The 121,635-nt window shown below is 40.9% G+C and overlaps 1 protein-coding gene across 11 annotated transcripts; it reads left to right on the top strand.

Moving 5' to 3' along the window:
- Positions 1-630: 630 nt before the first annotated feature.
- On the top strand, positions 631-119,554 carry nrg1 (neuregulin 1). Of its 11 annotated transcripts, none has more exons than XM_079600243.1 (11): positions 710-1,262; positions 61,234-61,408; positions 61,720-61,841; positions 99,469-99,607; positions 102,172-102,230; positions 106,985-107,008; positions 110,036-110,135; positions 110,312-110,426; positions 113,360-113,487; positions 114,480-114,671; positions 117,442-119,554. In XM_079600243.1, the coding sequence occupies exons 1-11, from the start codon at positions 812-814 to the stop codon at positions 118,013-118,015; spliced, it is 2,079 nt and encodes a 692-aa protein (XP_079456369.1). In that variant the 5' UTR covers positions 710-811; the 3' UTR covers positions 118,016-119,554. The 11 variants fall into 11 exon arrangements, with proteins under 11 accessions (XP_079456370.1, XP_079456369.1, XP_079456366.1 ...); XM_079600240.1 differs by having other exon boundaries at positions 110,033-110,135; XM_079600249.1 differs by lacking the exon at positions 710-1,262 and adding an exon at positions 54,204-54,401 and having other exon boundaries at positions 110,033-110,135.
- Positions 119,555-121,635: the final 2,081 nt, after the last annotated feature.

Here is a 121,635-nt window from a genome sequence, read left to right as displayed (position 1 = left end):
AATGGGGAAAGTTGTCTCTGTCTATGTAACAGACAGTGTAAGTTTTTTAGTTCAAAATTTAATAACACAAAAGCTTGTTTTCTCTTTTACATTAAGATCAGTTTGTCCCTCAAAGCTAAAATTCAATGCCCTATTAGTTTTTTTGTTTGTTTACAAGTAAACACAGTAAAACACACTGACAACATTAAGACAAGAGTCAATATTTAATGAGGATTTATTTTTCAGAAATGTCAGATCACATTTATACAGTAGGATGTTATAGCTACATTTGATTGACATTCATTATAGTTTCTGTTTGCCAAAACGAGTTTGAGATTTTTGCTGTTTCATTCATTTTAAAAGCGGTTTCAATTTTTCTCAACAACTTTAAATAGTCTTTATTGGCCTATAGGCTGTTGTTGAGCAAAACTTAAACAGCTTTTAATAAAACTTGTAAATACACACTCATGGGTTGTTTCAACCCATGTTTGGGTCAAATATGGACAAACCCAACCATTGGTTTAGAGTGCAGATATGTTGTGGAAGAATACTTTTTGTTTAGTTTTGACAGAATATCGCAGGCCTATTTAATATAGGCTATTTTGAAATCCCTAACCACTACTTAGGCTATTAAGTCCGTTAGCCCACACTGCCACACACGACGCGACAAATCGCGCTGTCTTTCGTCGCGTCGCATGCGGTGGGGAAATCCTCACCCCGCCTCCTGTAATACGATCAGCTGAAGAGCCGACAGAACCCACGCGTCTCTTCATTCACTTCTCCTGCTCCACTTTAATCCGTCCTGTTGAACGCAAGAGACGCGCGCGCGAGGATGCGGCGGATTCCGTCAGGTCGCGGTTGTTCCGCGCTCTCCGCGCTCTGTGGAGTCGCCGTGTGTTTGTGCCTGTGGACGCGCGTGGTCCGGGGTGTGAGCGTCGCGTGCTCGCCGCCCGCGGCGTCGGTGCAGGAGCGCGTGCGCCGCTCGGGGGTCGTGTTTGAGGGCAGGCTCCAGGAGGAAGACCTGCCGGGGAACGCGTCGCGTCAGGTGCGCGTCAGGGTGCAGCAGGTGTGGCGGCTGAAGGCGGGAGGGCTCCTCAAGAACTCCGTGGTGTCGCTCATCTGGTTTGAAGGTGGCAGATGTTTCCAGCTCAACACCGGGATCCGGTACATGTTCTTCATGGAAGCCACTAATGACACGTCCGTGTTCACGCCGGTCTTCCCTCCGCTGGAGACCAAGCGCACCGTGAGGAAGGACGTGAGTCTAGTGCTCTGCCAGGAGTGCGGTAAGACCCTTATATATATATATACCTGTCAGAAGTGTGTATGCACGGGAGTTCAGTTCAGTGACACACAGCTGCAAAACTAAACTGGAACTTTCTTTGCGTTGTGTTTTGTCTCCTGACTGTTGATCTTGGTGCTGATGTGGGAAAGTAGGCTACAGTGATGCTATCAGATACACTTCATATTCGTCCAGAGAACACTATAATGCAGGTTCTGGACTGTACATTTTAAAGTCACATTATTTTGCATGATGATTTTAAATTGACTTTCTTCACATTTCCAGTGTTTTCAGAAACAGAAGTTGTCATAGTTGGTAAACTTGAAGGGAAGCTACATTTGACCCAATAGCTAAATAAAAATCAGAAATATCATGTTACTGAATGAGACATGACAGTGTTTACAGGACACAAAGAGTACTGTGGTGATGTCCATTGTAGTGCGTTTGAACTGTAATGTTCATTAACAGACTAGTTAAGCATACACCCTCTGAAGTCGCCGACTGCTGTCTGAAGGTCTTGTGTGTTTGACACAATATTGTATTCAAACCTGTTTGAGCAGCTTGACTTTGATGGATGGATGGATGCCACTGTTTTTTTTTCTCTCTCTCATTTTTTTGCACTCCAGTTCACAACATGCAGAAGAATTATTCAAAAGCTGGACTGTCAGCCTTAAATCTGTGTTTTTGGCAGGATTTCCGCAGAGATTATTACCACTAATGTCATCACCAGATTCTGATGGATTACAGACATTCCTGCTCAACCCTGTTGCCTCTGTATTAAAACTGACCCTAATGATTTGAGCGAGGAGAAGCTTTCGGCTTGGGTTCGCTTTGATTAGCTCATGTCACATCATCTGGACTTACAGAACGTGAGGTTGAAAGGTTAGATGAGGTGTAATGAACATTGAGAGGCGTCTAAAGTTAAAGATGATTCTTCTACTTCTCATTTGCCTGCTATAGTTCAGGCTTGATGATTGTCTGACATACTCATGTCTGCTAGCATGCATACCTACAGTCAGTTGATTTCGCTTGGTGGTTTCACACAAGGTCCAAGTATAGTTACATTTTAGCATATAGACAACACAAGTTGTTCTGCTTTTGTATGTTAATATTCTTTCTCTCTTTGTTATGTGCACCAACAGTCTTGAAGTTCTGGCACTACACATCACAGTGAACCAGTTTTTTGTGGTTATTAATGGTTAACCGTTATTAGACCAGCAGCATAACAGCATTTGTGATAGAAAGGAATGAATATGTATTTTGGCTTTGGGATTGAGTGCCTTTGTTTGAGTTTGGCAAGATGAAATCCTCCAGTGTTGCTTCATCGCCTGTGTGCAGTAATGCTGTAAGAAGCTTTGAGATGTTCATGAGCTCAGTGTTGCGTTGTTTTTCTCACTCATAATAAATAGTACAATAGATTCAATAAGTTGTTAGTCTTGAGTGTTCACTCCAGTTACACCAGTGCAGTGTTGCTGTGGAGTGTGTTTAACAGCCTCTGCTGCCCTCTGGGAGAAGGTCATTCACTATTGTGAGTTTATCTATCAGTCCTGGCATGACCTGAGAGATCTGTCCCTATATTATGAGAATTTGAATAGATTATGGACATCTAGACATCATAAAGATTTAGGTTTTTGAAGAAGAATGAAAAAGCATGTGTCAAATGAATGATGATTTTTTTGTTTTACTTTTTTTTGAAGTGTTCAGGATTAGATTGGGAAAATATCTCTAATATCATGATGTACAACACAGTTAGTAAAAGCAGGAAAGGTTGCAATAATAATTTTAGGGACAGGTAATTTATGTTTTGTTGAATACTTAATATTAATCGTATTTAAAGCGCTGATTTTCAACCAAAAAAAAAAAATCCAATTTCTATAATGGCAATTGAATTGATTTTAAAGGCTTCAACTCCTGAGGGAACTACAAATTCCATCCTTCTGTCAGATAATAACGTTATTCATTTTCTTTATTGAATCTTATTGATTCACAATGGCCTGCAGGAGAAGGTCTGGGTTTAGCCCAAGCAAAGTGCAGCGGATAATGAAGACGAGGGAAGAGAAGAGCGCGGGCTTCTAGCACATTATACTGCAGTTTAAAACGGGTTAATCGCTGCTGCTCTTGGATTGTTATAAATCTACGTTTTTTACTTCATTAGTCTTTTACTTAATACTTAATACTTAATAAAATCAATCACACAAATCCAAAGTTAAGACTTCAAAGAAATATTACAATGGCATATTATGTGATGCTCACAAACAATCAGGACAATTTATTTAATACACTTTTTGTTTAACTTTAATGCAATTGTAAATCGTATTGAATAACTGTGTTGTAAAAGAAACGGCAGAGGTTCATTTGCTGTGTTTTATTTGAAGGACGGCACATGAGCTGGATCTGTGGCAGATGAATATGAGAACTGAAGTTAAGTCTGGACACATATCTCAGAAGGGTTACACAGATACCCAGTCATAATCCCCTGTCCTTTCACAGATTATGCCATAATCCCATCTTTATTCTGCATTCAAATGGGCCACATTCAACACGAGCTCCTAGAACACCAAAAGTGTGACGCCCTGCAGTTGTGTTATGTTGCTTGCTATCTAGTTGCAATTGCTAGTGTACTTTATTTAGACAAATAAGTATTAGAATTACAAAATAATTATTCACGTATAGTTATGCCACATACATTTGCTTTAACAAAATTATATCGAATTAATGAATGAATGCAAATTGCATATGTAATTGCATCATCCACAACACGTGTTTTGTCTTTCTTTATTATTATTTTACTACCGAAGCAGTGTTGTAGTTTAAGGTTGTGGTGTGTTCACACTCGGCAGGTTTGGTTGGATTAAAGGGGTGGTATAATGCCCTTTTCACAAGATGTAAAATAAGTATTTGAAGTATTGAGAGTGTGTATGTGAAGTCTTAGCTCAAAATACCCCAGAGATATTTTTACATAGCATGATCAAATTGTCACTTTTTGAGGGTGAGCAAAAACACACCGTTTTGTGTCTGTCCCTTTAAATGCAAATGAGCTGCTGCTCCCGGCACAGGGGGCTGGGCTTCGATTACCTCCTCACACACACACACACATGCACTGAACATTTGAAAAACATTTAGCCTTTTATGTTCAAACCGGAGTCAGACAATGATGGAGAGACTCAAGAAGAAGTGACAACATGTAGAAGAACAGGACATTTCTGAATGGTTAGTTGATGAATTTATGTAGATTATGTGTAGTTATCTTCTAGTCATTGATTAGCATATGTTGCCCGTCACATTTCAGTAAAGGCGTCAGAACCGCGTCGCCTCGCAGCAGATCTTCAGTTGTGTGTGTGTGTAAACATAAACATTATCGAACATTTATCGGACTCTTGATATCGTTTTATCGAGAAAAAATTATATCGCAATAATTATCGCTATCGTTTTATCGCCCAGCCCTATGTGCTAGTGTCTTCCATAGAGGCTGCTTCATATGTTGTTGATGTATGTGACGTCGTGCCGTAAAGCAAGTCGTGATGCTCGCGAGATTTGGTGCGGCGCTCCTCTCAAACCTGCCAGCGGCGGCCCCCCGTTTCGTTTTCGTTTACCATCGAAATGACTTCGAAGCTATTATATTAAGGTACAAATCTTGCATAGTGTGCCTTTAATGGGGAAGTTTGGCTCAGACATTTGTTGTAACTTGTTATTTATTTGTCAAGTTGAATGGGAGTCACATGAGACGGGAAGAAGTCTGTCTTTACCGCTGGAAGTACCCCGTCATGTACTTCCCAGTCATGCTTATGAGACTGACGGATCCATCCACATTTCTAAGATTTGTGGAGCTGCTGTTCTGGCCTGTGCTGGAAAACATGTGTCATCTGTCTTGATGTTCTGCTAGTGTTTCCCCGGGACTTTACAGAACAAATCAGAAGCCTCACGAAATTGCTTTTGAAAGTTAATAAATGTCTCTTTGCACAACAACAAATGTCATTCCTCAGCTGACAAATACAGCATTGGTGGTCAGTGAGGGTCCAGAAAATATCCAGGAATTATGGACTCTTGACTTTTTACACAATGTCGTTAGTTTGACATTAACCAGTGACAAAGTCAAGGTCATTCCAGCTTTGTCACCAAGACTTAGTGAAAATGCAGATAGGTTGTCAGTTGCCCCCCTGCAAGGCGCAGAGAGATGCCATCATTTCCAGATATGTGACATTTGTGTTTTGTGCATATTTTCATACTTCTAACTCATTTCAACATACTACCATTTGGGACACACTAATTGTAACTTCGAATACCATTTAGAACAGATAGCATGTGAGTTGGGACGCAGCATCGGGCCTGTGGTGTTGAATCAGGTGTGTGTTATTAGGAAGACACAGACCTAGTCAATTGGGAGAAATTTGGTCTTGAGGAGTGACTGTGGTTTCCAATGATTGACATTCTCAATCTTTCATATATATATTCATTTTGCATATGCTTTTTATCCACTATGTCAAAGTAGTTTACATGCATGATGCTAGATGGTCGCCTCAGGCTCTTGCGCTGTGTTTCTGTTTGGCAGGGCAGTGAATCAGACACACTGGAAGTGAGTGGGGCCAATGCCTTACAAATGTGCATTAATTCATAAAGTGAATGATATGATTGCAGTGTTAGTGAAAGTATCTAAAATGGATGCTACATTGTTCTTATTAAATGACTACCTGTCTATTTTAATGCAGAAGTATGGTATGGTTGCGTATGTAGTGTGAAATTCTGGCACCCTTTTTCTCAGTTTGAGACAGTGTCTGAACATGGCCCTGAAACTGAGGTATCATCCGTTTTTGAGCTGGGCTCTTAACCCGTTCATGGAATGAAATATGAAAACAAACTAAATTAAATAAATCTATTACATATTTTATTTTGGCAATCAACCAAATATTTTTAGTGCATACTGAGTGTCAGGATCCCACAATTTACCCATTCGTGCAGCCTGATCCACTTTTAAGTCCTTAAACACTTGTTTTTTGGGGTCGACAGCTTATAAAAACGTATTTCTGGGTTTCTCAGCTTGTTTGCTGTACACGTCGTCACACAGCAGCTTTCAGGCATTTTTCTGTCTTTAGTTAGAAGCAAGAAATGACCAGGAGGAGCCTCTCGCAATGCAGAGTCAGTGGAGGCGGTTGGATAGTTTCCCCCCGGTGGGCGTGGCGTTCAGATTATGACGCGTTACGCTCTGTCTCTATGTGCCGTTGATGCATCCAGCGTGAGTGAAATGCCCATGGAGAGTTTCATAGGCTTTCTTTACTAGTCCGCCACGACTGCTCTGGCGTTTTACAAACAATATGCCTGTGGCTTTGGCACTCAGGAGTTTTTGTGAGGATATGTCAACAATAATTAAAGAACTACATTTGAGTGAGAATAAATGGCAGGTGAGATCCAGTTAGTGTGTGTTTTAGGCTGAAAATTGCAGGTTTCTTGTGTTCTTCTCCCACTGAGGTCGTCCCACACAGCTCTTGGAGAACGTAACCTAATCCCCCAGTCCTCCAGTGTCCTCTCTAATGAAATCACCAATATGTCACCTTACAGTCCCCCAAACACTCGAGATTAAGAATATGAACATGTCATGCACACATCGAGCACAGATCCTGTATGCCAGTGGTTCTCAGTTGGCTCTGGCGTCTCTGGCGTTGTTGTGATGAATGTCTGTGTTCAACAGTTGGCTGTTTTGGTGATAGATTGAGTGACATGATGTCATTCTAGAAAACCATTAACAACGCTACTCAACGTAAAAGAAAACATATAAACATGTACGATAAACTTATTTTTTGTCAACCACTAACACACAACCACCTGTCAGCACAATTACATTTCTTTAATGGTTAAGAAATTAAGATTTTATTTATTATTTATGGCGGGTTTATTACTGAGGGTTTTGTTTGGTGTTGGGACCAAAGGGAGAGGGTTCACCACCGTGACCTCCCTGAATATACATGGACCCTGTGAACCTGTGAAATACGACAGTCCTGCACACACGCTGCATGATATATACCAGTAGCAAACCAAGACGCTTAAACCATCTCACTCCCTTCCCTCGCCCGGAGAAAACTCAAACTAGCTTACGGTGTCCTTTTCTGTAATACTACAGAAGTTACCTTTGACAACTCCAGCTCTGAAACGGTAGGATGCTGCAGCCTTAGAAATGCAACAGGCAAACCGCACAGCAAAGGTGAGAGTTATCTCCAAAATAAAGCAAAATTTAATAAAATGCAAATCCACATTTTAAAAAATTGCATCATCACCACAATCAGTGAGTGAGTGCACATCAGTGAAACACCTGGCCGGGCTGCAGAACGTATGACAGACACCTCTTCCTACCACACACAACCAACTACCGTATTTTCCGGACTATATTTCACACTTTTTTTCATAGTTTGGCTGGTCCTGCGACTTATAGTCAGGTGCGACTTATATATCAAAATTAATTACTGACTGAGATGAACCAAGAGAAAACATTACCGTCTACAGCCGCGAGAGGGCGCTCTAGTTAGCGGAGTTGTTCAGAAGCGACACGAGGAAGAAGAGTTCAGTGTATCCAGTGCATAGACAGTATATAAACTGGACACAGCGACCCCATAGGTTTCCATGGAGAAAAGTGAAGTAAATGAGAAGCATCACTTCCTGATCGCCAGGCGAACTGCACAGGCTCAAACTGAGCTTGACGACGTAGATGTGACGTGAGCAACCTGTCTGACAGCTGTCAGTCTTCTAGTCGCTGTGCCGAGACAAATCTGAATCATTCCCTTCCGAATCTCGCAGAGACGGAGAGCGTGAGCATTAGCTGTCCATGAGCTAGCAGCAGGAGCAACTTTATCACTCTCTATGGGCTTCTCCCTTGACTTTATCAGACTTTATGCCTCCACGTCCCCCCGATTGCTTGCGAGCTTCTCTGCCGGTCTATACGGTAATTTCTCAGAGTCGAGTGGTTATGATGCAATCATTAGCCTATTTTTACAAAAACTGCTTCTACGGGCCATAACGTAAGATACAAGGTAATGGAGCCTTTTATACATTTTCGTGTTTCTTTAGAAATAAATAATGGACAAATGGAGTCTTTAAACGCCTCAGATGTAAAGTTATTCACTGTCAAAGTGACGCCAAAATGAATGTGAATGCTAACAGCAGGTGGGGGTCCGCTAGCCAATGGCGGCGCCCGGGAAAGCTTCAGTTTCTGGCTGATGGATTACCCCCTCGATCCAGTGTTGTGTGGAATGAACTTGCTTGGTGAACTTGCTTACCGGTAACTTGTTGGAGTCGCTGGCTAATGTTAATTTAGCCTATTCAGCCCCAGCTATATGTTCTTAATGCTGTTGTGAAGCTGAATAACTTGCCTTTCCAGATTAAATGTCTGTTCTTGGTCTTGAATTTTGTGAAATAAATGTATAAATAAATAAATAAAGTCCAGTGCGACTTATATATATATTTTTCCTCTTCATGACTCATTTTTTGACTGATGCGACTTATTCTCCGGAGCGACTTAGCGAAAATACGGTAAATGTAATGTAAGCCCACATGTCAGACAGCACTCACAGCAAAACAAATAAGCGACAGACACTTCCGCATCACAGAACACACCACCTCGAACACAAATTATTGATAATAAATCGCATCATTAGACTGGCACAGCACAGCAGCCATTAAATGTATGGAACACACTGTAATATACTTTAGTGGGAAAAATGCACTATTATACAGAAGTGCAACAAATGGTCACTGATTTGGCAAATTTGCAGATTGACCAGTGATTCTGCAAAAAGGCTGTTTTCTCAAATAAAGCTGAACATGTACAAAGCAGTGTGGGATTGCTGTGGCTGGTTTACAGCTGGACCAGCATCACTGAGCTGAAGCATTAGCCGTCTTTCCTTCAGCCCCGCACATTCCAACACAACTCAATAGGCAGGTTTATAAAGGGTTTATTTCCTCAAAAACATTTGATATATAGGCTATGTAGATTGTGAAATTCTGAATTTCTAAAATAAAATTACAACTGATGACTTTTTTATTAAAAAACAATATTTAAAAGTGTTTTTGCTGAGGGCCTGACAGTTCTCCTCTGATATTTACAGTGGGGAGAGCAAGCATTTGATACACCGCCGATATTGCAGGTTTTCCCACTTACAAAGCATGTAGAAGTCTGTAATGTTTATCATAGGTACTCTTCAACTGTGAGTGACAGAATCTAAAACAAAAATCCAGAAAATCACATTGTATGATTTTTAAATCATTAATTTGCATTTTTTTGCATGACATAAGTATTTGATACATCAGAAAAGCAGAACTTAATATTTGGTGCAGAAACCTTTGTTTGCAGTTACAGAGATCATGTTTCCTGTAGTTCTGGACCAGGTTTGCACACACTGGGATTCTGGCCCACTCCTCCATACACACCTTCTCCAGATCCTTCAGGTTTCGGGGCTGTCGCTGGGCAATACGGACTTCCAGCTCCTCCACAGATCTTCTATTGGGTTCAGGGCTGGACACTGGCTAGGCCACTCCAGGACCTCGAGATGCTTCTTACGGAGCCACTCCTCAGTTGCCCTGGCTGTGTGTTTCGGGTCGTTGTCCTGCTGGAAGACCCAGACACGACCCATCTTCAGTGCTCTTACTGAGGGAAGGAGGTTGTTGGCCAAGATCTGGCGATACACGACCCCATCCATCCTCCCCTCGATACGGTGCAGTCGTCCGGTCCCCTTTGCAGAGAAGCATCCCCAAAGAATGATGTCCACCTCCATGCTTCACGGGATGGTGTTCTTGGGGTTGTACTCATCCTTCTTCTTCCTCCAAACACGGCGAGTGGAGTTTAGACCAAAAAGCTCAATTTTTGTCTCATCAGACCACATGACCTTCTCCCATTCCTCCTCTGGATCCTCCAGATGGTCATTGGCAGACTTCAGACGGGCCTGGACATGCGCTGGCTTGAGCAGGGGGACCTTGCGTGCGCTGCAGGAGTTTAATCCATGATGGCGTAGTGTGTTACTAATGGTTTTCTTTGAGACTGTGGTCCCAGCTCTCTTCACTTCATTGACCAGGTCCTGCCGTGTAGTTCTGCGCTGATCCCGCACCTTCCTCATGATCATTGATGCCCCACGAGGGGAGATCTTGCATGCTGCCCCAGACCGAGGGAGATTGACCGTCATCTTGAACTTCTTCCCTTTTCTAATAATTGCGCCAACAGTTGTTGCCTTCTCACCAAGCTGATGCCTATTGTCCTGTAGCCCATCCCAGCCTTGTGCAGGTCTACAGTTTATCCCTGATGTCCTTACACAGCTCTCTCGTCTTGGCCATTGTGGAGAGGTTGGAGTCTGTTTGATTGAGTGTGTGGACAGGTGTCTGTTTGATTGAGTGTGTGGACAGGTGTCTGTTTGATTGAGTGTGTGGACAGGTGTCTGTTTGATTGAGTGTGTGGACAGGTGTCTGTTTGATTGAGTGTGTGGACAGGTGTCTGTTTGATTGAGTGTGTGGACAGGTGTCTGTTTGATTGAGTGTGTGGACAGGTGTCTGTTTGATTGAGTGTGTGGACAGGTGTCTGTTTGATTGAGTGTGTGGACAGGTGTCTGTTTGATTGAGTGTGTGGACAGGTGTCTTTTATACAGGTAACGAGTTCAAACAGGTGCAGTTAATACAGGTAATGAGTGGAGAACAGGAGCAGTTAATACAGGTAATGAGTGGAGAACAGGGGCAGTTAATACAGGTAATGAGTGGAGAACAGGAGCAGTTAATACAGGTAATGAGTGGAGAACAGGAGCAGTTAATACAGGTAATGAGTGGAGAACAGGGGCAGTTAATACAGGTAATGAGTGGAGAACAGGAGCAGTTAATACAGGTAATGAGTGGAGAACAGGAGCAGTTAATACAGGTAATGAGTGGAGAACAGGAGCAGTTAATACAGGTAATGAGTGGAGAACAGGGGCAGTTAATACAGGTAATGAGTGGAGAACAGGTGTAGTTAATACAGGTAATGAGTGGAGAACAGGAGCAGTTAATACAGGTAATGAGTGGAGAACAGGTGCAGTTAATACAGGTAATGAGTGGAGAACAGGTGTAGTTAATACAGGTAATTAGTGGAGAACAGGGGCAGTTAATACAGGTAATGAGTGGAGAACAGGTGCAGTTAATACAGGTAATGAGTGGAGAACAGGTGCAGTTAATACAGGTAATGAGTGGAGAACAGGAGCAGTTAATACAGGTAATGAGTGGAGAACAGGGGCAGTTAATACAGGTAATGAGTGGAGAACAGGGGCAGTTACTACAGGTAATGAGTGGAGAACAGGGGCAGTTAATACAGGTAATGAGTGGAGAACAGGTGCAGTTAATACAGGTAATGAGTGGAGAACAGGGGCAGTTAATACAGGTAATGAGTGGAGAACAGGGGCAGTTACTACAGGTAATGAGTGGAGAACAGGGGCAGTTAATACAGGTAATGAGTGGAGAACAGGTGTAGTTAATACAGGTAATGAGTGGAGAACAGGTGCAGTTAATACAGGTAATGAGTGGAGAACAGGAGCAGTTAATACAGGTAATGAGTGGAGAACAGGTGTAGTTAATACAGGTAATGAGTGGAGAACAGGGGCAGTTAATACAGGTAATGAATGGAGAACAGGGGCAGTTAATACAGGTAATGAATGGAGAACAGGGGCAGTTAATACAGGTAATGAGTGGAGAACAGGGGCAGTTAATACAGGTAATGAGTGGAGAACAGGGGCAGTTAATACAGGTAATGAGTGGAGAACAGGTGCAGTTAATACAGGTAATGAGTGGAGAACAGGAGCAGTTAATACAGGTAATGAGTGGAGAACAGGTGTAGTTAATACAGGTAATGAGTGGAGAACAGGGGCAGTTAATACAGGTAATGAGTGGAGAACAGGTGTAGTTAATACGGGTAATGAGTGGAGAACAGGGGCAGTTAATACAGGTAATGAGTGGAGAACAGGGGCAGTTACTACAGGTAATGAATGGAGAACAGGTGCAGTTAATACAGGTAATGAATGGAGAACAGGTGCAGTTAATACAGGTAATGAGTGGAGAACAGGGGCAGTTAATACAGGTAATGAGTGGAGAACAGGTGCAGTTAATACAGGTAATGAGTGGAGAACAGGGGCAGTTAATACAGGTAATGAATGGAGAACAGGTGCAGTTAATACAGGTAATGAGTGGAGAACAGGTGCAGTTAATACAGGTAATGAGTGGAGAACAGGTGCAGTTAATACAGGTAATGAGTGGAGAACAGGTGCAGTTAATACAGGTAATGAGTGGAGAACAGGAGCAGTTAATACAGGTAATGAGTGGAGAACAGGGGCAGTTAATACAGGTAATGAGTGGAGAACAGGTGCAGTTAATACAGGTAATGAGTGGAGAACAGGAGCAGTTAATACAGGTAATGAGTGGAGAACAGGGGCAGTTAATACAGGTAATGAGTGGAGAACAGGAGCAGTTAATACAGGTAATGAGTGGAGAACAGGGGCAGTTAATACAGGTAATGAGTGGAGAACAGGAGCAGTTAATACAGGTAATGAGTGGAGAACAGGTGCAGTTAATACAGGTAATGAGTGAAGAACAGGGGCAGTTAATACAGGTAATGAGTGGAGAACAGGGGCAGTTAATACAGGTAATGAGTGGAGAACAGGTGCAGTTAATACAGGTAATGAGTGGAGAACAGGGGCAGTTAATACAGGTAATGAGTGGAGAACAGGAGCAGTTAATACAGGTAATGAGTGGAGAACAGGTGCAGTTAATACAGGTAATGAGTGGAGAACAGGGGCAGTTAATACAGGTAATGAGTGGAGAACAGGGGCAGTTACTACAGGTAATGAGTGGAGAACAGGGGCAGTTAATACAGGTAATGAGTGGAGAACAGGTGCAGTTAATACAGGTAATGAGTGGAGAACAGGTGCAGTTAATACAGGTAATGAGTGGAGAACAGGTGCAGTTAATACAGGTAATGAGTGGAGAACAGGGGCAGTTAATACAGGTAATGAATGGAGAACAGGGGCAGTTAATACAGGTAATGAGTGGAGAACAGGGGCAGTTAATACAGATAATGAGTGGAGAACAGGTGTAGTTAATACAGGTAATGAGTGGAGAAAAGGGGCAGTTAATACAGGTAATGAGTGGAGAACAGGGGCAGTTAATACAGGTAATGAGTGGAGAACAGGGGCAGTTAATACAGGTAATGAGTGGAGAACAGGTGCAGTTAATACAGGTAATGAGTGGAGAACAGGTGCAGTTAATACAGGTAATGAGTGGAGAACAGGAGCAGTTAATACAGGTAATGAGTGGAGAACAGGGGCAGTTAATACAGGTAATGAGTGGAGAACAGGGGCAGTTACTACAGGTAATGAGTGGAGAACAGGGGCAGTTAATACAGGTAATGAGTGGAGAACAGGTGCAGTTAATACAGGTAATGAGTGGAGAACAGGGGCAGTTAATACAGGTAATGAGTGGAGAACAGGGGCAGTTACTACAGGTAATGAGTGGAGAACAGGGGCAGTTAATACAGGTAATGAGTGGAGAACAGGTGTAGTTAATACAGGTAATGAGTGGAGAACAGGTGCAGTTAATACAGGTAATGAGTGGAGAACAGGAGCAGTTAATACAGGTAATGAGTGGAGAACAGGTGTAGTTAATACAGGTAATGAGTGGAGAACAGGGGCATTTAATACAGGTAATGAATGGAGAACAGGGGCAGTTAATACAGGTAATGAATGGAGAACAGGGGCAGTTAATACAGGTAATGAGTGGAGAACAGGGGCAGTTAATACAGGTAATGAGTGGAGAACAGGGGCAGTTAATACAGGTAATGAGTGGAGAACAGGTGCAGTTAATACAGGTAATGAGTGGAGAACAGGAGCAGTTAATACAGGTAATGAGTGGAGAACAGGTGTAGTTAATACAGGTAATGAGTGGAGAACAGGGGCAGTTAATACAGGTAATGAGTGGAGAACAGGTGTAGTTAATACAGGTAATGAGTGGAGAACAGGGGCAGTTAATACAGGTAATGAGTGGAGAACAGGGGCAGTTACTACAGGTAATGAGTGGAGAACAGGTGCAGTTAATACAGGTAATGAATGGAGAACAGGTGCAGTTAATACAGGTAATGAGTGGAGAACAGGGGCAGTTAATACAGGTAATGAGTGGAGAACAGGTGCAGTTAATACAGGTAATGAGTGGAGAACAGGGGCAGTTAATACAGGTAATGAATGGAGAACAGGTGCAGTTAATACAGGTAATGAGTGGAGAACAGGTGCAGTTAATACAGGTAATGAGTGGAGAACAGGTGCAGTTAATACAGGTAATGAGTGGAGAACAGGTGCAGTTAATACAGGTAATGAGTGGAGAACAGGAGCAGTTAATACAGGTAATGAGTGGAGAACAGGGGCAGTTAATACAGGTAATGAGTGGAGAACAGGTGCAGTTAATACAGGTAATGAGTGGAGAACAGGAGCAGTTAATACAGGTAATGAGTGGAGAACAGGGGCAGTTAATACAGGTAATGAGTGGAGAACAGGAGCAGTTAATACAGGTAATGAGTGGAGAACAGGTGTAGTTAATACAGGTAATGAGTGGAGAACAGGGGCAGTTAATACAGGTAATGAGTGGAGAACAGGTGTAGTTAATACAGGTAATGAGTGGAGAACAGGGGCAGTTAATACAGGTAATGAGTGGAGAACAGGGGCAGTTACTACAGGTAATGAGTGGAGAACAGGTGCAGTTAATACAGGTAATGAATGGAGAACAGGTGCAGTTAATACAGGTAATGAGTGGAGAACAGGGGCAGTTAATACAGGTAATGAGTGGAGAACAGGTGCAGTTAATACAGGTAATGAGTGGAGAACAGGGGCAGTTAATACAGGTAATGAATGGAGAACAGGTGCAGTTAATACAGGTAATGAGTGGAGAACAGGTGCAGTTAATACAGGTAATGAGTGGAGAACAGGTGCAGTTAATACAGGTAATGAGTGGAGAACAGGTGCAGTTAATACAGGTAATGAGTGGAGAACAGGAGCAGTTAATACAGGTAATGAGTGGAGAACAGGGGCAGTTAATACAGGTAATGAGTGGAGAACAGGTGCAGTTAATACAGGTAATGAGTGGAGAACAGGAGCAGTTAATACAGGTAATGAGTGGAGAACAGGTGCAGTTAATACAGGTAATGAGTGGAGAACAGGAGCAGTTAATACAGGTAATGAGTGGAGAACAGGGGCAGTTAATACAGGTAATGAGTGGAGAACAGGAGCAGTTAATACAGGTAATGAGTGGAGAACAGGTGCAGTTAATACAGGTAATGAGTGAAGAACAGGGGCAGTTAATACAGGTAATGAGTGGAGAACAGGGGCAGTTAATACAGGTAATGAGTGGAGAACAGGTGCAGTTAATACAGGTAATGAGTGGAGAACAGGGGCAGTTAATACAGGTAATGAGTGGAGAACAGGAGCAGTTAATACAGGTAATGAGTGGAGAACAGGTGCAGTTAATACAGGTAATGAGTGGAGAACAGGGGCAGTTGATACAGGTAATGAGTGGAGAACAGGGGCAGTTACTACAGGTAATGAGTGGAGAACAGGAGCAGTTAATACAGGTAATGAGTGGAGAACAGGTGCAGTTAATACAGGTAATGAGTGGAGAACAGGAGCAGTTAATACAGGTAATGAGTGGAGAACAGGTGCAGTTAATACAGGTAATGAGTGGAGAACAGGGGCAGTTAATACAGGTAATGAGTGGAGAACAGGGGCAGTTAATACAGGTAATGAGTGGAGAACAGGTGCAGTTAATACAGGTAATGAGTGGAGAACAGGTGCAGTTAATACAGGTAATGAGTGGAGAACAGGAGCAGTTAATACAGGTAATGAGTGGAGAACAGGTGCAGTTAATACAGGTAATGAGTGGAGAACAGGTGCAGTTAATACAGGTAATGAGTGGAGAACAGGTGCAGTTAATACAGGTAATGAGTGGAGAACAGGGGCAGTTAATACAGGTAATGAGTGGAGAACAGGTGCAGTTAATACAGGTAATGAGTGGAGAACAGGGGCAGTTAATACAGGTAATGAGTGGAGAACAGGAGCAGTTAATACAGGTAATGAGTGGAGAACAGGTGCAGTTAATACAGGTAATGAGTGGAGAACAGGTGCAGTTAATACAGGTAATGAGTGGAGAACAGGTGCAGTTAATACAGGTAATGAGTGGAGAACAGGAGCAGTTAATACAGGTAATGAGTGGAGAACAGGAGCAGTTAATACAGGTAATGAGTGGAGAACAGGTGCAGTTAATACAGGTAATGAGTGGAGAACAGGTGCAGTTAATACAGGTAATGAGTGGAGAACAGGTGCAGTTAATACAGGTAATGAGTGGAGAACAGGAGCAGTTAATACAGGTAATGAGTGGAGAACAGGTGCAGTTAATACAGGTAATGAGTGGAGAACAGGGGCAGTTAATACAGGTAATGAGTGGAGAACAGGTGCAGTTAATACAGGTAATGAATGGAGAACAGGAGCAGTTAATACAGGTAATGAGTGGAGAACAGGTGCAGTTAATACAGGTAATGAGTGGAGAACAGGTGCAGTTAATACAGGTAATGAGTGGAGAACAGGTGCAGTTAATACAGGTAATGAGTGGAGAACAGGTGCAGTTAATACAGGTAATGAGTGGAGAACAGGTGCAGTTAATACAGGTAATGAGTGGAGAACAGGGGCAGTTAATACAGGTAATGAGTGGAGAACAGGTGCAGTTAATACAGGTAATGAGTGGAGAACAGGTGCAGTTAATACAGCTAATGAGTGGAGAACAGGAGCAGTTAATACAGGTAATGAGTGGAGAACAGGGGCAGTTAATACAGGTAATGAGTGGAGAACAGGTGCAGTTAATACAGGTAATGAGTGGAGAACAGGGGCAGTTAATACAGGTAATGAGTGGAGAACAGGTGCAGTTAATACAGGTAATGAGTGGAGAACAGGGGCAGTTAATACAGGTAATGAATGGAGAACAGGGGCAGTTAATACAGGTAATGAGTGGAGAACAGGGGCAGTTAATACAGGTAATGAGTGGAGAACAGGGGCAGTTAATACAGGTAATGAGTGGAGAACAGGAGCAGTTAATACAGGTAATGAGTGGAGAACAGGGGCAGTTAATACAGGTAATGAGTGGAGAACAGGAGCAGTTAATACAGGTAATGAGTGGAGAACAGGTGCAGTTAATACAGGTAATGAGTGGAGAACAGGTGTAGTTAATACAGGTAATGAGTGGAGAACAGGGGCAGTTAATACAGGTAATGAGTGGAGAACAGGGGCAGTTAATACAGGTAATGAGTGGAGAACAGGAGCAGTTAATACAGGTAATGAGTGGAGAACAGGTGCAGTTAATACAGGTAATGAGTGGAGAACAGGTGCAGTTAATACAGGTAATTAGTGGAGAACAGGAGCAGTTAATACAGGTAATGAGTGGAGAACAGGTGCAGTTAATACAGGTAATGAGTGGAGAACAGGGGCAGTTAATACAGGTAATGAGTGGAGAACAGGGGCAGTTAATACAGGTAATGAGTGGAGAACAGGTGCAGTTAATACAGGTAATTAGTGGAGAACAGGAGCAGTTAATACAGGTAATTAGTGGAGAACAGGAGCAGTTAATACAGGTAATGAGTGGAGAACAGGTGCAGTTAATACAGGTAATGAGTGGAGAACAGGTGCAGTTAATACAGGTAATGAGTGGAGAACAGGGGCAGTTAATACAGGTAATGAGTGGAGAACAGGGGCAGTTAATACAGGTAATGAGTGGAGAACAGGAGCAGTTAATACAGGTAATGAGTGGAGAACAGGTGCAGTTAATACAGGTAATGAGTGGAGAACAGGGGCAGTTAATACAGGTAATGAGTGGAGAACAGGGGCAGTTAATACAGGTAATGAGTGGAGAACAGGTGCAGTTAATACAGGTAATGAGTGGAGAACAGGTGCAGTTAATACAGGTAATGAGTGGAGAACAGGGGCAGTTAATACAGGTAATGAGTGGAGAACAGGGGCAGTTAATACAGGTAATGAGTGGAGAACAGGAGCAGTTAATACAGGTAATGAGTGGAGAACAGGTGCAGTTAATACAGGTAATGAGTGGAGAACAGGGGCAGTTAATACAGATAATGAGTGGAGAACAGGTGCAGTTAATACAGGTAATGAGTGGAGAACAGGGGCAGTTAATACAGATAATGAGTGGAGAACAGGGGCAGTTAATACAGGTAATGAATGGAGAACAGGGGCAGTTAATACAGGTAATGAGTGGAGAACAGGAGCAGTTAATACAGGTAATGAGTGGAGAACAGGAGCAGTTAATACAGGTAATGAGTGGAGAACAAGAAGAGCTTCTTAAAGAAAAACGAACAGGTCTGTGAGACCCGGATTCTTACTGGTTTTTTAAAATCATACAATGTGATTTTCTGGATTTTTAGATTCCGTCTCTCACAGTTTAAGTGTACCTCCGAGTCGACTCTTACTTTTGAAAGACAATAACTTTATATACGGTGCACTTTCATATTTCAAACTTTGCAGGATGTTTTTGTTCACTTAGATCTATGTTACACACTACATGAAAGGTAAATTTCAAAATTCCATAATAGGTGCCCTTTAATCTTTTTTGATCCACTTCAAATGTTGACTACTGTATATAGTGTTGTGTATATAAATGAATGACAGATATTTTGCATTTGAGTGTTACTTGGAGAATCTGTGAGCCACGAGTTTCATCCCTGATTAGAGCTGTTAGGACTTCATGCGCGACACACACACACACACACACACACACACACACACACACACACACACACACACACACACACACACACACACACACACACCTGTCCCGCTCTGGCGTGTGCCCACTAAATACCTTCCTAAACACACTTCCTCAGCTGCTGAAGACAACTGCAGATCCGCCTTCCTCTCGCTGCTCACGCTTTACAGGATCATAAGAAGTCCATTGTTGAAGCCATGTTCAAATTTCAGGGATTTATGCTCTGAAACTCCTGTCGTAAGATGCCAAGACGTCCGTCAGTTGATGTATCCCGCGCTCGTCGTGCCGGCAGTAAATTATATCCATTCTGATAGAGCTTTTGACAAAATACCTTTTTAAATAATACCCAAGGAAACCGTAGAAAGAGATTTGTCGCTTTCTTTTCTGAGATGATCAATAGAATCTGTTTTAAGCCACAATGATTTTTCAAAGGACTGGGTTTAATTCATTACCACAGCAGGGTTTATCCAGCATTGGCCCCTGGCCTCATGCGCTTGTCCAGTTTGTGCCAGCTTGAAGTGGGTAGAGTAGCCAAATACTTACACAAGTAAAATTACTCGAATGACCTTCAGCTGTTTCTGTTGTGTGAGTTAGGAGGGAATGGTTTCTGTGCATTGAAATGAGCAGTGTTATTTTAATTGAGATTATTTTAATTAGTTCAAGGATGGACACTGGTGTGCGATGAGTGTCTGCTAATGGACTGATCTGTGGGTTGTCTTCATTTTTTTCAGGTAGTTGTATTTGATGTTTTCTGAGAATGTTTTTACATGACCATTTTACACCAGCGGGACCCACAAACCCACAGGCCAACCATACTCTTTACTGTCACTGATATTTGCACTCGTATGTGAGTGTGTGTATGCAGTATCAGTCTGATGTGGTGGTTTGCCTGTGTGTGAGTCGCAGGAATCCTTCATTCAGGCATGTGTTCAGATCTGCTGGGTCCTGGGCTGTAATGGACAGTGGCAGCTGCCTCTTCATCTCCTCCACACACTAACCACCATTGTATAAGTTTGCTGTCCCCTTCCAGAGCATTCCTCCACTGTGGCCTAGACTGGCCCGACTCATTCTCAACTCTACACGCTGAAAATAATGCTTCCGAGGGAGAGATATAAAGCTTTGCAAAATACAACCGCATTTACAGAAAAGTTGAGACATTTTGTAAAATGCAATAAAATCAAGAATCTGTGATTTAAATTTTATTCACTTGAAACTTTATTTAACTGACAAAAGTACAAAGAAAAGATTTCCAATGTTTTCACTGACCAACTTTGTAAATATAAAAAAATATTGATTTTGATGGCCGCAGCACACTCCTGACAAGTTAGGACAGAGGTGGACAGTAACAAAGTACAATTACTTAAGTACACTTTTTGAGTATCTGTACTTTACTTCAGTATTATTTTTTCTGGAAACTTTTTACTTTAACTTCACTACATTTGAAAGACAAATATCAAACTTTTTACTCCACTACATTTCTGTCAAGGTCCTCGAGTAGAAAGTAGTAACATCAGGGATGATTTGGGTTGCAGGGGTTGCATTTTGTTTGTAAATGAAAGTTGGGACGGAGGCAAAATAAAAGTAAAAAGATTGTAGAATATCCAAGTTGAACTCTTTGGAAACAGTCCCCAATGATCCGGTGAACTGGTAATGGTGAGGGGATCGTGTGTGGGTGTAAAAGAGCTTCTCAGATGGGTCATGGCTCATCACTTTGTGCCAAAAATCATAAAAGAATTGTTTTCAGGGAATCCAGAGAAATGCCAGTACATGTAATGTGACCGTCCCCCGTCAGATGGCACTGCATGAGAAACCATCATGTTACTGTCACTGTTAAACGGGCTCAGGACTGGAAACCCGTTGTCACTGAACACAGTCTGCCGCTGCATCAGGGAAAGAGCTTGAATCTCTGATACACAAGGAGAACGACATACATCAGTTCAATGCAGAGATGCCACTGAGTCCTCTGGGCCCGAGCTCATCTCAGATGACCCAAACCTGGGCATGAGTCTACGTTTCAGGTTGTTTTGGGGGAAAATGGACATCAACGTCTCAGATCCAAAGATTAAAGGCACTGTCCAGACTTTCATCAGCGACTGATGTAAAAGCAAACACCGGTCATGGTGGAGATGCAAACCACAAGACATGTCAGGCCTCAATCTGCATGTGCTGCACTAAAGTGTTATCTAGACACCCTGGCCCATCATGCAGGAGAATCAGGCACCGACCGACCACGGACTGTCTTATATCAGTCGAGATGGCAGAATCCAGAATAAACCAGCATGTGGTTTATGCTGGTTAGTGCTGGTCGAGCTGGTGACCAGTATAGTCATGCAGTTCTCTAGTAAACCGGAGCTGGGGAAGCTGGTCTTGCGGGGCTGAGTGTGTGTATGCAAGCTGTGTTTGGGGGAAAGCATTGTCTTTGCTTGCATATTTCTGTTTTTAACACATTAATGATGTAAAGGAAAGATTAAACCATGATTTATTCAAATATGTAATTATAACTTTGTAGTTTCTTTAGTTCCCTCTGTTGACAGTAATGTTTCAATTATGATTATTATTGTAATGTCATCTTAAGTTTTAAACAAAGTAAAAATTCAAACGGATGAAACGTTTCAAAGGCACAAAGGATTTGTCTCCGGTTTCAAAGGATCGATGCACAAAACAGTTGTGTACAAAAGAGCTTGTGTACAGTGCGAAACAAAAACCTTTAGAGATATGAAAACAAAGAAAAATGCCAAATAACAGCATCATAAACAGTTTGTTCAATTGATGGAGCTATTCATAATGAAAGCTCAAAATTGAAAGTTGTGGTTTTTAAAGACTTTAATGGTCATTTGGAAATTCCCATGTCAAATCCAGCTGTCAGTCACTGAACCCAGAAGGTGTACATAGTAAATGCATGTCATGTCAATGCCGTCAGGAGCATAGTCAATATTAATAGCGTGCACTTTCAACAACTGATGAAAGAGAATCAAAAGACCACATGGGTCACCATCACATCCGCTTCTCATGCTGGGAACCAGTGTAATTAAAGGGAAAGGTGATGGCTGTGATGTGACCGCACTAAACAAGCCTCTTTCCCAACTTAGTTTGGAGTGTGTTGCAGCCGTGACGATCAAAATGTGATTATGTTTGCAAAATACAAATAAGTTGGTCAGTGAAATCTTTTCTTTGTACCATACAGGTTAAAGAGAATTAACAAATCACAGATTATTGATTTAATTTCATTTTACGAAATGTCCCAACTTCTCTGGAGATGGGATTGCCGTGTAGAATGAAAGGCTGGTCAGTGTTGCGGTAATGAAGCTTTTATACTGTGCTGCTCTTGTAGAGGTGTACAAGTACAAGAGGTGTGCCACTGGATTGGGTGTGTCCGATGAGGGAGTCCCAGGACGGGTTTGAGAGGAACCAGGATCTGGTGTTGTTATTATGTTGGTGCGTGTGTGTGTGTGTGTGTGTGTGTGTGTGTGTGTGTGTACAGTGACCGTCTCCAGGTGGCAGTGTTGCACAATAATGAATTGAAACAGTCTCTAGGATTGGTTCTCCCGTGGCCCATATGGCTGTGCCGATCACAGTTAGCAGGAGGGGTCGAGGTGTGCTGACATCTGCAACTATACAGCAATAGCATATTTCTCCATTGATGGACATTTTTATGTATTATGACAAAATCTAATTATTAGCAAGCAACCTATGTTGCTAATACTTCTTTATACACTGAAATATACTATAAAACATGATATCATCAGTAAGTCAGGACAACTTATGTTTTTACATTAACTCAATTTTACATCAAGCAATTTATAAAAGTTATATGAGATTCAACTTCATTTTAATATAATTAGGGCCCAAGCCTTGAAAAGGCGAAGGCCCTATTGTTTTCCATGGGATTATTATTTATTCTTCTTCTTTATTATTATTATATTACTACCTTTTGGGCACTTTTGGGGGCCTTAACGTGCTCAAAAACTCTTGAAACTTTGCACAAATGTCAGAACCCGCGGCCATTAGGGCCCGACTGAAGCTGGGACCCGGGCGTGGCAGGGGGGCTCGACAGCGCCCCCTGGAATGGGATTCAAAAACATGTCCATATCTCAAACACGCTTGCATGTAATAATATGAAACTCGGTACACGTATAGATCTCATCGGGCCGAACAACTTTCGTGCTCTAAGTTTTACGCCAGTCCAACAGGAAGTCGGTTATTATGGGCTGTATGGAAACGCATGTTCTGGCATTTGAAACACTTGTCCTAGAGAATTCATCGGATGACCACGAAACTCGGTGTGCATGAAGTCAAGACATGGAGGATGATAAATTGCGAGGGGATTTTTGATATCTCGAACGGTTTGGCCGTGGCGAGGAAACGAATTTATGGCGAATATTGGAAACAGGAAGTGTGTTATAACATCCTCATACATTAATTGATCTGGATGAAACTTCAGCAGTGTGTTCGCTGTAAGAGGCCGATCACATGGATGTGACTATTGTGAGTCAAAGTTATAGCGCCACCAACTGGCAGCAGGAAGTGTGTCACTTTCAAAATGCTTTGAATTCACCCTCTTATTTTTACCCGATTTGCTTCAAACTTCATCTGTATAATGTAAACACACGACAGATGTAGACCTGTGAAAGGATTATTGATATCTTTAATACTGTCGCCATGGCAACGCTTTAAACTTTTATATTCTTTTTGGATGCATTTGAGGCTCTTAACATGCTTCAAATTACATGAAACTCAACATGCATATCACATTTATTGTGTAATAGACATGTGCGAAGTTTCAGAAACGGGCGTGGTAAGGGGCTCAGTAGCGCCACCTTTAGTCAAAAATGGGGTATTAGTTTTATCTACAGTAACCAAACTCGGTACGTATATTCTTCTCTTCGAGCCGGACAACTTTCTAATTTACAGTCATTAGCTCCGACCAACAGGAAGTCAGATATTTTGGTTTGAATGTGATATATTGATATATTTTAGACTCCGAGTTTTTAGCGGTGGTTGATTTTATTCACACCAAACTTTTTCAACATGATGAAAGTACATTAAAGATGCTAAATTATGAACGGATATTAAATATCTCAAACGGTTTTGCTGTGGCGAGGGATTAAAGTAATGTCCAGAAAGGAAACACTAAAAGCCTCATATCTTCTAAAAATTTTATTATACATAATTTATTTCTATATAAAAGTATACAAATATCAGAACTAAACCCATTTTGTTCTTTTTTTCAATTTAAGAATTATGTATAAGTTAAAAAAACAGCCAGAATGCGCTATTTAGTAAAAAAATAAGTCATACATAGGGCAATACTGCCCTCTTGTGTTCGAAATCAGGTAGGCCCATTGTATATTGTATTTATATATAAATATATTAGTGACTGTGAGAATATTTTCCTACGGGTTAATGGATGTGTGATTAAAGCGGGGGCTTTTAAATCGCTAACTTAAAAGCCAAAGTAGTAGCCTACTGGACGTCCAGTAGGAATGAACTAAAACACATTCACTCTGTTCTGCTCATAGACTGTAAAAAAATGGTTCTGCTCGTTCCTCGCCGTGAACGCGTTATTACCCGTGTAGCCGTGAGCATTTAGTTTCATTTTAAACATAGCGCCATTTCGGGGGTGGGATTGCTTGAATTGCGTGTTCAATATTCCGTCATCATCTTTTCAGTCAGCTGTCCACCCATGATTAATGAAATTGGACTCCTTGTGCTGATCTTTGCTGCGACTCTCATTCAGCTCACGATTTATTAAGCGGACACGTTCAGGTTTTAATTGTAGGTTAGTGCCCGTTCTCTAACTGAACTAAATTATTTTAACACACACACACACACACACACACACACACACACACACACACACACACACACACACATCAAATCGACGGTGGAGCGAGATGAAATATTTAATATATCTGTATATTTGAATATCTGTATATTTTTCCCACCGGTTAACCAACGTGTGACACCAGCGAGGGCTTTTAAATCGCTAATATAAAAGTGAAAGTAAGTATGATTATGGTGGCGCTTGCAGTGCGCTCGAATGAATTCCTATGAAAGTAGAAATTAACTAAAAAACGTTCGCTCTGTTCTGCTCACTCCTCGCGTTGGACGCGCACCGTTATGAATGCCTGTGCAGCCGTGAGCTTTTTTAGTTTAATTTTAAAATTAGCGCCATTTCGGGGGCGGGTAGACTATTGCTTGAATTTATTTTACAAAAACACGTGCTATATTTCAGATCAATATATTTGTTTTCCTTAAAATTATTCTCATCTGAATTACAAATAATGTATTTCTGTATAAAATAATACTATGACTAAAAATGCATTTGATGTTTCTTTTTTAATCAATAACTTAAAAATAAACGGATTAGGCTACTGCTCTGTTTGAGGACTAGAAATTAAAACCAATGCAATATGATGAATGTCCAAAAGATGGCACCGACAGACTGTTTTAAACGAGGTTGGATAAATATTTCTTGTTTTTAAACAGTGTACGTGTGCGTGTGTGCGCGGGTGTGTGTGTGTGTGTCTGTGTGTGCGTGTGCGTGCGTGCAATCAGTCCCAGGTAAGAGGCATGAATGATGGGAATTGGACTTCTGGGAGTGAGGTTAATATTCCGGAGACGGTTCCCTCAGGTTGTGAAAAGGAGGCGGCGCGGGAGCCCCAATAGTAACCAACTGCAGAACCCCAGAACCATACGTCATAGCAGTGTGATCCCGACAGCGCCAGCCTAAAAGTCTGATGCCAGAAGTGGGCGTGGCCAGACATTGCGCTACTTCTGTGTTTCAAAGTTTAAAACAATGCTGATATATTTTTTTTGAACGATTTCATTACAAATGTTTATTTAATATATATATATATATATATATATATATATATATATATATATATATATATATATATATATATATATATATAAAATATTATAAAATATAATAACAATGTTTTGTCCTATTAACAAAAGACAGACAATGTACTATGAACAAATGTTAATAGTTTTTTAAAAGTTAAAATGATACTTTATGCATTTGGTTAGTGTCAAATGATTAACAATATAAATTGAACAAAGTTTAAAACAAACAAAATAATAAAACGAAAACAAAGCTTGAACATCTGATTTAATTGAAAAGCATTTTTTAAATAAAATGTGTTTTTTTCCTCTGAAATAGCAAAAGCATCGCACACTAGCTGTACCTGCTCTAAATAAATAATAGTCATTAAATAAAAATACAAAATCGAAATAAATAAATTATATTTTATTGTTATTTTTTTTAATTATTGTTCTGTTCTGAATATCAATACATTTAAAGGATTTGTTGTGGAATATTTTGAGTATCATAATAAAATCAGAACAATTCTCGTTTTAGTGATTATTTTTATTTTTTATTTTTTTCACTGTTCTAATCAGGTCAGGCAAGTCAAATTCTTTGTCTTGTCCCTTAAAAAAGGTAATATATATATATACCACACTTCATATGAATTTTTGGTGTTGTGTACTTACAATGGCTGCTGATTTCATGTGTCCGTTAAGTCCATGAGACTGTAGGGTGTCTAATTTTTCATTTTAGGTTTCAGAAGGGTGCTCACGCATACTTTGTGGTTGATATGTGCCCTCGATGCGCACTTTTGCAGAACCCACACTGATGCAAGCTCTAAAGCAGACTTCTTCTGGACAATCAAAGCGGAGTTACGTTATTGCCCATTGTGCACAGGAACCCTAAAGGCACCGGGGTGGCGGTTTTATATATATATATATATATATATATATATATATATATATAAATATAGCTGCAAGCAGCGATGGAGGGCCCAAGCCGGTGGCACCGCCACCCTGGTGCCTTTAGTGCAACTAAAGGCACCGGGGTGGCGGTGCCACCGGCTTGGGCCCGTAATCGCTGCTTGCAGCTATATTTATTATTATTTTACTACCTTTTGGGCACTTTTGGGGGCCTTAACGTGCTCAAAAACTCTTGAAACTTTGCACAAATGTCAGAACCTGCGGCCATCAGAGCCCGACTGAAGCTGGTACCCGGGCGTGGCAGGGGGGCTCGCCAGCGCCCCCTGGAATGGGATTCAAAAACATGTCCATATATCAAACACGCTTGCATGTAATAATATGAAACTCGGTACACATATAGATCTCATCGGGCCGAACAACTTTCGTGCTCTAAGTTTTACGCCAGTCCAACAGGAAGTCGGCTATTATGGGTTGTATGGAAACGCATGTTCTGGCATTTGAAACACTTCTCCTAGAGAATTCATCGGATGACCACGAAACTCGGTCAGCATGAAGCCAAGACATGGAGGATGCTAAATTGCGAGGGGATTTTTGATATCTCGAACGGTTTGGCCGTGGCGAGGAAACAAATTTATGGCGAATATTGGAAACAGGAAGTGTGTTATAACATCCTCATACATTAATTGATCTTGATGAAACTTCAGCAGTGTGTTTGTTGTAAGAGGCCGATCACATGGATGTGACTATTGTGAGTCAAAGTTATAGCGCCACCAACTGGCAGCAGGAAGTGTGTCACTTTCAAAATGCTTTGAAATCACCCTCTTATTTTTACCCGATTTGCTTCAAACTTCATCTATATAATGTAAACACACGGCAGATGTAGACCTGTGAAAGGATTATTGATATCTTAAATACTGTTGCCATGGCAACGCATCAAACTTTAATATTCTTTTTGGGTGCATTTGAGGCTCTTAACATGCTTCAAATTGCATGAAACTCAACATGCATATCAGATTTATTAGGTACTAGGCATGTGTGAAGTTTCAGAAACGGGCGCGGTGGAGGGGCTCAGTAGCGCCACCTTTAGTCAAAAATGGGGTATTAGTTTTACCTACAGTAACAAAAATCGGTATTTATATTTATCTCCCCGTGCCGGACAACTTTCTAATTTACAGTCATTAGCTCCGACCAACAGGAAGTCAGATATTTTGGTTTGAATGTGATTTGATGGGAATTTTGCCAGTCTCTCTCAGTGTCTGTGTGTGTGAGAGAGGAGGGGGGCTTTATTTTAACCCTTTCTCTGCTGTGTGGGACTTCTCGGGCACTTTTGGGGCCCTTAATGTGCTCGAAAACTCTTGAAACTTTGCACACAGGTCAGAACCTGCGGCCATCAGGGCCGGGCTGAAGCTGGTACCCGGGCGTGGCAGGGGAGCTCAACAGCGCCCCCTTGAACGTGGTCCGAAAAACTTGGTCCATATATCAAACACGTTTGCATGTAATAATATGAAACTCGGTACACATATAGATTTAATCGGGCCGAACAACTTTCGTGCTCTAAGTTTTACGCCAGTCCAACAGGAAGTCGGCTATTATGGGCTGTATGAAAATGCAAGCCCCTGGAATTTGATATACTCCTCCAAGAAAAATTATCCTATCGCCACCAAACTCGGTCAGCATGAAGTCAAGACATTGAGGACGCTAAATTGCGGACGGATTTTTGATATCTCGAACGGTTTGGCCGTGGCGAGGAAACGAAGTTATGGCGAGAAAAGAAAAACACAATGTGTTATAACGTCTTCATACATTTATTGATCTTGATGAAACTTCAGCAGTGTGTTTGTTGTAAGAGGGCGATCACATGGATGTGACTATTGTGAGTCAAAGTTATAGCGCCACCAACTGGCAGCAGGAAGTGTGTTACTTTCAAGATACTTTTGACTAAAGTGGGTGGGTTATTTTTACCTACAGTCACAAAACTCGGTCTGTATATTGTGCTTATCGATCCGGACAACTTTCTCATTTACAGTCATTAGCTCCGACCAACAGGAAGTCAGATATTTTGGTTTGAATGTGGTTTTGTCTCTCTCTGACAGAGTTCCCCCTGCCATTCTCTGTGTGTGTGTGTGTGTGTGTGTGGGGAGGGAGGGAGGGAGGGAGGGAGGGCACACACACAGACAGCCCCCCCCTTTTCTGTGTGTGTTTGGAGGGGAGCAGAAAGACTCACACTAGAGTGCGGATCGGGCCAAATTTTTCAGTCCGAGCCCGGCCCGCGTCCGACAGAGCAGTAACCGAACCCGACCCGAGCCCGATAGGCATAAAGATATTTATGTTCGAGCCCGACCCGAGCCCGACAGTTAAAATCCCATTTTTTTCTCATACTAATGACAATTGTACGTTTGTTTGTGTGGAAAGCCCGCTTTTATTAAGCAACTGTAGGAAGGCAATCGGAAATGTCAACAGGACAAGCGCATCAGCGCGCGGAGCAACAAGCGCTCTTAACACCTGGCGCGCGCACATTATGCACGCGTTTCGTTGTCACGGCTACATAAACAAATGTCCGCACACAGACGGATGTTATGGTAATATTTTACATGTATTTTAATCACAAAAACGAACGTTTGCATCAAGTGAAAGCATCAGGCACATCGGCTATCTACATAATAAGCTGTTTTAAATTTAAAATGTTCAATGCCTTATCGCGCTGATGTGACCGAGCCCGACCCGAACCCGAACATCATTTCTAAATATCTGTCCGAACCCGGCCCGGCCCGGCCCGTCGGGCTCGGGTCGGGTATCCATCCTCTAACTCACACTGATGCAAGCTCTAAAGCAGACTTCTTCTCGACAGTCAAAGCGGGGTTACGTTATTGCCCGTCGTGCACAGGAACCCGAAAGGCAACGGGGTGGCGGCGTTTTATATATATATATATATATATAATTAGGGCCCAAGCCTTGAAAAGGCGAAGGCCCTATTGTTTTTCTTCGGATTATTATTTATTATTCTTTATTATTATTATTTTACTACCTTTTGGGCACTTTTGAGGGCCTTAACGTGCTCAAAAACTCTTGAAACTTTGCACAAATGTCAGAACCCGCGGCCATTAGGGCCCGACTGAAGCTGGGACCCGGGCGTGGCAGGGGGGCTCGCCAGCGCCCCCTGGAATGGGATTCAAAAACATGTCCATATCTCAAACACGCTTGCATGTAATAATATGAAACTCGGTACACTTATAGATCTCATCGGGCCGAACAACTTTCGTGCTCTAAGTTTTACGCCAGTCCAACAGGAAGTCGGTTATTATGGGTTGTATGGAAACGCATGTTCTGGCATTTGAAACACTTGTCCTAGAGAATTCATCGGATGACCACGATACTCGGTGTGCATGAAGTCAAGACATGGAGGATGATAAATTGCGAGGGGATTTTTGATATCTCAAACGGTTTGGCCGTGGCGAGGAAACGAATTTATGGCGAATATTGGAAACAGGAAGTGTGTTATAACATCCTCATACATTAACTGATCTTGATGAAACTTCAGCAGTGTGTTCGCTGTAAGAGGCCGATCACATGGATGTGACTATTGTGAGTCAAAGTTATAGCGCCACCAACTGGCAGCAGGAAGTGTGTCACTTTCGAAATGCTTTGAAATCACCCTCTTATTTTTACCCGATTTGCTTCAAACTTCATCTGTATAATGTAAACACACGACAGATGTAGACCTGTGAAAGGATTATTGATATCTTTAATAATGTCGCCATGGCAACGCTTTAAACTTTTATATTCTGTTTGGATGCATTTGAGGCTCTTAACATGCTTCAAATTGCATGAAACTCAACATGCATTTGACATTTATTGTGTAATAGACATGTGCGAAGTTTCAGAAACGGGCGTGGTAAGGGGCTCAGTAGCGCCACCTTTAGTCAAAAATGGGGTATTAGTTTTACCTACAGTAACCAAACTCGGTACGTATATTCTTCTCTTCGATCCGGACAACTTTCTAATTTACAGTCATTAGCTCCGACCAACAAGAAGTCAGATATTTTGGTTTGAATGTGAGTTTTGGTATATTTTAGACTCCGAGTTTTTAGCGGTGGTTTATTTTATTCACACCAAACTTTTTCAACATGATGAAAATACATTAAAGATGCTAAATTGTGAACGGATATTAAATATCTCAAACGGTTTTGCTATGGCGAGGGATTAAAGTAATGTCCAAAAAAGGAAACACTAAAAGCCTCATATCTTCTAAAAAATTTATTATACACCATTTATTTCTATATAAAAGTATACAAATATCAGAACTAAACCCATTTTGTTCTTTTATTTCAATTTAAGAATTATGTATAAGTTAAAAAACAGCCAGAATGCACTTTTTAAGTCAAAAAATAAGTCATACATAGGGCAATACTGCCCTCTTGTGGTCAAAATCGGGTAGGCCCATTGTATATTGTATCTATATAAATAGTGACTGTTAGAATATTTTCCTACCGGTTAATCGATGTGCAATTAAAGCGGGGGCTTTTAAATCGCTAACTTAAAAGCCAAAGTAAGTAGCCTACTGGACGTCCAGTAGGAATGAACTAAAACACATTCACTCTGTTCTGCTCGTTCCTCGCCGTGAACGCGTTATTGCCCGTGCAGCCGTGAGCATTTAGTTTAATTTTAAACATAGCGCCATTTCGGGGGTGGGATTGCTTGAATTGCGTGTTCAATAGCCTATTATTCTTAATCTTTTCAGTCAGCTTTTCACCCATGATTAATGAAATTGGACTCCTTGTGCTGATGTTTGCTGCGACTCATTCAGCTCACGATTTATTAAGCGGACACGTTCAGGTTTTAATAGGCTAGTGCCCACTATATTTGAATATCTGTATATTGTAATATCTATACCTAGTCACACCCTACTCTTATTAAATGTATGCTTCATAGTTCATTTTTAATTTCTAAATTTGATCAATAAATTAAATTATTTAGAATAATAAGACACTATAGGACTGTTAGCCTACCCTGTGGCTGATCAAATTAAATATTTTACACTGAAAAATAACAATGCATTAAATAATGTTTTAAGATTGTTTTAAATATAAGTTAATTAACGATCGTTGCAAAGAATGAAAGGCTACTTTTAAACATAACACTAAACCTCCTATAGGTGTCGCCAGGCGACCGTCTTAATGAGCGAGTCATTGATTCATTCGTTCAAACGAGTCGTTCGAACGACTGAGTCATTCGTGAATGACACAGATCTTTATGGATTGATCATTGAATCTTTGAGTCAAGCGATTCTTTCAAAATGCGGAATCATTTACTAATGAAAAAACACTGAGATGCGCAATGGTTCTGCTGTGATCTTTGTTTAACTATTTTCGCTGCTGAAACAGAACAAAAACAGTCAACATTGTTGTGTGTGTGTGTGTGTGATTTTGGTTGGGTGACATTTGTAGGTTACAGTTTGACAAGAGTTTATAGTTTAACAAAAGCACAATGTTGTGTTTTATTGCGAGTGTACACAAATATAAGGAAACACTTTGCAGTTTGAATGATGTCCTGTATGAACAAAATGACAGAGTATGTTTTTATGTCTCCATTTTTCGATCGATCCTCGTACACACACACACACACACACACACACACACACACACACACACACACACACACATTGCAATCTTGACATTGCAGCCACTCACACAGACAGCCCCTCCTGTGTGTGTCTGTGTGGGGAGGGGGGCAGAAAGACTATTAAAAATAGGTATATTGTGCCATCTAGTGTTTTATACTATGTATAAATGTGTTTTTTCTTTTAAACAAGTGTTTTAAAGTACACTAATTTCAATTAATTCAATGCTGCATTTTTATGTATATTTAAACATTATCAAAGACTACTTTCTGTCAAAGTTAGGATGTTATTTTTTTAGTTTCAAAAGTTCTCTGTCTTCCTCTGTCTGTCATTCCCCTCCCCTATTCCTGTTTTTTCATTGCACGTTTTTTAATGTAAAAAAATCTTTCTGTTTTGATATATTTAAACTTTTTTAAAAAATCTGGCAAAAAATATGCCCTCGATGAGCCTTTTGCACAACCCATTTTTTTTTATTTTTTTTTTTTACTGTTCTAATCAGGTCAGGCAAGTCAAATTCTCTGTCTTGTCCCTTAAAAAATGTAATATATATATATATATTATATATACCACACTTCATATGAATTTTTGGTCTTGTTTACTTACAATGGCTGCTGATTTCATGTGTCCGTTAAGTCCATGAGACTGGGTGTCTAATTTTTCATTTTAGGTTTCAGAAGGGTGCTCACGCATACTTTGTGGTTGATATGTGCCCTCGATGCGCACTTTTGCAGAACCCACACTGATGCAAGCTCTAAAGCAGACAGTCAAAGCAGAGTTACGTTATTGCCCGTCGTGCACAGGAACCCTAAAGGCACCGGGGTGGCGGATTTTTATATATATATATATATATATATATATATATATATATATATATATATATATATATATATATAAATAAATATAGCTGCAAGCAGCGATGGAGGGCCCAAGCCGGTGGCACCGTCTTCCTGGTGCCTTTAGTGCAACTAAAGGCACCGGGGTGGCGGTGCCACCGGCTTGGGCCCGTAATCGCTGCTTGCAGCTATATTTTAAGTTGAAATTACTTGTACTGCCGATTTGATTACTCAGGCTGAAGGAAATATGAATGTGCGTCTGATCCATTCTGGGCCACAGAAGATGCAGGAGAAGAAAGTGCAATTCTCTTACTTCAGCAATAAAGAAAACTAAACACTAATGTGATGTTTTTGCTTAATGTATTGTTTAACTGGATCATCGAAGGTCAGCAGTAAAGACATTGGTTAATGAAGTGAGATTAAATAAATGTGTATTTAGCATTCTGGCAGCACTTCACAATAAGGTTACATTTGTTAACATTAGTTAATGTTTTAACTAGCATGAGCGATACATTTGTTACTATATTTGTTCATCTTTGTTAACGTTAGTTCATATAAATACGGCTGTTCATTGCTTGTTCATGTTACTTAACAGTGCATTAACTAATATTAACAAATACAACTTAATAATGTATTAATAAATGTTGCAATTAGCATTAATAAACACCGTAGAACTGCAGCTCATTAGTTCATGTTATGATTCTCTCCACATGGAGAAGAGAAGAGTCGGTCAGTACATGGGAAAGCAAAGTCACTTGCCTTACTCTGAAATAGTAACTCGGATATGTTGTTGTAAATTTAAAACTAATGCATTACTTTACTAGTTACTTGAAAAAAGTAATCTGATCATGTAACTTATTATGTACTCTCAAAACTGATCGCAACAAACACAACACATGCATAATCAATGAGCATTTATGAGCTTCTTGTTATAAGTTTATGGAGAGCTTCTGTGCCATTGTATACCTCTATAGTCCCAATATACAGGCGAAAAGTTCATTTATTTCACTAATTTAACTTAAAAGGTGAAACTAATATATTATAGACTCATTACATGCAAAGTGAGATATTTCAAGCCTTTGTTATAATTGTGATGATTATGGCTTACAGATTATGAAATTAGAATATTGTGAAAAGGTTTTCATAAGCTGTAAGCCATAATCATCAAAATTATAACAAATAAAGGCTTGAAATATCTCACTTTGCATGTAATGAGTCTATATAATATATTAGTTTCACCTTTTAAAGGAACACTCCGACTTTTTGGGACTTTAGCCTATTCAACTTATCCCCCAGAGTTAGATAAGTCCATACATACCTTTTTCATCTCCGTGCGTGCTATAAGTCTGTTTGACGCACTCACCGCTAGCCTAGCTTAGCACAAAGACTGGATGTAAATGGTTGCAGCTAGCATACTAATCCAAATAAGTGACAAAATAACGCAAAAATTTTCCTATTTACATGTTGTGATTTGTATAGTCATAGAGTGTACAAAAAAGTGCCCAAGTAGCAGTGCTTCGCCTTCAGAGAATATAGTTCCCAGTATTTATACAGTTAAAATATGTCTGTGTCTCATGTGACTTTGTTTTTTGCACACTCTGTGACTATACAAATCACAACATGTAAATAGGAAAATGTTTGCGTTATTTTGTCACTTATTTGGATTAGTATGCTAGCTGCAACCATTTACATCCAGTCTTTGTGCTAAGCTAGGCTAGCGGTGGGTGCGTCAAACAGACTTATAGCACGCACGGAGATGAAAAAGGTATGTATGGACTTATCTAACTCTGGGGGATACGGTGAATAGGCTAAAGTCCCAAAAAGTCGGAGTGTTCCTTTAAGTTGAATTACTCAAATAAATTAACTTTTGCACCATATTCTAATTTTTCGAGTTTCACCTTTATTTCTTTCAAAATATCAATTTAAGGGTTTGCTAATACGGCACTACACTTCTCCCTGAACGCTTCAGCTTCATCGACCCCTCTGCTGGGTTGTTCAGTGCTGGATGGGTTGAGCAAGCGAGCACTATCAACAGGAAATGTTGAACTTCCTCCAGCCTCTCGGCATAAACACTGACCTCACTGAAGCTCTTAGTCTTTCCATCAGAAGGTGTCTCTCGGATAACCTTCCTACGGTTATCACACGAATGATAGTGCGCACTCTCTTCAGCATGCTGGTTTTTCTATCCCAACACTTTGATGATTACGAATAAGTTGTTGCTGTTAATTTTGTAATCCTGACAGTACATCTAATGCTGGCTCAACACTTCTGAGTAGAGCTGGTTTCATTCACTGGATTATGTTGGGAAAACTACTTTTGACTGAGGCTTGCCAAGACACAAGCTACTTATAATTCTTATCATTTAAGCACTTAAATTAGTCAATATTTAGTGATTTCCACAATTGAAATTGTTTAACAGCAGATAAACAGCTAATACTTTGAGTGAGGACTCTTATGAATTGGTATGAATGCTGTCAGGTCACTCAAAGTTAATTGACTCATGTAATCTACTTCTGCATGCCACCAAATAATATGATATGATAATCAGATTGATGGCTCAATTGTAGACCTGAGAAAGACTCAAAAATACCTTGTGCACGTGCAGTGCCGTCATGCGTATGTTTACATACCCTTTTACTTCTTATGAATGTGCATATGTTTATTAACATCGCATATCTTACAAACTAGTTTATAAAAAAATCTCTTGTGACAGATATATTAGCTCTCTTTTGCAACCGGGAACAGGTTTGGATACCCCTGGGGATCAAAAGCGTGGGGATCTTTCCTAGTATCTGGGACTGTGGCTTAGGGAGTAGCGCCCCCATATGAGCCGCATGAGATGTGCCCATGGGTTTGACGCACTTTTGATTCCACCCGAGTAATCCATAGAGTCAATTAATAATAATAATCATTTGTTACATTTATATAGCGCTTTTCTCGACACTCAAAGTACATGGAAGGGGGGAATCTCCTCAACCACCACCAGTGTGCAGCTCCACCTGATGATGCGACGGCAGCCATAGTGCGCCAGAACACACACCACACACCAGCTTACTGGTGGAGAGGAGACCGTGATGAAGCCAATTAGTGTATGGGGATGATGAGGAGGCCGTGATGGACAGAGGCCAAGGGGGAAATGTGGCCAGGACACCGGGGTTACACACACAAACACACACACACACACACACACACACACACACACACACGCCAGGGTTACACCCCTACTCTTTCGAAGGACATCCTGGGATTTTTAATGACCACAGAGAGTCAGGACCTCGGTTTAACATCTCATCCGAAGGACGGCGCTCTTTGACAGTATAGTGTCCCCGTCACTACACTGGGGCGTTAGGACCCACACAGACCACAGGGTGAGCGCCCCCTGCTGGCCTCACTAACACCTCTACCAGTTGTATCCTGTGCCCCACTATTGCCCCTTTTCACACAGAGATTCCAGAAAATACACGGATAATGTGTCGTTTGATTGGTTCATTCACACTGCCAGGGATTTTCCGGAATCTGTGAGTGTGTTCACACATCCCGTAAAGATCCCGTAAAGACACGTGACGTCAGGATGTGATGACTCCTGTCAGATGTCAGTTCTGCTGATAACTCCTCTTAGTCCATACTCCCCAGTAGCGCCACTAGGTTTGCCGAGTGGCCCGTTCCTCATATGCTGTAGCATAGGTTGTAGAAAGGCCCGTGTGATGGCATGTGCGTCATCACTACGACACACACACTCCTTACGGCATTGGTCCTGGCTTTTGTTCACACAGGGCGCGTTGCGGGACTGATCCCGGCAATGTTACTAGGTCCCCATCCCGGCATTATTCCCGGCATCAATCCGGAAGGCACAGAAGGCACTCTAGCAATTTTACGGCAATTTCCCGGGATCAACGTCCTGTGTTAAAGTTTGTGCATGTTCACAGCCTAGTGAGGCAGAATGGCGTAGTGAGTATTGGTTCCCCATAGCGTCTCGTTCCCCTTCTCAGGGAACCAGGGTTACAGTCGTAACCGGAGACGTTTCTGATTCAGTAGTGTCAGTGCAGTTAAATCAGTAATATTGTTGAATATTAAGTGTGTCCCTAACTAAGCAGGCCAAAAGGTGACGGTGACAAGAACCCAAACTCCATCAGTGACAGAAATGGAGAAATGAACCGTGGGAGAAACCAGGCCAGTTCTCCTCTGGTCCAGAGCCATAGAGAGAAAGCGTTGCGACACTCTTTGATGTCGCCGCTATGGCTGTCACGTGGTTCATGTAAGTCCCAATAGTTCCAAAACATACGCTGGCTGTCATGTTCTTCTATGGGACAGACAGCAGCAATTGCATTATTGAACGGTAAATTTAAAATAAAACACACACCCAAGTACTTTTTCAGCTGTTATTGCATTTTGTTAATGTCAGTTTTGCATTTGGAGAGGCAGGGTGACAACAAAATACTGTATATTACTTAGATAAGTTTTAGGCTATATTTTTGGAGGGAAAGGCTTTAGTGTTCATGTTCGCATGGGTAGTAGCACTGGCTTTAGCGGCTCTAACTTAACTTTTCCATATCATTCATCTGATGATGGACATCTCATGATATTTTAGCACAACTTGACAATTCAAAAGAGGTCGATATTTCAGAAACTTACGTTACCTCTGGAACAACTCGACGCGCAGCATTCACCACTCAAACTCAGCCAACACGTCACATAATGAAAAGTTAGTATATCCCAAACATTAAATTAAATAAAAGTTGCTATAAAGGTGCTAGCGATTCATTACCGAACTAATTAGATGCTACCTTCACAGCTGGCGAAGTCACGTTTGATAACTTGCAAGCAGGCAATGCTAGAAAATTGGTTGAAACAACCAAGATAAAAGATAAATAATTACGCTGTGCATGTACAAATGAAGACCGGTATAAGCATCGCAAAGGGCCTCTGAAACAATATAGACAGTTGACAATTCAAAAGAGGTTGATATTTCATCAAGTTACCTCTGGAACAACTCGACGCGCTGCAATGTAAGTGAATGGGGTTCAACGTCCAAATGACAGTGTTTGGAACTAATCCGATCTTCAAATCCCGCAAGTAGGCGGTTAAAAGCGCCGCCATTTTTTACAACGGAGGTCTATGGGAGTGTCGCAACTCTTTCTCTCTATGGGTCTGCTCTGGTCTAATGAAGGACCAGTGGCCTTAAGCACGATGAACGTGCTTCTCGTATACTGTGTTTAGGTCCCAGCTGGTCCTGGCGTGGCACGTTCAGTGCTGGCCATAGGGATTTGTGCCGAGGGCTCATCTAGTCACTGAGGATCTGTCCCGAGGGCTTGTTTCGTCGAGGTGTTTGCTTGCCGTGAAGGGCTGTTGGGATTAAATATTGTTATCTGTAACTCTGCACCTCTCACATACTCTGTTCCCCAAATCATCACTCCAGTATCTCCTGCTCTATGTATTCCTTCATTTTATCAAAACTTCAAAAATTATAATCTTATATTAGCCTCCACTTGCTGTGGAAATGTTTCTGAAGTAGAGTACAATCGACTGAGTATCAAAATGATTTTTTTTCCATTCATTTTTTTATTCAAAACATTCAGTAAATTACGTTTTTCTGTAATTCCAATCTCTGATGTTGTATGCGAGCTTTTATTTCCAGTTTGCACATGCATTCAAACTGGAAAGCCATTGAATGAAGGAGTAATCCGGGTAGCACATGCTCGGATGGACCAGCGCTGTGTGTATGTGCTCGACTCAGTCTCTGGCAGCTGTGGGTGCGTCCGACTTCCCAGCCACTTCATTCCCTAAAGTCTTTGCGGTTTCTGTTGTTAACCGAGCGCTGCGCAGCTGTAAGTACACACTGCACATTATCCCTGTGGTAAATACTTCATCCATGTGCCTCAGAACAGCCCTGAAAACTAACAATTGCTGTATTTGCATCTACAGTTAATGGTTTGCTTTTTCCGAAAGAAGATTAGAAAACAAAAACAGCCGAAACGTTTACATTACTGTAAACTACTGTAGACCGGACTTGTGGATAAGACTTGTCAAGACTTGTTTTTGTTGTAGCTTGAAGCAAATAGAATATAAATAACAATATTTTAGAATTATTGTAGTATTTAGAATTTTTAATTCTTTTTAGTTTAGTTTTAGTAAGTTTAGTACTTCAGCTTAAACATGTTTATTTCGGTTAGTTACAATGCAGCTTTTGTAATTTTATTTATTTTAAAGTTTTGCATTTAATATTTATATTTTAGATTTATTTCAATTACCGAAAACTATTTTTGATTGAGTTTTAGTTAAAAATAACAACACAGCAAGTACACTCTAAAAAAATGCTGGGTTGTTTTAACCCAATTTTGGGTCAAATATGGACAAACCCAGCCGTTGGGTTACATTTTTAAAATGGATTTTTAATCCAACGTTTGGGTTTATCCATATTTGACCCAAAATTGGGTTATCATTTTTTAGAGAGTATATGGCCAAGTGTATCAATGCTGTACAGGGCCTCAACAAACTAGCTTTAGATCAGTTTGAACACTATAATATCTGTTCTGAGATCAGTTTGAACACTATAATATCTGTTCTGAGATCAGTTTAAACACTATAATATCTGTTCTGAGATCAGTTTGAACACTATAATATCTGTTCTGAGATCAGTTTGAACACTATAATATCTGTTCTGAGAGTTTGAACACTATATTATCTCTGAGATCAGTTTGAACACTATAATATCTGTTCTGAGATCAGTTTGAACACTATAATATCTGTTCTGAGATCAGTTTAAACACTATAATATCTGTTCTGAGATCAGTTTGAACACTATAATATCTGTTCTGAGATCAGTTTGAACACTACAATATCTGTTCTGAGAGTTTGAACACTATATTATCTCTGAGATCAGTTTGAACACTATAATATCTGTTCTGAGATCAGTTTGAACACTATAATATCTGTTCTGAGATCAGTTTGAACACTATAATATCTGTTCTGAGATCAGTTTGAACACTATAATATCTGTTCTGAGATCAGTTTGAACACTATAATATCTGTTCTGAGATCAGTTTGAACACTATAATATCTGTTCTGAGATCAGTTTGAACACTATAATATCTGTTCTGAGATCAGTTTGAACACTATAATATCTGTTCTGAGATCAGTTTGAACACTATAATATCTGTTCTGAGATCAGTTTGAACACTATAATATCTGTTCTGAGATCAGTTTGAACACTATAATATCTGTTCTGAGATCAGTTTGAACACTATAATATCTGTTCTGAGATCAGTTTGAACACTATAATATCTGTTCTGAGATCAGTTTGAACACTATAATATCTGTTCTGAGATCAGTTTGAACACTAATATCTGTTCTGAGATCAGTTTGAACACTATTATATCTGTTCTGAGATCAGTGCTAATGCCATCAGCTCTGTGAATCTGTTGCTCAGTGCTTCCAGCAGAGGGAACTGTCTTCTCTTACTAACACTTCTGATCTAAAGCCATACTAAGGTGAATACGATTGGGCCTCAGTCAGTCTTTATCTTGTTCATTCAGAGATGTTTGAACCTCCGAACATATCCACACAAACTTCCTCAAAGAAATATTGAGAAAGTAGTGTGTTTGCCGTTTAAAGCGTGTGTGTTATTCCCAGCACACAATAGGTGAAGTGCAGTGGAAAAGTCCTGAACGTATCTGGACTGATATCGCGGTGACGTTCGCAGCACGGGTGCGTGGAGAGAGATGTTTGTTTGACCTTCTGTCATACAGAACTATTTAAAACACATGATATTGGTGGAGATGCGAATCCTCTAATCTGCTGTGTCACCCACGTCTCCAGGCAGGACAATGGAAACACCCTTCAGTCCTATCAGGAAGAAAAATAATGAACTCATACTTTCTAATGTCTCTATAAATAGATGCCACAGGCCATAAAAACAGAAAATGCTGCTGGGTTGAGGAAGAGGAGGGCAGGATTGGTGAGGCCGGGGTCCTGGATCCCCATAGGGGTTAATAACAATGAAAAGTTCAAATTTGGGGCTTCCTTTTGTTTTATTGAATTAGAAAAAAAGTTTTTTTAAACTTCCATATCTGTTGCATTTAACCAGACACCAGACATTATTTATATTTATTTTTTTTACTAGTGTGTGCAGGACACTATAGTTCATTTATGTAAGTGAGGATTGCAAAATAAAGTAAACTGTGACACATCATACCCAATAATTCTTCATACAGCGACTACCAGTGAAATATATAAAAGTTTGGGAGCAGAAATGATTGGGACACTTTGAGCTGATCATGTTCTGCTGATCAAGTGTTTTGTCTTTAATTGCTAAAGCTCTATTTACACACACACTGAACACAATGAAGCATTGCTTGGTCACTGGTTGAGCTAAACTGGTATTATCTAATGGTGTAGTTAAATTTACCAGCTGACAGATATTTAACATAATTCATGTGTGAGACGGATGGAGGAAGTTCTTGTCATATTTTATCACTATTTTCTAAACTATAGCGAATAATCATGTGAGAAATGTTGAAGGAATCTGAATACTTTGACTGTACACACACACACAGGCATGTTTATAGGTTATGCATGCTTAGCTTCGAGGTTGGTAATCAGCACAAGTCTGTGAAATCATTTACTAATAACCAGTCTGATGATTCCTCTGCTGTTTGCATCCGCTAGTTTCAGTTTTAGCCGATGAGTGTCTGTCCGAGTGGATTTGAATGTAGGATGGTTTATATCAGGTCTTAGGTTTGTTTGGTGGTCTTTCATCTCATATTGTCATCGGGGAGGGTTGTAAGTGAGGCACTGGAGTTAATCTGAAGATTGCGGGACGTTTCCTCAGGGATGAGTGGGTTTGTTTGAAGGTCATATCCTGTTGTAAGTCACCCATCCGCCTCTTCTGTGGCTCAGTAACACACACACTGCCATCGCACGAGGAGACGGCGCAGGTGGTGGGCTTTAATCTGTTTGGCTGGCTTCTTCTGCTGTTTACGCTTGTCTACGTCAGGTTTCAAGAGGATCTGAGTGAAGAGAGAGAGATCTAGCAGGTGGTCATGTTAGGTCAGATGTGTCACTGGATTTAAATCTGGTCAATACGAGTAACATCAACACAAAACCAAAATGAGTCAAGCTTGTAAAGACCTTCCACTTTCAAAACACTGTTCATGTGTGCATTTCCATCTTGAGATCATTATCTGTTTGAATGATGTCTGTTTGTGATGTTTATGATTTACAATGAACTCATATAGGACACACAGTTGATTATAGGTAGAGGTTTGATTCATGTTTTGCAGTAAATGTCTGTAAAGTTACTGATCTTACCAGAGATGAGTGACAGGTTAGAGGAAAAGATGGACTAGTTATACAATAGTTTTGTCCAGTGTTTTAAGATCAAGAGCTACTCTGATATAAATAATGAAGTAGTGCAATAGTAATAGAAAACCACAATCACAGTCAGTTGGACTATTAACAATTATTATTATTAAATGTAATACTTGTGCAACATCTATTAATCTTAGTTCTACATTTACTAATACATTATCAAAATCATGCTAACAAAAGTAAAGCATTACTGCTCTCTGAACTAACATGAGCAAACAATTGCAATTGTATTTTCATTATAACTTTAACAAAGGTTAAGAATGCTGTACAAATATATTTCTCATAGTTCATGTGAACTAATGCAGTATTAAAAAATGAGACCGTATTGTAAAGTGTTAGCGATTTCTGCCGCTATATAAACACTTCATGCCGCTGTCAGCAACTTAACCTTTGCTCATATGAAGAGAAACAACATTAATCATAAAAGAAAAGAAGAATTGACAAATAAGCCTGACAGTTGAACAATACAGGCGTCTTGAGGACGGGTTAGGCCGCCACTGTTCGTGTGTACGGCTGTCCCAGTACAGACACACACACACTGGTGCGGACGGACCCCAGCGACAGACACTTAATACGACAATCATCTTCAGGACCTCCAACTGCTCCTTTTGACTGAATCAGACAAGACGTGAACAACTGAAATCTCTGGAAATCCGTTAACGTGGAAGAAGTAGTGAATGGCAAGAAACAGGATTGACTTGTTTTGTCTTGTGTGTATATACAGTAAACAGTCATGGCCAAAATTGTTGGCACCCCTGGTAAATATGATCAAAACTGGCTGTAAAAAATAAATCTGCATTGTTTATCCTTTTGATCTTTCATTCAAAAAATTGCCAAAATTCTAACCTTTCATTGAAGCAAGAGAATTGAAAGTGGGGCTAAATCACATTATGAAATAAATGTTTTTCTCCAAAACACTTCGGCCACAATTATTGGCACCCTTTTATTAAATACTTTTTGCAACCTCCTTTTGCCAAGATAACAGCTCTGAGTTTTCTCCTATAATGCCTGATGAGTTTGGAGAACACCTGATAAGAGATCAGAGACCATTCCTCCATACAGAATCTCTCCAGATCCTGCAGATTCCCAGATCCATGTTGGTGCTTCTTCTCTTCAGTTCAGCCCACTCATTTTCTATAGGGTTCAGGCCAGGGACTGGGATGGCCATTGCAGATCTTGGTTTTGTGCTCAGTGACCCATTTTTGTTTTGATTTTGTTTTTGGATCACTGTCCTGTTGGAAGATCCAAACATGGCCCGTTATAAGATTTCTAGCCCCGGCTGTTAGGTTTCGATTTTTTATCTGTTGGTATTTGATCCAATCCATGATGCCATGTATCTGAACAAGATGTCCAGGACCTCTGGCAGAAAATTAGGCCCACAGCATTAAAGATACAGCAGAGTATTTCATTTTACACATGGGGTACTTTTATATCCCTGTGTGCACCAAACCCATCTTAAGTGAAAGCTATTTTTTTGGTTCCTCTGTCCATAGAACGTTTGAAAAGTACCTGACACGACTGGCACTTCAAACGGGACGGGTTCTATGGTCAGATGAAACAAAAAAATAGCTTTCACTTAATATGGGTTTGGTGCACACAGGGATAAAAAAGTACCCCATGTGTAAAATGAAATACTCTGCTGTATCTTTAATGCTGTGGGCCTAATTTTCTGCCAGAGGTCCTGGACATCTTGTTCAGATACATGGCATCATGGATTGGATCAAATACCAACAGATAAAAAATCGAAACCTAACAGCCGGGGCTAGAAATCTTATAACGGGCCATGTTTGGATCTAAATGATCTCACCAGGGCTGTTGCCGCTCTCTCTTATTGCGGTCTTTGATTTTGAAATCAGCTGATCATCAATAAAATGCAGCTCATGTCATGCTTTCGGTGACGTGAACTCCATTAAATCTGCATATAGCGCCGGAATTAAAGATCGCATTAATATCCGTTTTGCGAAAACACATTTATGTGACCAGGTGTAAATTAGGCCTGTCACGATAACTACTTTTTGTTGTGCGATATATTGTCCCAGAAATAATTGCGATAAACAATATTATTGCCATTTTGAGACCATTTTATGCTACTGAATATATAATCGTAATATAACAGCATAATAGACCAACACACTTTCAAATGACAACAACCTATTCATTCTTTAGATCATGGAAATAAAGTGTCAAATGAAATATCCTAAATAAAAAAAACTTGAATAAATAGTAAATAAACATTTTCAACAAAAAAAAAAGTTCCATTTACAGATTTTTCCCAGTTTTTTTCTCTGTAAAGTAAAGCTGCACACACACTATTGCTGAAAACACAAACGCTGCTTGCAGTCAGATGGATGAAGAGCGGCACAGATCCTCAACAGGCCTGATCTCCTGATAAAACTATTAACCCCGTGACGTTTATATCTGCTCCAGAACTGTGGACTGCAGCTTTGAAATCAAGTGCATTTGGACTTGTTCTTTCAAACTGCAGTTGTCAGGAAAACACTACGGCCCAAAGACGCCTTTTTCCACCTGTCGACGACCGCTCTCTGTGTGAATAAAACCATTCGTCATGAAGGAACTGCCGAGCCACACTTCTGCCTCCGACTCGGAGAGAAGACGAGATGACAGCACGATAGGCACAATGTGGTGACATTCATTATCATGTAAACATAATGGCCGATATATTGCGTCACCAAAAATGATTGAAGGTATATTGTGCGATAAGTCGATATATTAATATCAAATATATATCAAAGCCCTGTGTTTGGTGGACTAGACTACATTTCTACTGTGAGATCACAACATATAACATAAAGGTCATCCAAAGAAGTCACAAATGACAGTGACCGATTAGCAGCCTCTTTAAAATCACTGGCAGATCCGGATATTAGACGAGCTTCATTCACACCGGGCTTTGATTTTGAACACAAGCTGGAACCAAAATCCCAGAATATTGATCCTGACATTACACATTAGACGCTTGTAACATTGCCAAGAAAGAGTGTGTGTCGTCGTCAGATATGTTCCTTTCCAGAAGCATCGCTCTTTCCTTTTCTGTTATCCTGTTGTAAACAGTCTCATAGAGCCGCTTGATCGAATCTAAAACTACGTCATGTATTAAAATACAAACTGCCCTTTACATTCCACATCACTAGATAAAAACACTGCTATAAAGTCAGAACACCTGACCCTGATCACTTCACCAGTCTGGAGTCGCACGGGTATATCTGTGGCAATAGCAACTATACACCGTATGGGTCAAAATTATACATTTTTCTTTTATGCCAAAAATCATTAGGATATTAAGATCATGTTCCATGAAGATATTTAGTAAATGTCCTACCGTAAATATATAAAACATGTATTTTTGTGAGTGAGTGCAGCACAATCGTGAACATAAATGCACAACTTTAAAGGAGATTTTCTCAATGTTTACATTTTTTTGCTCCTCAGATTCCAGATTTACAATAGTTGTGTCTCGACCAAATATTGTCCTATCCTAACAAACCACACATCAGTGGAGAGATTATTAATTCAGCTTTCATATGATGTATAAATCTCAATTAAAAAACAAATGACCCATAAGACTGGTTTTGTGCTCCAGGGTCACACTGTATATAATGAGAGACACATGTGGACATTAGGAGGATTGACCTTTGCTGACCCCTCGCTGACTCTTCTGCTGTATAGTTCTCTGGAAACTCTGTGATGACGCTCGTATTGGGACATTTTAGAGTTAAATGTATTAATGGCAACTCTCTCATAAACACTGACTGTCGTTACGCACATTTTCTTGATCCTTGAAGGTTTGCGGTGTAATGATGTTCGTCTGCCAGTAACTGATGATAGCACTGCGGTGAGACCGTCCAGAACGCGTGTGTGTGTGAGTTGCGCTCAGGTCGGGCTTTGTTGAGTGCGCTCTTCCTTCAGTTACAACTGTGTTTATGGAGCAACCCAAACAACTTCACTTTCAGAAATGCTGAAAGAAAACAGTGCATTATGAGGCGTACACACAGCGTGCCGGACATCTGGACGAGAGAGCCGTCCTCAACATCGGCCTTTTCATCTCGCTAGCCTCAGCGCATCAGGACCAGGCCTGGTGTTTTACGCTCGCTTTCACGCTAATCATAATATTTACATTGTGCTCCACAATTATAGTTTTTGTCATGTTTTTTTTGTGGTTTTGATGGCCTTTTATGGCGATGTAAAACATACACCTGCAAATTGGCTCTATTGCGTTCAACACCCACATCCACAATCCAGAAAATATTTACTTCATCAAAGGTGCTTTTCTGCGAGAAAACAAAACGCAGTGAGTGATCCGAAGGTGGTGTGCAGCACTCACAGGGCTAGATGATGATATAAGATATATAAATATCCATAAACATGGGCGTTGCAATCTCGTATTAGACCGCTGTGGATGCGTGCAACACATCTCTCGTCAGCGCTGTCTTTCGGTTTGCTTATCGACGCAATAACAACTCAACAAAATGATATTTATGCAGTAGTTATAATCCATTTATTCTCTTTTTGAGCTGAAAATGAAATCTTGAATAAATCTGGAATGTTTTGGAGACAGACCGAAGTTTGGACTTTTTAAAGATGGTATTTGCCAGATTACTGCTTTTCTTAAAGTAACACCAGGTAACTTTTGCTCTCGGGGTCCCCCTAGAGTTGGGAAACAGTATTGTCCTCTACTACTGTCGTAAACTCTGTCACACATGCACGTGCATTTGTTGACGACCATGATAACCCAGAACACTGTAGGAGTTCACATGCAGGTGTTCTGCTTGCGTCGCGTGTGAAATGTCTTCATCCAGGTACACTGGCATATATTTCAGCATGTCATGATATGAATATAATTTCATGGGTTTTATTTTTTTTCAAACGACAAATGATCGCGATACTCACGTTTACAAGCCAGCGTCATTATAGTAGCCTAGTCTATTGGTTACCGTTTTACTGAATCTATATGATACTTCAATGCAATGTTTGAGTGGTAGATAATAACCATATATCGTCAATATTATAATATCAAGCTACTATAGATGAATCTGCTAATTTTACAAATCGATTTGCATTATAGCTTGAGGCAAGACAAATAAACAAATATCACAGACATGTTAGGTATCCTAAAATATGATTTTGTACATATTATATATTTACTTGCAAGAATGTAGCCCCTATCAAACTTGTACACGCCGTTTAGACATAGGCTTTCATTTGATATTTGAAAGTCCGCATCGGTCGGACACCCCCCCCTCCTCCTCCAGCTCACGCCATAGAGACAACGCGGTTGATCCTCGTTCTGCCTTTAATGCGATCACTTTCTCGTTTTCCTCTTTTTGCTTTCCTCCGACAAAACCTTTGCTTTCTTGCTTTTCTGTGCTGCTTCGTCCATGACTATAACATTTGGCAAACAAACGCTAGTTTGGCTCGCACGTCCGATTTTAAGGAAGTGGGGGTGGTGGTGGAAGTGACGTATATGCCGTAAAGCAGTCGAATTTTGTAGTTCTCTTTGTTCGCCGGTTACTACCCGAAACCCGAAGTTTAAAAGTACGATTAAAAACGCTACAGACCCCATCAGGCTATGGCAGACATGTCATTCAACCTATTGTAAGTCGATGTACCATCACAAGAGACTTGGAAATATATTATGAAGGTTGAAAAGTTACCTAGTGCTGCTTTAAATTATACAATTTTTAGATTTATTGTTATGAAATATGCACATAAATACTATTTTCTAGAAATGTGACCATCAGGGGTAGTGTGTATCCAAGACAACAGAGCCCAAATAAATGTGAGGGGAGAGCGTCGGTGGATAATGTCCTGATCTCTTCAAGTTCGAACAAGCTTCAGATTCAGTGTTTGCCCCTCCTAGAAACTCACAGAAAGGAAAAGGGCCTAAACACACTCTTTTGTGACGTCTGACGTGTTTTGTGTTGAATCTCCTTCCTAACTTTAATTGTATTTAACTTTTCATTCTCGTAGGCTATGTTTTAATGCCCTGTTTAATGACCTAGAGAATTAGATGCGTAATCCTGGCGTCATTATTCCTCTCCGAGACCGCAGGACACCTCAGTGAGGGAAAGTCAGCCGCAGAAGAGTGAGTTGAGCTTTGACGGGTGATCAGATCTGCTGTGTGATCAGATCTGCTGTATGATCAGATCTGCTGTGTGATCAGATGTGCTGTATGATCAGATCTGCTGTATGATCAGATCTGCTGTGTGATCAGATCTGCTGTATGATCAGATCTGCTGTATGATCAGATCTGCTGTGTGATCAGATCTGCTGTATGATCAGATCTGCTGTATGATCAGATCTGCTGTGTGATCAGATCTGCTGTATGATCAGATCTGCTGTGTGATCAGATGTGCTGTGTGATCAGATCTGCTGTGTGGAGGGCTGGTCAAGAGCTTGTTTTGAGGACGAGGGGTTGCTTGGCCGGACGCTTTACATGTAGGCGTCGTGTTTATACAGATTGCGCGCTCACGGAAATTCTGCGATTTCTCAGAAAAGTTCTTTGGAAAGTGGAGCTTCTCTAAGTGCCTTGAACCCACTACTATAAATTGTTTGTTCAATAAGACATGGCGTAGGTGAATAAAAGTCACCAATTACGTATCTTTGTCAATTATTGTTTAAAGGACATGACAGCATTGAGCAACGCAAGTGTGTATTTACAACACTGTTTTGTAACATGATTCATATTTTGAAGCCCGTTGCGAGCGGGAAGGGACCCTATATCCAAATGATGTGATTTTCTGCAGCATTATGTGTCTGAGTAATAGTGCCCGTAATAAAGGAAACCATTTATATGGTAAATAGGCAACGCTGCGGTTAAATTACCAAATGCCCATGTGACTAACAAGTGAAATATTTGGCAGGAAGCTGAACTCACATTATTAATACTCACGTTGGGTTTAAGCGATTTCTACCAGTTTCACTTTTATTTGAATTAAAATATCATACATTTCTAACTTGAACTGTAATAAATCTTGAATTTTCTGAGCACAGACTGAAGTTTGATCTTTTTAAAGACGGCACTTGCCAGATTACTGCTCGAGTGAAAAAGTTTTTTAAAAAGTTGTTGTGTTTTCAGTATATTGTTATAAAAAATTAAAATAAATACTATTTTCAATTTTTATATGAAATATATATTTTCCAACACACATTTTTTTAACTGTGAGAAAATCAAAGCTATAGAGTTGTGCTTCAAATTTGAGCTTGATATTTAAAAAAAAAGAGCTTTCAGTCAGATTTGTTTGGGCGCAGTATCAAACGCTTCCACTAGATAAAATTCCCTTCCCGTGTGTGTGTGTGTGTGTGTGTGTGTGTGTGTGTGTGTGTGTGTGTGTGTAGCACCAAAGGGGATGAACTTATATTGGCCTCATCAGGTGTGCTGTTTTCACCTTTGTAAAATTTGGCACACTTCTCCTTTAGTCACTATTGTGCAGCAGATTATTTATCATCTTAATTCAAACACAGGGCTGGGCAACAAACTCAAGCTCCTCCCACATTTCTCTTTAATAACTCTCGTTTTAGACTTTTATGATGGATAGACACACTTAACATGGATAGATTCACTTTTATCATGGATAGATGCACTTTTATGATGGATAGATGCACTTTTATGATGGACAGATGCACTTTTATGATGGATAGACGCACTTTTATCATGGATAGACGCACTTTTATCGTGGATAGATGCACTTTTATCATGGATAGATGCACTTTTATGATGGATGGATGCACTTTTATGATGGATAGACGCACTTTTATGATGGATGGATGCACTTTTATGATGGATAGACGCACTTTTATCGTGGATAGATGCACTTTTATGATGGATAAATGCACTTTTATCATGGATAGATGCACTTTTATGATGGATAGATGCACTTTTATGATGGATAGATGCACTTTTATGATGGACAGATGCACTTTTATGATGGATAGACGCACTTTTATCGTGGATAGATGCACTTTTATGATGGATAGATGCACTTTTATGATGGATAGATGCACTTTTATGATGGATGGATGCACTTTTATGATGGATAGATGCACTTTTATCATGGATAGATGCACTTTTATGATGGATAGATGCACTTTTATGATGGATAGATGCACTTTTATGATGGATAGATGCACTTTTATCATGGATAGATGCACTTTTATCATGGATAGATGCACTTTTATCATGGATAGATGCACTTTTATCATGGATAGATGCACTTTTATCATGGATAGATGCACTTTGATGGACTCAAAAACAGAAACTGCCTTTATAAAGCTTGGAAGAGCCAGCACATTTTTTTTATATTACTCAGATTTGGTGAATTTTTGGGTGAACAATTCCTTTAAGCTGGACTATACTACATTTACTACATTTATATTTATATATCTAAACTATATTTTCTTCTAGATCTAGAAACAAACTATATGTTGCATTGTGTTCCTGTTATCACTGTAAAGCTGCTTTGAAACTATCTTTATTGTAAAAAGCGCTGTATAAATAAATGTAGGTGACTTGACTTCAACTCTGTTATGGGAAATTCATCGTGATTTTTGTAAACAGAAAACAAAAAAACATTTTTCTACATGATTTGCTATGTGCAATGGAATGAAGATTCCTCCCCGTCACTGACGTCCCGTTTGAGTCAGTAAGTGGTCGATCCCTATTCGCTGAGCCTGATCCCGATGGATGAGCTGTGGCTGTGTTCACGCAGGTTTGCTCCGCTCTATTGAAGCCCACACATTCCTGTCCCTCCAACATCTCTCAACCGTATCCTTAACTGTAGCGAGTCTGTGACGCATCAGCCTTTGTACAGAAGGAAGGAGTCCTGCGCTTCCTCGACCCCACCCACCTCGAGGAGACTCAGGATGACTGAAGGGGCGAGTTTCATTCAACACCCACTGGTGAAACTCAAGGGTTCGCATCAAACCCGAGCGAGGACTGGCTTTGAAGTGTTACCTGTTTGACGTGACGTGCCAGTGCTTGTGCTGGAGGAAGCACGTCTGAAGACACCGCTGCAAAGGAAACACTCCTATCGTGTCTGATTTCAAACGACGAAATATCATGTCATTGTCAAAACAAGAAATATATGTTCTGCCATGCTTTCACTCGTTTCACTTTCGCTCGGTAATAAAAAAACAAATGTAAAAGGCATTCCTACTTACCAAGATTAATCAGCAAAAACACGTTTATTTAATTTAAACATTAACATTCAAACATTTCATTTTGCTAACATTTTAAAAAGGAACGCACCACTAACTAAAATAAATATACTTTATTGTAAAAAAGTAAATATTATTTGTGAATGAATAGGCATCCATATGGAAGCTTGTTTCCGCCACAGAATAAAAAATAAAAAAATTGTTATAAAGTTAGAATATTGATATATAAATGTGATATAAAAAAGGCATTGGACTCTATAACTCGCAATTGTGACTTTATATCTGACGTTTCTGAGAAAAGATGCGAGATATAAGGTCGCAATTGCGAGAAAAAATTCTGCCTTTATATCTCGCAATTCTGCCTTTATATCTCGCAATTCTGCCTTTATATCTCGCAATTCTGAGAAATAAATTCAGAATTGTGAGATAAAACGTCTCTGTCACGGTCTCAGCCTGTGTTCATGTCTTGTGTGAGGACTTTTGTGTTATTTCCGGTCTCCTGCCATGTTTTGTTCACTGTTAACCCAGATTTTGTTTCTAATTAAACTTACAAGTGATCATTACTTATTCTTTTATGTTTAGTAAAAACCTGCTATCATTACTAAACAACATTAGTTGTTTGTACTATTTAGCTGAAGGATCCATTGCACTAATCAGGTTTAGCAGAGATGGTGTGTTTAGCTTCATAAGGAAGGGGATTGGGCTAACTCAAAAACCTGCTGGTCACGTGAAAAGACCCGCGTCTAACGTGTGTCCAAGGGGCTCTACACCCGGCGGGACGAGTATTGAGATTTGTGTTGAGTATTGAGAAGCAGACAGTATTGAGAATGAACAGAGGTTTAGATGTTGATGAATTATTGTTTAATTTGTAGTCAAAATAAGTGTTGGCTTTAGTTGGGCTCTTGCTTGACATTTGAACATTAGTTTATCTCTGGCTGCTTTACCTGTGTGTTTAAAAGACACACTTATTATAGCAAAAAAGCCAAGAGTAAAGTGGATCACTAAAGTGGCTATGACTGTATATTAATATTGTCATCAATAAAGATTATAGGTCAGTTGCACATCATTTCATCCAGAGTTTAATCTCTTATTGTCTGGGTCTTTCCTTATGTTTGATATGAAAGTCCTGGGATTTATACAGCAGGAAATCCAACAGAGTTGTTTTAATTTGAACAATTGTAAAAATATTATGCAGAATTTTTTTAAATGCCATGTTATTTTGTCACACTTAGACATCAACAATCCGCATATGAATCTCAACAATGGTGACACTCACAACTCAACATGTTTAGTTTCAGCGTGTGTAAAAACTAAAGTGGTATAGGGCAACGGGTTTCCACACGATTTGCGAGTAAAGTCAATAATTCGGGTTAAGAGTGCAGTCTCTCATGTTGATTAGTCTCTCCAGGTGTGTCTGGTTAGTTCCCTTGGTTACTCGTGTGTGTTCCCATGATCCCACAGTCGACCACGCCCCCTTGTTAGCTTGTTAGCCGGTGTATAAAATGTGTTTTTCCCTGTGTTTCTCCTGTGGTTTGTCGTTGTTTGCCCTGTATTACCGATGTGTTATTACAGTAGTGCTTGCACGTGGAGTGTCTCTCCGCTCCGTCCCGCCTCTCTGTTACTGTCGCAATTATGTTTTACAATGCTCTAGTCTATGAAACCAGCTTCCATACAGTACATCCATTATAGGCTGTGATCACATATTCTTTACGTGTATCGGTAACTGTGTTTATTGGAGTTTATATATATATATATTGGTTTGAGATTGGATATTTAATTGGAGATTGCATTATTTTTTGTATTGTTATTCACACACTCGTGTGTCAGTGACTAGAGTTCATTCATTAGGCATATTTTTATTTTAAAACCATGGAGTTTTATATTTAGGATTTGCTTATGATACCAACGTGATCAAAACATGTCACTTGTCTTGTTTTAAAGATAAAGCTCAAACCGTCAGACCGGCTGTTGTTCAGGATATCTCGGTGTGAAGCCCGGTTTCGGTGTGGATGGCAGTTGTGTGTGCATGATCTTCCTGGTTGGTGTATCCTCACATTTGTCAACAAGACCACAGACCCACATCACACGCGACGACATCAACTGAAATCCAGCGTGTCCGGTCTTGTCAAGCGTGCCATTATGTCAGTGTGTGTCGTCACATCTGAAGACAGTGTGTATAACACTTCTCCATTGATAAATTACAGTATTTAATTGTACAGTTTATGCGTACAGTATCTGATGTCAGAGCCAATGTGACAACCGTCCTGTTTACACACAACCAGACCATAAAAGTGAATGTCTTCAGAGATTAGGAAGTCTTGAATACACCGTTGCTCATTGATAAGTACAGAAGTGCACTGATTCGTGGGACATGTGGAAATCTGACACACTGCGAGTTGATCCCGCCTCTCCTCAGTAAAACACACTTGCAGACGGGGGAGAGTTTCTGTTGCTAGAGTCGTCTGAGGGAGTCCACGCTCACACACACACACACACACCTCGCGCTCAACTCGCACTGACTGACAGCTGAACGCAGCCAGAAAACACAGCATGTCTGAGAAACAGCCGAGGAAAGAAGGGAAAGGTGGCGGAAAGAAAAAGGATAAGGACTCAAGCTCGCCAGAAGGTAAGCGTCTGCTGAGGTGTGTGTGTGTGTGTGTGTGTGTGTGTGTGTGTGGAGGTTTCAGGGGCTGGGAATGGATTGACAGCTCCACTATTGAGCAGATTTCAGGAGTTTCTTTACCCGTGAGCTGTGCTTTCAGGGCACAGGTGTTGCAATCCCTGGTGTTTGAGCGCCTGTGACTCTGTGAAGCGAGAAAGGAGAGATGTGTGTATTCATTAACACGACACACCGGTCCGGTGACTTACAGGAGAGAGTTTCCCGCTGTCACTTCTGCAGTTCAGGGAGTACAGCGGTCCAGCGCTTCCATACACACCCGGAGAAGGGCATTACGGCACATGTTTTTACAACTTTAACTCTAGTTTGAACTAAGTTATAAAAGATTCAGCTAGCAAGTTTTTTAAAAGTCTACAGCCAATTTTGATTATACCAAAAATTGTAAGGCAGCAACTGAACTCAGGCTGTTCATTTGAAGGAGGGGACATTTATTAGCATAACAATTTGAGATACATTTCAATTGAAAGACTGATAATTGTGAGAAGGTCTCAGTATTTGGTGTCTCCTTCATCTACTAAACCTGATGATCATGTTCTCCAGCATTATTTCAGATGATCAGCCAAACTCTACAATGCTAAAGTTTTGAATCTGTGATTTTCAATGTGGTCTGAGCCTCGCTGTATGTCACTGAACACACACTCTTGGTTATTGATTATTAAGTATTAACGTTACGCATGACACGAGTTGAAAGTTAGTGAGCGCTCCATTCACAGCCTACTTTGTAATGTTATTCCTGCATGTGTTTGGTGAGGAGTGTGTGACGCACGGCAGAGTGAGCGAGTCGGCTGTGAGCGATCTCTTGCTGAAGAACTCACTCGCACTGATTTAGTTCGAGCTCATGTTGAAACACGCTCATGCCAGCTTTACACGAGCTCAGCCGGATGAAGTGTGTCCTGTTCGCTGAGGTTCATGCGTTTAAACGTGAGGAATTTTGAAGTATTTGAACTCTTGATTCACCTTTAAAAATGTCTGAATATATCTTTCCATGAGATAAAAAGCAACATTTCTCTATTGTAAAGAAAGATAGCACTCGCGTACTTTGAAATGAAAACATAATTTGAACTGATAAAAACATAGATCTAGTGTTTAAAATGAAGACAGAAGTGTTGTGTCACTCTTTGGCTGTAGATTGTGATTTCTGTCGATCCTCGGCTTGGACACGCGTGTGAATCTGAGGAGGACTGACTTCACACAGGTGACACTCGGAAAACTAGAATATGGTGCAAAAGTTCATTTATTTCAGTAATTCAACTTAAAAGTAGGGCTGTCAAAAGATTAATCGCATCCAAAATAAAAGTTTGTGTTTGCATAATATATGTGTGTGTACTGTGTATAATTATTATGTATAAATACACACACAGTATATATTTAAAAATATTTGCATTTATATACTGTATATACATGTATATAATTTATATTATATATAAATATAACCAATTTTTCTTAAATATTGTGTGTATTTTTATATATATAAATAATTATACACAGTACACACACATATATTATGTAAACACAAACTTTTATTTTGGATGCGATTAATCTTTTGACAGCCCTACTTAAAAGGTGAAACTAATATATTATATAGACTCATTACATGCAAAGTGAGATATTTCAAGCCTTCATTTGTTTTTTATGATTATGGCTTACAGTTTATGAAAACCTTTTTACAATATTCTAATTTTGAGTTTGGGGTTTTCATAAGCTGTAAGCCATAATCATGCATAATCATCGCAAATAAAGGCTTGAAATATCTCACTTTGCATGTAATGAGTCTATATAATATATTAGTTTCACCTTTTAAGTTGAATTACTGAAATAAATGAACTTTTGCACCATATTCTAGTTTTCCGAGTGTCACCTGTACATTCACCAACACACAGATAATAATCCTCCAGTTGAAGGCGATGTCAAGATGTTTCTCTAAGAGAGTTTGGTTCCCTCTTGAGGTACGATAGTTTTGCTCTAGGACAGGTCTCTGCTGAAGCGGATCTGGCGGATCTGTCCGTCTGAAGCTCGATTAGATCATGGACTTCGGCACTGGAATGTGGACCCTGATCCGACTCAGTTTTGCGGCTGAAAGTCAGTGTAGGAGTTTCCCCAGAGGAGCACGTCCGTGACACACAGAAACAGCTGGACGGCCCAGAGACGCGCGGACACACACATAACGGGATTCACTGTTATCCGTCCATGATCTTATCAGGTTAAAATACACAGCCTGGCCAAAGAAAAGAAGAGAGAGAAAGTCGCTGTTTGGATTTAAATAGGCAAATGCTTAAGAGTCTGTGACTGGATCATTATTGCAGTGATTATTATGTTTCTAGCATGTATGTTTGGCAACAGTTCTTCATACACTAATTGATGGAGAGCTTTTCATTTCTTAAACAACCATGTGGAAACACATCATGGCCAATGTCCAGATTCGTCAGGCTCGGACTGTGAAGGAATGGTTGAGAGGAGCATGAAGAACATGAAGTCCAGATCGTGATGTGCTGGAGGAGACTTCACAGAGCGCTGGACTCTTGCACTGACGACACCAGATCTTGACAGAAAAACTATGCAGCTCTTGATGGAAATAACATCACAACATTTAGATTTGGCCCAGCAAGCAATCGCCGTCGATCACCGTCTATCTCGGTTAACTATATACTCCGGCTATGAGTAACACACTTCCAGCCAAAATACCACTTTAAACCCTAACACTGAAATAATTCATTGGTTAGAGTTGGACAAACTTAAATTAAACAAATTATTTCAGGCAAATTAACTTTTATGAGTATTTAGCACTTTCTTTTTCTTTCAAGTTTACAGAACTGATATATTTTAAGTAAACTGAACTGTTTCATTGTTTTGAGTTTTATAAAATTATTTATTTTAATTTAGACGTACTTAAGTTTCACTGAAACGGCTGGGATGTCTATTTCCCAGCATGCTTTGCCGATGGCACTCGAAAGGGAGAGTAAATGCTAAAATTAAGTGTAATATAATGGGTTTTTGTGCCAGATTAATGTTAAGTGGGAGATTTAGTAGTGATTAATGTTATGCTAATTTAGAAGAATTTCAGTTAATGTTGGGTTTATGGTGACGAGTGGAGCATGATCTTGATCTGAGAGCAAATAATACCTTTACATTGTTGCGCTCACACAGCAAGTGCTTCTGTATAACATACTATTGCTAATACGTTAGCAAATTAGTATGTTAGCAGATTAGCTTGTTAAAGCTAACTAAGTTTATACTAATAAAAGTGTTCATATTGAGATTACATGAAAGTTTTAATTTAATTGTATGAATTAGTGTACTCAAACATTTCAAGTTAAGAACAATTAATATGTATAAGTACAAAATAAAAATCTGCTTGTTCTGCTTACTTAAACTTTGAATTTCATAACTTACAAAATTTTAGGCAATTGATTGCCTTAAATGTTTTGAGTTCTGCCAACTTATTCGGGTTTGTCGTTTTTCACAACATTTGAGATGTCTGATATTCCATCAAGCAAAGTCAACAGTGATTGGATTCATTTCTTCACTCGTTTCATTTCTTCATCATCTGATGACTCTATTCTTGGGCGATGGTTAGACGTCTATTAAATCTATAGTTTAGACATGTATTAAATCTTCACTGACAGCCCGAATGTTGCCGTGTTTTAGCCTAGACATCAGGGCTGTGTTCGGACCGCTACTAGACGTCTTTTAAACGCAGAATTGCTCGCTGGCCATGATGTGTTTCCTACACGGTTGTTTAAGAAATGAAAGCTACACACTCCATCAATAAGTGTATGAAGAACTGTTGCCAAACATAACATGCTAGAAACATAATAATCACTGCAATAATGATCCAGTCATAGACTCTTAAGCATTTTTCCTAATTAAATCCAAACAGTGACTTCAGTTTGGCCTGGCAGTGTATTTTACACACACATATAACGCAGCGAGTGGACGTCTCTATGCGAGGTGCGTGTCCAACAGAGGTTTACTGAGATGAAGCAGTCTCTCTGTATTACTCACCGTGCTATGCAAACGATTCTTGTCAACAGGAAGTGTTGTTTGATAAGACAACACGATCTTTAAACTTTATGCTTTATCATTTTGAACTGGGAATAGATGGACGGATGGAGTTTAACGTTTCTGGGGATTGAGCTAACACACACCTTCGGGTTCAGCAGAAACCGCTTCTGTGAGATTAACCAGCTCACAGCTGAAGAATACATTTACAGAAGAAATATAAATCTCTGTATTAGCCAAGTGCATTAAATGGCATATTCACATCAGAGTTACTTTAACCATTCCTAAACAAGCAGCGACATTTAAATGTGAATTTCACTGAGAATCTCTCCTTGCGGTTTCTGCTGGGAATATGCCGAAGTCGGAGGGATTTTAATGCAGTTGGGACAAACAAGAGTTTAACACAAAAGTATTTTCTGAATAAATGAGCATGTTCATCTTTAGTTATGTGTACGTGAGTATTACTGCAGTATCGCCCCCTGCTGGTGCGGACTTATAACTTCACTCATCTTGAGGAGGATCGGGTCTTTCCCAGAACTCACTCTCGGGTGTAGCTGTGTAGATGCGGTCCTACCAGACGCTTGTTGTGTTTATATAACTTTAGTTATAGGGTAACACTCTAGATTAGGGAACACTAGTCACCATTAACTAGTTGCTTATTAGCATGCATATTGTCCGTTTATTAGGACTTATTATAAAGCACATTTATGCCTTGACCATATTCTACATCCCTTCACCCTTCCCCATACTTAAAAATAACCAACTACCTTACTTACCGTCAACAAGCAGTAATTAGGAGTTTACTGAGGGAAACTCCTGGTTAGTCGTGAGTATGTGTTCCCTAATCTGAAGTGTTCCCACATACAGTGAGTAACGTACCGTAAACAGAGCATTATTTAGTTTAGTTGTGAATCATTTTCACCTTTGTCATGTTGTGATGTTTCTACTCTGAACTTCAAGCCATGTTGTTTTCTCTCTCGTTCTTCAAGAAAGATGTCATGACACACACATGCTTTTACTTTGTGTCATGCCTAGGGCGAGCTTTCACTTATTTGCTTTATATGACATCACACTGTATTTCACTGATCCGGGTTATTGTTGTCACACTGCTACATAACTCGCGATTAAACAGCATATTAGAGGTTTTTCAGCAGAATTTAAACAAAATTAGAAAGTAGAAAGCAAACAACTCAATATTTTTACAATTTGTTGATTATAAATATTGCAATTAATTGTATAAATGTACTGTATAAAACGTGCCCTGGCCTGACGTTTATGAAATATGCTTTTTGAGAACACAGTTCAATCTTTTGTTTAAATCTGTTCATTATATTGTGTCAGATATTCCAACATGTTACTATATATACATTGGATATGAATTTGAAAAAATCCTAATTTAAGCGAGCTTTAGTGTTTGGAGGCAACATGCAAACCAGTGCCTGAGAAAGCAGCGGCGTAACATTGGGTGAGGGCTTTACACAGTCCCGTTCTTCCTTTTATTTTATTCATTTATTTATTTTTTGCAGAATGTTTTCTTGTTGTACTTTACTTATAACCCACATGTGTAAAGTGGATTGCTGCAATTAATCAGTGATCTCATCACCCAGCTCAGCTCAGCTCAGCTCTCACACTGCAGCGTTGAATATTGCAGTGTTTAATAACATCATGACACTGATTGGATGAAGTACATACGCGGATTGCACACTTGCGTTTTGTTTGTTAACCAATTATACAATTTCCAATTTAAACCATTTTGCCCGTATAATCAAAGTAAAAACCGCCCAATCTGGCAACACTGCCCGAGAAGACAGCAATGGGGGACATTTTGATAATAATTTCCTCGAATTATTAAAAAATGAAGCCTATTAACTTACTAACTTATTTTCATGACAATCAAGAACAGTTTCCTGTCAAACCCCCTACATTCAAAATATAATTACAGGTGGCATACAGTGAAATATTAATGTATTTTATTACTAATACGCAGTGTTGGGGAAACACACTAGTAACTTGAGTTACGTAATCAGATTACTTTTTCAAGTAACTAGTAAAGTAACGCATTATTTTTAAAATTTACAACAAAATATCTCAGTTACTTTTTCAAATAAGTAACGCAAGTTACTTTGTTTTCCCATTTATTGACTGACAGCTCTCTTGTCCCAATGTTGAGAAAAATCAAAAGTGCAGACGTGTTGTGTGTGTGAACATGATGGTTGTTGTAGTTCTAGACTAAATGTGAGCGTTTACTCATCTCACTTACACACAAAAAAGATTAAATATTCAAAATTAAATAAAATCAGTCAAATGCAGAATCAGAATACTATACAATGACTATAGATCATTTTTGTTTTTATTGGTAAAGTAAGTGTTAAACTTTCTTCTCCTGCATCTATCCTTCTGGTATCCAGAATATCAGCAGAAGGTTTGTTTGAGCGGCGCCCTCTACTGTACAGGAGGCGATCTGCACTTCCTTCAGCCTGAGGATTATTCACTCACTTTTGGTGTGAAAGGGTCCAAAATTTGTCAAAAAATTGCACTTTTTTTGTTATAAAAAACAAGCCCAGCCCAGGTGAAAAAAAGTGACGCAAAAGTAACGTAACATATTATTTATTTTTTTAAGTAACTAAGTAATGCAATTAGTTACTTTTTAAGGGAGTACTGCAATATTGTAATGCATTACTTTTCAAAGTAACTTTCCCCAACACTGCTAATAAGTATATAATATGAATAAGTTAAGTTAAGTTCATTACTGTGGGTAATTTCTGTTGTGTGTTTGTTTCAGCCGAGCCCAAGCTAAAGGACCTGCGCAGCGTGACGGTGCAGGACGGGAAGAAGACCGTGTTTAAGTGTCAGATCGTGGCGGGAAACCCGTTGCCCAGCATCAAGTGGTACAAGAACGGGCAAGAACTCGCAGGCAAAAACAAACCCAAAAACATCAAGATTAAGGAAAAGAAACAGTAAGTTCCTAGTGTTTAAATATATCATTATTTTGCTCAAGCTGAATGAAGATTTGGCTTCAGAGAATAATAGTCAGAAATGTTATTTTTGCGTGTAGCGTAACCGATGTGCCGTACAGTATGTGGACGGGTTTGGTCAAAGTTTAACCCAGTAAAGCCAAACAGGGCCGTGCTGAGACTCCTAATCAAAGTCATAACCTTGAGACAGTGTTGCAGTTTTATATTCAGATATTACTCTGACTCATGATGATGCATACGTGTTTATCGTGAACTGCAGTATAAACCAGCAGCATTATGTAACTTTCCAACAGGGGGAAAGTATCCGAGCTTGTGATCAGGAAGTCCACCGAGGGACACGCTGGTCTGTACACCTGTGAGGCCGTCAACAACCTTGGGAAAACCAACACTACAGCGAGCCTAACCGTCAGCAAAAGTAAGAACGCATCCTTTTCTCTAGCGTTAAAATCAATAATGTGTAAAGCGGTGGACACAGACCCGAGCCACCCGGAGCGAAGATAGCATACACTGATGACACTGCACACACACACACACACACACACACACACACACACACACACACACACACACACACACACACACACACACACACACACACACACACACAAACACACACACACACACACACACACACACACACACACACACACACACAAACACACAAACACACACACACACACACACACACACACACACACACACACACACACACACACACACACACACACACACACACACACAGGTGAAACTGGAATTAGTAGTAATTCAACTTAAAAGGTGAAACTAATATAGTATATAGACTCATTACATGCAAAGTGAAATATTTCAAGCATTTATTTGTTATAAATTTGATGATTATGAAATTTATATCATCAAAATTAGAATATTGTGAAAAGGTTTTCATAAGCTGTAAGCCATAATCATCAAAATTATAACAAATAAAGGCTTGAAATATCTCACTTTGCATGTAATGAGTCTATATAATATATTAGTTTCACCTTTTAAGTTGAATTACTGAAATAAATGAACTTTTGCATGATATTGTAATTTTTTGAGTTTCATCTGTATGTGTGTATTACATCATTGCATTTTCAGCACAAGCACAGTTTCTATGAATGCAGCGCGAGGAACGATTGGTGGTGTAGCTCAACACATGCTGTCTTTAATTCGAGATGCTTTACTGTCGGCTTATGTGTAGCTCTGGCCCGTCTGGTTCATTCTAGTGATCGCTTCGTCTTAAACGTGTAACCTTGGACAGTCTGTTCGTTCTCGTGATTCTCTTCATCCTAAATGGCTCATATCTCTCGTATGTAAGGTTGTAGAGTCGGATTCAAGCGAGGGGAATCGGCTCGTCCTCAGACCGCATGTAGCTTCGGGAAGCCCGAGTCATTCGTTTGGACGGTTCTTGTAAAATGAACAAATCTCATGAAGATTTCGAGGCCTTGTGTGGCATTGCATCTGTATCCGTATCCGTAGGCCTATGTCTTTATCTCAGATACTGTATATAAGTTAGGGAGGATTATAGTTTTTTGTTGTAATTTTAATATCCTTGCGTTTCTTATTGATGTTTTCAATTCTTCATTTAATTTATAAGCTCACATTGATATCATAATCATCTAGAGCATCTCAAGAAGGTCAGTTTCTGGAGGTTCAACTTGTTTAAAACTTAAATGCATTGATTCCATCCAACTTTCTTCCTATTCCCGAGCCATATCTGAAGACCAGAATATCAGTGTGTCCTTCAGGTCAAAGGCACCCGGATGATGCTCTGATTTATCAGGAGTGTCGGACACTTCATGCACTCAACAGTTCTTACATAGCAGAAGTACGTAGTAAACATATAGCGATGCACTTCAACAGCCAAAAACACTGTAGCATTGTGGGGGATTTAGCATGGGCAAACACCACAGAAAAATATACAAATCTACTTAACTTGTGCTGTCTGCTTCTTTACATCCACAAATATTACACAGCTCCAATTGTGATATTGATCATTCACGGGATCAAAAACAGCGGGTCATCAATATCTCCTGAAAGCCACAGCTCAGTCGCAACATTGCAAAAATGACCATTTTCTGCTCCGTCATCTGGCTTCTTAATGCCTCTTTTCAATTAGTGAGCAGTGCATTTGAACGATTGCCAACAGAGGAAAGTACGAGGTCTTCTGTGTCTTCCCTCGGGCATTAGACCAGCAACGACCGGCCAGTCTGTTAATGTAAATTACTGTAAATGCCCTGATATCGATGCCTTACAAACCTGGTAAAGAATCAGGTTATCTGGCAGAGCGCAGATCATTGCTGTGGCAGATTTCCCTCATGAAGCATCGCTCACGGTAGCGCATGATTTTAGGATGTTAAACTCATTGGGTCTCATTCATGAAACATTCGTAAATATACAAGTAAATATGTGAGTGATCTGCGGTAAAGAGACCTTCCCGAAAACTCTTCTCCAGATTCACAAATATTTCGTAAACGTCAGATGTGATAGTGAAATGTGTGAGTGTGATAGTGAAACGTGTGTGTGTGTTAATGAATTCTGATCAGTCGTAAATGGGACGCGCGTGCACGCTCATTCTCAACTACCATACATCCCGCCCATTAAATCCGACTGACTATATATGGGCATCATATTATGACACCAAACGAAGGATTTCAACATGTCTTCTCAAAAGCGATTGAAAAAGAACAATTTCTCATTATCAGATAATATTGTATTATCAGAAGTTCATTCAAAACGCCACATTTTATTTTCAAGCGTACATCGGCGTATCAGGTCCTAAAAAAAGGAAGCTTGGCAGATATTACAGACGCAGTTACTGGAGTTTCATCGGTTAATCGAACAGTCCCAGAAGTGAACAGAAAATGGTTCGACATGAAGCTCGACTGCAAAAAACTAATTGGTTCACTTCGAAAAATTATAGCCCAGCCCTATTGAAAGCAATTCATTATCTGATTAAAGTGTCCGTTTGCAGATGCTATCACTGGCTCTCATAATAAAAGTAAAAAGAAAAACCGTATGTAATTACTATATATCATATTTTTTCAAAATGCTGTGTAAATATGTACCCGATTAAGGTGAATTAAAATGCAGCCTTATTAATGAGCAAAACGTTCGGATGTGAAACGCATATTTACGCGTGGCTGGGAGCCGGTGGAGATTTCTTTCGTACCAACTAACATTTGGAAAATACGAACATTTTAATGAATCTGAAAATTTACACCAGAACCACTTTACACACGATCTACACAAAAATGAGTTCTGCTCGTGTTTCATGAATGAGACTCATTGTACGTAGTTGCACATGATTATCCATCCACAAACATGCGTGAGATGTCAGCGAGGGGGCCAGACCTTAACCTCACTGTAAAGGCCTTGAGGAGAGGATCTGGTGTTCATGCAGTGTGATAACAGTGGTGACAGTGCTCAGGTATTGTCTGTGAGTAAAGCCCTATTCACACTGGATTAGTATTATCTGAGGACCTTGTGCGCATTCGCACGGGATCGCCTGTGATTTTACTTAAATTTACTTATCTCCCGGATATGATGTCAATAGGCTATTGCTTGGAAATGTCTTGCCGTTATAGGTCTAGCTGTGTGATATAAACAGAAGATATACATAATCATTCTTTTTGTTTTTGCTCTTCTGATGGTTTTCAGCTTTCTCTTTCTGCAAATTGTAAAGCGATATGACCCAGAACCCAAAATACTATCAAAACTCTCCAACGCAGCCTCTATTCTTCACGAAAGCTGGATAAAAAGCGCACTGGAAACAAAGACCTTGAAAAAATGATATACATGTACGACCCCGCCAAATCACAGCGAAGCCGATTCGCACGGGACTAATATTACCACAGGACCTCGGTGTTCGGAGAAATATGGTTGGTCATTTGCGGGGGAATTTTTACTTCACAAATTACAGACATGGCCGATTCACGCAGGATTAAGATCACAGACAAACCTCCGCAATTATTACACATGACTAGAGGTCACCAGGTAACACTAATCCAGTGTGAATAGGGCTTTAGAGACAGAGCTTCTAAAATACCCGGAACTGAACCAATCCCTAAATCCAAGGCAGAACGTGTGGATCTGCATTTACACTTTATTGATTTGTGGGATTTGGTCTGGGTAGTTTCCCCTCAGGTTGTCCATGAAAGCGGTGTCCTCTGGTAACGTGAGACCGCCGGCCACCATTAGACTCTTCCTCATAGACTTCCACCAAATTCATCAAAGCTTCTCATTTGACCCATTTCAAGGAAACCGCGTCTCTCCATTGCACTGATGGCACGTCTGGTATTATATTCCAGATGATCACATGTCTTCCAGCATGCTTTTCAGGGACCACCTTTTCATCCCAATATAAGTTTATCCACAGAGATGATGATGGATATTGACAAAGTTTCTCATTGAAGAATAGACTTGGACATTAAGGAACATTTTTGTGCTTTTGTTTATTTTTGCTAGAGCTAAATAATGGATGCCACTCATGTTTTACAGTAAGGGTTTAGTCTCATTCTGTACACCAGATTTGGCTATTTACCAGAGTTACAACCTCGTTTTAAACTGGAGCTGTCTTTAACATTCTCTCCACAAATATTTTTTCATTTCATTTATTTCGGTTTGGTCATTTACAAATCATTCAATCAAACATATATCTCTGTTCACTCGTCATTCTCAAAACATTTCATGTGTACATACAGTACATAGCCGTAGTTCATTTAACTCTTCAGGCCTGGTATGAAGATGCGTTTTGATCGATCACAAGTAGACGAGAGACACATTCCCGTGTGCACCTGGTGTTTTGATCCGTCTCTTTTGTCCACTTTAGACTGCTCTTGTCCTCATTTCTTCAAGGGGAGAGTCTATGGGTGGGTATATATATATATTCAGATATTTAGATGTAATGGACCAATAAGCTTGCGCAATTTACATATGAACACAACCGGAGACGACATAAAAACATACGGAGAGCATCAGCTTTAGTTTCTGCTCTGACTGGTGAACACAGTGAGTGTGTTAGAAATCAGGAATGGTGAGAGAACTTTGTGCTTGGTTTGTTTTTCATCTTCAAAACTTGTCTCCAGCCATCAAAGTTTAATTCCCGTCTGGCTAGCGCGCGTCCCATAATGTTACGCGTTAGGTCAGTAGGCGGAGAGAAGACGGTCTTTAGTGGATGTTTGAACACATTCGATCACATGAGTGTTTACACTATGAAAGCAATCCGGTCGAATGTGTTTTCATCTGGAAGTGGTCAAAACTGGACAAGCTCAAAGCGTGTTAGACCCGCTTACTCCTGCATTAGCGTCGTCCACTTGAGATCTGATCGACCAAACGCATCTTAATACCAGGAGTGGACAGGGCCTTAGTTTCTCTGAAGTGCCAAAGCAGTGTCTCCAGCAGCGGTCAAGACCTCCACATAAACTCAAAAGAAAGTTCAGATGGGAATTACTTTTCCACACAATGCTGGTGGATGTAAAAAAACAGTTGATCATTTGTCCGGGAACTTTCTAATGGGAGGTGGGAGACAAACACGGACATTTCCATTTTTGGACCGCAATAAAATCACACACTAGCACTGAAAAATGCTGAAATGACCTCATGGCCCCATGTAAAACAATTATGAGTGACATTTTAGGGCCGTTTTCACGTGTGTTTTGTCTCAGCAGAGCTCCAGTGGCTATATATGAGCTCATGCTAGATGTTTCTGTGTCGTGTGGTCTGGATCAGTAAAGTCCAGCTGTACTGCAGGATAACACTCGAAAGATGTCATATGTGTGGTATTTGGATCCAGTATCATTCATTACATTTTCTGCATATGTCTGAATGTTTTTGTAAGTGGTCATCTGAACAGGTCAGGTTTCAATTACAGTGTCTAGACAGGTCTGTGGAGGACTGCCGTTTAGTGATAGACAAAATATGAGGGATAACAAGAGATTAGAGAAATACAGTAAATGTTGAAGGCCAAACCGGATCTGAGCGAGGAACATCTTGGTGAGTGGTTCACCAGTGGTGTGGTGGGTGGTTGCCAAGGCCTCGCTGTGCAGTTGCTAGGGTAGAGGTCGACAGAATTTGGATTTTTATCGATAATGATAACTTGTAGTTATCGGGAAATATAAACTGTTTTTTTTTTTTATAATACAATTTTACTTGGAGCATTATGTTTGTTTTCATTCAGTGTCCATTTTAAAAACTATCAGAGTTGCATCAGTGGCTGGTAGTGTTGCTGTTAGCAGTCTGACCTTTCAGAAACCCTCCTCCTTCCCCAGCTCCACCTTGATAGATCTGCTACCGGGGTTATTTCATGTATGTGAGCATGTCTGTGAATATACTGGCAGTAATGTATTTGCAGTAGCGATTCTCAGTACTTGCTCAGCAGCAGCGTAGCAGATCTAGTCCACCAAGTCCAAATACACTAACTTTGCCATATCCATTACCGTGCCAATCTCTCCGACAGTTATCATGACAGAACTAGCTTTAAATATGCTACTTTTTTTGGCTAATACATGCATAAAAGTAACCAGGTGGATATAAAATAATGCAAATAGATGGTAGCAATGTAGGGCTGCCACTTTACGTTCGAAAATCGATTGCACAATCGATCGGACCAATCAACACAAGTTTCGAAAACAAAATTAGTGAATCAATTTTAACTGGCTTCTCTCGGAGCGCGTCCAGCTCGTCACGATACGCCCGCTCTTTACTTATTGCTGACCTCTTTACGCTCGTCCTAATGCCGGTTAGTTGTCCGTGGATTGGCCTGTATTTGGTGTTGAAAATGGAAACGTCTTTAGACATGGAAAATCGATTTTACAATCGATTCAATGAACACTCATGCCTTTAATAATCGAACAGGATTTTTTCAGAAAAGTGACAGCCCTGGTAACAGCCGTGACAGTGAACATTTGGGTCAGATTTGCGCATGTTTTTGTCACGTTGTTTTAACTTCTTGAGAGACTACCAATGTTAGCGTCCTCTCAGTCTTGACGGCAAGCATACTGCTATATATATATAACACTATGTGATCACTCGGATTTAGACCTATATTGTATTCATATAAAGCGTTCACACGCAAATTTGCTTTATGTATTTCCCCGGCGTCAAAATCAGACACTTATAAATGTCAGGAAACATGATTCCTGCTGCATGTCAATATCCATGATCTCTGGATCTGTGGTAAGTTGTAAGGAACACTATATCGAGTCCATCCTTTAGTTTAAACTGATAATAATTAGTTTTACTGGCGTTTTCTCAGTTTCCACTGTTAACTCCAGTCACGCAGCAGCTCTTCTGCCCCTCGGTCCGGCTGATGGGGCGGGATCCCGCGGGACAGTGCGTACGGTTCCCTCTACAGTGATGTGACGTGACGTGAGTCAGGGTTGGTACTGCAGGTGTGGAGCAGTTGCTGCAGTGGACCAGACGAGCTCTTTGTCTTCAGTGGTCTCTGTCACGCCACACTCTTCCCGCTGGAAGCCGTCTGGGAGCCGCTCTGGAGCAGGGAACACACTGCACCTCCAGACGCATGAATAATTACAGCACGCTGAGTGCTGCGCACTGCAGCAAGAGCTCCACAGCCGGCTTCACCGTGATCAACTCACTAATGCATCAGCGCGGTGACTGTGAAGGGCTTCCAGAGAGATCGCTGCCCTGTCCTTCATTGTTCAGCTAGTTTGGCCTTGAAATAATGGATAGAAACATGAATGAAATTAATTTGATTTTTATTTATAGTTTGATGTCCAAGCCGATACTATTGGTCATAGTCACCTTATGTTGCGTCGCGGAAGTGTGTGTGTGTGTGTGTGTGTGCGCGTTGGTTGGGTAGGTTTAGGGTTAGGTTTGTACAATATAAAAACCATAGAGTCCCCACAAAGATAGTGAACCAGACGTGTGTGTGTGTGTGTGTGTGTGTGTGTGTGTGTGTGTGTGTGTGTGTGTGTGTGTGTGTGTGTGTGTGTGTGTGTGTGTGTGTGTGTGTGTGTGTGTGTGTGTGTGTGTGTGTGTGTGTGTGTGTGTGTGTGTGTGTGTGTGTGTGTGTGTGTGTGTGTGTGTGTGTGTGTGTGTGGGTGTGTGTGTGTGTGGGTGTGTGTGGGTGTGTGTGTGCGCGTTGGATAGGTTTAGGGGTAGGTTTGTACAATATAAAAACCATAGAGTCCCCACAAAGATAGTGAACCAGGTGTGTGTGTGTGTGTGTGTGTGTGTGTGTGTGTGTGTGTGTGTGTGTGTGTGTGTGTGTGAGATGGATGATCCTACGCAGCGGCTCCAGTCGGGCGGGCTGTTGGAGGTGAGGGCATGAACACACAGTCAGACGTGGCGCTGTGTGTGTGTGTGTGTGTGTGTCTGACTCCAGTCTCTCTGCTCATGACAGCACAGGAGAAAAGGCCGCTGTATTTGTGTAAAAGCTCCTCAGTGTTGGTGCGTCAGCAGAGAAAGGCACCGTTATTGAATTGGTGCCCGAGACCTTGTTCCGTGTTTGTTAATAAAACTCTTGCCTTGACGTGTTTGGCATGAGGAGCGTCTCATCTCCTAATGCAGCAGTAACCCTTCACCTGCCAAACCTCACTGATCACACACTCATCTCGCATCCCACATCTCAGGCATACATAATTCATCCAACTTCCTGTAAGAAGGATTTACTATTTAACCCATTTCACATTTTGAATCCTTAGTCAAGAAGTTCAGATGTTTGCATTTGTATGTTCATAGTTTTTCTTCTTCTACAGTTTATCTTAGTAAATCTGAACGCATTGATCTTTACTATGTGAGCAATATCATATTTAGTGATTATTATATAATACTAACACTGAATGCAGATAGTTTTAGTGCAGCCTAACACACACACACAGATCTTTACCCGCTAGAAAACAAACACAGTTTTGTCTTGACTTTGACTTTGATGACTTTGGGACCCATTTTGGCACCTATCCCACATTATTAAGCCAATGACCTTCATATGTACAATATATCTATGAGCTTATGCTACAAATATTCTTGAAATGTCATTTTGACAGAATGGATACATTTTCCATCATTCTCTAATTTTCTACACAATTGTTGTCATTGTCCTGAAGAAAAGTATATCGCCGTATGCTATTTCCCTTCAGTATACAGATTTCATCTTAATATTAACATATTCAGTAATTAATGACAATCTTAGGTAGATTAAGTAGCTTTCTGAATCATTGGTGTCCTTCACGTCACAGCGGTCTCTGAACTGTGTTTGTGAACATGTTAAACAATCTTTTAATAAGGAATGTGCATGACTTTCTCCTCAGTAGTTCCCGAGCAGGACTATCCCATCTGTCCAGATAATGCGAGTCCACTTCCTCTCTGCTGTGAGAGTCGAGGGGTCACGACTGCTGACCTGACCTATGACCCCGCTGCATACACACACCTCGTGTACATTTGATTCCCAGTCTAATGGCAATGAGACGTGGGACAGCTTAACAGGCCTGAGGGGACGAAAGCCCCAGGACCTGCTCATGGACCCTGCGGCGCTCTCGTGCACGTGTTGTGTGGTCACTAATCCCAGCTCATCTCATAATGGTAACCACTCATCCGTCCACGCCAGTGTGGGACGGCTTAGGTATACTAGTGGAAAGCACTGTGTATATGTGTGCATGAAAGAGTGAGTTTGAACGTCATCATTTAAAAATCATCCAGAAACGTACGCAGACTGCGATGATGCCGAGGATGAGTCTCAATAATCTGTTGACCAGATGGCCAGATGGAGTTATCATTTGGAAACACTCATGTTTCAAACAGGTGAATGAAAATGAAACCTGTCAAGTCATATTTTACCCCAAAATAAAAAATAAAAATAAAATGTTTTGCACAAAGAAAAGGAAAAAAAAAAAGTGAGATTTTTGTGATGATTTAGCACATTTTACCTCCTTCAATTATGAATACTGTAAAGCAAAAAAGCTAATAGTTTTGTTTATTTTACATTTTAATAAGAAAATGCTTGTATTATAGTGATGAAAATCTGATGATTATCAAAAGGAATTGGAGAAAATCTGGATGAGAATTTGTGTATATTGTCATGAAAATTTTAAATACTTCACAAGAATGAACAAATAAAATCAAAACTGATTTAGAAGTTTCGTTTTAATGTGCCTTAACATTCATCATGTTAAATCATTCAGCCTTTTTGTTATATAATCACTTTAATGCTTCCATATTATATAATGGCCTTCAAGATAAATCACACTGTGAAATCGGCTTGAATTTGAGATCCCGGAAGCAAATGAATCTAATGTGAATGTAAGACTAGTACTGAACGACTAACAGTGCCGAACGCAGTTCATTAGTGAAGCCCTCGTTCTTCTCTGTGTGTCAGCACAGCCGGCGTGTAAAGAAACGCCTCATTAAACCGCCGCTCGCTGACTTCCGGTGTGGCTGCACAGTATTCCCGACGGAGTCTGTTCCTCGCTCAGTATTTATCGGCCCTGGACGCGACCCGTCGGCCCCTGAGTCAGCGCTCCTGCCGCATGCGGAGGCAAATGTGATTATACAACAGTAAAGGGCAGACTGAATATACACACACATTACTCAAACAAATCAATTTAGCCTTTTAAAATCAGCTCTGTGATTTAAAAACAGGCATTGATGAAACGTGTCCATTCATGCTTATTCTCATTTATGATCAGCGCCGTTATTATCTGCAGTGTGAAGATCATCTGCAAATCTTAAAGTCAGTCACAACGACCACCAAAAGTTTAAGCAGTAGACTTCAGATCTCCTCACGTTTTAATATGAAATATTATTATCATTTGGTATAATGTGCTTTATCTAAAACTATTTTAAACAACAATTTTTGAATTATTTTATTATTATTATGCATGCAGTTTTACGGGCTCATATTGATTGAATGAAAGCTATAAATATTTGTTGTTTGAAAAAAATTTGGTAACACTTTATTTGACAGTGTCATTGTTACGTATGTTACATGTAATTACTATAGTAATAACTATTAAATATGCATGACTCCTAACCCTATAGTAAGTACATGTAGTTACTCAATATTACTTGAATGTATAATTACACTGTAACAGGGACACTTAAAATAAAGTGTAACCAAATATTCTTTGTTACGCCTCAGGGCAACTACTAAAGACAAAAATATAATTCAATAATGGTGAAAAACTTAAGCAAAAATGGTGACCAGCACTTAAATAAATTTTTTTAAATTTTATCTCATACATTCATATCAATTTTAACCTGAAATATTTTTTTTTGAAGTCTAACTACCTACTCATGCATATGTATTATAATTATGTCTAGCATCGCCCACCCTGCCTTCAAGATGCAGTATTGGTTATTAGCCATTAAAAAAAACATATCACTCGACCACTAATAGAAACAATAGCAGCATATTCCCCTGAGAAAGCGTCCCATCAGTGTGTGTGTGTGTGTGTGTGTGTGTGTGTGTGTGTGTGTGTGTGTGTGTGTGTGTGTGAGACAACTCTATCCTCATCCACAGCAGAATCAATGACAGAGAGAGAGAGAGAGAGTGAGAGAGTGAGAGAGAGAGAGAGAGAGAGAGAGAGAGAGAGAGAGAGAGAGAGAGAGACTGTCGTTCTTCCTAATTGGATCAAGCGCAGACTTGCCCGACTCTCTGCTTTGTGTTGGTAGTGTGAGAGGAGAGAGCCACCAGACAGAGCGTGTGTGTGTGTTGGTGTGATGGATACGGAGAGGGAGAAAGAGGAGGGGTGTAGGAAGGGGTGTGTGTAATCTTCAGTCCGATCTCCTGGTCCTTCCGTGTGCTTCTGCGTGCGAGTCTGTAGCGGCCGGCTCTTGCTCCGAGGAGCCGGGGCTTTGATGGGACACACACCTGCAGCCTGCGGATGATTCGGGCGTTTCGACAGCCCTGCCCCCAGGTGAGCACTACTCTCTCCCCGGACTCGCTCGCAGGCGGATCCTCCCCGGGGTGCTCACACACACGGCTTCCCGAACACATGCCTTATTTATAGCCTCGCTGCCGGTGTTTTTCCTCCCGCTCCTGTGGAGACCGCGAGCGACAGAAAGTAGAAGTCTTCCTCTGTAGTAACGAGGTTAGTCAGTCCTTTGAGTCCCTTCCCCCTCTCCTGGTAATGGAGAGATCAGTTCACGAGGCAGGAGAGCGAGGTCTGCTGCTCGTCTGATCCTGACACACAGAACCGGGGGGAGAGATGCAGTCGGAGGACATCCCGGCCGGGCTCGCGTCTCAAGAGGCTCCTTCAGAAGCGCTATCCGAGGTCTCCCCGAAAGAGACGCCCGAGGCGGCGGAGGAGGACGTGCCGGGAGACGGCTCAGAACAGGGTCCTGCGGGATGCGTGCCTCTGCCCTGCTGTGTGTGCCTGGATCTGGAGCGCGTGAGTGACTGCGTGCGCTCGGAGAAGATCTGCATCTTGCCTATCCTGGCCTGCTTGCTGAGCCTGGCTCTCTGCACCGCCGGCCTCAAGTGGGTCTTCGTGGACAAGATCTTCGAATACGAGCCACCCACACACCTTGATCTCAAACGCATAGGACACGATCCTGTGATAAACTCGGACTTTACTCAGAATCCCGTATCGGCCTCTGCTCCCACATCTGTCCCGGGACAGCCCAAGGTGTTTGTGGAGGGGGGGTCCACGGCCGGTCCCGTCGAGGTCTCCTCATCTAAAGCGGTGTTAACACCCACTGCGGCGGTGACCGTTCACACCAACTCTGTGTCTCCACCCAAACCCAAGAGCACCTTCAAACCTGTCCAGAATGCCACCAATGCAAACCAACATCCAACTCTGGAATCTAACGAAATTATTCCCAAGACATGTAAGTACAATCTGTGTTCACTTTGGGGAGGGGGGAGGGGGGCATGAAAATGTTAAAAGTTAGGTCTAGTTATGTCTCAAAGATCTTGAATAATGAAAAAGGAGATGTGTGTACCCCTGACAGTCCGTTCACACAGGATCAAAGAACAGTAATTGTTAAGCGACTTGTTTCCCGGTGAGGTAAGAGTGTGTGTGTCACTTCAAAGCAGGCGTGTTGTATCTCGCCGGTCGTGCGGCGCACTCCTGTGAAGCGTAGCTAACCCGAGACGGGCGCTGATAGTGACGCAGACGCCCCCTTTGAAGCCGCCTGTCAGTTACGGTGTCAAACCCGAACGCTACGGCCAGCGCGCATGGGTGGCACCGGCGCACGAGTGTGTGATAATGCAGTGGTGCTGCAGTGAGGAGGACACTTCCTATTGGCTCTGCTCCATCTCAAGGTCAGCGTCTCCACACAGACTAGCCCATGCCCTTCCACAGAAAGATGATCGCCAGTAATACTATCTGCTCTCCACCGTGACTTTGAGCGCTTGAAGCATTATAATGGCTGGAGGACTGCCAGACTTCCACTCTCGGATCTTGGATCTCCTTTCCTTTTTTCTCCCCAGTTTATTTTTTATTTTTTTACCCGCTCTGCCACTTTTAGCAGTGATGCACTGTCATCCTGAGAGAAGTTTCCTGAAGCCGGCCGGATAGTGATGCTGAGAATGTGTCTGCACGTCATTATGCAAATATAGAGCCCAGCCCTTCAGTTCTCTGCGACTGAGACTTCTGCTTTAATCCATTTAAAAGATTGGATTATCTCACCTCGTCTGTCTGAGGTTAAGGCAGCTGCTTATGTCAAACACTGAGCTATTACAGAATTAAGAGCTGCTGGATGTCTTCTGTGACTGCTAGCCTTACATGTAATGGAGAAATATTTGGTGGACACAATATTTAATATGAGAATGAAAACTTGTTGTGCAGGACAGAAATGTACTAGTGTACTACAGTATAATCGATGTACACAACAGTACAACTTACAGGGGACACTCGAAAAACTAGAATATGGTGCAAAAGTTCATTTATTTCAGTAATTCAACTTAAAAGATGTAACTAATATATGATATAGACTCATTACATGCAAAGTGAGATATTTAAAGCCCTTATTTGTTATAATTATGATGATTACAGCTTATGAAAACCTTTTTACAATATTCTAATTTTGAATTTGGGGTTTTCATAATCTGTAAGCCATAATCATCAAAATTATAACAAATAAAGGCTTGAAATATCTCACTGTGCATGTAATGAGTCTATATCATATATTAGTTACATCTTTTAAGTTGAATTACTGAAATAAATGAACTTTTGCACCATATTCAAATTATCCTAGTTTTACCTGTACTGAAGGGATTGTACGTCTATCCCTAACAGCTTAATTTACCATTTTTAATTGGTGTTCAATTATAATAATTGTGACCGGACTTTACAGTCCAGTTGTTGGCTGAGACGTCAGAGTTTGAGATGTGGTGGATGTTCTTGCGTAACCTCACTTCACCCCTGCGTCTGAACCGCTGGCCTGAATGGAGAGCTGCTGGGAAGCTCAGAGACACTGCAAGACTGTGATCAATCGTCTGGGCCTGGAGTGGAAATGCAATCGCTTTTCTGAACATTTCAGTCTAAATCAATAACAGACAGCAGATCAGCTGACTAACAAGGAAGCTTTAGTTAAAGTGATTCTGAGCCTGATGAAATACATCTCGCATTTTGTGAAATGAAAGATCAGGACAGAAATATAATGAGAGCCAAGTGCATCATGGGTGCATATATGTGATGCTTTTATATTCTGTACATGTAATTTACATCATCATGTATTGCATTAGTACTTCATTGTACTAATCCATTACATGTGCTGTGCATTAGCACTCAAAGCCCAGGATTCGATGAAAAGAAGCTCATTGAAAGTTTTTTCAATGGTTTGTTAGAAAAAGTTTGTTAAATAGAAATTGCTTTACTGCACAATATTCCCAAATACAGAGGATGTTTGCTGTTTAATGGGAAACACTGAACACTGATCTCTCAGTAGGATGTGAGCTTGTAAGTGGAAAATAGTGAATTTTGTCAATTGAACTATGGCTAAGCCACGCCCCCAAACGCGAGGAGCCAATCACAGTGTGCATAGCTAACCCAATACACTCGGACATTCTCTGCTTCCACGTCTTGTCATTTTAAGTGTAAAATGGTCAAACGGTGTGTATGGGGAACATGCGACTCCGACACTAGGTATCCCGAGAGGCTGGGCGACGGTGTGTGTTTTTGACCCTTTCCCAAGCCACATCTCAGCCGAGATCAGTGTCTGCTCTGGGTTAAGTTATGACCACCACACCAACTAAACGTGGATAAACTAAACAAGGATGTCTACATCTGTTCTAAGGAAACTCAACAACGTGTTTGAACGTTATCTTTAACATCTCTAACGTAACGTTAGGCTAACGTTAGCATAACATTAGAAACCGTTAACGTTAGCTTCTCACTTAGCTTCATTAACGTATCTGTAAATCACCGAGATAACAAATGTGAGCAATGTTGTGCTGAATGATTCATGTAAATACTGTAGCACACACTAGCGGAGAGGTAACGTTAGGCTAATCTCTGTCATATGGAGCTAAATGAGTCTCAATAAAGATAAATGCACACACTACATTCACATATGCACACACAGGATTCATACATGCACACACATGATTCATAAATACACACACAGGATACACAAATGCGCACAAAATTCATAAATACACACACAATTTAGAAATACAAACAAAATTTACAAATGCACTCAAGATTCAGAAATGCACAGGGCAAGATTCAGACGTGTATTTCTGATGCACACACAAATATATATTGATTTACAAACTGCTTGCGGTCTGTGAACTTCACTGCATTTGTGTGTGAATTTTGAGACTCCCTTGACTTGGCTCGACACACAAATGCCTTTTTTTAAACAGGGAATGATCAGCAACCAATCAGATATCTCCCTTGGTTTAGCCAATCACAAGAACGCACCCCGCGTGGGGGATTGTTTACTCATAAGCCAATCACATGAATGCGTTCACACAGCGCGATATGCATGTGGCGCGGGCGCGGTGGAGTTCTGTCTGTCAGTTGGTTGAGACATAGACATCATATAGATAGACGCCCTATCGACCGCTACTGTATGGGAAGCCAAACTAACCAAAAGTGGGACGAGACAGCGGGGGTTTACAGAGCTCGCGCCGCGCTGACATGTCATCTGCGCGGTTCAATGGTCCGAGCCGCGCGGCCGACTCGTCAGCGCAGCGCGGACGTGTTTCCTAGCGACAACCAATGGGCAGCGCGGCGCGAACAATCCTCACCAGCGCTGCACTGATCAAACAGCGCAGCGCAGCGCAAACCATACATGCAAATAAATGTACAATAAAGAAACCCCAGCTTCCTTGCAAAAAATTGGTTCTCTGCTGAAGTTTAGGAGTTTTTCCCTACAGAAGACAAAGAAGAAGAAAGACAAGATGAAATGCATGCATTTCTTATGTTTATTATAGCTATTTAATACTGTTAGTAAAGAGTGTTGTGCGTCGATACTTTGAAGAACTGCACATATATAGAGGCTACGGAAAGAGCTGTACAAAGCAGAAACTTCAATGACTTTCAATTTCGTAGTCGTCTTGAGGAGCACGCCAACCTTCTGGAAATTATATCGGACAGTTTACATGTTCAGGTAATGTATGTTAGTAAGTTTTGCATTCAGCCATCATTTGTAGACTTTAAGCTTTTTATGTCTGAATTCCATAATCATTTGTTAATTTTGAATAAAATGTTAAAACTAAAGATCAATTTTATGTTATTGATATTTTGTGATATTGATTTATAGGGTGAATTCAGTGTGATTTGGACACTTTTTGCTATTGAGATTAATTGGAAAAAGTGTCCCTCCCAATCAACCTGGTCGCCTATATATAGCCTAGTCTAAAACTGTATAATGTTTTAGAATGACCTTGACCTCATCACCAATGTGATGTGATATCTGGAAGTTAGAATTAAAATGTTATGGTTTCACTATTCTTAAGACAATAACGAATTTGACAATGTCCAAATCACACCGAATTCACCCTATAAATCAATATCACAAAATATCAATAACATAAAATTGATCTTTAGTTTTAACATTTTATTCAAAATTAACAAATGATTATGGAATTCAGACATAAAAAGCTTAAAGTCTACACATGATGGCTGAATGCAAAACTTACTAACATACATTACCTGAACATGTAAACTGTCCGATATAATTTCCAGAAGGTTGGCGTGCTCCTCAAGACGACTACGAAATTGAAAGTCATTGAAGTTTCTGCTTTGTACAGCTCTTTCCGTAGCCTCTATATATGTGCAGTTCTTCAAAGTATCGACGCACAACACTACTCTTTACTAACAGTATTAAATAGCTATAATAAACATAAGAAATGCATGCATTTCATCTTGTCTTTCTTCTTCTTTGTCTTCTGTAGGGAAAAACTCCTAAACTTCAGCAGAGAACCAATTTTTTGTAAGGAAGCTGGGGTTTCTTTATTGTACATTTATTTGCATGTATGGTTTGCGCTGCGCTGCGCTGTTTGATCAGTGCAGCGCTGGTGAGGATTGTTCGCGCCGCGCTGCCCATTGGTTGTCGCTAGGAAACACGTCCGCGCTGCGCTGACGAGTCGGCCGCGCGGCTCGGACCATTGAACCGCGCAGATGACATGTCAGCGCGGCGCGAGCTCTGTAAACCCCCGCTGTCTCGTCCCACTTTTGGTTTGTTTGGCTTCCCATACAGTGGCGGTCGATAGGGCGTCTATCTATATGATGTCTATGTCTCAACCAACTGACAGACAGAACTCCACCGCGCCCGCGCCACATGCATATCGCGCTGTGTGAACGCATTCATGTGATTGGCTTATGAGTAAACAATCCCCCACGCGGGGTGCGTTCTTGTGATTGGCTAAACCACAAGAGAGATATCTGATTGGTTGCTGATCATTCCCTGTTTAAAAAAAGGCATTTGTGTGTCGAGCCAAGTCAAGGGAGTCTCAAAATTCACACACAAATGCAGTGAAGTTCACAGACCGCAAGCAGTTTGTAAATCAATATATATTTGTGTGTGCATCAGAAATACACGTCTGAATCTTGCCCTGTGCATTTCTGAATCTTGAGTGCATTTGTAAATTTTGTTTGTATTTCTAAATTGTGTGTGTATTTATGAATTTTGTGTGAATTTGTGAATTTTGTATGCATTTGTGAATCTTCTGTGCTTTTTAAATTTTGTGTGTGCATTTGTGAATTCTGTGCGCATTTGTGTATCCTGTGTGTGTATTTATGAATCCTGTGTGTGCATATGTGAATGTAGTGTGTGCATTTATCTTTATTGAGACTCATTTAGCTCCATACTGTCAAAACGCTTGTCCTGGAAACGTATGCTACTTAGACCTGTACATATTTAATTTGATCATGAACCATTAATTACATATTGAAGCACAACATTTTAGACAACTTTCTAACAAAACAACTGGGGAACTTTGTGGGGGTTTTTTGTGTTTTTTTTTTTGTTGTTTTTTTGCGGTTTATCACGTTTACACTGACCTGTACATTTTTGCCTGGAGCTGAAGTTTTTCATCAACCTTCTCAACAATAAAATGATTAATATAACCCTCCAATGCATAGTTAAGGCCCTTTTGGTGACTTCGAGATGATATATAATCTTTCTGTCTCCAAAAATCATCAATTGCCTCCTGAAGTGTCTCCTCCTGTGACAGCGGCCATAGCGCCCGTAGCCGAATGTGGACCGTCCGAGTGAGCGGAGGGGGCGTGGCTTAGCCATAGGGCAGTTATATGTGCCAAGCTGCAGTTGTCTGCATGTTGTTTTGGAGGATTGTGCAGAGTAATATTGAGTGATTCTCCCAGTGCTGGATTACTGCAATGGTTCTCAATACTGGTATGCATGCTGTCTGTGGGCCAACCTAGAAATGCTGCCTCACTACATTAGTATAATGTGAGTTTTGTCAACTTTTTCACATTTGGTAGTTTAGCAAATAAACCAGAAAGATTTTTGTTTGTACATGAATGGGAATCTTAGGTTGCTAAATAGTTATTTGGAGATGAACTAAGGTCCTGATGAAGGTTCTTCACATCAGTGTGTTGGGATGAGCTCAACGCACCAGTACATGGAGGATTCACTGCAGAATAGCAAAGCCTTTGTGGAGCTTCACACAAATGGTTTTTAAAGCAGCTTTACAGAGATAACAGGAAAATAATGCAACAAAGTGTGTGTCTAGAAGAAAATAGCGTCACAGTCCAGCCGAATTAAGTTCAGTGATGGTTCATTTTTGTCGTAAAAAAATATTTTTCACAATATTCTATTGTGGTTGTCATAAGCTGTAAGCCATAATCATCCAAACTATAACAAAAAAAAGGCTTGAAATATCTCACTTTGCATGTTTTAAAGTCTATACAGTATATTTGTTTCAGCTTTTAAGTTGAATTACTGAAATAAATGTGCACGATATTCAAATTTTCCGAGTTTCTAGTGTCTGTGAGCTCAGGTTCTTCATCCTCTCCACATCAGAGCTCACTGCGGACCTGTGTTGCAGAGAGGCAGCGTTATCGGTCTTCGCTCTCGGATATTTTGGGATGCCTTGTGTGAACGACTGATGATTCAGATCTAACTGCAGTATTTCAGTGGGACTGAGGCCAAGAATCAGGCGTGCTCTGTCCACAGTGCTGGAGTTATTGATGTCCTGTGTGCTAACAGCACTAGAGGTCCATATGTTTCCCCCGGGATAAGTGATCAGAGGCGTTGTAGTTTGGATGGGTCCTTTGTTGTATATTTTAGGATTCTGATTTTTTTATTCATATGTAAGGCAGTTGAGGTTCAGCCTTCTGTCTGAGATACAGTATTGATGAACACATCATGCTAGACAGTGAGATGGTGCGTAGCACTAAGTACATGATAGTAAACATACATGAGCCATAGGTCTCTATCCCGTAAAGCGTGCTGCTAATAAATGCACAGCACTGTGAACTCATTAAATAATGTATGAATAACTTCCCATGGTCTCCTGATGGCTTTATCGATCAGTGTCTCACCAACCTTTTAAAATGTCTTCCTTATGATGTCACAGACACGTGGCCATCACATCTCGAAGACATCATGTAGATGATTTATTACTTATCATCGAAATAAGACTTCTTTCTGTGCTGTGATCTTGATATCAGTTTTCAGTTTTCATGTTTCGAGTCCGCTTACTGATCACTCGATCCGCTTTAATGAAGAAGTAAAGTGTGAAGCTGTTGATTTGATCATGGGTCCTCTCGTGTTCAGTGTGACGAGGTTCATGCAGAGTTCATGCGCTCTCAGTAGATGAGCTCCTCCCGTCAGCCACGCTTTTACCTCCAGTAATGAAGGTCTTATGGATTGTTTTTTAGCTAGACAGCAAAGGTTTCTCTTTTTAATTGCAGCCACTGTTGTAAGTGTTTTATTGGCCATGTGATGTAAATGCCAATATTTTTGATTAATTAAAGTTTTTGGTGTCTTCAAACAGGCAACACACACTATCATAGTTCTTCTGGTTTCAAGGATCAATTTTACAAAACCCACATAATAAAAATTTTCTTAAAGGTACAGTATGTAACCTAATTTAATTGAGTCAGTCAATCTTTCTTCCAAAACATGTTTTTGTCTTACCCTGATTAACTATGGTAAGTCTATTATAGTGTTTGCATTTTAGACATGTTACATATTGCGTATATTGCGATATTGCGTACAATACACGTGTAAACCATTATCTATTGTGAAGAGCATTTCATTATGGTTGTTGTAGCTGTGCTGGAATTTATTTTCAAGGAAGTACCGTGTCTATTAATGAGTAAATATACAGTAACGTCTTCAGTTAGTCAGCTTAAACTTATCTCTAAGCCTAGTAGTGAATGTTTTATGAGCAGATAATCATATAATCTTAACCACTGCCGAATATCCAGAAGTTAAAGCCGGAGCAAGAACGATCTCTGCTGAGTTTTGTTGGCCATGATGTTGTGGCCGTCCTCGCCACAGGGTTCGGGGAAAGACATGCGTCATGAACAAACTTTAGCGATTGCTTATGGCAGATCCAATAGTTTTAAACTTAGTAGCCGCCTTTAATGAAGTTAACGCTTGCCAATGGAGAGAAGCCAGACTCTCTGTACACATAAAATGTATGAGCGTCTGGTCGGACAAAAAAATTACGTAGTGTACCTTTAAAATCAAAACTTTACTGGTTCTATCACAAAATTCATAGACCCAAAATAATGCAGAAGTATTTACATGACTTAATGTAAGACAAGTTAATTATGAAACTTTGATGATTTTCTATGGTTTTATGCTCTCAATAACTCACTGCATAAAACAGATTTTGGTGGAGGCAAACTATGTATTCCTCTCTGGCATGAGTGTTTCCCTGCTGAGTGCGAGCCACCGTCTGAGAACCAGGAGTATACTGGGCGTTATCCGAAGGCTGAACCCAAATTATAAATGCAGCTTTACCTGTGCACATTAATGTGATTTGACAATGGGGATAATGTGCAAGCATACATCATCTTTTATTATCTGTCTCCCTCCCAAGAGGCCCATCTGAACGTGCTTTGAGATGTTTCATGAAGCTCATAAAGTCTCAGCAGCAGTCTCACACACACACACACACACACACCCCAGGACACGGCAAAACCTGTCAAACACCACCTCTTTCTCCATCAAGCCCCTCACAGGATCTCAGAAGAGCTGCTGCATTCAGTCTAACATGACGGGAAAGTTTAATTTGGATAATTCACATGGCATTGATCACAGAGTGTTCTTAACCCCTTCCATTCCTTCACCAAATCCAAATGTAAATCCACACGGTGCATAGAGATGTGATTGTGAATGGGGCCGAGGGGTTGATGAATTCATTACTGTAATGTAGAGAGACCAGCTGAGGCAAACATCTCTGATTTAATTACGCTGGAATGAAGTGGCATCTGGCAGTTATGAGGAAGGTAGCGGTGCCGTCCCGGACAGAACCCGCTAATGGCCCGTTCGATCCAGTGACTCAGCACATAAATTATAGTCTTCTGATAATATATGCTGGACATCTGTCCTTAAAGTCTCTGAGTCAACAGCTTCCGCCTCACAAATGTCCTTGCGTCAGATTTTAGCTGAACGTTTTTCATCAACATCATTTGCAGCAATTTTTCCTGGCAAAATTTGAGCAGCGCACTGTTGTACATTGTTAGATGTGAATTGTCTCAGACAACACACACACACACGCGCGCGCACACACACATGCACACGTGCACACACACCCATGCACACACACGCATGCACACACACACACACACACACTCACACACGCACGTACTGTACACATGCATGCACACACTCACGCACACCACATATCTTCTCAGACAACATACACACACACACACACACACTCACACATGCACACACATATGCACACACACGCATGCACACACCCATGCACACACACGCATACACACACTCACGCACACTCACACATGCACACACTCACGCATGCACACACTCACGCACACCACATTTGTTTTATGGGGACTTCCCATAGATGTAATGGTTTTATACTCCCCTTACACTAAACTTACTCCAAAACCCCATCACAGAAAACTTTCTGCATTTTTACATTTTCAAAAAACATATATTTATATTTATAAGTTTCATATTTATAAGTTTCATTCTTATGTTTTCCTTATGGGGTTCAAAAAATGTCCCACAAGGACAAAGATTTCTATAATGCCATCTTTGTGGGGACATTTTATCCTCATAATGAAGGGTTTACCAGCCCACACACACACACACTCACACACCTAAAAAACAAACAAAAAAGATTAAGGAGTAATATAGTAATATATTACTCACATATATTCGAGGGTGAGGAAATTATTACCAGCACGAATACAGAGAGTGCCTTTGACCTCGGAGAGATTTGTCCAGAAGTCAGTAACCCTGATATTCTGCTGATATATTATATATTTCATTTAGATGTAGATCTGACACTGATAACAAGTCTAGTGATATCGAGGTGTGTGATGTTTCACACTTCTTGTGCACATCATTTCTCTTTTTCATATCTCGTGGAGCCTTTATATGTCCACATGTGCCGGCCCTGGACTGACTGCAGGACGTTTAGCTAAACCTCATGAATATGCAGATATCGCATGTGTCTTTTCATGACCTTGTTTGGTGGATGCTAACAGGCTTTGAATGGATTGCCAAAGGCATTGTGGGTACAGCGAATATATGATACACTCCTGAGAACAGACGTCCCATGAGTCTCTGCTGCATAATGATATTGGTGAGATGCACATCAGTCTTATATTACAATGCACAAGGTCAGCGAGACCGGAAACGCTACGCCAGCAGCGGCTCATTGTGTGAACGTCACGTGATGGCGGATTCTTCTGGATCTTAATCATCTCTAATGTGTTTATTTCTGTGTATATCGTCATGAGCAGAAGTAGTGCTCAGTGACAGAGAGATGTTTGAATCTGTGGAGATCTGAACTGAGTTTTCCTAATGATCACCTTCAGAGTCTCATTAACACCACACACACACACACACACACACACACACACACACTGAGCCATGCGTGTGTTTGTGTCTGAGCAGAGTGTGTGGAAATCACATTCCCCGCTGAGCAGCGTGTGATTTCCCAGCCGTCCACATACACACATCTTTCTGTGTGTTTTCCTCTGTTTGAGAGCTAATGAGCAGACATCTGAGATTACACACACACATGCCATCACGCCTGACACACACACACATCCTGATCACTGCGGGCTGGACACACATCTCAGTTCTTCCTCTTATTATACAATAACCAATAATCACAGTTGTTGGAAAGTCATTGCATTAGGGAACAAAATATATAAAGCAAGGGTTATTTATTGTAAAAAATAAAATAAAATAAAAAAATACAAACAAAACATTTGACAGAAAGAAGTCTGCTCCATATTTAAAGTGTAAAACAATAACACAGCAGACGAAAAGTATTGTAACTTTCACTTTCACATTTACTGCATCACTGTATATGATCCAAATAAATGTTTCATGTATGAAAGAAGTGTGATTAATTGTATTGAATGTGCACATGTACAGTAGTGTACTTTAAAAAGAATATTTAAAAAAACAGTACTTGCAGATAATATAATATCCACAATAAAAGGCCACTTAAGTGTATAAAGACAGTATACTGTACTTTCAGACCTGAGACTGAGGCGCTCGTGATCTGTGTTTCCAGCGGAGCGGTCGTTCACAGAAGAGAAAGACACGCTCTCTCTTTAACACGGGACTATACATGAGCCTCCTCTATACCGCCTTAAAAACTAGTGCTTAGATTGTTTGTAGCAATGTAGCTAGCTACTATAAATGGTTAAACCGCTGGCGGTGGCTGGAAACTAGTTTACACCGGCTGTCGTGGAAAGAGTCAGCGTGATGTGCAGTGAGTGTGGTGTTGCAGGACATGTGTCTCTCGTGAGGGATCCAGCACCACTGAGCGTGCTCACAGTGAACATAGAGAACAACACACACACACACACACACACACACACACACACACACACACTGGGCCTGCTCACAGTGAACATAGAGAACAACACACACACACACACACACACACACACACACACACACACACTGGGCCTGCTCACAGTGAACATAGAGAACAACACACACACACACACACACACACACACACACACACACACTGAGCGTGCTCACAGTGAACATAGAGAACAACACACACACACACACACACACACACACTGAGTCTGCTCACAGTGAACATAGAGAACAACACACACACACACACACACACACACTGAGCCTGCTCACAGTGAACATAGAGAACAACACACACACACACACACACACACACACACACACACACACACACACACACTGAGCCTGCTCACAGTGAACATAGAGAACAACACACACACACACACACACACACACTGAGCCTGCTCACAGTGAACATAGAGAACAACACACACACACACACACACACACACACACAGCACAATGACCTGCCCAATGTCACTCAGTAGGTCTAATGCTCACTGACTGTGAGTTTGAAGATATGACACAAGCTCCAGTTTACTAAACACTGAAGAAACAGTGTGTCCATATATTCTGTGTGACTCAGCGCTTCTGTCTGCGTCTCTGTGTTGTTTTTGCACGTTGTCATGCTTGACTTACTGAATTTAATTGCATGTGCTGAGTAGATGTGTGTAATTGCATTAGTATCAGAAAATAAGCTATACAAGCACATGCTCTACTACTGGGACTTACACAAGCAAGACTTCAGCTGTTTGATCAGGGAGAACTGTACAGTATATCATCTACAAACAAGAGCCTGTGTTGAATACCGTCCCTCTTCAGAGAAATCATATTGAATATATCAATACTGTATATCAGACGTTAGCAGTGATCTAGTGTCTTGTTGCTTTGGGTTGATCTGTTACCACAGTTCTTGGATAGGATTGGATTGGATTGGATTGGATGTTTCAAAATGTCCAGCATTGACAGTGAAACTGAATTGTGTTTTATGCCATGTCACATCAGGTAACTCACCTGTGCTAGTGCAAGTTCACAGAACACCATCCTGTGATCGCCGTATCCATGAAGAACACATAATGTTGCCTCATATTTAAGCCGAACTGAGACGGGTCTTAGAAGCTGGGATAACTTTGCTCCTAGAGTTGGTAACACTTTAGTTTGATTGTCCACTTTAAGCATCCTCTCAGTTCAGACTATACGCTTGCAACATGTGAACTAACTCTCATCAGAGTATCAGTAGATCATATCTGATGCTCTTCAACACACGTTATACTGACTATAAGTGTGCAACTACATGTCAACTTATTCTCCTAACCCGAGCCCGAACCCTAACCTACTTATCATTTATTTATCCTTTATTTTACCAGGATAGTCCCATTGAGATATAAAATCTCTTCTTCCAGGGAGTCCTGGCCAAAATGGCAGCACAAAAAAGTTTCACATAAACAACATACAAACATAAAACGCAAAGTCTTACATAAAATTTTATCCAGCACTCATAAAAAAAAAAAAAAAAAACAGAACAGTCTACTAATACTGAGATGTAATTGAGGATTAATGAGAGTTAGTTTGACATGTAGTTGCAAAGTTACTTATGGTAGTAGATTAGTGTGGGCATTGACACATGTCACGATTCGATTTGATTTTGAATCACAAGCTTGCGAAACGATTCGGTCCAGTATTGATGAATTGGGGCCTATCAGGAATATGGCAAACTTCCTCAAGGAAAAATATCTCCCAACTAATGCTGTAAACTATAGCGAACCACAGTTGGCACATCACTATAATATTAAAGGTTACAATTAACTACTTATATTTAAATCACACATAAGGACGTTTTTATAATAATGACGCTATAATACATTTCTAATGACATGTTTTTTTAATTTTTTATATGAACATTTAAATAGTGATCATATAAACATGACGTATTCAAACACACATCAAATATTGAAGAACAGTTTAGGTAAAAATACAATGAATATGTAATATAGTGCATATATTTAGCAAAATTCTTCTATCTAAAATCATTTTTCCAGCTGATTATTGACTTTTTGGTCATTAAAAGGCTTTTCCAGATGTAAATGTGACGTTGCATGGCATTGTTATTGACGTCTTCCTGCGGTTAAAACACTGATTTAACGATTACATGTGACACGATACGGATTTCAGTCATTTGTTCTGCATCTTTCAACATTCCTTCTGATCATGTTCATTCATGTTAATGCGGTGTTGTAACCAGTAACGCAGAAGAGATGATCAGTTCACGTGCGCTCGGCTTCAATCGAGGTGTTTATTGTTTGAATTTTGTAATATAACTCACAGGATTTAAAAGCTGAGACTTTGTTTCATATCATATGTATCAAAGCACAAAGTTTTCTGTGATTTATTGGATGGAAGGTGCGCTACAAAGCTTTGTTCATTCATCAACTGAGAATAGCATACACTGAAAGATTGATTCTTGGGATTTAAGAATCGATATCGGTTCTTCAAAATGAGAATTGATTAAAACCGATACATTTTTATTTTTAACCCAGCCCTAGTAGAATGTCGAAATACTATACCTCTAGATTGTGTGTGGAAAACTGCCTACTGTAGGTGTCAGGATTCAGGAATCATGGGTAGATGATCTTCAGGAGCATCTTACGTATTCCTAACCTTCTCATAACCATTGCAACCATTATAACGTGTCAATTTGGACAATAATCATTATATTTTATTGCAGTGGTTCCTAACCTTTTTTGTCTGAGACCCCCTTTTTCCCAAGAAAATATTTCAGGGCCCCCTTCACACTAAATGATATTATCGCTCTTGTAAGCTTGCAGCAAGGATGACAAAATATGTTGTTTTCAAACAAACGGTATATTTACTATAACCAGATATGTTTATGCACAAATAATAGCCTATAATATTTAAAATACAATAACAAAAATATCAGTAGCCACTTTGTAATTTAAAAACATAAGCCTAGGAGTAGCCTATAAACTGGCCCTATTTGAAATGCAATAACAAATATTTTTTTGGCACTATAGCGAGCGGATTGGAAAATGGATTCATGATGAACTCGCTCATTATATAAATTTTGTAAATTTTGAACAGAAAAAAGTTAAGGACTTTTATTTAATGCTCATTGCTCAAAACTTTTCAAAATATGACGCGACCCCCCACAGAGCTCGCTGATGCCCCCTTGTGGGCGCGACCCCCCTGTTGGGAACCGATGTTTTATTGGATCTGTTTTCCCTTCCCCTTCCAGTCGTTCTCTCTCTCTCTCCAGGCGAGGTCTGGCCGAGGTTCGGTCTCGATGTGGTCTCTTTAGGGTCTCGATGTGGTCTCTTTAGGGTCTCTTTAGGGTCTCTTTAGGGTCTCTTTAGGGTCTCTTTAGGGTCTCTTTAGGGTCTCTGTGGTCTCTTTAGGGTCTCTTTAGGGTCTCTGTGGTCTCTTTAGGGTCTCTGTGGTCTCTTTAGGGTCTCTGTGGTCTCTTTAGGGTCTCGATGTGGTCTCTTTAGGGTCTCTTTAGGGTCTCTTTAGGGTCTCTTTAGGGTCTCTTTAGGGTCTCTGTGGTCTCTTTAGGGTCTCTGTGGTCTCTTTAGGGTCTCGATGTGGTCTCTTTAGGGTCTCGATGTGGTCTCTTTAGGGTCTCTTTAGGGTCTCTTTAGGGTCTCTGTGGTCTCTTTAGGGTCTCTGTGGTCTCTTTAGGGTCTCTGTGGTCTCTTTAGGGTCTCTGTGGTCTCTTTAGGGTCTCGATGTGGTCTCTTTAGGGTCTCGATGTGGTCTCTTTAGGGTCTCTTTAGGGTCTCTGTGGTCTCTTTAGGGTCTCTGTGGTCTCTTTAGGGTCTCGATGTGGTCTCTTTAGGGTCTCGATGTGGTCTCTTTAGGGTCTCTGTGGTCTCTTTAGGGTCTCGATGTGGTCTCTTTAGGGTCTCTGTGGTCTCTTTAGGGTCTCTGTGGTCTCTTTAGGGTCTATGTGGTCTCTTTAGGGTCTCTGTGGTCTCTTTAGGGTCTCTGTGGTCTCTTTAGGGTCTCGATGTGGTCTCTTTAGGGTCTCGATGTGGTCTCTTTAGGGTCTCTGTGGTCTTTTTAGGGTCTCGATGTGGTCTCTTTAGGGTCTCTGTGGTCTCTTTAGGGTCTTTGTGGTCTCTTTAGGGTCTCGATGTGGTCTCTTTAGGGTCTCTGTGGTCTCTTTAGGGTCTATGTGGTCTCTTTAGGGTCTCTGTGGTCTCTTTAGGGTCTCTGTGGTCTCTTTAGGGTCTCTGTGGTCTCTTTAGGGTCTCGATGTGGTCTCGATGTGGTCTCTTTAGGGTCTCGATGTGGCCTCTTTAGGGTCTCTGTGGTCTCGATGTGGTCTCTTTAGGGTCTCGATGTGGCCTCTTTAGGGTCTCTGTGGTCTCTTTAGGGTCTCTGTGGTCTCGATGTGGTCTCTTTAGGGTCTCGATGTGGCCTCTTTAGGGTCTCTGTGGTCTCGATGTGGTCTCTTTAGGGTTTCGATGTGGTCTCTTTAGGGTCTCGATGTGGTCTCTTTAGGGTCTCTGTGGTCTCGATGTGGTCTCTTTAGGGTCTCGATGTGGCCTCTTTAGGGTCTCTGTGGTCTCTTTAGGGTCTCTTTAGGGTCTCTGTGGTCTCGATGTGGTCTCTTTAGGGTCTCGATGTGGTCTCTTTAGGGTCTCAATGTGGTCTCTTTAGGGTCTCTGTGGTCTCGATGTGGCCTCTTTAGGGTCTCGATGTGGTCTCTTTAGGGTCTCGATGTGGCCTCTTTAGGGTCTCTGTGGTCTCTTTAGGGTCTCTGTGGTCTCGATGTGGTCTCTTTAGGGTCTCGATGTGGCCTCTTTAGGGTCTCAATGTGGTCTCTTTAGGGTCTCGATGTGGTCTCTTTATGGTCGATGTGGTCTCTTTAGGGTCTCGATGTGGTCTCTTTAGGGTCTCGATGTGGCCTCTTTAGGGTCTCGATGTGGTCTCTTTATGGTCGATGTGGTCTCTTTAGGGTCTCGATGTGGTCTCTTTAGGGTATCTGTGGTCTCTTTAGGGTATCTGTGGTCTCTTTATGGTCGATGTGGTCTCTTTAGGGTCTCGATGTGGTCTCTTTAGGGTCTCTTTGGTCTCTTTAGGGTCTCGATGTGGTCTCTTTAGGGTCTCGATGTGGTCTCTTTAGGGTCTCTGTGGTCTCTTTAGGGTCTCTGTGGTCTCTTTAGGGTCTCTGTGGTCTCGATGTGGTCTCTTTAGGGTCTCGATGTGGTCTCTTTAGGGTCTCAATGTGGTCTCTTTAGGGTCTCTTTAGGGTCTTCACGTTTATATTCTAGATCTACAGATTCATACCTAGAGACCACAGAGATTGAGGATGAATAGTCTATGAGACTGTGAATATACCCTGGTGATAAACTAGCATGAAATCCAGGCTGGTCTAGCTGGTGGACGAGCCGTAGTCATGCATTCATGTGCGACACTAAAGACTTGTCCTATAGCCTATGGAAGGACGCGAAAACACATTGTCGGGTCAGATGGCTGACATTATCCTTCTATTCTTTTTTTTTAACAAATCACACCCTGGTTGTACACATGCCAACATCACAGCAATGTTGTAGTTCATGTAATTAGTAATGTTCCTAATTATTTTTAAGAAGTTTAGGGGCATCTATATATTATCCAGTAGATTATTATGGTCTAGTGTCATCAGTCAGAACTGTTTCCAAGCATGCAAATCCTGTCATGGTTACGTTTTGCTAAATATTAACAAGTAAAGTGAGATTGCCCATCAAAAAATGTTGATATGATTATTACTAATTATGGTGAGCGATCCCTAGCCACATAACAAAAGCAAAAAATCATGCAAACAAGGTGTAAAGTGAGAAACAGTTGTTTCCCCGTCTGACATCTGTACACACACTCATCAGGGCGCTGAAAGTGTGTTTAACACCCTTCTAATGCAGTGTCTCTGTTTGTAATGGTTTGCTTCAGAATTAGTCATTCGGCTTCTTTTGTAAAAACTTAAAAGTGTCTATGGTTTGCTGACGTAAAAGCTTTGAAGAATGTGTAAAGGTAATATGTCCGTACAGGTCCATTAGCACAGGAAATCACTCCCAGAGAACAATCGTGCCGCACGAGAAGCTCTTGGTGTTTTTCACAGCCTGAGGCGACGGGTTCTGCTCTTTACACACATTGCACAAGACACTCATTAGTTTCCCGCTGGTTATGTTGAGAGAGGCGTCAAGCGCGTGATCGCCGTGGTTACAGATAAACAGGCGTGTGATGGCATTGCTGTAGCGTTGACTGGGCTTGTGTGTGAAGTGAATCAGGTAAGCTGTGAGAGAGGCGAGGTGTGTGTGATATCAGACACACACTTCCTCTCGGAAACATGCCACGCCAGAGCTAACACTGGCAGACTCCAGTTGTGCAATGCTAGGCTTTCTCTGGTGTATTGATCCAGTTTGTTCTACTCTTCTACTTTCTACTATGAGAGTAAGTCAGTTCTCTCTGGAAACTGAAAGTGGCAGTTCTTCATTCATTTACTCTGACTTTCTTTCTTCCATAATACAGAAAAGGAGAACATTTTGATAATGTACCGGTTGCTCTTTTAAAAATAGCTTCGGGAACTGACTTTCATGGTGCTTTTGCATTGAAGTTTGAACAGTTGAGTCCCCGTTAACTCTAATAAAACTGCATGCAGAAGAGCAACAGAAGCAAGTCAATGAAGACAGAATTTGTATTTATTTTTTAGCGTGAACTATCCCTTTAGTTACACCTCTGTGTTTCATTTGTTTGGATATTGAGTTTATGTCCTGTGTTAACACGCTGTGTGGGACATAATCTTCATCTTCAACCTGTGTGTCCTCCCTATACGCCAAGTACGCAAAATGTGTTGGACCCCGAAGCCCCAGGGGCCCGATTGCTCCCAGGAGGGATTTAGGGCTGAGTTTTAGTTTTGTTTTTAATTTTGGCCTCTAAAAATTATGAAAACATGATGCCGCTTTCCATTCCTGTCCTTTAAAGCGATGCGCTTTCACCCGTACGTAACATCTAAACCATTCGAATCATGTAACGTCACATGTGAAAGCGCATTGAGCTGTGAAAGAGATTGGCTTTCTGATCCGAGATGGAGAGAAACACGGACAAGTATAGGCCACTTTGGGCTTCGGGTGTGCCCTTAAACTGACTAATACACACAAAAATATGTGTCTTTTTTTACCTAAAAGCATTCAGTTATGTCTTCAGTGAACAAACAGCTCTAGAGTGCTTGTCCGTGTATTAGATCTGTGCATTCGGTCTTAAAGTGACAGCAGCCTAATAAACCTGTGCTCTCTCTGTCGTTTAATGTTAATCAAACAACAAAAGAAATTGAGAGAGTATTGCATTACTGAGCGTTTCATCTCATAGTTGTTTGTTGACAGTGAAACTGCTCTGAAAGTATAGATTAAGGGGTGGGGGGTCATTTTGTGTTTTTTATGAACGCACTGACAGGGACTGTCTTCAACTGAGTCTAGCCTTTAAAGGGGTGTATAAAGCCCTTTTCACAAGATGTAAAATAAGTCTCTGATGTCCCCAGAGTGTGTGTGTGAAGTTTTAGCTCAAAATACCCCACAGATATTTGTATATATCATGTTAAAATTGTCACTTTTTGAAGGTGAGCAAAAACACACCGTTTTGTGTCTGTCCCTTTAAATGCAAATGAGCTGCTGCTCCCGGCACAGGGGGCGGAGCTTCAAGAGCTTGTTTCCTTTTACCTCACACACATACACATACACACACACACACACACACACACGCACTGAACATTTCTAAAACTTTTAGCCTTTTATGTTCAAACTGGAGTCAGACAATGATGTCATTTCAGAATGGTCAGTTTATGAATTTATGTAGATTATGTGTAGTTATCTTCTAGTCATTGATTAGCATATTCTGTCATGATAATCTATAAATCGTGTTCAGGGGGCGGGGTTTATGTAAATTCTAGGGTTGGTGATGTCACTAACCCGAGAGGAATGTGGTGTAGTTCCTACCAGCCGTTTGTTGTAGTCCTTAAAAAAACATTTCTTTAAAAGCAAATATCTCCCTTTGCTCTGAACTTTGAGTGTTGTAACTTTGCGGATGTTGTTTATGATCAAACAGCAACATTACACACTAACTACAGTTAGAAAAGTGCAATCATAATCAACCACCCCTTTAAGCAAACAGCAGTACTGTACTTCACAGAGGCGGTTATCACACACATCTCAAAGCATTGTTTGAAAGATAAAGATACAGATATCCTGTGCCTTGAGCACACAGCGCTCCCTGAGTCACTTCAGGCCTGCAGTATGAGTCAGCAGAACACTGCGTTTATACACCTGAGAGCGCAAACCCATCTCAAAGAACACCGTATGCCTCGTGTGTGTCGAGGCAGCGAGTGTGAGGGTGTGTGTGCCCTGCGGATGTCCTCATGCGCAGGAACTGCTGGTCCAGCAGAGCAGAGGAGGCTTGCACTGCAGCATGAGTGATGATGATGCAGTGTGTGTGCAGAGCTGGCGTCTCTGGTTTCTTCCCACCAGCAAAAAAAAATGAAATGTAACCAAATCGATGCAGCAGTGGCCCTGAAAGCGCTCGCTGGAGACCCAGACCGGAGCGCTGCTGCATTGCAGTGTCTGCGTCTGCACCTCGCTTTTAGGGAGCGTTTATTTTAAGACTTGCTGCTATTCTCACTGACAGAGAAGCCGGCTAACTTACATTAATACTTTTTGTAACTTGAAATGCCCAGTGATGTGACGAGTTTCACCATGTTTCTTATCTTTACTATTAACTATGCATCCCGCTTTTATAATCACATTATAATTAAGAGACACGTGTAATATTTGTGTTTTCAAATATCCGTTTTAAAATCTGCAGGACCATTTATATTGAACTGTGAAAGATATGCACTTTCCTCTATTACAGTCAATTCAAATATTATTCATAACTTGAAAAATTAGAATATGGTGCAAAAGTTTATTTCAGTAATTCAACTTAAAAGGTGAAACTAATAAATTATATAGACTCATTACATGCAAAGTGAGATATTTCAAGCCTTTATTTGTTATAATTTTGATGATTATGGCTTATAGATTATGAAAACCCCAAATTGAAAATTAGAATATTGTGAAAAGGTTTTCATAAGCTGTAAGCCATAATCATCACAATTATAACAAATAAAGGCATGAAATATCTCACTTTGCATTTTTTTACTATAGTGGGTGCAGGACACTATAGTTCATTTATGTAAGTTAGGATAGCAAGGTGTCTGAATAAATTTAGGTTGGACTGTATATTCATTAGTTTTAACTAGAGATGCACCAATAATAATAAAAAATCTTTCCGCATCCTTTTGATTGATAGGATATAAGGATATATGATCGGATCGGCACTGATCATCGGCTGTTGTTACACCTAACAGTGAAAGTCACTAATCGAAATGAGTACATTTAACTTTTTTTTTAAAAGTTCATTTAACTTAATAAAATATGTGATATTAACTCAAAAACTGCAATGCATTAAGCAGAACTTAAACTGAATAAGTTATGAATAACCTGTGTGTTATTTTAGCTCTAAACATTTCAGTTTAATTGTATTATCTAACTTTATTAATTTGAGTTAAATCAACTTAAATCATTTACGGCAATCGGTTTCCTAAAACCATTTGAGTAGCTACCGTATATAGTTGTTTAGACTTGATTAGATTTATTAAAATGAACTCAAACCAGTTAGTTTAAATTAATGGAATAAACTTAAAATATTCAAGTCACATATACTCAAAATGATTGACTAAACCAACACTAAATTATGAGTGAATATGACTCAATATATATAAGTTCACAATACTCGTATGTATTTATTTTGAAACTTAAATGGTTTGCGGCAATCAGTTTCCTCAATCGTTTTGAGTTGAGTTAACTTATTGGGTTTTACAGTGTAGCTTGAGTCAGCCGAGACCGATTATGCATCTCTAGTTTTAATCTTGATAACAGAAAGTCCATAGACTTGTGATGTGTCAACTCCACATTGCCATCCCGATCCTTCACCACCACTTAACTATAAACATGGACTTGCAGATTAACAGAAGCTTCTTTATGGCCAGGTCAGTTCATTAACATGTAAAAGACCCAAGCATGAAGTTCAATCCCGTGCTCCTCGCTTCTCCCCTTGGCCCGTCACTGCTGTTTGCGGCGGCTTTGGCTGCTCTGAGATCTGCGCATACGTGCGCCGGATGAATGGGCTTCTGTCTCTTCTGTCACCTTGAAAAGGCTCCGATGTTCTCCTGCTGTTCTGATGACACTTGCACTTCAGCGAGGTGCCGGTCCGTGCGAGCGCAGGCTGCCAAGATGCCAACGTCACATGAATGGTGTCTGTTTAAAGTCTTCCAGTCTTTTCACTCGCCGTTTTCTTTCAGGCACTGATGGTCAGTCATATGCAAATGCACGTCACTTTCCCTTCCTCGGAAAACACTGACCGCTGTTGTTATGTGACGGATGATCAAATGTGGCTGATCACTAATGCTGCAGGTTTAATGGGAGTGAAAAACGGCAATTAGATTAACGGGACAAAAGCAATCTGTTACGCTGTCAATTATTCATGCGGTTCTGGTCGTCTCAAACATCAGCAGTTCGGATGGGAAAGATTGAATTACATTGAGCTCAAAGGCAGAACGTCTCCTGCTTCAGTGGTCACCTGATGGGGTCTGTGACCTATGAAATCACAACCTAACTAACTGGATTATCTGTCAGGATGAAGGCCGAGTTTTATTCTAGTCTTGAAATATCCCCAGCGCTCAGCGGCTCGTGTCTCGCACTGACAGCGGGGAAGGGAAGCCAGGACGGCCGGATGTGGCCTCGTGTTCCGGCCCATAAACCAGAGTAACTTGATGTCAGCGGCGGTTAGAGATGGCCATCAATATTGCCTGGTGGAGTCGGTTTGGTGCTTAAAGCTGAAAATAGAGCCATTAGTGTGTGATCGTGAGTCACTTCGGGAGCTTCTCGGTCGGGAACTCACGGCTGGGGTTGACCGTCCCATCCCGTGTGTGTGTGTGCATGCGTGCGTGCGTGTGTGTGTGTGTGACAGAACGATACTGATACTGTTTCCTTTGTGAAAAATAAGTGCACTTAAGCATACTTAAAAAAGTACTTAATACAGAAATAATATTAAAAGAATACACTTAAGTTATGTAATTGCATGTTTTTTTTACAATTAAATAAAATGTATTATAGTTTCAATTTATATTAAATGCATTTAGCTGACCGTTAGAGCGATTTTCTGACCCAGAAAATTATGTCCCATTATGAGGACATAATCTGGTAAACTTTCTAACACAGTTCCATCATTAATGAATAACTACACAGGAACATATGAGTAACGCGCATATTTTGATAATGACTCAAGTGTTACTACATCCTTCTAAAGGAATTACTAATTATTCAGATCAGTTTTCTAAAGTAAAGATCATAGTAACCCATGCACTAGTAAAGACTAAAGTATTACCAACTTCATCGGGAAGGAATTACTATCCAAAACCTTATAAAAACCTAAAAAGCTGAGATTACCTTCATTACTAGTGAGTTACCATGATCTTCACTTTAGAGTTAATTATACATTATGCGTTATTCACATTAATTATGAACCTGTATATAGTAGTTCATAGTAGATCTCTGGGAGTCATGATAGTGAACTACTTTCATTAAACTGAGCGCTATTACTTAGTAATTCCTGAATCAGTTTCTTGTTAGTTAACAGAAGTGTTAGTAATGTGTTACTCATTTGTTCCTGTGTAATTGCTCATTAAAGTGTTATTGTACATCTTTATATGAAATTTCATACTTCTGTTTTCTATTGAAATATGGTACTGACAAACTGACAATGTATTTTAAAGTAAATTGTTTAATTTCGTATTATTACAAAATAAGTGTACTTAAGTGTAAGAAACAGTCATGAACGCTCTCCTTAAAGTGTTAGTTCACCCAAACATGTAAACTCTGTCAGTAATGACTCTCCCTCATGTTGTTCCCCGTCAGACTTTCCTTCATCTTCAGAACACAGATGAAGATATTAGTGATTAAATCTGAGAGCGGTCTCACTCCGACATTGGCTTCTAGTGTAATTGAAACTTGCCGGCCCAGAAAGTTAGTAACGACAATGTTTAAAATAGTCCAAGTGACTACAGCGGCTCAACCTTAAGTTTATCAAGCGACGAGAATACTTTTTGTGCGCAAAAAAATCAAAAATAACAACTTTATTCAACTCTTGATGTTCTTCTGTGTGGGCCTCTGAGTGAGTTCACGAGTGTAACAGCGCAGCGCTTCGTCAGAACGCAGGCTCACTATTGGCCGACGCTGGTCATGTGTTTGATGCCGGCCAATAGTGAGCCTGCGTCCTGACGAAGCGCTGCGCTGTTACACTCATAAACTCACTCGAGGCCCACACAGAAGAACATCAAGAGTTGAATAAAGTTGTTATTTTTGATTTTTTTGCGCACAAAAAGTATTCTCGTCTCTTGATAAACTTAAGGTTGAGCCGCTGTAGTCACTTGGACTATTTTAAACATTGTCGTTACTAACTTTCTGGGCCGGCAAGTTTCAATTACACTAGAAGCCTATGGAGGAGTGAGACCACGCTCAGATTTAATCACTAATATCTTCATTTGTGTTCTGAAGATGAAGGAAAGTCTGACGGGGAACAACATGAGGGAGAGTCATTACTGACAGAGTTTACATGTTTGGGTGAACTAACCCTTTAAGTGCACTTAAGTAGCCTTTTATTTAATTCATGTTATATCTGATATATCTGACAGAACAGATTTTTTAAAATGTACTTGTAACATTTGAAGTACACTACAAGTGCACCTTCAGCACAGTGAAGCGCACACGTTTTTCTCGCTGGTCGGCCGGCGCGTGAGGAGTCCGCCGCTCACCGCGGCACTGATGACGTGTTAGAGACTCGACGCCAGGCGTGACGTGTGCGGGGACTCGTGAGCTGCCGTAGAGGAGCTCGTTTAATAATGTTGCTGAGCAGAGGTTCTGCAGATCGGAAGTGCAGAGGAAGGCAGTAGGTCCAGAGCGCTCGGGAACACTTTGTCATCGCAGTGGCTATCGACACACTGGAGTCATGCGCTTTCACATATCCAGATATTACCGCAATGTCACAGGTATGGAGGGATATTATTTGATGTTGTCTGACTTACGATTTCTTGAAATAGTTTGACATTTACAAGGTTTCCTGAGCTGGTTTCTTTTTGAAATTGTGACTTGCGTTGCATGACAGCTCATTGCTGCTTTGTTAATGAGGCTGTATTTGAAACATTGGTGCTCATCTTTTAGTCTGTGTAGGCGCGTAATGAAGCGGCTGTTTGGTTGAGAAGTATTGCTCTACCTGTGCACTCACATTCTTCTTTTAGTGAAATGCGATGATGCATTTACGTCAGTCTGATCAATAGCTCAAAATAGCCTCTCTTCTAATATTTAGCAGACGTTTTGTAAAGGTCGTTTGTATCAGACACACGTACTGTGCATATCACGAGCTGCAGCTCCAGTTCAGACGCTTTACACCTACAGTGTTACACCTATATCTGATCGTCTACTGTTTTCTCAGCGCTCTCATGTGTCGTGTTGTGTTGTTCTGTGCAGCGGCCACCAGCACCACTCCCTCGGCCAAGACGTCCAGTCACATGACGCCCTGCAGCGAGAGCGACAGGAAGTTCTGCGTGAACGGAGGGAAATGCTACACGCTGGAGGTCACGCCGGGAAACAAGCGACACCTCTGCAGGTACAGCTCACGTCCGCACGCGTGCTACAGGTTCAACAGTCTGCTAGTCACTGTCATTGTGCTGATCTTAGATGAGGTTTAGTGAATGAATGACCTATTAGCTCAAACAGCGGAGCATTGCATTTGCAGCACCAAGGTTTGATTGTCAAGGAATGTATGAATGAATATCTTCATGCACTGTTGGATAAAGTATGAAATGCATGAATGTAAATGTTGCAAGCGGCGGATATCTGCGTGCATGACACAGACGGCTCACTTACTGTCCAATCCAGTGAGTAAGCACAAAGCGTAGTGCTGATGTCAGCTCAGTGAGCACTGCAGTCGAGACGCTTCTCTCAGGGACTGTCGATCTCTGAGCATCCAGCAGTCGGCACGCGACCCTTCACCAACATGTGGAATTAGTGCTAAGTCAAGTATGACGGGACTAGTGCTCACAATAATGTGATCAGACATTGTGAAACTAAGATTAAAGCGGAGTGTGTGCATCATCCTGCAGCATTTGTGCTCCAGACATCAATAATTCCTCATGTCGAGGAGATTTAAGAGATCGATGCATTGTTTTTCACTGCACTAAAATGGGAATCCCACAGAAGCACATTGAAGGAGGCATATCTAGAGACCAGAAGATCACAGAGGATGGATTTTTTTTTTTTTGGAGACAACCAACCAGTAATCCTTGACTGTCACCTAGCAACACCCTGGCAACCACCCACAACACCCCAGCATCAAAGCGACTGCTGGATGTCCGAGCACCATCCATTGTTGTTTTTAGCGTTTCTCATCACTTTTGATGAATCTGAAACCGTTCGAAATGCCTGAATACCAACACAATCTCAAGTTGCGGCAAATCATAACTATTTTACATTTTAGAGAATTAGTGGCATTAGTTCATTTCATTCGTATGTTTTTGTACGATCTGCTTATGCCCCAGTGATGGTTATGTTCTGGGGTTTGGGTGGAACTTCATTCTCCCTTTTTTCAAAAAAATTCACATCATATGAATTCATATAATCAAGCATAGCGTCAGTTCTGGCAGGTCACGTTAGTCAAGCTCGCATCAGTGACTCTCAGCTGATCCTCTACCTATAGGAATACCCATCACTGTACACATATATAAGCTCTTCAGTATTATCAGCAGCGATGGCGTTTCTCAGGAGCGCATTGCCCTCCTCCCTCCCCAGCTCCTCCTGTCTCCAGTCAGGATTTAGCATTCACCTTCCTGACAGAAAAATAGTCACCTCATAAAATTGTTCAGATTTCCCGTGAGATTGAGGAATACTCTCAGTAAACGTCCCGATGCTGCCCACGCTGCTGAGAGTGCCGTTTGGATGAATGTGTGCTGCACGCTTTCCACTCAATAACAAACTGCCGTTCAGAAGGCATCTGATCATAGTGATGTGGATATGTTTGCACCAGCTCTGCAATTCAGCGCTCCAGTCACATCCAGTCTCGTTTATCTATACTGCACATTATACAATAGATTTCTTTAAAGCAGCAGCTTTACCATTAAAAAATACATTGTCAATGTCGCTTTCCATTGTTCATGTTTTCACTCGTGTCTTAATTTAACGGACTGAACGGAAGAAATAAACCGGAGAAGATTTCCACACCAAAGAAGGCGGAGCCTCAGAGCCACACCTACCTATTGCATCATCGCCATGGACCAATGGCAGTTTGAAGATTTTTACTAGCCGGAAAGTTTACAATATCACACCAGTCATTTTTTCCGATTTCACTTGAAGTGTATCAGGGCCTGTTGAGGAAGACAGCTGCCCCAGCCCCTTCCAGAAGAACAGCTGGAGCTCCACGGCTGTGTGTGGGTGTGTGCCAGGGGTTTTGAGTGCTCTTAATGTCATCAGAGAGCAGTTGGTCAGCTGAAAGATCAAGACTGGAACAATCCCAACCCTGGACCTTTTTTTTTTTTTTTTTACCATAAAATAAGTGAATTGATGACGTGACAGCAGAAGTGAACCCGGAGGGGCAGCTCATGTCTGTGAAGAGCAGAGAATATTCCTGTTCTTGCAACGATCATGACCCGTGCGTGTGTTTGTCTAGTGTTGTAGTGTAATGTTGTGTTGTGATGTGATGTGTTGTGCTGTGTTCATCCTCTTTCTAACCTAGGTGCCTTCCAGGATTCACAGGGAACCGCTGTCATACCAGAGACCCTGTGAGAGTCGTAGACCCCAAACGTATGTGCAGTCAGTGAACGCCCCCTTCACCCCAAACACACACTCCATCGCCGCTGTTTCTGCGCTGCCTCGCCACCTCCGCCATTTAGAAAGCACTCTTTCTGTCAGAGTTTGCCAGGCCGCCCATCTGTCCCGGCGTCAGATGTGGACAGGTGCACGATGGGCTGCCAACATTTACCCCAGAGATACTCCCCACTCTTCAGAGAAACTAGTCATGTCTAAACTGTTAATTGGCTCTTGGAACACAGGCGGACGTTTGCGAGACATTCAGCGAGCAACACCGGAGACACGCGTGTGTGAGGGGGACTTTTGGGTGTCAAACTCACTTCCTGTCTTCCTCTCTTTCTCTCTGTGACTTCTGTCTTTCCCTCTCAGGTGCCCCAATGAGTTTACTGGTGATCGCTGCCAAAGCTACGTAATGGCCAGCTTCTACAGTACGTCTATTTCCTCTTCCTGTCTGTGCTTGGATTGGAGCATGCTCAATCAGCGCTACCTCCTGTTGCTTTGGTTTTGTGTTCTTGACCAACGGGTAGTCAGATCAGACAGATCAGATCTTTTTTATGTTTTCCATTCCTTCTCTTTGCATGTTTAGCATTTATTAATCTAGTTTTTTTATGTTGGATGCTAGTTAGCTGACAATAGTTAGACAGGATTGACATCCATCAGTCTGGACACATGTTAGTTTTTAGAGGAGATCGGGTTTGTCCTCATTCACATCATCTTTGATTTTTTTCTGGAACAAATAAGATGAGTGTATCAAGCTCTGTCGCAGACAGCATCACACCGCCTGGCTCAAGAGCTTATGAACTGACTTTACTCTTAGCTCATCAACATGTTTAGTGAGCTAGTCATCATGGACAACTAAGTCCTGTAAACCTGTGCCAAGGGTCACTCTCAAGAAATTGTTATAAGTGTCATTCTCAGTGTTAACTATTAACTATTAAAAATAGTTTTTGCTAATTAAAATAAAACTAAAATAAAGAAAATTTGAAATGTTGCCTTGGCAAGTACTAAAATGAATAAAACGTCTCAGGTTACAAGTGTAAACCTGGTTCCATGAGAAGGGGAACAAGACACTGTGTCTTGAAATGACGCTATGGGGAACGCCATTAGCATGACCGGTGTCTGAAGCATGTGTGAAAAACATGCCAATTTATTGGCTGACCACAGTCCATGAAGTCACAAGCGGAGCGCTGTTAAGTATCACTGGGTGCCTGTGATACGTCATCAACTCTTTTGTCTGAGGCAGGCCCAAGGCATGGCAATGAGACGCAGTGTCTCGTTCCTCTTCTCAGGAAACCAGGTTTACACTCACAACCTGAGACGTTGCTTTTGAAAGTCGAACTTCGACACTTGAGTAAACCTTGAGTAAAGGCACTCTACCTAAGATCCGCTATAGCTAGCGCTTCATCTTTTCCTTTTAGCACTAGACCATAGTATGTGACAGATAGCGAGGGAAGCCCCGCAGACGAACTTCCTCTACTTGTTAGCATTTAAAACCAGGCCACAGTAGAGCACCCATCAAAGGGGAGCGACATCCCAACGTGAAAACCCACAGCAGTTGGGGAGGGAGGTAAATGAAGTAGAGAAAATCTAAACAGCTCTACATAACTCCAATCACCTAGCATCAACCCTTAAGGCCATCCAAAGGGGAGATATGTCTCAGACAAGAGAAAGGCAGTCTGCTTTTTCTTTAGTTTCCCAATAATTCTCATCCAGCATAAGCCAACCCCAATGAGGACGCAGATTTGTTTATTCCCTACATAACATACCCCAGTCCACTGGGGGAGAGCAAATCAACCCTGAATTAAAAATAGGGACTGTCATGTTCTTCAACACGGGTCATATTAGAGAGGCCTATAAATCACCCATCCCAAGGGGAGCATACATCCCTACTTCAAGACACAACAGTAGTTGGGGAGCGAGGTAAACAAGGTATAGGGAATCTAAACTGCCCTTACTCCATTCACCCTACATCAGCCCTACAGGGTTGTCTACCAAACAATACAACATAGCCGAGCATACAATTCTACTTTAGACATAGGGGAGAATATAGCTGACCCTGGACAAAGATACCACAGGATTTAAGAGTGGAGCCAGAGACAATAAACCTCTGCCCACAACCGCTGATCAATGCCAGTCTCACCTTGGGGGCATGTGAAGGATGTCCTCAGGCATGTGCTCATCCTAACACCTAATCTGAAGTATTTTAGCTGGAAAACGTGCCGCATGCATAAGCCATCAAGCACTGCTTGGTGCACAATATGAAACAAGCAACAGAGAGAGGTTTCAGATTTCGGTTTTCCTGTTAACCAAATCCTGCTCCATTTCTGTGCCGATTTGGCATTGGTTGCTTTGAACTCCTCTCTTAGGAGGGGTCAATGAAAGATAAGAGTCTCTACATTAGGGTAAAATAGGCTCACCTAAGTGCATCCAAAAGTGCAGCAAGGTCTTCTATATTCTGTCAATGCGACCCTGGACCTTGGCCCCAGAGGAGTATGCTGTACCCAAGCAGTGCTCTAGACCAGAACACTCTTAACGTTAGTCCATACTCTGTGCCTGTCATACAGGTCCATGATGGCAGATGAGAATCTCAGCGTTAGCTGGAGGGGGTGTGCACACAACCTTCTGGCAGCACTGCTAATAATAATAATACGTTTTATTTATATAGCGCCTTTCCATAGCTCAAAGACACTTTAAAATGTAGATACAATAGCCAATAATAACAGACAAAAGTACAAGCAGAGGAGTAGAATATTACAAAACAGTAGATTAGATCAGTAGATAGCTGAGCAGAACACACTCGTGCAAACGCTAGATTCCTGTCCCTCGGGAGAGAATCAACAAGAACAGAGCTTTTTTATCCAGGGATAACGCAAATGCATTATAATGAGCGCATCTAGTTTCCTCAGGAGTCGAACGTGCTCCAACCGAGTGTTTATCCACATATAAACAAGCGACTTCTGAATGGCCAGTACACAAATACCAGTACATTGACTACAGCAAACCTTAGTAAATCATGGTGCATGATTCATTTAGATACTCTCCTCCCATAAATATTGCATTTGAAAGGGAAGCTCCTACAAATGCATATCAGCTGCAAATGTAATTGTCCAGGCCTTTTCATTTATTTTTCATCTTGACAAATCCTGACAGTAGACAGTAGACAGACGCCATAAGAGCGTTAGTAAATCTGAGAATCTTTTCTGAGAATGACTCTTCTTAAACTATTGACGTGACCTACAGTACCACAGAAATAACCTCAAGTCCCATGCTTAAAGTGATACTTCACCCAAAAATGAGAATTACCCCATGATTTACTCACCCTCAAGCCATCGTGTATATGTATATCTTTTTTCCGACAAATACAATTGGAGGTATATTAAAAAATATAATTGCTCTTTCCAGCTTTATAATGGCAGTTAATGGTGGCCCTGATGTTGAAGTCCATAAAAGTGCATCCATCCATCATAAAAGTGCATCCATCCATCATAAAAAGTAGTCCATACGACTCCAGGCGGTTAATAAAGCCCTTCTGAAGCAAATCCATGGGTTTTTGTAAGAAAAATATCCTTATTTAAAACTTTAAAAACTAAAATAACTAGCTTCTGGCAGATGGCCGTACGCATTAATTTAAGGCAAAAGAGTAACCCCTGTTTTAAATATTCATAATTTTCTTACAAACACCCATGGCTTTGCTTCAGAGGGCCTTTATTAACCCATGGAGCCATGAAATACTTTTATGATGGATGGATGCACTTTTTTGGACTTAAAAATTGCGTCCTCCATTCATAAAGCTTGGAAAAGCCAGGATATTTTTAATATAACTCTGATTGTGTTCGTCTAAAAGAAGAAAGGATACCTATACCAACACCTATATAGCTTGAGGGCGAGTAAATCATGGGGTGATTTTCATTTTTGCGTGAACACACCTTTAAGACACACAGAGCCATGTAATAATCCCATCAATGATCACAGTGGAACTTGCTCAAATGAGAGATCCATCTATCATATTGAACGGGACATCTATATGATACGTTTGGGTGATATTCATTATCATTTCTGCATTTCAATTAGGACAGTGAGCAGACAGAAAATCTCCATCGATTAACTAAAGTGCTAAAATAGCTACATTTACTGGAGATCTGCAACGACAATCAATTCTCAGCTATTAATGATATTTGCTAATGTGTCCTTCATAGAATGACCTTCATCAGTCCAGATGCTCTGGTTCAGTGCCACTGGTTTTATCACGACACAGGAAAGATCAGTTAATGAGCAAATCTTTGGGCCTCGTAACAACACGCCATTATTAGGTCAGCATTACAGTCAAACAATTGATAATATTTGAATTGGTGATTTAACTTTGTATTGACACTCCAATTTTATATCGGTAGTGCCATTCTGAAATAGCAGGATTATATTTCTGCAAACCTGTTCTTAATGTATAGAGTAGGAGATCCCATTCTGCCAGTGTTAATCTTATACTCTAAAAATAGTTGGGTTGTTTTAACCCAATTTTGGGTCAAATATGGACAAACCCAAACATTGGATCAAAAATGCAATTTAAAATTTTTACCCAATGGCTGGGTTTGTCCATATTTGACCCAAAATTGGGTTAAAACAACCCAGCTATTTTTAGAGTGTACTTTGACGGGCTCAGGCATCAGTCCAGCAGCTTCTGACCGTCAGATAGTTGAGATGCATGTGTTTAACAGCATGTTTAACCAGTGCTGGTGTAATCACATGAATTAACCGAGTCTGACTCTGTCTGTAGTGAAATGTGCCGCGGATCAGTGTCTATAATGACGTGAGCGCAGTGACGTCTGCATGTGCATGTGTGTCATAATGATGACCAACCATAAGTGTCTGTATATAGAGATGCACATCACTATATACGTGTGAGAAACCATCCATAATGATTTCCAAAAGCATTAAATGATGCATTGTCATGGTGGGTTTAAAGTCAAACAGAATCGGTTTGAATCATTTCTGCTGTCAACTATGTATCTGTGTATGTGTGTAATGTACCATGCAATATATACCTGCCGAGAAGACTCCGGGTGTGTGTGTTCTGGAGGTGGTTTGAGGTGTGTGTGTGCAGTCAGTCAGAGTTGACATCACCGCTCAACTGTTTTTTGTTTGTTTGTGTTTTGCTTTCTTTACATCACCTTGTCTGCCTTGGCAGAACATCTTGGGATTGAATTTATGGGTATGAATCGTTCTTTCCTCCTAGTTTGCAGATTCGTAGGTCTAGAAGCTTGAGCCTGTTTCCTTCAACTTCAGCTGGTTTCCTTTTGCTCATGAAGGGATCAAACAGCCATAACAGATGATTGGAGATTGACATCATTATTCTTTACTATATTAGAGCCACTCTGCAGGTTTCTAGGGTTTTAGACAAGAAAGTGGATATCCGCTCCGAAGCATGTGGCGTGCGGGGGGGCATTAGCCTGCATGCTAGGAAGGATGTTGTTAATAATTCATCAAGACCTCTGATATCTTCCATTCAAGGCAGATATGAAAAGCTATCTCACACACACTCACACACACACACACAGAGAGAGAGAGAGACAGCTAAATTTCACACACAGTTCAGCGGTGCAGAAGAGAAGCCGTACTGCAGTAGTTATGCTGTGTTTAGATCCCTTCAGCTTTGCTTTGCCCTCCATTCATGCATCCCTCTATCTTCCAAACGCATGACATCTCATTCCTCACTTTCTTCTTTGTTTTCTCCCCCTCTCTACTTCTCATCAGTGTTTTATCAATGTCTGTACATAGTGATTGCCGTTGTGTTGTGTGCATCAAGAATGTGTTTGCTGTACTCTAAAACCAACGATTCAAGATAGAAGTTTCTAAATCAAACGAGTGGTAGCGTTTGCTCACAGGGTTCAAAACGCTTGGTTGTGACGGGAACATGCAGTATTCTGTGCCTTTAAGACCCCATGAAGAAATTGAACATCTGAAAGAAGATAAAATATTGATGACATCATCGTGCACATCGTTTAACTGGACATCGGGCGTGTCCAGTTAAAATTGATTAGCTGTTTAATTAGGGTTGGTGCTAAAACCTGCCGCAGAGTGGCCCTCCAGGATCAGGATTGGACACCCCGGCCCTAATCACTCCATGACTAAACTAAACAAAAGCTGTGGTTGTCAGAACTGGTAAAGAGAAAGCTACAAGATCAGCCAAAGTAGCTTTTGTACGAGCTGATTTTGAAGTCCATAAAAGTGCATCTATCCATCATAAAAGTGCATCCATCTATCATAAAAGTGCATCTATCCATGATAAAAGTGCATCCATCCATCATAAAAGTGCATCTATCCATCATAAAAGTGCATCTATCCATCATAAAAGTGCATCCATCCATCATAAAAGTGTATCCATCCATCATAAAAGTGCATCCATCCATCATAAAAGTGCGTCTATCCATCATAAAAGTGCATCTATCCATCATAAAAGTGCATCTATCCATCATAAAAGTGCATCCATCCATCATAAAAGTGCATCCATCCATCATAAAAGTGCATCCATCCATCATAAATGTGCATCTATCCATCATAAAAGTGCATCCATCCATCATAAAAGTGCATTCATCCATCATAAAAGTGCATCCATCCATCATAAAAGTGCATTCATCCATCATAAAAGTGCATCCATCCATCATAAAAGTGCATCCATCCATCATAAAAGTGCATCCATCCATCATAAAAGTGCATCCATCCATCATAAAAGTGCGTCTATCCATGATAAAAGTGCATCCATCCATCATAAAAGTGCATCCATCCATCATAAAAGTGCATCCATCCATCATAAAAGTGCATTCATCCATCATAAAAGTGCATCCATCCATCATAAAAGTGCATTCATCCATCATAAAAGTGCATCCATCCATCATAAAAGTGCATCCATCCATCATAAAAGTGCATCCATCCATCATAAAAGTGCGTCTATCCATGATAAAAGTGCATCCATCCATCATAAAAGTGCATCCATCCATCATAAAAGTGCGTCTATCCATGATAAAAGTGCATCCATCCATGATAAAAGTGTATCTATCCATGATAAAAGTGCATCTATCCACGATAAAAGTGCGTCCATCCATCATAAAAGTGCATCCATCATAAAAGTGCCATCCATCCATCATAAAAGTGCCATCCATCCATCCATCCATCCATATTTAAAACTTTAAAAACTAAAATAACTAGCTTCTGGCAGATGACCGTACGCATTAATTTAAGGCAAAAGAGTAACCCCTGTTTTAAATATTCATAATTTTCTTACAAACACCCATGGCTTTGCTTCAGAGGGCCTTTATTAACCCCTGGAGCCATGAAATACTTTTATGATGGATGGATGCACTTTTTGGACTTAAAAATTGCGTCCTCCATTCACTGCCATTATAAAGCTTGGAAAAACCAGGATATTTTTAATATAAAGAGTGGCTATACATAACATAAAACTCTAATGTACATAACTGATGAGAATAAAATTAGACAAAATGACAATGATAACAGTATTTTACTGTAAAATGACATGAAATGTCACAGTTTTTCATGTCATGTAAACTAAAGGCCATTTTTTGCCCTTTTCTACGTCCCACTCAAGCTTCCTTCAAATTGCGAAAAATATGCTCGTCAACTATTTTCCTGGGGTCTTTAGCACGAAATACAGGACACGTTTCCCAGCCAACCAGCAGCCTGTGAGTTTGTGCTGCTACCAGTTCATGACTTTTTATTAAAGCCTTTAGCATTTCTTATCTATTGACCATTCACAAAAAATATACATTGGAATAGTTGCTGAAGGCTTCAATAACTTCAGTCTGTCACTGTTGTGATCTAAACCTCATGAGATGAGTGAAATGCATGAGTGTCGCAGGCTCCCAGAGGCCTCGGGCCCGGCCGGATTTGCATTTCATGTCATTTGTGACGACATGATGATTTTCTGAACTGACCTTGAATTAGCCTGTCCTGTTGTCCCATACCACCCCCCCCCCCCCCTCTCCCCCCCCTCCCCCCCTCTCAGCAAAACTACATCCTGAGATCAATAAACCCTGTCTAATTAAAGCATCAGCGCCACTGGAGACATACATGTGTGCTAGCTTATGTTCCTACTTGGATATCTGTTGAAACAACATTGTTATTATAAAAAAAAAAACGATTCCAAGTAAGAATATGACTGAGATGTAATGTGTGTGTGTGTGTTCAAGCTTGAAAAGCAGTCTGTCCTCTCTTCCAGAAGCTGAGGAGCTCTATCAGAAACGTGTGTTGACTATAACAGGCATCTGCATCGCTCTTCTAGTTGTTGGCATCATGTGTGTGGTGGCTTACTGCAAAACAAAGTAATTCACTTTTTGAAATGTCTGTTTGTACTAAGTTACTTTGTACAGTTAGTTTGTACTAATGTTTTACTCAAAAACTAAAATGAGCCATATTAATAATTATTGATTAGATATCTGATCTCCTGAAGTCTAAAGAGCTGTACTTGTTCCTTTTCACATTGTTTTTGCGCGCGTAGGAAACAGAGGAAAAAGCTGCTTGACCGTTTGCGGCAAAGTGTGCGCGAGCGAAACGCTGCGGCCAAAGGCGCCCCGCAGCCCCAGCCTCCACCCGAACACCTGCAGCTGGCCAATGTGAGTGCGGTCACTGCGTCTGAAGCATCACGGTCACGTGATCACACCAGAGGGAGAGAGTTTAAAATCCTGTGCACTGCAGTTTGAAACATTGCTTAAAAACACAGCGCCCCCTTTTTGGGGATTTTAGATCATTCATTCTCAGAAAAATGGCACCATTTATGTTAATGGCGTCAGTATTAAAGGATTAGTTTACTTCAGAATTAAAATTTCCCACGTCATCCAAGATATTCATGTCTTTCTCTCTTCAGTCGAAAAGAAATAAAAACATTCCAGGATGTTTCTCCATTAGTGACTTCAATAGAGAGCCTAAGTCCCTCCCCTTCCGGTGCACCATGGGACCTTATTTCGGAAAAATATTGTATATTTATATTGTATATTATAGTTGACAAATATCTTGTTTGAATTGTGCCCTGAATTACACATGATGTTTGTCAATTTAAAAGATACATTTTAAAGTCAAGAAAGTCGCAGTTTGATGTAAAACTGTTGAGGTGTAAGACTGTGAAAATACGTCATTACAAAGACTACGAACCCAGAAGGCGCACATGTGACGTCATACCTTTCTCTCAATGAATGAAGCTAACTTTACTGAAGCTAACTTTACTGAAGCTAACTTTACTGAAGCTAACTTTACTGAAGCTAACTTTACTGAAGCTAACTTTACTGAAGCTAACTTTACTGAAGCTAACTTTACTGAAGCTAACTCTACTGAAGCTAACTTTACTGAAGCTAACTTTACTGAAGCTAACTTTACTGAAGCTAACTTTACTGAAGCTATCTTTACTGAAGCTAACTTTACTGAAGCTAACTTTACTGAAGCTAACTCTACTGAAGCTAACTCTACTGAAGCTAACTTTGCTGAAGCTAACTTTGCTGAAGCTAACTTTACTGAAGCTAACTTTACTGAAGCTAACTTTACTGAAGCTAACTTTACTGAAGCTAACTTTACTGAAGCTATCTTTAGCCTACTGAAGCTAACTTTACTGAAGCTAACTTTACTGAAGCTATCTTTACTGAAGCTAACTTTACTGAAGCTAACTCTACTGAAGCTAACTTTACTGAAGCTGACTTTACTGAAGCTAACTTTACCGAAGCTAACTTTGCTGAAGCTAACTTTACTGAAGCTAACTTTACTGAAGCTAACTTTACTGAAGCTAACTTTGCTGAAGCTAACTTTACTGAAGCTAACTTTACTGAAGCTAACTCTACTGAAGCTAACTTTACTGAAGCTGACTTTACTGAAGCTAACTTTACTGAAGCTAACTTTACTGAAGCTAACTTTACTGAAGCTAACTTTACTGAAGCTAACTTTACTGAAGCTAACTTTGCTGAAGCTGACTTTACTGAAGCTAACTTTACTGAAGCTAACTCTACTGAAGCTAACTTTACTGAAGCTGACTTTACTGAAGCTAACTTTACTGAAGCTAACTTTGCTGAAGCTAACTTTACTGAAGCTAACTTTACTGAAGCTAACTTTACTGAAGCTAACTTTGCTGAAGCTAACTTTACTGAAGCTAACTTTACTGAAGCTAACTTTACTGAAGCTAACTTTACTGAAGCTAACTTTACTGAAGCTAACTTTACTGAAGCTAACTTAACTTTACTGAAGCTAACTTTACTGAAGCTAACTTTGCTGAAGCTAACTTTACTGAAGCTAACTTTACTGAAGCTAACTTTACTGAAGCTAACTTTACTGAAGCTAACTTTACTGAAGCGAACGTCTGTCATGTCTTCTATAGTCTTACGTTATAATCGTAACGTTACGCCGTGATGCCGGAGTGTGTTGTACCAGACTGCACACACACGAGCAACGGTGACGTCAGTGCGAGACGAGAGATGTAGTTTATTGAGCGATTTTCACATAAAACTAAACGTTACTCTTCTGCTTTATGACAAACTGCGACTTTGTTGACTTTCATAATTACCTTTTAAATTGACACATCATATGTGTGATACAGTTCGGACGGAATAAAAAGATAAGTTGTCTCGCCATTGACTACCATACATATTTTTTCAGAAATAAGGTCCCATGAGCCGGAAGCGGAGGGGCGGGACTGAGGCTCTCAATGCGGTCCAATGGGTCGAAGGTCCAGATGTGAGTTTCAGTGCAGCTTCAGTCTCGACACGATCCCAGCCGAGGAATAAGAGTCTCATCTAGACAAACCAGCCGCCATTTAAAAAAAAAAAAATATTTATATACTTTTTAACCACAAATGCTGGTCTTGCACTAGCTCTGTGATGCGCCACACATTACGTAATCACGTTGAAAGGTCACACGTGACGGCAGTACGACCCAGTGTTTCAAAGCCAAACGGCATTTACCAAAAAAAATTTTTTTACTTAAATGTAAAACAACGATGTCGGATGATTTTGAAGTTGGAGGAGAAAATGAGATGGAGTTTTTTGCCCTACATTTTTGAACCTGAACAAGCGTGACCTTTCAACCTGATGACGTGATGTGTGGCGCATCACAGCTAGTGCAAGACCAGCATTTGTGGTTAAAAGTAAGTTCATTTTGTTTATAAAATGGCCGCTGGTTTGTCTAGATAAGACTCTTATTCCTCGGCTGGGATCGTGTCGAGACTGAAGCTGCACTGAAACTTCGACCCGCTGGACCATTGAAGTCACGATATGGAGAAAATCCTGGAATGTTTTCCTCAGAAACCTTTAATTCTTTTCGACTGAAGAAAGAAAGACATGAACATCTTGGATTACGAGGGGGAGAGTAAATTATCAGGAAATTTTAATTCTGAAGTGAACTACTCCTTTAAGATTAGTGGTCAACAAGTATTGTACCAATCGACTAAAAGCTCATTTACAATAAAAGGGGTTTTTAATATGTGTTTAAACAGTTAAAGTTGATCAAGTGTACAGTATCATACACTACAAGAATAACAGTGATAGACCAATCAACTTTTGTCTGATTTCAGCATTACATGCCGAAAAATCCCGTCCCTCCTCACGTTCATGTGACAGACCGAGAAGCGGAAACATCTCTGTCCACCACCGACTCCTCAACATATGTGTCCAGCGCCGTCACTCGCTCCTCCAGCCTGAGGTACAGCACACACACACACACGGACACACAAACACACACACACACACGCACGCACGTGCACACGCACGCACACACACACGGTTACTGGTGAGAAACTGTCGAGGTGAAATGTGAGTCAAATCAAGTCTTCCTGACATTAAAGGCGCATTGGCCATTTTTCACAGACCATTAGCTCCTGAGGTTGTGGACATCTATGGAAGTCACAAGTTAAAAAAGAAGTGAAAAAGACATGAAACCTCAGGCTGACTTGATTATGTCTTTAATTCAAGATAAATCATGGTTTGCGTTCTCGAGACACAGGCACTGTTGTTGTGCGAATGAGCGGCCGGATTGCATTAAGGGTTTTCTGTTAGAACGGTGTCGTGTTAGCGGAAGTTTATAACTAATGATCGTTGAAGTGAATCAATCAAAAACTAACTTTATCTGGACAATAACTTTATTCTAGAGCTGCTGTAAAGCCAGAACTATCTCTGTTACTGTAATCTCCTATAATCACTGTAAAGCTGCTTTGAAACACTCTATATTGTTAAAGCGCTATATAAATAATGGTGACTTGACTTGACTTTAATATATATTGCTTTATGGAATGAGAAAGTTCATTCATTCCCTCATAAGTACAAATTCAAAACTCCGCCCCCTGTGCCGGGAGCACCAGCTCATTTGCATTTAAAGGGACAGACACAAAAGGTGTGTTTTTGCTCACCCTCAAAAAGTGACAATTTTAACATGCTATATAAAAATATCTGTGAGGTATTTTGAGCTGAAACTTCACACACACACACTCTGGGGACATCAGAAACTTATTTTACATCTTGTGAAAAAAAGGACATTATACATTATACCACCTTTAATTCAATGTTTTGTTTTGTTTTTCAAAGAAAGCTTTGAAATATCCTATGGCATAGCATATAATTTTACAATGTTCACTGATTCATAAGAACACGAGACTAGATGATGTGTATGATGAGCGTGTTTGCCTCTGGTCTTCACAGCTGGAGTAACGGGAAAGCAGACAGTGTGGTCCCTGACGCTCATGCAGTCCTGGTGAAGGAGAACAGCCGGCACGGGACGCCCGGTCCCAGAGGGCGTCTGAACGCCACCGGAGGCGTCCATCAGCTGAACGATTACCTGATGAGCGGCGGAGACCCCCAGGTGTCCTGCAGAGACGGCCCCTACAGCGAGAGGTAACTGAACCCCTTCAGCCCCGAGTACAGCTCTCACATAACTCACATCAACACAGGGTTTTCAATCGCCTTCATTTGGAAGACATAAATTTACAGGCCCCTATGCGGAAAGAAACAAACGCGCCGCCATCTTTACCATATTGTCTGTGAACTTCAGTTTCTGCGGTCGCTCTGTGTATCTCTACGGCATCGCTGTCCAGGAGTAATCAGCTGGTGAAGTGGATTTACTTAATGTAAAGTTAACGAAAGTTATCATGAGGATTGTAATGTTTAAAGCAGATGTCTTAACAAATGTCTGTAGACCGGGAAGATTTTAAAACGAGCCATTCATTCATAAATACGTAAGATCCCTGTGAAGATAGTCAAATCACTTTCATTTATACAGCGCTTTAACAATATAGAGCGTTTCAAAGCAGCTTTACAGAGATAATAGGAAATTACAGTAAGAGAGATTGTTTAAGCTTTACAGCAGCTCTAGAATAAAGTTATTTTCCAGATAAAGTTAGCTTTGATTGATTCACTTCCGTTGCAACGATTATCAGTTATTAACTTAGGGGCCGCTAACACGACACCGTTCTAACAGAAAACCCCTAATGCGATCCGGCCGCTCATCCGCACAGAACAGTGCCTGTGTCTCGAGAACGCAAACCATGAAATAAGTTCCAAGGTACAAGCCTTGAAATATGTATAATACAGAATTTTTATCGCTTCCACATAGCCACGCGAACCGGAATTATCCCGACAACGTTTTATCTGTTCAGAGGTAAAGGGAAGGAAGGCCTTCACAGACTAGTGGACACTTCAGGACTGCGGTGTCGTCGTGTCCTGGCGCTGGTCCTTCATCAGTTCCGGTAACGGCCTGGAGCCGGCGGACTGCGATAAACAGAGAAACTAATATTAGCGTAGATGCCATTCCTACTTATGATGTAACGAGTACATCAGGATTTACGGGAAGTGTTCCCAGTTCCGGCTGACCTAATCTATGCAGCCTAACATTGAGTTATATAAGTCTATAATGTGTTATGTGTATGCTAGGCCGAAGAGATGTGTTTTTAGTCTAGATTTGAACTGACAGAGTGTGTCTGCTTCCCGGACAATGGTAGGAAGACTGTTCCAGAGTTTTGGTGCTAGATAGGAAAAGGATCTACCGCCAGCAGTCGATTTTGATATTCTAGGTATTATTAACTGGCTGGAGTTTTGAGATCGCAGTAGACGTGAAGGACTATAATGCGTTAAGAGCTCGCTCAAGTACTGCGGAGCTAAACCATTTAGTGCTTTGTAAGTAATCAGCAATATTTTAAAATGTATACGATGTCTAATAGGCAGCCAATGCAGTGTTGACAGAACGGGGCTAATATGGTCATACTTCCTGGTTCTGGTAAGAACTCGAGCTGCTGCGTTTTGAAGTTTATTAAGCGTGCAAAACACAAACCGGAAGACAAAAGACCGCGAGTGCAGCGCTGAGGGGCCGGCGCTACATAAGCTCTATAAACACCATGACTGAGAAGGTTGTAAGACTAAACCGGTCATGAACACGCCAAGGCAAACGGCACTGCATTGCAACGCGCTACAATGAACGCTTCAATGACATTTGTAGTTCCGCTCCCACAGGATCCTCGCCCACTCGCGTTTTATGTGATATCTCCTCATGCTTCTGCCTGTCACGTTCACGTTTCGTCCGCTCCTGCCCGTGAATGCCCGCAGGTAGAGGTGTGAGCAGATTTACAGCCCGTTGCCCGTGACATTCTGTCTGGCTCTGCTGCAACACACAGGCCTCCCAAACACACAACGCTTCACAGCCTGCTGTGTGGCAAAAGAAAGATGCTTTGCCTATCCGCACCTGCTAACCATTTATTAATAACATTCTGTACCATACAAACATAAAATACTGAACATTTAAGTACCTTTTATTTTTAGATATTTTTATATATGTGTAGCCCTTCCATACTTCACTTGTTAGTGTTCATCTCAGACAGTGCATGTGACCGGATGCTTGTCCACTTATGACTCTGCATTGTCTGCAGCCTGTTCTTGTTGTTATTGTCCATATGAACTTGTGGCGCGTCCGTCCGCGCTCAAGGACACTCAGGCGTACTTTATAAGGCTTGTCCTCTTAACTTTAAAGCACAAAACGGAGCAGAACATGAGAAACTAAGTATACCCAAACCTTGAAGAGATAGTTCACCCAAAAATGAAAATGATGTCTTCATTTACTCGCCCTCGAGTTCTTCCAAACCTGTATGAGTTTCTTTCTTCTGATGAACACAAAAGAAGATGTAACCAGACAGTTGATGGACCCCATTGACTTCCATAGTATTTTTCCCCATAGTATAGAAGTCAATGGGGTCCATCAACGGTCTGGTTACTGACACTCTTTAGAATATCTTCTTTTGTGTTCATCAGAAGAAAGAAACTCATACAGGTTTGGAAGAACTCGAGGGCGAGTCCCTTTAAGTCTTAGTAATGTAGCTATCTTTGTTTCAGAAGAGCAGCTGTTATTGAACACTATACATTATGAGTGGCTCGTAGCTCGGTCCAGTGTCACAGCAGCTTCTCCTAGTGTGTCGTTTCGAAGGCTGCGACTCCGTAGGCCACATACGGGCCAAGCATAGGATGCCTCGTGTCACAAAAGTATGCGGTGCTTTCCAAACTCAGGAAAGAAATAATTAACAAATGGACGAGCCTTTGAAGCGAGACGTAGCATCAGCTGATGGACAGGCCGTAGTTATGATATGTGCTGTAAAGTGTGTGTGTGTGTGTTCCTCCACAGGTATGCTTCGGCTATAACTTCCCCGGCCCGTGTGTCCCCCGTGGGTCTCCTCTCTCCAGCGACGCCCTCCGAGACGTCGGCTCCTCTCTCCAGCCTGGCGACCCCTGTCCCGTCCAGTCCCTCGGGAGAGGAGGAGCGCCCCCTGCTGTTCCTGCGGGACAAACCCAGCGCACACCAGAGCCAGACGGGCCAGAACCTGCGCCACTCTGCCCACTATAACCACGGGCTGGATCTGCCCAGTCCGGTGCCCACCGAGGAGCAGGACAGTTCATCACAGCGGTTCACAAGCACAGGTGCCGCGTCCTCCCCGTCCCACAGCCCCGGGACCAGGACTCAGGCGGCGCCGGAGCCCGAGCTCAGCGGCAGTCCCTCAGAGAGCAGCGGCTCAGAGAGCGAGACCGAGGACGAGGACACGCCGTTTCTCGGCTGCCAGAACCCCGTGGTGTCCGGCGGGCTGCTTCTGGACGGGCTGGAGGGCAGCAGAACTAACCCTGCGCTGCTCCTCTCGCCCAATCACGACCTGCAGAGCAGACTCACGGCCCGCATGGCCAAACAAGACCCCATCGCTGTGTGACACATGCAAAGAAGAAGAAATCACCACTAAACCTTTATTTTCTAAAATTAAGTATTGCGAAAAGAAAAACTTCAACTTTTATTTTAGTGATGTTAGTGAAACAAAGACTTTTATAATGTGTGCAACGTGTTTGTGTCATGGGAAAAAGTGCCATTCACATGTAGCTGAGGTCACAGTATTTCAATGGCAGAAAATATAATCGACGGTGCCTTTTAATTTCAGTTGGGGGAAAAGAAGAACTGCATTATGACACTGGGCCATATATTCACAACAACATACATTCTCTGTGACTGAAAGAAAAGAAGACAAAAAATCCACCAGCACTCCTGAATTCTTGCGATCCGATTAAAGTGTGTAAAAGTGCATCATGGGCTTCTCAGTCCTGGTCTCGGTGCGTCTCTCTGATTTAACACTCATGCCCTGAGCCGTGTCAGACGAGAGAGACGTCCAGAGCGGCTCGATTTAACCTCACTTGTTTTATTTACATTGATTCTTATTTCTGCATTTTGATTTAAAAGAGAAATGTGAGGCTGCTGCAAACTGAAAACAAGACGATTCAAAAGCTCTAGAATTAAGAAAAAAATGCTACAAAAAAAAAATCACAGGAAGCAAATCATGTACGATCGGCTATTAATCAAACATAATCATTTAACATTACGGTTGTCATGTATAGCAGACATTAGTTCTACGAGATTTGATTACGGATTCACGACTGAATATATGGCTCACTTTGTCCATCATGCTCATTGGCTTTTCTAACAATGCATTGTGGGAAAGATATAGCACCACTTTTATGATACTGACACCGACATTTTTATTCCTATATTTTATTTTATTCGTTATTGTCCAGATCACTTTTTTTACATTTGTCCATTTGCTATCCATGTAGAACGTTACATTATATTCAAAGTGTTCCTTTGCGTCTCATCATGTTTATGTGTATATGTGTGATCATTTAAAGAACAAATCACCTGTTGTACAGTATTTTGTTATGTTTGCGTCACCAGATTAATACAGTAACTTATGTATTCACAAGGTTTTACTGAAAATAGCCTGTAATAGTCTATCCAGCTTGCTGAACAGAAGAACTGGTCACACAGACAACACTTTTAACCCAGAGCTCACTATAAAGCTTGTGTGAAGGCCTTTCCCCTACGCTCCCCCTTCCAGCAAACCTGGCCCATTTTATTGTATTTATTTTCTTTATTTATTTGTTATTTATTTATTTATTATCTGGGCCTTATGGAATCTAGCATCTATAAATCTATATTTTAATAGCATTGACAATAGGAGATATTTGCAATCTTTGGGTACATCAACAAAACCTTATTTTTAATGTGTGTTTTTTTTTCTTCTCCTCATCACTCCATAATATATTTGTGTGTTGTTTTGCCATTTAGGCCTAGACTCTGTTATTCAACATTCTGTCATTCAAACTCATTCAGAAAAAAGAAAAAAAACAATAAATGTTCACCATGACAAATATCCGTGAAACTGATTGTACAATAAAAATGAGCTGAACTGCTTCTGGGACACTTGAACACAGCCTTTTTTCTGTTGCTTCTAACGCAAGCGTTATGTAACTATTCCCAGCATTTTGAGCTGTTTAGTGTTGGATGTGATAGAGCGCGGCTTTAAAGGGGATCTTCCATCATCGTACATGTTGTTGTTTTCAGAAATGGCTGTTCATTTACTTTTTGGATGAAATTAGACGCGTGATCTCTAAACGACCAGTGTTCCAGCATAGCACATTTTGGCTTATTGGTTGATTGCCAATGAAGATAAAGGAAGAACAGATGCTCTCCACAGAGACAAATAAAGTGTTTCTGAACGCTGCACGAGGACAAACACAGGCATGCCTGGCACACACATGCAAAACAAGCACGGTCAAACATGACCACCACAATGTTCAGTTTCATTTGCTCTTGTGTGAACAACTCTATAAAATGTCTGGCCGCTATGTATGATAGCTTTATGTGTTGGGTCTCCTTATTTTTGCAATGTCTTATTCTCTAAACAAATTGTGAGCTGCTCAAAGCAGATAAAGTTGATAGCAAACTCCTAAAGACATTTGATTAGCTTTTCCTCTGCATGGGTGGATCTGGTACATAGACCCGAATGGCCGAACGCCATGACGTTTGAATTATACTGGAGCAGGTATCAGTTCTGCTAGTGACAATTTTAGGGGTTTTCTTTAATGATTTAAATTTTAATCTTTTAATCTCAGAAATTTGGATCAGATGATGCTGTTCAAAGGATATTTAAAGTTATTCTGATGTACCAAACAGTGTTACGGTAAGCATGGAAAACAGGAAGTGAAGACATCTTCACAATGCTTCGGCATATTGACGTAAAGTTTGGTACGTGTCGTCACAATACACTGAGCTTACTGGATTTGGTGACAGCGCCACCTATTGGCAATATGGAGACTAGGAACTGGAGGAAAATCATAGCATAGAGGCACGCCATGGCTGTGTCTGAAACCTACACCCTTATACAGGGCACTACTCGAGGCGACAGACATTTGTTGTGGTGTCTGAAACCATAGTGGACATTATCTAGTGCACTCATTCAATCCCACAATGCACCACAATAACGAGTGTACAACTGATGTACACTCAACGGCTAGAGAATACCCACAATGCACTGTGAGAGTCGCACGCGCAGCTGAATCATCCATCCATCCGTTTTCCAATCCGCTGGTCCAATGTGGGTACAGCGTAATATCATACAGGTATAAACTCCTTTTTACTTGTTTAATTAAGGTTTGTAAATGCTAGTTTCCACGACATACATTTTTTCATTACTCCTGGAGCTGCAGTGTGCTACGTTTCATATGATTATTAAATAGCACAAACTATGCAAAAGCAGCAGCTCTTCCAGCACTCATGAATTCACTCGTTTTCATTCACTCCGTCAAGTGGAATATTAGTAACGTAGGAAACAGTGAATGAGGGCGGTTTCAGACACAGTCCAGCAGAGCACAAACTCTTCTTATTCGTGAATCCACTCATCAGCTCAGTAGCAGAGAGTCCAGGACCAGATGTATATCGTATATGAGTCAGATAAGGGAGACATCCAAAATGTGCAGTGTTGGTGCCTCCAGGAACAGGGCTGGGAAACACTGGCGGAGACGTACGTTTCAGTTAGTCTCTAATAATCAAGCGTAGCGTCAGTTCTGGCAGGTCACGTTAGTCAAGCTCGCATCAGTGACTCTCTGGCATATGGCACATATATAAGCTCTTCTTCAGTATTATCAGCAGTGATGGCGTTTCTCAGGAGCGCATTACCCTCCTCCCTCCCCAGCTCCTCCTGTCTCCAGTCAGGATTTGGCATTCAGATTCCCCTTGAATCAGAATAAATTCTTGAATTATGTTGTACTTTAAAATCTTGAATTATTGATATCTGCAATACATTAATGTTGGTTCTGTTGTGTTTACCCTGAGAAGGGTTATTGCTGCTCTTATCCATAGTCTACAATGGTCATCTCTCTTCTCTTAATGAGTAATGGGAAGGTTTTGTATTTATTCTCTTAATGAGTAATGGGTGTTTTTTTGAGCGTAATGTGAAATAAACCAATCAGAGTCTCATCTCCCATTACCTTTAAAAGCCAGTTGTGC

This window comes from Phoxinus phoxinus (assembly GCF_949152265.1).
Source record: "Phoxinus phoxinus genome assembly, chromosome: 23".
In the NCBI taxonomy this organism is placed as follows: Eukaryota; Metazoa; Chordata; class Actinopteri; order Cypriniformes; family Leuciscidae; genus Phoxinus; species Phoxinus phoxinus.
Note: the sequence above shows the minus strand (reverse complement) of the source record. Positions and strands in the feature narration are given on the sequence as shown.

Bases quoted from the DNA above. Each gene is read 5' to 3' on its own strand.
- nrg1 (XM_079600240.1), top strand. From the start codon at position 812: ATGCGGCGGATTCCGTCAGGTCGCGGTTGTTCCGCGCTCTCCGCGCTC. The intron at 107,009-110,032 runs GTATGAATCGTT...CCTCTCTTCCAG, and splicing joins TCTTGGGATTGAATTTATGG to AAGCTGAGGAGCTCTATCAG. The intron at 110,427-113,359 runs GTGAGTGCGGTC...GTCTGATTTCAG, and splicing joins AACACCTGCAGCTGGCCAAT to CATTACATGCCGAAAAATCC.